Raw genomic sequence first — 144,179 nt, 5'->3', positions numbered from 1 at the left:
TGATTTGATTTTAATGTAAAGAGCATGACACATGATGTATGCTATATTGAACTTGTATATGCATAACTGTTGTTGCACATTTGTCACGTTATGGGGTTAGTTATTGAAGGCACGAGTTGATGTTTTGGTGCATGGTGAGTTAGGCACTTGGTAATGATTGTTGTCCCAATTTCATGGTGGTTTAGGTTGTTGTCGATCTAGTATTAGTTTTGAGATAGGTGGAGAGACATATTTTGTTCAGAATATTATGAGATGAGTTCTTTTTCTCAACCATAGTGCCCTATGGATTGTTTATGAGACTGATGGTTCTGGACCTCAATGTTGAAAGGGATTTGTTGGTTTTAGGCCATGTTAAGGTTATGGACCTCTTAGGCTCCTTCGTTTGTTTGGATTGATTCCTCTAGAATTGCGATTTTTGTGGGCAGATACGTTTGTGGGCGGATACGTTTGTGGGCGAGTGTATGGCACTGGTGATGAGCGCTAAATATTGCATATTTGAGCTCCTTAATATGCATATGTTAAGACCTAAAGTGATACTTTTATCCATTGTTAGACTGGTTCTTATTTATTTCATGTTTTTTGGTGTTTTCGTAAAGAAACGGTTAAAACCGGGCCTTAATGATGAAAAATTGATAAAGAAGTTTACCAAGTCATTGCCGACCATCTAGACCAAGCTGAGAGTCAAAATGGTGAAAATTAAAAGAATTCAAGTGCCAAGGCTTGAGCCTTAATTCCATGGCTTGAGCTTTGCAACAGAAAAGAAGATATTATACCAAGGTAGTAAAGCTCGAGCTTTGAACTCTAGAGCTCAAGCCTAACTTAAGGGTGCTCAAGCCTTTGCGTAAAAGCTTAAGCACATGATGCGTCGGAATGTGAAAAGTTCATCCAAGCCCCAGGACCTCGTGCTAAGCCTTAAGGGATCGAGCACATGTCCAAGAAGCTCGAGCCTATAGCTCTAGAGCTCGAGCCCAACATCTTCGGATTGAGCATTGCTAAAAACTCTAAACCTGCTTTAGTATTTTAGGCATAACTTTTGACTTGAAACTCCAAATTGAGAAAATTAGTGGTTCTGGAAAGAAGACTCGAAGCCCGATGTTTTTTTGTCTCAAATAGCCATCTCGAGATTCAAGCTCTAAATGTGTCAAAATCGCGTTACAATGTCAGAACGAGATGCTGACAGGTGGAGCTCAAGCCTAGATCTCTAGAGCTCAAGCTCTAGTATCCTGGAGGTTAAAAATACATGTGGGAATTACCAAAAATCATCCCTCTTTGTTTCCTTATGGCTCAATTGTTACCAAAAGCTTTAAAACCAATCCAAAGGGGATTGGGACTTGTTCTCTCCGCTATATAAGAAAAAGAAAAGACACATTAAGGGAATCATCCATCAATCCCATCATCCTATTCCTCTCTCTCAAGGCAACTATTAGGGTTTTGAAGAAAAAGATCCGAAGGAGTTTTTGGTGGTCCATGGAGATGGAATTTACGACATCAATGAAGACATCTTTCCTCTCCATGAGTAGCTAAACTCCATCTTAGGGCATTGATGTAACCCGATCCAAGTATTATGGTTTGATTGTTTATACTTTAGAAATCTAATAATTTATATACTTTGATTATATGATTTTGAGCAATTGAGCCAACTCAATTGGTGTTTTAATGAATTAATAGTTTTTGAATAGTTATTACCTTGTCTTAGATAGAACTGCTCATAAATTATTCTTAACCCATTCTTATTGGACGATATCTGGCGGAACCCTATCAGATATAAGAATGGAGATCATGTAATGGTGTTCAAACATTTTTCTTGAATGAACTATTTCATAATCTATGCTTAGGAAAGGCAAGTAATACTGCAACATTATTTAGAAGTACATAGGCGGATAATTCGTGCCAACTTTTGATAGGTTATAGTTAGCTAAGTTCAATGAAACATCTTTTTTTAAAACCGAATTAAATGAATGTTATTGAGTTTAATTCATATGGTATATAAATTGTTGAAATCCCAAGGTTGAACAGTTGACCATAGTAGGCGGATCGTGGTGAAGTCAACCCCTAAGAATCTCTATCTCTGATCTCAATCCCTTTACTTTATTTATTTTCTGTTTATGTTATAACACCACAACAAATAAAATCCTCTTTCTAAATTAAAATAGTATTAATTAAAGACTCGATAAACCACCACAGTCCTTGAGGTTTGATACCCTCCATATGGCTCTATCCTACAAGGATTCGTTCTATTGCGAGTCGTATTTTAATATTGATAAATAAAAACACACATCAATTTTTGGCGTCGTTGCCGGGGACTATGTCACAGATTTATTGAGTTCGAGATTAGTTCTATTTTAATTTATAGTTAAGGACTTTGTATATATTTTTCTTTTGATTTCTTTTTATTTTCAGGTGCAAGATTTTAGGCGCGGGAACAACAAAGCAGAAGGAATAGAATTTTATGAACCTTTTGTGGGTTTTTCTTACTCTTGTCCTTGCACTTATTTTTGTTGTATAATATTATTATTATTATTGTTATTATTTATGTTGAAGAGGATTGAGCGTGAATGGAGGAATTTTTAGATATAAGTTATAGGGACCATTATATCCCTTCTACTTATAACTCTCTGTCATGTTTTGTTCCTTATGAAATTGAGTCCAATTTGCTACGAGCATCAGTATCTTATTATAGACTTGATTACTCTTTTTATCCTTTTTATAACTACTATCCTCCCCAATAATTCTATGATGAACCAAATCCATCACCTTCTAGGTACTCGCTTGGATTTGAAGAAAAAGTATTAGCTCTACTTGATGTAGTTAATTCACAAACCCAACTTATTCATTCTCATTCTGAAACCCTAGCCAAGTTAGAGGTTTAAATTAGGGAACTTGCATGTTCTCTTTCTCGTCAAGAGGAGGAGGATGAGGAAAGTGAGCAAATGGCAAATACTTTATCTTGTAGAGAGGAGGAAGTGGCGAGTCCGCCAATGGCCAATCCAATAGAGCACAAAATGATTTATGAGGACATTCCTTGTAATTTGGACCATGAAATCATTGAAGCCACCTGAGAGAGTGAGGAGAAGATGATTCATTTAGAGGAAGAGAAAAAGGATGAAGATAGTGAGTTTCCTAAAGATCCAATTGAGTCTTTGAAAGATACTGCCTTACTAAATAACGAAGGAAGTAATTCTTTGAATATAGTTCCAGAGCACAACAAGGATGTAAGGCAAACCACAGTTGATTTTGTTTTTAAGACTGTGGATGAAGCGAACGATATTAAATCTTCCATTTATTTTCAAATTATTCCTTTGGAATATGATTTCAATGTTGTAAGTGAGGAGGTAATGATGAAAATTGATAAGAGGTTAAACGTGGATATTTCGTATCCCGTTTTTAATAGTTTTGACTAGCGAGTTGCCCCCACGTCTACTAGAGACGTTAAACTTAGCGCTTGTAGATTAGTTTATTTTTATTTTTATTTTTATTTTTATTTTTATTTTTATTTTTATTTTATTTTTATAGTTATTTTTCTTTTAGATTAGTTTATTTTTCTTTTTATTCTTTTTAGTTTTTCTAGGTTTTTAGTTTATTTGCATATTTTTCTTTTATTTTTAGATTAGGTTAGTTTAGGTTTGTTTTGTTCAAAAAAATAAATAGTTAGTTTATTTATATATTTTTCTTTTATTTTTAGATCAGGTTAGTTTAGGTTTGTTTTGTTTAAAATAAAAAATAAAAATTAAAAAATTTAAAAAATTAAAAAATTAAAAAATAAAAATATTGTCTTGTGCATAATGATATATATTTGTTTTACTCCATATCCTTGATACTTTGATATGTGTTATGCAGTGTGATTGTTTTGCCAGGTACTAAGGACAAAGTTTGGAGATGAGGTGACAATTTCATTCCTCTGTGCTAGAATTCTTGATCTTTGCTGGTTCTGTGTATTTGGTAATATCTTTCTATCTCTACATCTGTTTTCACATATTGAGGACAATGTGCACACTAAGTTTGGGAGTAAGCTAGTGACCTTTAAATTTTTCTTGATGATATGACATGCACAAAAGACTAAAATTTTACTGTTTAAGCATGATTTTGAGTCTGTTGATTGTTGTAATGTCCATATGTAGTGTGATATTGGTTAAAGATAGCTTTTTTGCCGAATTCATGTTAAATGGGGATTTTTGAAATTTTTTTATATCAGTTGGTGGCCTGTGGTCCACTTTGTCTGGGTAGTTACAATTTGATGATTCTGATTCCTAGAATACTTCACTTTGCACATGTTCACACTTACATGCATTCTATGGAGTATAAACTTGAAATCTTATTCTAATTTGTGTTAAACTGAGATGAGTAGGTGAATTTGATGATTTTGAGAACTAAGGTATAAAATAAAAAAAAATTAAAAGATAAACAATGGTATGTAAAAAATAATAAAGGGTCCAGTTTAGGTCTGTACTTAGATTGCTTGAATAATTAAGTCCTTGGGGGTGTCTTAACACCTAATGCCCTAAAACTAACTGGTTTAGGAGTCATTGACTGAAAGTTCGTTACATAAGTGGTTTAGGTAGCCTTTATTACCTGAGCAATTAGGTCCTTAGGGGTGTCTTGACACCTAATGCCCTAAAGCTGTCTGGTTTAGGAGTCATTGGCTGAAAACTCGCTACATGAGTGATTTAGAAAGCTTAACATACCTGAGCATTGTATAACATCCTTTTGAAAAACAAAAAAAAAAAAGTGGAAAAAGAAAAGACAAGAAAAAAAAAAAAACATAAGTGATGAATGAAATAAATTCATACCTGCTGAAAAGTAGAAAAATACCTTGAGAATCAGAATTTGAAAAGTTTACTTGTGAATTGAGGAATGACATGAGTTAGATGTAAGTATGGATGGTAAGCCACTTGTTTAAAATTGTGAGTTCACTTTAAAAGGATTTTAGGAATCGAGATTGTTAAAATATGTGATTAAACTAACATATGGGGACCATGGCTACTGATATGATATTGAGAGTTTGAGATTTTTTCTATTTAATATAGCTCGCTATACTTGTTGTAGTTGACTGAATGATGCATTGCTTCGACATTATGATATGAAAACAGGTTTGAATAAGCTTGCTATGCAATTAAGGCACTGATTTGAGATGTTTATGGGTACCATCACTGGAAACTATCACAAGACTATAACTTGTCCACTAGGGGTAACCTAAGGGTTTAAAGTCTTGTTGCATAAGCTAAAAGCAACCATGATTCCCACGAAAGTGGCTTTTTAGTTCTATATTACTAAGGGACTAGCAATATGTAAGTTTAGGGGTGTGATGAGCGTTGAATATTGCATATTCGAGTCCCTTAATATACGTATGTTAAGACTTAAAGTAATACTTTTATCCATTATTAAACTAATTTCTATTTATTTCATATTTTTAGGTGTTTTCCCAAAGAAACGGTTAAAACCGGGCATTTATGATGAAAAACTGATAAAGAAGCTTACCGAGTCGTTACTGATCATCCAGTGTAAGCCAAGAGTCAAAATGGTGAAAATTGGAAAAATTCAAGTGCCAAGGCTCGAGCCTCAATTCCATGGCTCGAGCTCTACGACAGAAAAGAAGAAATTACACCAAAGCAAAAAAGTTCGAGCTTTGAACTCTAGAGCTCGAGTCCAACTTAAGGGTGCTCGAGCCTTTGCCTAAAAGCTCGAGCATATGATGCGTCGGAATGTGAAAAGTTGATCCAAGCTCACAGGACCTTGTGCCAAGCTTTAAGGGATCGAGCACATATCTAAGAAGGTCGAGCCCAACACCTTGGGATCGAGGACCATGAAGAGAGGATCGAGTACTACTGAAAACTCTAGACCTACTTCAGTATTTTGGACATAACTTTTGACTCGAAACTCCAAATTGAGAAAACTTAAAAGTTTTGGAACAAAAATTTGAAGCTCGATGTTTTTGTCTCTAATAGCCATCTCGAGATTCGCACTCTAAATGTGTTAAAATCGTGTTGCAACTTCAAAATAAGTTGCTGACAGGTGGAGCTCAAGCCAGGATTTCTAGAGCTCAAGCTCTGGCATCCTGGAGGTTAAAAATACATGTGGGAATTACCTAAAATCATCCCTCTTTGTTTCCTTATGGGCCTAATTGTTACCAAAAGCTGTAAAACTAATCCAAAGGGGATTTGGACTTGTTTCTCACTATAAAATAAGAGGAGAATACATATTAAGGGAATCATCCATCAATCCCATCATCTAATTCCTCTCTCTCACAGCGACTTTTAGGGTTTTGAAGAAGAAGATTCAAAGGAGTTTTTGGTGGTCTATGGAGATGGCATTTACAACATCAATGAAGACATATTTCCTCTCTATGAGTAGCTAAACTCCATCTTAGGGCATTGATATAACCCGATCCAAGTATTATGGTTTGATTGTTTATTATTTGGGAACTTAATAATTTATATACTTTGATTACATGATTTTGAGCAATTGAGCCAACTCAATTGGTGTTTTAATGAATTAATAGTTTTTGAATAGTTATTACATTGTCTTAGATATAATTGCTCATAAATTATTCTCAACCCATTCTTAATGGACGATATCTAGTTGAACCTTGTCGGACATAAGAATGGAGATCAAGTAATGGTGTTCAAACGTTTTTCTTTAATGAACTCTTTCATAATCTTTGCTTAAGGAAGACGAGTTATACTGCAACATTAGTTAAAAGTACGTAGGCAGATAATTCGTGCCAACTTTTGATAGGCTATAGTTTGCTAAGTTCAATGAAACATCTTTCTTTAAAACCGAATTAAATGAATGTTATTGAGTTTAATTCATATGGTATATAAATTGTTAAAATCCCAAGGTTGAGTTGACCATAGTAGGCGGATTATGGTGAAGTTAACCCCTAAGAATCTCTATCTCTAATCTCAATCCCTTTACTTTATTTATTTTCTATTTATGTTATTGCACCATAACAAATCAATTCCTCTTTCTAAATTAAAATAGTATTAATTGAAGAATCGATAAACCACCAGAGTCCATGAGGTTCAACACCCTCAATATAGTCTTATTCTACAAGGATTCGTTCTATTGCGAGTGGTATTTTATTATTGATAAATAAAAAACACATCAACTGCTATAATTCTGTACTAGCAAGCTATGTTGCAGTTTGGATGGAATCAATGTTGGTTTTTGTTTAGATAGGCATAGTCCTTTTGATCGATGATGATGATGATGTGAGTTTTGTGGATTGTTAGAGGCATAGGATCTCTTGAATTTTGTTTGAGCATCCGGTGTTAGGATAGTGATTGATTTGGTTGTTTGATGGTATGGCTAAAGTTGCCATTCCTTTTGAGTTCTTCTTATGTGAAGACGCTTTTGGAATCGAGTCGATTAATAGATGTTCCGGGTAGCGAGAGCATTGCATTGTTAGTGTCACTTATAGTGTCACTTTGCGGTTTAGAGGTTGATTGTCAGGGTCTTACCATTGTGGTAAGGACTAGGCATATAGTTCTGCCTAGACGCCATATGTCATGCATGAGTACGTGTTGAATTTTATTCCACCTTGGTGTTGCCAAACATGGTTTTGGGAGATTCAATTTGTGATTGTTTTCGGATGGAAGTGTTGTATTCCAGTCTTGTTGAGAGGTTGTGATAAGGATTCTTATTGAGGTCTTTACGTGATGCTTATGGTAGAAATTGAAGTATTCATTTTGTGGAGATTCTAGTGTGAGAGTCATAGTTGGAGTTCGACCTGAGGATAAGAATGACATAGATGTTTGAACTGAATTGACAGAAGGGACTGGCCTGATCAACCATTTCTCTTAGTTCAATTATGTTTAGATAGATTGTCGGGTTAAGGGTCTAATTATTTCATTTTGGTAGTGATTATGGGAGTCGGGGTTTATTTATGGTGATGGTCTGACTTTAATGGTATCTTTTAGAGATAGTTGTATCTTCGAGGATTAAGGTTTTCCATTGAGGATATTGTGATAACAAATAGTCGTATACAGACTAAATGATGTGTGATTCTGATGGTTTTGTAGGATTTGATCCGACCAATTTTTGGACCATGTTTTTGAGACTTGTAGTGGTGTAATTGTTTGTACCCTTGGTTATTTAGGTGATCTTTTGATCTATGACATTTTGATTGTGATCTTGGTCAAGGTTTAGCCTTCCTTTGATATTGGAGTCGAAACATGTGGGAGATAGATCGTGTTTGTTTTTAGTGATTGGGTGTTAGTCATGTGGTAGTATGACTAGATTTTCGTGGGTTGGATTAAGTAACTATGGCATCTTAGGATTTGATGTACTGGATGATGATGTAGGAATTTTTTTCTTCGGTTGTGTACACCTTCGAGGTTATGTTGAGTGTTTGAAATTTGATACGTAGTGTGGCCATATGGTTATCTTTCCTTTGAGAGTGTTTTGTCTTGAGCATGTGGGTGCAAATGACATTGGGACGGGGCCATTTTTAGCAGATGTTGTTGTGTGTGTTATGTCATGAGCATGTAGGTGCAAGTGGCATTGGTTTGTGCGTTTTCTTTCAGTTTAGGTCATTGATGTAACGGGTTGTGTGGGATACTCGAAGATGTACTCTATAGTTATCCTGGGTTGGCCTTCTATTTTGTCGAGGCTGGATTTTAGGGATGAAATGCCTTTAAGGTGGGAAGGTTGTAGAGACCGGTTCTTTTTTCTATTTTTAGGGATTTTCTTTTTTCGTTATTATATTTTCTGAGTTCGGGTTTTGTTCCTTCGGGTCGTTTTGAGTGCTCAAAAATAATAAAGATCGTGGGATACTAGGCTCAACACAAATAGATCAGTTAGAAGTGGTGGTACTACATGCAACTACTACCACTAACTGAGGGAATTCGTCAAAGATTGAGGATAACAAGGTTGCTAAAATCGTGTCTGAAAGAGAAAGAAATCTACTGTAGAAGAGGAAAAACAAGAAGACGTGGGGCATATGTCAGTTTGTAAAGAAGACAAGTGGAAAATTACTTCAGAATAATACATATGAACTTGAAATCATGGAGATCATGTTCAAAATCATGCTCAGAAGAAACAAATAGGAAGAACAGGATGGAAAAAAGTGGCTACAATCACCAAAGGATCATGGGACACTTAGCAGCTTCAAGCTTAGCCAAGTGGAAGTAACAGAAGTTGCCACATATCAATTATTGCATGCAAGGAAAGTCTAAAAATAAGGTATTAACGCATAACATACAAATCTTCCTCCAAGCTACTCAAAGCCCTGATTGCTCAACACACACAACAAAACATCTTAGCTATTTCATGTATCTCTCATTTTCAACAATGAATTTACATCATGTCTAAACCTAGCACTTTGCTAGTTCATGTATTTCTCATTCCAGCAATGAATATACATCATTTTAAGTTGATTCCAGTACTTTGCTATTCCATATAGCATTCATTCCAGCGATGAATTCTGATAACGTTTGAGTTAAGTTCAACACTCCTTTTGTTACTTCTGGTCGAGCACTGCCTTTCCATATCTTTCAATTTCCAGTCTTGCACTTCAATTTCTTTAATTTCCAACCTTGCACCTTCAATACAATCTTCATTTCCATTAGCCATAGAATAGTCCCAAAGTCCTTGTTCAAAGGGAAAAAAGACCCTTCGAAGGTGGACATTCCAGACCTTTAAACAATCGCCTGATCCCTACAAGCCTCCAACTGGATTACTATTTGAATATCCACTTTGGAACAACAGTAGTTCCTGGCACGCCCGCAATACCCCCACTATTCTATCCATTCCACACATTCTGGAAAGTAGAACCAGTGCTTTTTCACAAGCTGAACATATTGGCACGCTCGGTGGGACATCTTGATAGATTGTTTAATAGCCAGTGGAAGAAGGCATGGCAAGTCTGTCCAAGATCCTGCCGAAATGGAAGAGATGCAAGCCAGTGAACTTCCAGTCGAAAGTTCACGATTTGCACCTGATGAAAGAGATATGGTGGAAAAATTTGCTCAAACAATGGCAAATGGACCCATCATGGATAACATCCGTATAATGGCTATGTAACAAGATAGGCATGCTTAAAACCTAGCAAAGATAGCTCAAGACCAAGCAAAAGCCATTTTTCTCATGAGCAAAATCTAGCAGAAATGGTGGACTAAATCTCTCGTAGATTCGAATCTATGTTAGAATGGTTCCTTGGAGGCTTGACTTAAGGTATGGCCCCTTGACCAAATAATTTTGAAGGGAGTCAACACTCGGCCTTTCAAGCTAATGGGCTGGCCATATTTGTTGAAAGTAGCTCCTCTCAACAACATGCAGGTTTATTCCCTCCAACTCTACAGCAAATGCAGTTAGTTCCAGTGGCACAAACTTACATTCCAGCTACACGTGTGACTGCTCTAGTGGCACAGACTTACATTCTAGTTACAACTATAGCTGCTCCAGTGGCACAAATGACTATTCCATAATCAACACCCATGCCAGTCACCTAGCAAGTCCAAAACCCTCTACCTTTGGCGTTCCCACAACAGACATGGCATAATCAGTCAGGCCAACCATGGCCATACCATATTCCTTAAGGATAACAGAATATTCCACCTATAAACATTCAGCTAGTAGCTATTACACCTCCAAGGCCACACATGACCATTCCTATAGTGATTAGGGGGTAACTTTTTCCAAGGGAGCCACTCCCGAACCAACGAGGAAGAAATCGTTAGAGGAATAACCTTTTTGATGCCAACCCACTGTTAGTGGCAGGTGGGGGGCATCAAGGGGTCGACTAACCTTAAGGGAGGCCAGATAACAACCTTCCATGGCCCATGGAGCTTGATAGAGGCCAATTTGTAGAATTCCTCGAACAAGAATTTGGCCTAACTCGAAGGAGTGGAAGACCAGCTTATTGGAAGCCCTGTTTGGAGTTCATTCATAAAGTTGAGTATCTAAAGAATTTTAAAATTCTAGAATTCACAACATTTAATGGAGAGGGCAAACAGTCCACACTGGAACATATCAGTTATTTCACTATCCAATATGGAGAAGCAGCTGCCAATTCATGGTTGAAGATATGTTTATTTCTAAATACATTGACTGGCTATGCTTTCAGGTAGCATTCCAACTTGCCAGCCAACTTTATCCAAAGTTGGTAGCAATAAGAATACTTATTCCATACTCAGTTTTATAGTACTGAGCCTAAATTGTCCATGACAGACCTTTCTAGACTTCATCAGTTACCTGGAGAATCGGTGATTAGCTTCCTTTTTAGATTCAGAAGGGCAAAATACAAACGCAATTTATCTTTGCTACTAGAGGAATATTTGAAAATTACTGTTAATGGCTTGGAATTTGAACTTTGTAAGAAGTTTAAAGGAGTGCAATTCTATGACTTATTCGATTTGGCCAGCAGAGTGGCTAAGTACGAAGACCTCCTTCATAAAGAATATGATTGTAAGTCTTCTTTCAAGGGCAATTACTATAATGATCCTAACTACAAGGTGTTTGCCACCGAGATAAAAGGAGATTTGAAAGTCAATATAACTGAGCTCAACATAAAGAAGGTCTATACTTAAGAGGCCGTGGCAAAACCAAAATCAACCACAGCTAATTTACAGGCTGCTTTCGGTTCCAGGTGGAAAGGGATAGATTTTTCCAGGAATTATTCTTTTGAAATTTCTAAAGCCGAGCAAATTTTTGATTTGCTTGTGGCTGACAAACAATTAATCTTCACAACAGGCCACAAGCTGCCAACGACCTCTAAAATAGCCGACAAAGAGTATTGCAAATTTCACAATTCGTGGAGCCATTCCGCTAATAATTGTGTAGTTTTCCCCAACATTATGCAGAAAGCAATTAAAGATGGCAGGTTAAAATTTCCAGAAAAGTCAGAAGTGATTGGTGCTGATGGAAATCCTTTCCCCAAGGTTGTTGCAACAAATGTCACCTCTTTGGCCTCGAAACGCCTTTAAAAAAAGGTGGACTTGACAAATCCAGCGGCCGGCGAAAAACTGGAAATTCTAGAAGCAGCAAAACATATGGAAAAATCTATGGCTGAGTTGGAAAGGCAACTCTGAGAGGCTCAGATTGCCTTAATCTAACAAGGTTTTTGCCTTAAATGTAAAGTTCAGAGTGAAGGATGCCATAGTGATTTTCCAAAAGAAAAGCAGAAAAGAGGCTTTCCAACAGTGACCGAGGTAAAAAAACAGAAGGTTCATGACCGGCTAACTTTCCAAAAAGTGGAAAATACAGTTATTATGACCATTCCAGAGAAGGAAATCCATACAGAAAGAAGATTAGTAGTAAGGAAACCAGAATTCCTTCCATGGAGCGTGGAAAGAAGTAGGGTTTCTTATGCGGCAAGGTCTTGTCCTAGCAGAAGGTATAAAAGCAGCAGTTGACATAGCAGAAGCTGTGATGGTGATAGGCATTGCATACCAAAATTGGCCTCAGAAATATGAGTCACAAATAAGAAGGAGCATGTCCGTCCAAGAATGGTTAAGCCTCCCATCTTATAGTTTGAAAGGTGAAAAATGGTAGATCATCCCAAGTTTCTTGTTTGTAATGGTTCTTCCTTAACCCACACACAAAAGCGGAGATAGCAAAGGAAGAGGGCTGATAGACGAAAGTTATGGGAGAAAGACTATTGTTAGTCCAGCTGGCCAAAGAAGATAACAAAATCATTAGTCTTATCAGAACGTCTAGCTAAAGAAGGAGGCAGAGATCCTGATGACTTGCTAGACCTTGTTTCAGAGGTTGGAAACTTCATGACAGCAGATGGCGTTTGTACGAAAGATGGAACAGAAATGGAAATCTCTAATAGTACCAATAACAAGAAGAAGATTTGTTTTGGTAGCCTTCCAGGTGAGTTTACTTGAAATATAGTAGTGGTGCTCCCTTTGTTTTTTAAGCCACAACCAAATCAGCCAACTTCAATGGAGGGAGATGTGATAGATACAAGTCTTCCCATGGAAAGCCTTGGACAGTCTAGTTCCGAGCCATTCAGAATAGATACGGATAATGATATCCAAGTAGAAGAAATTTTGAGAATGAAGCCGAGCATCTTCAAAAATTAAAAGGAGTTATGATTAAAAAAAATAGCCCCACGGTGTCAAAAAAGATTATTTTGGAAAAGCTGTCGTATGGCATTACTCAGCAGTGATAAGTGCTCAAATGGTGCACATTTTAGCACCTAAGTTAAGGTATTTTAGTCCATTCATCTATCGTACTTTCTTGTTTCAGTTATAATTTGTGTTTTTGTTTATTTCAGGTCAATAAGGTTCAAACAGGCTAAAAAAAGCCTATTAGCTCCTTTCTGGAGTCAAGAAGAAAATAAAATAAAAAAATCAGGAAAAGTCCATTGGAGTAATCTCGATCGATCAAAGACTCAACCACAATCGATCGAAGATTCTCTATCTATTAAAGTGCCATGTCAGTGCCAGCTCAGTAATCCAAATAAGGTCAAGAAGATATTTTCATGCCACATCAACTTCGATCGATCGAAGTGATCTTCGATTCATCAAAGCCATCTTCGATCGATCAAAGATCCTACTGGCAGTGAGTTATTTTAATTCCTGAGCATGTCTGAACTCCACCAAATTTTGTAGCTATGGGATTAGACTAATCAAAGGCCTATTTTCTGACTTGTTCCCTACTCAAAGAGGCTTGTATTTAAATAAAATTGGATCATTTTGTTAGGGTTCCAACTTTTGCTCCCAACTTTAGCTAAAAATAATATAGTTCTTAGATAATTTTCTCTCTCTAGATTAGGGTTTTTGGAGACCAAAGCAAAATGTAAAAGATGGTGCCTACATTGAAGAAAGCCCTTAAGGGTTAGATGACAACAACCATAAGTGGCTAGATCCTTCTCTTGGCCTAGAGGCTTGTCTCCTAAACTTTAGTACTTCGTAATTTTTGGGGATTTATGTTTTAAATAATGTTTCGACCTATGATTATATATAAATCTTGAGTTTCTATAGGCTTCAGGCCAGTAATATAATAAATGTCTCTCAAAGTGGGAGATATCATTCCATATTTAAGGTGAAGAACATTGGTGGTTGAAGACTAGAAAAAGAGGGCTAGAAAGAGGAGGTTTGGATCAAGTGTAATGGAAGCCTTGCTAATCTGAATAATGTCAAAGATGCCTTGTCTTTTCCACTATGAAGAAATCTTTTCATCTTTGGAAAGACGGCTCACCTAAGAAGTCCAAGATGAATGGTAAGTTGGCCAGTTTTTAATGCTGAAGGAGGGATTTACTTTCTTTCCCTTCTTCAAAATGAGAAGGAACTCTGAATCAAAGGGGAGAGAAGACTTACTGGAAGGGTAGAACCCTACCCACTCAAAAAGAGCCACATCGGAGAAGGCTGGCCCAAGTCCAACCAAAGAATCTTCAAAAGAAACCAGAGGTCCAAGATAAAGTCTAGTAGGGTTTAAGGATTTCATAATTACTTGGACATGGTGGCTATAGCTTCGGATCTTGACTTTAGGTTAAATAGATGGGACTGGAAGAGAAGAGCTAGTGGTTTGTTTGGAAGGTTTCTTTACTTTAGCAAGTGCCATGGATTGGTTTCTTCACAAATTAAGGATTTCTCCTTTAGGGTTTTGTTTGAAAGAAGAAAAAAGAGAAAGGAAGGGGAGAAGGTTTTCGTGGGTGGAATATCTATGAGTGACGATAAGGACAGAAGATATATATGCACACACACATATATATATAAGCAATGAAAGAAGGTATTAAAATCTAGATACGGCTTTTGAGGGTTGGTAGTTGGAAGTTTCAAAATTCAAAAAAGGGAAGTAGTAAGGTTTTGGAAGTCTGATGGTTTAGAACCATAAATAGATAAGACTCCTATTGGGATACAAAATACTTTTTTGAAGATGATATTAATGTGGAGGAAAACCGAGGAGCCAGCCACATGTTATGCAAAAACTCTGACTATAATGATTACTTTGGGTTTCCAAAATTGATGAGACTGTTTGAAAATTAAAATCACATGCCTTATAATTAGATTATTCCACAAGGTATGGAATTTGGGAGGCATATGTTTATCCCATTATTTTTGGCCCAATGGAAAGGCGACATGTGGCGAGTTTCAATGAGTTTGCCACATTGGATTAATGTATTACGTGTCAAAAAAAGGAGATATGATATGGAATTACTGAAAATAGATTAGATATGATCCACCAATAAAGAAGGGGTATGTGGCAAGTTCCAATGAAACTTGCCACGTGAGATCGCAACTCTAATAAAATTCCATTCAAATTATTGAAACTACGTGGTTTTATATGGGAGCAAAGAATAATTGGTCTAGTTAAATTCCACCATGTGGAATTGTTAATTAAAAGGAAAGTGGTGAGTCCTAATAGGACTTACCATCTTTAAATAAATATGCACAATGTCCTAAAAAGATAGAAAGGTAGCAATGAAATTACTACCATGGATATAACCTCATACAATTATCTAAGGAAAAGGACATCCAGCCAACTGTTTCTTAACACGTGGTGAGTTCTATTGAGCTTATCACGGTGCTGACCACGGTAGTGTAATTCTTTTAAAGAATTGGTATAATGGAAAGTTCACAAGAAATCATACTCTCTAAGGATTCCATTTAAATTGCAAAACCAAGAGTTGGCCAAGCTCAACCAAGTAAAACGTGGGGCTGGATTTTCTCCTAAATTCTAGGAGGCTTCAACAGTTGTTTTTGGCTAAGTCAAATGACGTGGATATTTAAAAGGAAGTTGGGTGATGGTTCAAACAGTAAAATATATATTTCTATATATATATATATATATATATATAGGCTGAAATATTACCCCATGATGAAGAAGTTGATAAAAAACATAGGAGTTCATGACACTATGAACTCCAAACCTAGAGGAAAGTTTAAAGATGGGAAGTTATAAGAATCAAAGATATTAACCCACGAAGAGAAAGACGTTGACATTCAGGGGACCATGATGCCATGAAGCCAGAATGGAAAGTATAATTTAGGAAGGTTACTAAAATCAAGGGAACATGGTGGAAGAAATGGACGTGGGGGATGAGGTATATTTCTAATATAGATGTATATTACCTATAAAAGGAAATTGCTGAGGTTTTGGGGCCATGACGCCATGAAAGGAAAGATTAAACAGGATAGTTCCATGAAAGGAGGGTTCTATAAAGGAAGGGACTACTAAAGATCGTGGGATACTGGACTCAATGCAAATAGATTAGTTAGAAATGGTGGTACTACATGCAACTGCTACCACTAACTAAGGGAATTCATCAAAGATTGAGGATAACAAGGTTACTAAAATCGTGTCTAAAAGAGAAAAAAATCTGTGGCAGAAGAGGAAGAACAAGAAAACGTGGGGCATATGTCAGTTCGTAAAGAAGACAAATGGAAAATTACTTCAGAATAATATACATGAACTTGAAATCATAGAGATCATGTTCAAAATCATGCTCAACGATAAGCGCCAAATATTTTATATTTAAGCGCCCTTAATTGCACTAGTTAAGTCCTTTATTTGGTATTTATATATAGATTATCTTTATTTTTGTGTTTTTGTCTATTTTCAGGTGTACTCTCCAAAAAGAAATAAAAAGAAGACTTTAAGAGCTTTTGAAAATCAAATGCGCTCCGGGTGTCAACATCTAGGGCTAGTCAAGAAAAGAGGTTCCAATGTACCTACAGAAACTCTCAGCAACACATGTGGAAGACAAAGGACTCAATGGTCTAAGCTGAAGAAATACAAAACAGCTGCATTTGGGCGTGCACTATTACTTCGCGTCTGGATGCCAGCCTTCATGGCCCAACTTTGATTTTGTCAAAATTTGTTCCTCTTTTCTAGGATTTTTGAATTTCAACGGGTTAGGATTGTTAGGGAACCTAATTTTAAGTTTAAGTGAAGGTAAAAGGCTGGTATCCATATCATTTTTATATCATTGAAAAATATATTGTAGAGAGGGAGTTTTCTAGGGTTTGATGCTAAGTTTTGCAATAATGGGGCTACAGGGGAAATCTTCTTCTTCTTTAATCCTTGAAGCTACAGCCATGTCCATGAGGAACTAACTCCTTTCCTAGGGAGCTGATGTAACATATAAGTAAACATGTTATAATTGTCTTTTCAATTTCGGAATTCATCTTATGTATATTTGATTTCATAAATTTGAAGTTATTTACATTGAATTGATGTCTCTTTACATTGAATTAATGTATGTGATTTTCATTTGCATAAATAATTATATTGATATGTATATCATGTCTTAGAATTCATATTGGCATAATTATACACTTTATATTCTTATAGTGACAATGGTAATGTGAATTTATGAAATGGTTATATTGCATGTTAATTGAGAATTTGTATGGATTATACTTAAGGAAGATGGACCATATTACACCTTTAGGTTAATTTATGTTAGGTAGATGTTTCATACCAACTGAAGATAATTTATGATAGATAATCGAATTTTATGTGCTTCAACATACAATTGAAGGACCTTGATAGGCCATGCCTAGGGAAGATGGTTCATACCACAACTTAGTTTAGGTGAATGAACCATACCAACCAAAGATGGGTTATGCTTAGTCTTGAAATGTATAAATTTTTGGAAGATGTTGTGGTTGTTTAATACTTCTACACATCATTTTATATACATAGTTTTTTATCCCCAAGTTAAATGCAAGTTAGCATGTTTATGAGGTTTTGATTAAGTCAATTTCCTAGCTTTCTCTCTTTATATTCTCAAATCAATTGAATCATTTTACTTTCTGTTTTAAGTTTTAATTTCATGTTTAGTGACAAACAAATCAAATTATCATATCTCTAATCAAATTTGAAGTGATTTTACAATTTTGGTTGCCATAAACTAGCAATCCTTGTGGTTCAACAAACCCTTATAATTGCCCTATTCTACATTGATATATGTGCTATTGGAAGTGGTAATTTTAAGTGGTAACAATTTGTGACCATCACTCAGAAGATGCAAAGAGGAAGAACAAGATGGAAGAAAGTGGCTACAATCACCAAAGGATCATGGGACACTTGGCAGCTTCATGCTTAGCCAAGTGGAAGTAACAGAAGTTGCCACAACCAGTTATTGCATGCAAGGAAAGTCTATAAATAAGGCATCAAGGCATAACATATAAATCCTACTCCAAGCTGCTCAAAGCCTTGAATGCTCAATGCACACAACAAAGCATCTTTGCTATTTCATGTATCCCTTATTTTCAACAATGAATTTACATCATGTCTAAACCTTACATTTTGATAGTTCATTTATTTCTCATTCCAGCAATGAATATACATCATTTTAAGTTGAGTCCAGTACTTTGCTATTCCATATATCATTCATTCCAGCGATGAATTCTCATAATGTTTGAGTTAAGTCTAGCACTCCTTTTGTTAGTTCCGGCCGAGCACTACATTTCTATATCTTTCCATTTCTCGTCCTGCACTTCAATTACTTTAATTTCTAGTCTTACACCTTCAATACAGTTTTCATTTCCATTAGCCATAGAATAGTCCGGAAGTCCTTTTTGAAAGGCAAAAAAGACCTTTCAAAGGTGGTTATTCCAGACCTTCGTACAATTGCTTGATCCGTATAAACTTCCAACTGGATTACTATTTGGATATCCACTTTGGAACGACAACAGTTCCTGACACGCCTACATACCCCACAAAGTTGGAAACGGGGGCATTAAAAACATAAACTTTGGATGAGATTTGGAATAAATTCCGCTAATAATTTTTTAAGGATCTCTAGACGAGCGCGTTTCTCTCCGTAAAGAGATGAACATGATATATTTACTTTCTCAAATCCGTTTCCAGGTGAATGAGAAATTATCTCCAAAGTGTGGTGTTTTGATTAGCCTAAATGGGTATGCAAAATGTGGGAAGTGTTTGTCCCACATGGAAAAAATGTTGAAACTAATTAAAATTTAAATAAGCCAAATTTGGGCTTGTGCTTGGACCTAATTGTAAAATCCAATTATTCTTTTTACTAAATGGAATATTGGATTGGGCCTTTAATTTTGGGCTGTGCTTATTTAAATGGGAAGTTAGTTTTTAAATTTAAATTAAAAGTTAGTTTTTTTTTCCAAAGGATTGTATCTATTTCTAAAGGGTTGCATCTGCTTTTCAAAGAGTTGCATCTGTTTCTAAAGGGTTGCAACTTAAAACCAACAGACATAACTATACATATGAACCATTGCAACCTATTGGAGTGGATGTATCTATTGGTGAATAGACACCATGTAAACCATTGCAACCTATTGGAGTGGATGTGTCTATTGGTAAACAGACACTATGTGAACCATTGCAACCAATTGGAGTGGATGTGTCCAGTGTGAAAAGACACATATAAATGGTTGTGTCTAATGATGAAGAGACACACCCAATCCGAAAATGCACCTTACTTAAAAACTACTTTTTAGTTTTTTTCCAAAGGGTTGCACCCAATCCAAAAAGACACATTAATTAAAAACTACTTTTTAGCTTTTTCCAAAGGGTTGCACCCAATCCGAAAAGGTACCTTGTTGCCTATAAATACCCCCTTTGGATCATTTGCAAATCATTCATTTTCATTTTCTTCTATCTCCCTCTCTAGACTTGAACCCAACCCAAGTGGGTTCAAACCATAGGTTAAGTGGTCCGAACCACTTAGACACTAATCCAATTTCATCGAGCCATATTAAGATTGGTTCAAACCATGTGGTTCGGATTGTACTCAATTCAGCATTTATATAGTATAGATGCATTTTTTGAGTCAGAGAGAGTATTACACAGAGAAGGTTCGCCGTATCCACGAGTTTGTAGTGCTGCTACTGGTAGATGTAGACCGTTGTATCCTGGGAGATAGACGCCACTGAGTCCGTAAGCACCATAGCAGGGTGAATCTATCTTAAAGACATAGTATCCAATACTAGCCTCGGTCTAGGTTCTTTATTTATTATTATTATTTTAGTACTTTATTTTGCATATTTAATTAAATATAGAGTTGCATATTTAATTAATGATTTCTTAACATATTGTTAATTATCTCATGACATATTAGTATAAGGTTTGTTATATCTTAAATGTTACACGAAGCATATATACAACAGACAAAACCAACAATCTTAAGACAGACTCATTCCTTGCATAGATTTTATTATATGCTTCTATTTAAGATATAAATAAGTAAAGATTATACTAATAATTGAGATATAATAAAATAATGTTATTTATATTATTATATTATAATATGTTAAATATTGTTGTGTTCAATGTTATATGAAATTGAAACATGTTATATAAGTAGAATATTGAATTATTTATATAATTCAATATTGGTTGAATTATTTTAATTTTGTAATATGATGTAGTATATTATATTATCTTAAATTTGTATCAACAAGAGGTCGAAAAGGGTACTTCGTTAGTTTTATTAATGAGTGCATAAGATACTGTTATGTATATTTGTTACAAAGCAAATATAAAACCTTAGGAATGTTTTAAATATTACAAAAATGCGGTTGAGAATCAACTTAGCAAAACGATCAAAACACTTGTGCTAATATTTGTTCAGAACATGATATCTGCTATATTAATAAATTCTGGTTTAACTCATAATTTGTGGGGGCGAGCTTTGATTTATGCAATTTATGTTCTCAATAAAAAAACCTTAAAAAAAAACACTAATGTGACACCATGTGAATTATAGAAAGGTCGAAAACTTTCCTATAAATTTTTAAATATGTGGGGGTGTCTAGCTAGAGTTGCAGTTCCTACTCCTAAAAAAAGTTAGAGTGGACCTAAAATGTGATAACTTTGTAGGTGAGTGTGTCATGGACGGGTGCAAGAGGCACTGACAGACTACCACACTAGGTGAGCTACAAGTGCACAGTCCCACACATAAAACCTTTGATAGGTTATGCTCATAATAATATTGCATATCATTTTCTTGTGCATAAATCATACAATGAAAATAAAGATGAGTTTAGAGGTAGTAAGAAGGTTAGAACGTCTAAATCTTTTATTCTTGATTTTCTAGCATGTTTATTGGAGAATAAGCCACAAAGCTTTAAAGAAGCAAATTCTTCTCTTGATTTGTATTATTTCTTATATTAATTATGTGATATAATTAATCATGTGATATAATATAAAACTATATTGTTATGTAAGTTTAATATTATTTTTATAAATATTTACTTTTATTTGATACTATAATATTGAACTATGTAGTTGAATTACTTAATGCACATAATAATTTAATTTTACAATATAGTTAATGTATGATATTATTAACTTTATATATAAGTTCATGACTAGTTTGTGTATTAATACAACAAACAAAAATTGACTAGTCCAACTATGTCAATTTGCTCGATAATCAAAAGAAAAAAGATCTATACTAGTGTTTAAGACACGTATAGTTGTGAATAGGCTGACTAAGAGAAGATTTTCCAATAACTCTAAAGAGTTTAATGGAAAATGTTATGGATACACTAAGCAAGTACACCGAGACAAGCTAAATCAAGCTAGTTAGCTCTAATGTACAATTTAGCTAAAAGCTAAAATGTTATTGAGTTGCAAACTAGCTAGCTTAGGTATAGGTTAAAATGATTAATGACGTGCATAGAACCTAAGAGGAAGATGAAACACTGTTAGTTGGTTCTAGCTCTCAACTTAATAGTAAAAAACATGAGGGTGATGAGTGGCCATTTTAGCCATTAGTTATTTGAGTTATACATCATATCTGCTCATATAGGAGGGAATAATACTACTTGTGAAGTAGTAATTTTTGAAGAATATTCTTCAAAACAAATTACTCAACTACCAAGGTAGACTACTTAGATAAGTGTGTACTAAAGCTATGAACTACTAGAATTGATAGCTAAACAAACTTAACTTCAAGCTAGCGGTAATAGCTAAAATATGGGTGCTCATCATAACCTAGTAGTGAGATACGAGAAGAGTGTACTTAATCTAAGCTAGTAATGATAGCTAATAACTCACTTTTAACTAATAATGATAGCTAAAAAGTGAGTGCTCACTCTGTGGTAATTGTATCCAAAGCTTAAAATAATTATTTGCTTAAATGATTGAGTTATGTGATATGTGACACATGAAAGGTTATGACATGTTAATATAACTGACTTAACATGAACCTAAACATGAATAATTCAATTCATAAATACAAGAGATGTAGAAGCAAATATTAATTTGAGCCTATTGTAATTAATATCTCTAGCATTAATTCACAGTAACATTTGTGACATATTATAAGAACAAACTAGAGATGAAGTGAATACATATGTACTAGAGACTGTTATACATGCTTGTTGAGAAGCGAATATAGAATCTTGGAAAGGTAGATGAGGTGAAATATTTAATATATGGTATTTCAAGAGTTAGAAAACCATAAGAAATATATCATATATAAAATTTCAGGATTATCCTAAAGTTATGGGGAGATATTGTCCATAAATGAAATTTGCTGCGAGTTACCTCATCAGATAAGAAATACTTATAAATGTAGGGGTTCGTAGTCCTAAGAGCTTTATGATAGAACCAAAATCATTTATAGTATTATAACAATAGTGTATGTTGTTTCCTATCAGGAAAATATTATGGAATAACTAGAAGAGTTCTTTTTCTAATGGAAGAGCTAAGTTATTTGTTCTAGTTGAAGAGTAAAGTGTGCAAGCTAATAAGTCCTTGAGTGGATTAAAGCTAGTACAAAGACAATGACATAAATGTGATGTATAAGTCATTGTATGTCTTAAAAAATTAATGATATACTAATTAGTATATTTGATATGAAAGATTTAATATATGATAACATAGTATATTCTCAATAGAGTGAGATTGAGATAATACTAGTTATGATAACAAAAGCCTAGCTAACTTTTGTAAATGTAAATCTCAAATATAAATACTAGTCAAAGTATATCATTGGTTGAGATTACAAGGCATCTTAATAACTGTGTTTAATTATACATTTTCAATCCAGGATGGGATCACTGAAAAGCAATAAATTGGGTAGTTGTGATACACCCCAAGTCCAATATTGCATAGATCGAGGTATCTAACTAAATTGGAGGTATAACAGTGATACAATCTGGATGAGGGATATTAAAGACTCCAAATCCAATAGTGGATATGTCTTTAATATTAAAGGTGTAGTTGTATGTTCTTTTAAAGAATCAAAGTTAAAATTTTTGAATAAATCAAATAGAAAAGTTAAAATACTTAACTTAGAAGACATTTCAAAATAAGCCTACACCTGTGCCAATAATAAGCTATTTTAAGGCACAAAGTATACACTTGCTCTTAATTGGGGAAATCTCTGCAGAGTATAATATTTCTATATACAACCATGTGGCCACATATAAAATTAAAGGTTGTACTAGAGAGCAATTGTACAGATCATCGAGGGGAATGGGATTTAAAGCCGAAAGCTAATGAGTCACCTTAATGGAAACCCAACCTAGTTGACTGGAGATCCCAAGATTTAGGTTCAAAGGGACAACAAAAATTCTGAGTGACTCACCAGAAGCACTGGGAAGATATAAATCTTCTGCCAATTTCAATGACGAGACAGTGCTACCTACAGCGAGGATTAGGATAAGCTACGCTTTTAATGACTCTTATACCTTGAAAATTCAAGTAGGGTATGGTAGGATACTCTTAATAAGAAGTCACCTATATGAGTGTAAAGTGGGGCCGCTTCTATGAGAACTATAAAGGCTAAGTTTTCTGGAGCACTCATTGAATACCAGGAGTTGTTCAGGGCCAAAATGAACACAACAATGAGAACCAACTTTGTGAGGAAAGGTACAGTGTGTTTGTTATTGTCTTGGTTTATACAAATGACTCAACAATTCAAGACATCGCGTTCACTGGTTAGCCAGTAAATCCGATAGCAATACACTAGGGAAGGTTCAAAGCCAAAAGCTACCTATCTTGATACGGTAACTTTCCCACTATACTCTCTCTAGTGTCTGCATGATCATGTTTTGCATTTTACGCAAATTTCCATTCATGTGGGGGATTGTTGGAAATGGGAGCATTAAAAACATAAACTTTGGATGAGATTTGGAATAGATTCCGCTAATAATTTTTTACGGATATCTAGACGAGCGCGTTTCTCTCCGTAAGAAGATGATCGTGGTATATTTACTTTCTCAAATCCGTTTCCAGGTGAATGAGAAATTAGCTCCAAAGTGTGGTGTTTTGATAAGCCTAAATGGGTATGCAAAATGTGGGAATTGTTTGTCCTACATGGAAAAAATGTTGAAACTAATTAAAATTTAAATAAGCCAAATTTGGGTTTGGGCTTGGGCCTAATTGTAAAATCCAATTATTCTTTTTACTAAATGGAATATTGGATTGGGCCTTTAATTTTGGGTTGTGCTTATTTAAATGGGAAGTTAGTTTTTGAATTTAAATTAAAAGTTAGTTTTTTTTCCAAAGGATTGTATCTATTTCTAAAGGGTTGCATCTGCTTTTCAAAGAGTTGCATCTGTTTCTAAAGGGTTGCAACTTAAAACCAATAGACATAACTATACATGTGAACCATTGCAACCTATTGGAGTGGATGTGTCTATTGGTGAATAGACACCATGTAAACCATTGCAACCTATTAGAGTGGATGTGTCTATTGGTAAACAGACACTATGTGAACCATTGCAACCAATTGGAGTGGATGTGTCCAGTGTGAAAAGACACATATAAATGGTTGTGTCCAATGATGAAGAGACACACCCAATCCGAAAATGCACCTTACTTAGAAACTACTTTTTAGTTTTTTCCAAAGGGTTGCACCCAATCCGAAAAGGCACATTAATTAAAAACTACTTTTTACCTTTTTCCAAAGGGTTGCACCCAATCCGAAAAGGCACCTTGTTGCCTATAAATACCCCCCTTTGGATCATTTGCAAATCATTCATTTTCATTTTCTTCTATCTCCCTCTCTAGACTTGAACCCAACCCAAGTGGGTTCAAAGAATAGGTTAAGTTGTCTGAACCACTTAGACCCTAATCCAATTTCATCGAGCTATATTAAGATTGGTTCGAACCATTTGGTTCAGATTGCACTCAATTCAACATTTATATAGTATAGATGCATTTTTTGAGTCACAAAGAGTATTACACGGAGAAGGTTCGCCGTATCCACGAGTTTATAGTACTGCTACTGGTGGATGTAGACTGTTGTATCTTGGGAGATACACGCTACTGAGTCCGTAAGCACCATAGCGGGGCAAATCTGTCTTAAGGACATAGTATCCAATACTAGCCTTGGTCCATGTTCTTTATTTATTATTATTATTTTATTACTTTATTTTGCATATTTAATTAAATATAGAGTTGTATATTTAATTAATGATTTCTTAACATATTGTTAATTATCTCATGACATATTAGTATAAGGTTTGTTATATCTTAAATGTTACATGAAGCATATACACAATCGACAAAACCAACACACTATTCTATCCATTCCACACATTCTGGAGAGCGGAACCAGCACTTTGTCACGTGCCGAACACTATACATGTCATCCACCTAAGTTTATAGCTATTTAAATAGACCTGTATTTGAGTCTTCATGGATATTGGGTTTGACCTGATTGGTCCTTGTGTTTTGCGCCTCTACAACGGGCCTCTGTTTTTGTATATCTTTTCCTTTTCCTTTTCCTTTTCCTTCTCCTTTTCAGGAGTATGCCCCTCGCAGGCCTCGTATATTCTGTAAATGATTTTTCCTTCTTTATAAAGAAGTTTTGACTTAATGAGAAGAAAAATGAAATATATATATATATAGAACGTGCTATTTGCTACTAGTAAAATAGACAATTCCTTTGTTTCCTGTGGGAAAAAAAAAATACACAAAATGCAAGTGCCAACTGAAGTAATGAATTATTTTCTTTTTTAGATTGCAAAATAAACTATAATCAGAAAAGAATTACATAAAACAAAAACATGAGAGTACAACAAACATACAAATGTCAATAAAGATTCAGCTCTATGTGATTATCTCTCAAATTAATGCATGGCTTAAGCATCCAAATCATGTAGTTCAAAGTGCTTTCTTGGATTAAGTTTTCGGAATTCCCTTGTGGACACAGACCTAGAGACTTGGTTCAATCTGTACATGTTCGGGTTATCATCATCGTTGTAGTTGATGTTGCTGGTTTTGGCATAGGGTAATGGAGGCAAGTTTTTTATGTTCTTGGTAGCATTAGGATGGGCTTCACTTCTAGGGGACATCTTTGGATGGGATGATACATCTTTAGAGACAGAAATTAAACTCTCTTCTTGCCGGGTTGCCGTTGTGCCGCTACCCACTTCTTTGTTCTCGATAGTCATCTCTGCATTCTTCCCTGGCTCCTGAAATATAATAACACATTATATATATAAACATTTAATCATTGTCCACTTTCAATATTCTGAGGCACTCCCTCATCTTTAACCTAGTTTTGGTCATTTCAAATTTTAATTATCAAGACAACAGTGAGGCTTGAACTTTAGATGTTACCCATTGTGAATTTATTTTAAAATTTTAAATGAGGATGTAACTTCAATATTTATATTTTCTAATGCACAATATATATATATATATATATATATATATATATATATATATATATATGAGTCAAATTTGACATTTCACAACTCAATTAAAAATCAGTCACGAATTTGAGGATAACTTGATAAGTTTTGATAGGGGAGTTTTTTAATCCAACTATAACAAAAAATGTAATGATGTCAATTCCCCCTTTTCATTACTAAGACTTGTTAATTTTCCCGTGGCACATATATCATATGTTTAATTTGACAAAAATTATAACTAGCATACAAGAAGTTAGGATGGAAGAGAAATGATAAATATCATGAAAGATTTTTATGTTATATTATCATTATTGATATGACATGTTAGTTAACCGTCAAGTGTAATTTAAAAAATAAAAATAAAAATTCTAGGAGTGAAAAATAGGAGAATGGATAAAAACCCTATAACTAATTAAGGAAAGAAACCGGGGAAGGGAGGAAAACCCAAAACAAATTGAGAGTAGTATAGAGATACACTATTATTGGTGAATATATATACACATGTTTGATTGATCAATAAATTTGATAATAGTACCTTATCAAATTTGTAATTTGCATTATGACTCCCAAATTAAAATTACAGTGAGATCATGTTGTGTAGGTATATATATATATATATATATAATATATATAAGTGATGATCAGATTACGCGTGTTTGAACCAATACCTCCTAATAAAATTTAGTTAGGGTGTGTGGAATTTCTTTTTTTTGTCATTGGAATTCAGTTAAGGTTTAAATGCCTAGGAGAAGGACATCCAAATGCCTTTAGATGCTTTATCTATTAATTCTTTTTTATGTCAGTTTGGTAATATGAAAGAGAGTTCTTAAATTTTTAGGATTAATTACACAGACCATCCTTATGGTTTGCTATAATTATAGGACCTCCCTTATAGTTTGAGAAATTATACGAATCTCTTCTAAAAATGAAACATTCTTATACAACCTCCCTTCCTAGGCTCATGAAAAACCGAAGGTGAGTTTTTTTTTTTTTTTTTTTTTCATTTAATTTTCATTTTGTAAATATGTATAAGATTATACAAGCCTATAAAATGGAAGTTAGCCCAGTTAACAGACAATTGGATCCAAGAGTACCTCCAACCCAATGAGGATCAAGGAATCAATACCTAAAGAGTAAACAGAGGAGATGACCGTTACTGGTCTAAGATACAATTCTGGTGATTACCATGGAGAATAACTCCTCAGTTCTTTTGATCCGGAAGCTCGGCAGGAGGTCTCAAGATTGATGATGCCAGTTCCCATTCAGCAATTAATCTTCTAGCTGAAGAGGAATCTGGGATGGTTGAAGACATGAGCTTCAATCTAATTGTCTCACATGTAAGATGCAAATTAGAGTTTTGAGAGAGTAATTTTCTTTTGGAAGATCGTTCGATTCCTCTCGTTCCAGATATTATAGACCAAGAAGGCTAAAGAGAGCTTTGATATTGTATAGCTGTGATTGTTTGAGTTACCTCTCTAATGGAATGAAGACCATGCAATTAGGTCAGACCAATTAGATGGTTGGATAAAGAACCCACAACGTGCTTGTAGAAATGCCCACAAGGCCTTGCATATGAACACTTAAAGAATAGATGGTCATGGGATTCCAACTCCCTATTGTAGATCGAGAATACACATTATAGCATTGATGTGTGAAGTACATCTTCTATTCAGTGTTGGAAGCTTATGATGGATGGCCACCCATAATGTGAATGAATATTCTTGTATTGTTTGCTTGGACTAGACCAGATGAGACCAAGGGATGCTAGGTAAGTACTGGCTTAGATGTTTCATTGTTTGTGAGATTAAGAATTCCCCAGTAGCAGATGTTATCCACTTGAAAATGTTATGTCTTCGTGAGTAAGGCAGTAGTAGTCTGTATGTAAGCTGTAATTGGGGTGGTATGTTTATGATGGTGGTTGGGAAGGACTGTGAGGAATCAAAGATGAATGAGTTTAACTTATCTTACTATCATATACGGATTCAATGATTTGCTGGGGTGTGACAATAAGATGTAGAGGACCTGGGTAACACCAGTTGTCAAACCAGAAATTAGATTTGCTTCCATCACCAATTTTAAGTTTGACATGGCCTCAGTCCTAAAACTGAGAAGGTTCCTTCATATTCAAGAACACTGTCCAGGTGTCTTCACCTCCGAAATGCTTCTTCCATTAAGGAGATAAATGTTAATCCATTGAACCCAGAGCATGTCCTTTGATTTGATAATATACCATAGATGCTTTATAACAACAACCCTATTCCATGTGAAGAGGTTTAGGAGTCCAAGCCCACCACACATTTTAGGTAAACAAGAAGTTTCCTAATTTACCTTCCCTCCAATCTTCTTGAGTTCAGGTCCAGATCAGAGAAAGGCTCTGAAGATGGCATCCAATTTAGCTATAATACTCTTTGGTAGAAAGAATTTAAAGCTCCAACACATTTGGGTTGAGAACAATACTGCTTTGATTAATTGTAATCTACCAGCAAATGAGAGGTCTTTACTTGTCCAGTGGGCAATTCTTGATGTGATTTTGTCAACCAGAGATCTGCAGTCATTGGCTCTCAGCATGGAGGTAACAAGTGGAACTCTAAGGTATCTCACAGGAAGATCACCTTTGTCAAACCAAAGATAGGTGAGGATAGTGGTTTCTATTTGCTCATTGACTCCAGCTAGGAAGACATGGCTCTTACTCTGATTGCTTTATAGTCCAAAGAGAGATAAGAAGGTATCAATTTCCTTTTTAATAATTTGTAGGGATGGTAAACTACCATATGAGAAGAACATAAGATCATCAGCAAAAATGAGGTGGGTTAGGATAGGTGTTTTCATCTCCAGTGGCATTTGAAGGGCATTTCTATGGTGAATTTGTTGACAATGCTAGAGAACACCTACATCACAATTATAAAAAGAAATGGTGACAAGGGGTCACATTGCCTTAGTCCTTTAATGCTTTTAAAGAACCCATTGAACTCCCATTGACTAAGATGGTGAATGATGGTATGGAAACATATGTTTGTATCTAAGACACAAATGTAGTTAGGAATTCAAGTATTCTTAAGGTGTCAAACAAGAAGTGCCATAAGACAGAGTCAAAGGCCTTATGTAGGTCAATTTTTAGAGCATACCTAGGGGAAGAGATGGAGTTTCTATGGTATCCATTGAGAAGTTCTTGTGCAAGTAAGATGTTATCATCAATAAGTCTACTTGTATGAAGGCTGATTGTGTAGTTCTAATGATATTGAGTAATATGGGCTTGAGTTTGATGGCTAAAAGCTTAGATATGCACTTATAGATGGTGGAATAGCAGTATATAGGTCTAAATTCATTGAGGGACGAAGGATTAACAACTTTAGGTATTAGTGTGATGTATGTGGAGTTCACCTCTCTAAGTAGTTTACCAGAGATGAAGAATTCTCTTATTGCCATGGTGATATCAAGCTCAATAACTGGCTAGGCTTTCTTAAAGAAGAGAGCATTGAACCCATTAGGTCCAAGGGCCTTATCACTATTTCAAGAGAATATGTATTGCTTAATTTCCTCAGTAGTGGGAATGGAACATAAGGAGGATGAGAAAAGTCCAGGTAGTGAAGGCTTAATAAAGAGGGATAGAGCCTCTGTACCTAGATATGGGTCTGGATTCATACCTAGAGCTGTGCGAAAGTTGTTCACAACCTCATATTTGATTACAATCTCAGTGTCCAGAAGCTTATCAGTAGAAGAATTGATTGAGGTTACCTTGTTTATGTTCAATCCTAAGGCAATGGATTTATAGAGAAGGAAGTATTGGAGTTACCATCTTTTGAGCCACTGAATTCTTGATTTCTATCTGTATGTTTTCTCTTCATTGGTCCTAAGGTTGATATAGATTAAAATAAGCTACTTCTCTTATTCTCTTAGTGATTGGTCATCTGGTGTGACATCAAGTGCTAGTTGGCATTCTGAGAGGGAGTCTTTGGTAGCTTGAACTTCCAATTGTATTGTATTGAAATTCTTGGAGAACTCCTTCTTAAGTGGATGCTTGGCGCTTTTAAGTTTGGTAATGACTTTGAATATGGTATATCCTTCTATGTACTTGCTCGAATGGGATTGTATATATAAATGGTAAGAAGGCTTCATTATTGCTCCAGCAGTTAAAGAATCTAAAAGTCACTATTCTCAATGGTGTAGGATTCCCATGTGTAATGACCATGGGGCTATGGTCAGAGATACCAGGTAGGAGGAAATTGCAGTGGGATAGAGGGAAGAAGTGATTCCATTGATCATTGATAATTACTCTATTAAGCTTTTTGGAAATGTTGGAGATACCAGGACTTTTGTTGTTCCAAGTTTGGAAAACTCCTGAGAAGTTCAAATCCTTAGGTTAGAGTTATCCAAGCAGTTTCTAAAATCTATCTAGCCTTGGTGGTTCTCTTGGACCCTATATGATTTTCTGATACTGTCATGACAATGTTGAATTCTCCTCCAATAATCCATGGTGAGGAAGAAAATAAGGTTGAGTGTAGTTGAATGTCTGCCCAGAGACTCTCTTTTTTAATGATGTCATTTTCTATATAAATGAAGGAGATATAGAATGAGGTTTTGTTGCTGAGTATAGTAACTGAGCAATGGATGGCCTATTTTGAACTGTGGAGAACATGAAGGCCCACCTTATTTGAATTTCAGAGGATCCAAATTCTCCCTAAACTTGAGTATTGGTAGGTTTGAGTTAACTTCCAATTCCTTACAAGGTATTTTTGCACCCTATCAATGTTAACAGATTAAATCTTGGTCTCTATGATGAAGACAATATTAACCTTTTTATCTCGAAGAAGTTGTTTCACTTCATCCTGTTATTAAGGCCCCTTACGTTCCATATAACTAATGATACCATCTAACGGTATTAAAGAGATTGCCACCTGGGAAAAGATTCCCTTTTTGATTAGTAAGTGCCTTCTTAAAAGATAGTTTACTCTTGAGTTTGCTTGCATTCATTGCTTTGTGCTTGGATAAGTCAGCAGGGAGACTAGTGCATGAATCTGATTTTGAAACGCTGGTGCATGTGTCCATTGTAGATGGAAGAATGTGAGAGGCCACTACATAGTTGAGCTTGGAGGTGGAAGGTTTAACGATGGTTGTAGGTATAGTTTCAGGGAACATTTGGTTGGGATGGTAAGAACTTAGATCAATTGTGAAATTATCATTTGGTTTAAAATAGTGGGTTATAACATTCTGACCAGGATGAATTTGCAGGGAAGGTTGTGACACAGAACTAGAGTCCTTGGGGTTAGGGCATGGTGAGTTAAAAGGTGAATCATTCACATAGTAGACAGTGGTTTTGGAATGGAATTTGGTAGAAGATTACTTAAGTGGTATGGTTTTCCATTCAGTGGATGGATGAAGTGTTTTAATAGGGGGTTGGAATTGTAACATGTCTTGGTTGTATGACCAAAGCACTTGCAAGTATAACATATTGGAGGGCAATTTATATATTCCACAATAACATTGGCAACTTTCCTTGATCCTGTATGCATCTTAATGGTAGATGGAAAGTCTGCAATTGCCTTGACCTCGACACAAACTTTGGTAAATCTAGTTTTGTGCCTACCTTTAGTAACGGCATTAGTGAAAAGAGGAGTCCCAATGATGCTAGAGATATAGCTCAGTCCACTCTCAGTCCAAAATTGCAGTGGCATTCCGAAGAGCCTAATCCAGATTGGAATTGAAGAGATAATACCTTTTTGGAAGCATGGTTCCTAGTGGGTGAGGATCAACGGTTTGTTAGATAGGAACCTGGGTCTTTGAGTGATGATGGTGTTGTATTGCTCCAAGAATGAAAAGTAAAATTCAAATAACCCTTTCTCTATGCTTGTTACTCTTGTGAGTCCTTTGTCTGACTAGTGGCTGGTAGTGATGTCCTTAACCATGCCAAATGGAAGAGGTTTATGAATAAAGTAGCCTAAAAGGCTTGCTCTCATATGATCCAGGCCAACTTGCTCAACTTCAGGTGGTGGTGCAATGATGTTATAAGTAGGTTCTATGAGATTGACAAGTTTTAGTGGAGTTCTTGGTGGTGGATTCTTGACAATGGTAGCCTAGGTTGGATTTGGATATGGTTGGGGTGGATGAGAAACAAAGGTGCGAAGAGTGGTTGTGTGGTTTGTAGCTGAAGGAGGAGGTGGTATAGACTTGGGAGGTATGCATCTGATTAGACATGGCAGATAGGGGGTATAGCATGTGGCTTTAGATACTTTACCTAAAAGGGGGATATAACCTTTTAAGTAGGTGGAAAGTGGTTTGTGAGAGTACCTAAAGGTGTTAGGATGGGATGGGATTCAAATTCAAATTGGCTGTTATAATGTCCCAGATTTTTTTTCTGGATTTTTCTGAATTTTTCTTTTATTTATTTTATGTGCCTCGTTTTGCATGCCACGCGGGCCCCAAGGGCTATTAACGTTATTTCATTGAGCCGAGAGTTTTAAAAATGCATTTTTAATTATTTTACGTCAATTAGAAGTGACGAAACCAATTTTAGAATTTTTCGGAAGTCAGGACGATTTCTGGGCTCAGGAACTTCTTCCGATTTTGCCAATTTCATTGAAAAGCATTATAGACATTTCATACATACATACATATGCATATATCTATATATTAGAGAAGATATTTTGTGTGAAATGAATGACATTGCAATGGATGAGTGAGGGCAATGTGGTAACTTGGCCTAAAGTTAGTAACCGCCTAGAGATTAACACATGGCAAAAGAGGGACCACACACACAATTAGAACTTGCCAAACCATCTCCTCTTCCTCCCATTCTCGGCTAACCCCTTTCTCTCTCTATATGATCTCTTTCTCTCTATATATTTATAAACTACATGCTTTAATCCACATTTTGAGAGCCCTAAAGTGAGATTTAGGCTTAGCTCAACAAAGGAGATTGGTTCCTTGCATCAAGGGCTTTCATTTGAGACCAATCTTGCACACACTTGGAGGAATTTCAAATTTAGGCTTGCTTAGGGCTTGTTTGGCTAGCACAATTTGAGGTAGGGGTTTTCTAAGACTTCGAACTTGCCTTTCAGTGAAAATTATTGTTTGATTCTTTCATAAATCCCATGTTTGATGTTATATTAAGAGATAGTTGTTAGTAAAGTGTTATTGAAATAATTGTGTGTTCCTAGCATGCTTATATAAAGTAAATATGTTATTCTATGTTGAATCTAAGTGCTAACATATTACTATGGTTAATTTGAAGAAAGCATGCTAATAAATAATGTGAAGTTGGATTCCTTTTTATGTTAAAGACATGTATGATATTGTTCTAGAGAAGACTTGCTTGATATGTGAATGCTAGCACGATTTTGGGATGGTATGGAGTTCTATATTAAGCATGCTTATAGTTGGTTTCCATAAGATGCCTTGTTTGTAATTGTATTGTGGAAAATGCCATTGTTGTATTAAATTTCCAAGGGATGCCATGTTTATGCCATTATTGTTATATAGATGAAAATGCAGCTTAATTGATGAAAATGATGCATTTGCATGACATGGTGGGGAAGGGAATAGAGAAATGGGTTGAAATGAGGTTTTTATAAAAAGAAGCAGATTTCGCGAGTTCGGTGCTAACTTCACCCAGAGGGAGCGCATGCAAGTTTAGGACGCATAAAGTTAATTACTAGGCCCAAATGGTTTTTTTGCTTAGGATAGCTAATTAATCTCACCTTGGTAAACTCAGTTAGCGGTTTTCGGTGTGAGTTAGGGTCGGTAGAGGCCAAGTTTGGGAGTATTGCACATTGCATTGCATTCTATGCACATTTTTATTGAAATGCATTAATGTCGTTGATGGAAATGTTAATTGTGATATAAATTTGATAAATAAAAAAACCCAATGCATGATCCCAGTTCTCTTTTATTCCCTTTGTGTGTTATATGGCTCAAGGGAGTCTAAAGTTGACGTCTTGGACAACTTCTATTGAGCCTCCATGCTCACCCATTCCTTTAACACTTTTCAGGTCTAGCAAGTTGGTAGTTGACAAGGTTCCTCCTCAAGGGTAGTTGAAGTCGAAGAATCCCTTCTTTTGTAACTTTTGCACTAAATGGCAGTTTTTGTAAACTTTAAGCCAATTATGACATTCTTTTGTAAAAGCCTAAATGGCAATGTTACCTTTTCTTTTGGTGTATGTAGATATCAGCCCTAAGCATTATTTTTAGTAACATTACAAATGGATGAATGTTTGTAAATGATGTGGTAGACAAGAGGGTTTTAGTGTCATTTCTTATTGGTGAACGTATATATAGGATGTGTCCTATCTTCATTTTATGTTCATGCATGTTTTTGGATCATTTGGGATAGGTTTGAGACTAATTTACGGTCACCATTGATGCCATAGGGTACCCGATGCCTTAAGCACCTAGAAAATAGCTATTTTTCAGCTCCTACGAAGTGTCAGCCGGCTGGTGATATAAGCCAGCTACTTGACAATTCATTTTGGCCAAAACAGAGAGTATGCATCACTGAAACATCGTTTGGGCCGGCTGACCATCACTGTCAGTTTTCAGGGAGTTTCAACCGATTGACGCCTTTAGCGCACCAGATTTCTTGACTAGACTTCAAACTGTCATATCTCCTTCATTTCCTAACCAAATTAGGTCAAATTTGAGTCTAAATTCAATAATTTTGAGTCAATTTTCCAATGGTACCAATTTTATTCCAAAATTCTAACCGTAGAGGAAGTTATGACCATTTTAATGCAGATTACTCCGGAAATCTCCCAAACCGTAAAGGCCTAATTAAGTGAGATCATTGTCTTTGTATCTAGAACCATACTAAATGAGTTTATATGGCTGTGAAGACTTAAATGGACTCCCCTTGGCTCATTTAGAGTCAAGTCATTTCTCTCCTTGACTTTATTACCCTTGGGTGGTGTCGGGTCTGGTTAGGACCCGGATAATGTCCGGTTTGGGTTGTTACAGCAGCATTGTCTGGTTAGATGATGTGACAATTGTGGCGGTTGGATGTGGTGGATAACGGTTGCTGCTCCGATGGAAGTTGCGCTGGTCTAGTGAAGGGAAGATCATCCTCAAGTACACTGGAGAGGGAGTAGGATCACAATCCTGTAATAAGGTTATGTGGTTACTGGAGATTATTTGGTCACTAAACTCATTGATCCTTGACCTCAACTTGGCTTTACATTTGAGACCATCTTCAATGATACCTCCGAGCCTTTCTACTTCTTCAAGAAGGTGGTTGTAAGTGTAGTTGCTTCTAAACTCAGAAAGCTCAACACCCAGTCTGTAGATTTCATCATTCAAGGCCTGAGTGTTCATGGGGTCGATGACCTGGAGGACATTGTTGTGATCATCAATAAACCTTGAGGGGTGTTGCTTAGGTGAATGAGTCTGAGCATGAGTGGAAAATGAGACCTTCAGTGGTTTAGATGGTGTTAGAGCCTGACGTTTTGGTGGTATGGTGGGTTTTGTGGTAGTGTTAATGCATGAGTGTGATGAATTTTTTGAGGATGGATATGGAAAGGGTTGTGCTACCTTAGAAGGCTCATTGGATGGGAAGAAAAGAGGCGGTTTGAGGTGGTTAGGTTTGGGATTCCGGCCAGACGGATGGCTGGTTTTGGAAGCTTTCATTTTTTTGTTAAATTTTTAGTCAAAACGTAAAGAAATTTATTCACACTATGTGTATGATTAACTGAAGGTGAGATGTGTACCTCTTTCGAAGAATTCGAACCTGCCTTTGGCTTTTCTGTAGTCAGATCCTTTCTCCGCCGCTCTTTTTGTGTCCGAGAACTTTGTCTCATTTTCCCATTCCTATGCCTGTAGAGAGAGAGAGAGAGAGGGAGAGAAAAAAAAAAAAAAAAAAAACACATGGTTTTGGGCATTATTTCTAATGTATCGAATCATGAATTAAACTATGTGCAAGTATACAATTGATGTAACTATCATATCTCATATCACTAGATTAATTCATTTTATTACGAGGTGGTCTCTATTATTCTTTAGATTCTGATATATAGTTTAATGAAAGTTTCATCATATTTTCTGTAGTTCGTTTCTTTCTCCATAGCACCAAAGCACCCTATTCCTTCTTCCATCAAATTATGATTTTCAAGATTGAACAATTAATGAAAACAATTAAAACAGTTGCAATATATCAAAAACTGAGAGAAAAGAAAAGCTTTTTTTTTTGTTTTTAACCTGACAACAAAAGAAAAAGGCATGTTTGGTTCAATTTTGTGACAACACTACTAAGTTTTTTGATAACTGAAAATCAGAAAATTGAGGGGAAATTTTTGAAAATTGTTTTCTAAAATTTTAGTTAAAAAAAAAAAAAAAAATCTATTTTAAGAGTTCCGTCTTCTATAATTTGAGTTCTTGACAATTGTTTTAAATAACCCGAATCAAACTAAATTGTTGAATGTATAAAATCAAATTCATATTGGATCCCATAACTCAATGAGATAAAAGCATCCTCTCAACCTTAATTTATGCTCTCTTTCTATGGTCATAATATACAGTAAGGTTCAATGAAATTCTGAAGTAATTAATGTGTCACTACTACTAGTTAATTTCATAAATACAATAGAAAAATGATCATGAAACTTAAATTTTTTGAACAGGAACTTACTTTCTGCTCTCATTGGTTTGAGTCAGTTCATCATCCTCTTTGTCAATCACTGGTAAACCTGAAAGGTTGCACGCCAATGGGCTTGTGTGAAAGAACTGCAATCAGGAGATATTTTTTAGCACAGAATGATATGAAAGTATTATTCTGTTTTGATAAAAATAACTTTTCCATCACAATTTACAACTTCTGAGAAATTGAAAACAGCATTATTGCTAACCAATTTCTACAATAAAAAAAATTTAAAAGAGGCTTTTACTTGTTGATAAGCTTTCAATTTTCTCGGAATTGGATTTTTGGGCTTCCACTTAGTTTAAGCTTTCAGCTTCAGTAGATGTCAAATGGAACTTATCATCATAGATAATATAATGAATTCATCATGCTAGTAATTATCTGGTCTATAATGTATTGAAATAATAACTACATATATAACCATAAATTTTAATAGTGAGGCATTGGAAATTTAGGGCTTTCGATTTGTGGTGCTTACGTTATTTTGAAGGGCAGCCACTGCAGTGCCACGATATGCAGGATCTAGAGCAAGAAGTGTGTTCACAAGACCCAAAGAAGATGCAGGGAAGTCTCGAAATACTCCACGAATAGTAGGTTTGTATGAATTTGGTGGTTTTAGGGTTGTAGACACCTTCAGCTTCTTCCAGTAATCATCTGAGGGTGTTCCACATAGCTTGAAAATCCTATGGATTTGCTCAACCTGCACGCATAAAAAAATAGATAATCTGAGAAATAATTTTCATGACTAATGACCTAAAAATGCCTCAACATCTACTGTTCCATTGAAGCCTCAAATAATTTGACATTTAGATATAACCACAAAGGAACAATTCCAAGTAATTAATTTGACTAAGTTTTCATAATATATTATTATATGGTGGTTTTGATCAACTGAATTAGCCTAGAATTGGAGTTGATACTGAAACATAAATTATGAATGCTTAGTTGAACAGCATTACCTCAGTCCTACCAGGCATAACCGGTCTCCCTGCAAACATCTCTGCCAGTAGGCATCCAGCACTCCAAAGATCAATCCCAACTCCATAATCCGTGGTACCTAACAGCAGCTCAGGGGCTCTGTACCAAAGTGTCACCACTCGGCTTGTGAGAGGACGCTTCTTCTCAGGGTTAAAATAATTTGCCAGCCCAAAATCTGCGATCTTCAGCATCCCACTTTTATCTATCAACAAGTTGGATCCTTTAATGTCCCGGTGCAAAATTCCCCTTTCGTGGCAGTGCTGAAGGCCAGAAAGCAGTTGATGCATATAACACTTCACCTGCATCCACAATATTCAAACATTGGAATATATATCCTCCACGTTCTTAGAATCTGAAATGATAAATACACAAAAAGCCAAGGTTTTGACCTGTGGTTCAGTAAGCCTCTGACCAGGGCGGGCAATGATTCTTGACAAATCGGACTGCATGTAATCAAAAACAAGATAAAGACTATACTGCATTCTTGATGTGGCTAATCCTTCAAGCTTTATGATATTTGGATGATCTAGTTTCCGCAAGAACATAATCTCTCGTGCCATAAATTTCACACTCTCGGGTTCTGATGTGTTAAAGCGAACCTTCTTGAGGGCTACAATCTTTCCGGTGCCCCTATCTCGAGCTTTATATACATTGCTGTAGGTCCCTTGCCCTACCTTTTATACCAAAGACACTGTCAAACACAGCTCACGTAGCTAGTTTCTTTGTTCTATAAAGTTTGTTCTGATCAAGAACAGAAGGTATTACCTTATCAACTGTATGATCATAGGACTGCAGTTTTAAGAAGTTTAGAAAAATCCTACCAATCTAAGCAGTCTAAAACTGTATATGTAATTATGTATGTTGTAATCGAATTCTAACTGGTACAATTAACAATTCTTTAAGGGCCACACCCGCAGACTTGATCCAAGCTTTACTCGATCTGTGTTTTTACATGATTTCCGTGGATAAGTCCAAAGCCCTGGACACTCGTTATATAAAAATAAAAAAATAAAATTATAGAAGGCTGACCTTATCAAGCTTGTCATAAGATTCTGCACTCTTGGGAACTAAACCAGACAGAACATCTCTAGGAATATTATCGGTGAGCCATTTTGGCCATCCATCCACCATCTCATCCTCACTGGAAGGCTTCGATGATGACGTAATCCTACCAAAAACACTGCCCCCACTGCCACTGCTGCCACCGCCTCCACCTACACCACCTCCTCCACTACTTTTTCTCTCCACCTCTCCAGTGATTAACTTGCCATCCTGACCACCTTTGGCTTTCGCATTACCACTACCACTACCACTACCACTACCACTACCACTACCACTACTACCATAACTAGCACTGTTGTTTCTCAACTCTGGCCGGAGAAAAGGCCGGCCCTTTTCCTTGCCCAAAAGCCTCTGACCAGTTGATCTTCGAGATCCAACGTTCCCTCCTCTTGCAACATAGCCGTTTTCCATCTTCAACTTCCGTAAGCCTCGGGGTGGTGAGTTCGTGGAAGGCTTACCCTGAGCACAACCCATGGCTATGCAATTATAGTACTAGTTTTGGGAAGTAGTGAAGTCTGCGAATAATAGAGGGTATGGTAGCAAATGGGTGACATAGTCAAGAAAAGATGATGAACAAGAGCAACAAGTAACAACAACAATAACAAGAGGAAAGAAGAGGAAGAAGACATGTGTTGAAGAAAGAAGGAACAAATGCAGGCTGGATGTCTAGAGAGAGAGAGAGAAGTGAGAGAGATGGTGAAAAAGAAGAAGACAAGGCAGCCGTCCTTGGCCGGCCTTTTCGAATGATACTGAGCTATACAAAGAGGATCTTTTGATCTTTCAAGATTTCTTTGCATACACCGCTGCATTTAATGAAGTGATGAAAATAATGTCTATACAAAGAATATACATTTGATTTGATATGTTCTGAATTGCACTAGTGTTGTTTGGTTTAAAGAGGCGTAATTGGAAAGAATTGCAAAGAATTTGAAGGGGTTTAAATAAAAAAAGTATATATATTTATATAAGGGATTTTTACATATAAATGGAGTTAGGGAGCCATATTTACTCATGGATGAAGTCAAAATCTTATATTTTCACAAAAATGAGTTTGACCTAAATGATGACATGGCACATGAAGTTTTACTGTTTAAAATTTTTGTTACCTAAAATGCCCTTCTCCGTATTCCAATACATTTACCTTATTACCCTCGTTTAGAAAACATGATACCTGGAGGCCAAAAAGTGATACCTTCAGTTCAAAAACGTGGTACCTTTAGAACAAAAGTGGTACCTTCGTAAAATGGACTTATTTTTGCAATCGAAAATGGCATTAGACCCCACACCGCTAATTAAGTTGCACATTACATCCATAAATAGCTCCATTAGTGCCATGAATAATACAAAATATTCTCTAAGCTAGTTAAGCGAGTATTTAGAAAATATGGTACCTAGAGGCCAAAAAGTGGTACCTTCAGTTCAAAAACGTGGTATCTTTAGAACAAAAGTGGTACCTTCGTAAAAAGAACTTATTTTTGCAATTGAAAATGGTATTAAACCCCACACCGCTAATTAAGTTACACATTAGATCCATAAATAGCTCCATTAGCGCCATAAATAACACAAATATTTCTTAATTATCATATACTACATCTAAATAGTTAGTATAGTAGAATTTTTTTTTTCGCACTATTTTAATCGGCAAGGCTGTTTGGGACTTTTGAATAACTATTTCAATAATGCAATTGTTAAAAAAATTATGGTATCCAAAGATCATGTTTGATATGGATCTGGGTCATAATTAAATCTTTAGAATTTTTCAATGATAATAGGGAGACAATTTGGTCTCTAGACCTCTTATACATGAAGACCATTTAGAATTTTGATATAGATCTGGGTCTTAATTAATTGTAGGACGCTACTTATATATATATATATATATATATATATATATATTAATTGTAAGATGAGAATAGAATGATTATCTTGAATTCAAACATACATCTTATACATTATAACTTAAAGAGATTAATGTGTTATTGAGATTTTGGAATGCTCCAGTCTAGAATTATATTTTTCTTTACATATAATTATAATTATACTGATGTGTTATTGAAATTTTGGAATGCCCCAGTCTAGAAATTCTAGAATGCCTCATCTTATGCATTTAATTATATTTTTTCATTTTGTTTAAGAGTTTGAAAATTTTTCCACGTTTTCAATTCCTCTCCTTCACATTTTCCGTTTCGCCTACTTCTTTAAGGTTGGTTAATTTTTTCGTTAATGTGATACAATTAAATGTAGTAACTTTTTTTTTTTTTTTGACAGTGTGATTGGAGGATCGATTCTTGCCATCAAGACTTTGTATGGATGAGTGGGGGCTAATATTGCAATCAAGACTTTGTATGGACGAGTGAGGGCTAATAAATGTTCAAACTTAATAATTGTGTTCTTATTTTGCAAAAGATGATTGCTTCCTTTAAATTTAGTGATTTAGTTTTTTATTTCTTGTTGACTTTATTAGATTGGATGGGTGATAACTTTTTTGACATTCGTGGTGACTTAAAATATTTTGTAGACATGGTACTTCACTTGATGGTTTTGATTTAATGAAAAGTAATGGATTTTGGTTGTTCTATTTAATAAATACATATTAGGCTCTTCTATTTAATAAGAAGGTTTATAAATTTTTCAACAGCAGTGTTAGGAAATTGATGACTTTCTTAACAAATGGATTTAGTTCATGTATTGGAACATTGATAAATGGTGAATTTTTTAATTGTAGAATGAATTTTTTGTTGTAGTGATAGGCATTGATTAACATTGATGAATTTTTTAATTGATGAACGGATTTAGTTCTGGGAGAAAAACTTTAAAGAACTGAGGGCACTTAGCAGGTAAAGAGAACTTTTTGCGAGGTTTCACCATTGTTTGATCTTACTCCTTACAAGCTTAAAGCCCTAACCCTAATTTCGACAACTCTTACATTAATTTGTGGAGGTAAGTTCCTATTTTGTAAGAACCAAGCGCACCTCCTGAAGGATAATTTGGGTTGCAGGTACTATTCCATTATGGAATTGGCTTAAAAGCAGCTTCTTTACCTATCAAGTAGAGAATAATTGTGTTTACGATATATTGTAAAATTTTTAAAAAAAAAAATTAGCAGATAAACAATGTTCCAAGTGATCTTGGAGTATATTTTGTACTATTCGTTCCCTCAAGTCAGCTAGATTGGAATATAGTTTGTACTCTTTATAACACTAATGAATTTATTTGTGGATGTAATGTGCAATCTAATTAGCGGTTGCGAAGGTATCACTTTTTTCCCATAGGTACCATGTATTTGAATTGAAGGTACCACTTTTTGGCCTCCAGGAACCATGTTTCGTAAACACTCGCTTAGCTAGCTTGGAGAATATTGTGTTATTTATGGCGCTAACGGAGCTATTTATGGATCTAATATGCAACTTAATTAACGGTGTGGGGTTTAATACCATTTTCAATTGCAAAAATAAGTTCCTTTTACGAAGGTACCACTTTTGTTCTTAAGGTACCACGTTTTTGAACTGAAGGTACCACTTTTTGGCCTTCAGGTACCATGTTTTCTAAACACTCGCTTAGCTAGCTTGGAGAATATTTTGTGTTATTCATGGCGCTAATGGAGCTGTTTATGGATGTAATGTGCAACATAATTAGCGGTGTGGGGTTTAATGTCATTTTCAATTGCAAAAATAAGTCCCTTTTATAAAGGTACCACTTTTGTTCTAAAGGTACCACGTTTTTGAACTGAAGGTACCACTTTTTGGCCTCCAAGTACCATGTTTTCTAAACAAGGGTGATAAGGTAAATGCATTAGAATAGAGAGAAGGGCATTTTAGGTAACAAAAATTTTAAACAGTAAAACTTCATATGCCGTGTCATCATTTAGGTCAAACTCATTTTTGTGAAAATATAAGACTTTGACTCCATCCATAAGTAAATATGGCTCCCTAACTCCATTTATATGTAAAAATCCCTTTATATAATATACATCCCATGCCCAAATAGGACCCACAACAATAGCTTTAGTGGAGCCATACCTCTGTGAGACACCAATGTTGGGGTGTTGTATATGGACCAGGATCACCTCCAATTACATAGTGGTCTATTTGCTCCATTTTGGGTTAATGAACAGTGTTTACCATGTTTGGTTAAAAAATATATTTTCCTAATACAGAATTTCTGTATATATATATATATATGTATATGTATATATTGTTCAAGTATACACCCTTTTTGTTCCCTCCCTTATTTCTTCTTCCTCTTCCTTCCCTCACTTCAGGCGCCATTTGAAATAGAAATCAAATCCCGCCACTAGCCTTTTCTCCCAAAATATGAATGAAACCATTTTAGAAATTTATTTCTTTCTAAATAGAATCCAGAAGCAACAATTGTTGTGTGAATCAACCCAAAATTTCGATGCTACAAATTGTTTCCAAATAGAAATAGCACTTTTGTCATTCCCAATAAAATTGCAGATTCTAATTTCCTTCCAAAAAGAAGTAGCAGTATATTTCCAAAGCTAAGCAGGAGTGTATTTCCAAATCGAAGCAGGAGATCACCTTATTTCCAACCCTAAGCAGGTACGATTCGTAATTTTAAGATTTCATATTGAAGGAAATCGTCTTATTTCGAGAAAAACTGAATGGCAAAAACAAATATAATTAGTAAGAATATATAAACACATTTTTGGTAAGAAACCCAGAATTAGAAAATTATTGGTGAATTTGAATTGATCGCTATTTTATTGTGCAGTTATTAGGGGTTTTAATGTTTGTTTGTGAGGATAAAAAATGAGAGGATTTGTAGGGTACATGACTGGCCGAAAAAGAGTGTTTCAGAGTGTTACAATGTTAAGAAAATGTTTTTTTATTGGGCTTGCAGCGCAACGTTTTCCTAAGTTACATCTCAACTTTCTCCTAATAAGCATCCCAAATTCTTCCTTATCTACATTCCAATATTTGTGTAAAGTGAGTCACAATATTTTTCTAAGGTACATCCTAACATTTTCGTAATATAAATCTCAAAGTATTTGTAAAGTGTATCCTAACATTTTCCTAATGTGCATCCCAAATTTTTCGTAATATACATCCCAACTTTTTCAAAAGGTGCATCCTAAACTTTTCCTAAGGTGAGTCCCAACTATTTCGTAATGTGAATCCTAACTATTTGGTAACGTAAATCCCAAATTTTGTGTAATATTAATCCCAAGATTTTCATAAAGTGTATATGAAATTAGCATTAGTTGGTTGGACATATATGTTTTGTTGGTATAGAGGATTTTTATCGCCGTTTCTCTAGGATATAGTTAACTGATACATGCAAAGAAATGAATGAGATATATGTCAAATTTAATTGGTCATACATGTGAAAAGGTTTTTTATTTGATTGGTCATACATGTGAAATAGTTTTGTATTTGAGCTGTTGAGATGGAACATACTTAAGATGTTGAGGACACCAAAAATAACCTGGGCTTGATGAGACCCAGATTGTTGAGAATGAATCGAGTAAAAGCAACAGGAATGGAGCAAGTCCTCGCTAAGAGGGCCCAAGCCCAGGAGGACGGTAGAAAAACTCGCAGTATGATGAAATGAATTAGGCCCAAACGAAAAGAAAGCAAGTAAGGCCAACCCATCACAAGAAAGCTTCAAGAGTAGTTGTAACCGTCTATAAATAGACAAAAATAAGAGGGAAAAGGGGTTAGAAAAAATTATTTGAAGTGCACAATTTCTCTTTCTAAATTAGGGAAAATTTCTGCGTTTCTTCAATTGGCGCTGTCTGTTGGAAGAACGATGAGGATTGATTGGTGTTGATCTAAATCGATTCGATTCAGAGCACTTTGAGAATAAGGCGCTTGATCTCTGAAAGCTGAATTAAGATTGATGGAATTGTGATCTGTCTTACTGAATCTCGGTTCCAGTTGATTTCGAGAGATTGGCGTCCGATCTACGCAGATCTGATCTGTACGTGTTTGTTTCGACGAGCTACGCAGTTGCGACTTGTTGAGATTGCCGAATTCAGTGAGCTCATTGCTGACATAATTCAAATATGGCTAGTAATGAACAGAATTCAACTTGTTTGAGTCCAGATCTGGTGCGTTTGCATTAGCAAAGCTCAGATCTGATCAAGAATCCACGGTTAATGACTTTACTCCGATCAGGAATGATAATCGGAGAAGAGAGCTCAAATCTCTTGGAGAATGGCCAGCAGTCGAAGCTCGATGAGTTGATGAACATGATCGAAGCCCTGAGAAAAGAGAATGAAGAATTGCGAGCTGGAATGGAGCGTCGAGGCCACCTCTGGTAGGAGAGGGAGTTTTACTGTTCAATGTTGTTCATCATGGTGATCCAGAAGGTGTCAATCGCATGGATCCTCGTCTTGATGAAGTTTTAGTAGGCGATCTACCTCCAAATGTCCGTCAAGTAGGGGATCGAGAGGGATTTATTCATTTGGATCCACATCGCGAATGGATCGTGCAAGAGGAAGCGCCGGTGTATAATCATAGGGCTGTATCACTGTGGCAAAGTGAGTTTGTGGAGGATAGATTGTTTGATCCACCCTATCGACCTTCAATGGCAACGTTTGATTAACGAAGTTCAGAAAGGAGAACTGTTGATCATGGAGTTCCATCACGGTTTTCAAGGGAGAACAAAGCACTGCGTTCATCAGCAAGAAAGGTTGCATTTCCGTTCACTGATGAAATCCTAAAGGCTCCAAATTTGAGGAAGTTTTCCATGCCGATCTTCATTCTGTTTGATGGAACAACCGACCCGATCGATCACATCTACCACATTCAGTTGAAAATGGCTTTGAATACTAACAATGATCCTTTGATGTGAAAATGCATCCCTACAAGTTTGGTTGGGCCAGCCCTCAGTTTGTTTAAGAATCTGGCTCAAGGTTCAATTGCTAGTTTCCACGACTTGTGCAACAAGTTCATAAGCCAGTACTATGGGACTAAACGCCCGGCCAAGGATGTTTCAAGCCTCTTTACAATGAAGCAGCACGAAGATGAACGACTCCAAGCTTTCCTCACCCGGTTCAACCTTGTCAAAAGCATGGCAATGGAATGTCATCCGTCCACAGCGGTCCAAGCATTTAAAATCGCAATAAACCGAGGGACACCGTTCCACATAAGCCTGGTGGTGAATACGCCGAAGACCATGGACGAGCTGAATGAGAGAGCTGATGGTTTTGTGTGACTAGAAGAAGAAGAGGTAACTAATGCAAGGAAAACATTAATTATCTCAACAGAAGAGAAGCCCAAAGCTAAGATCCGGCAAAAACAAGCTCAGCAACAACGTCAGACCCCCTAGAAGGTAGAGAAGAGGCCCATAGAGGAAGAGTTGGTTACTCCACTCAGAGTTACTCTTGCAAGGCTGTATCAAGAGAACAAAGATAAGTTTTGCCCTCCCTTACCAATCAGACAACCTCTTAAACAGAGGGATCAATCTAAACATTGTTCTTTTCATAGTGACTTTGGTCATCAGACTAATGAATGCAAGAACCTAAGGAGGCAAGTGGAGATGCTGATCGCAAAGGAGGAATTTGTAGGATTTGTTCAAGGTCCGGCACAAGAGCAGAACCGACCGGTTGGGTAGATCAAAAGAACTCAGAATCCGAATCACCGCAGCACTCAGCCTGTTCGGATTATAAATGCAATTCATGGCCAACTTAAATAGACAGCGCAGTTAGAGGAGCTGCTTAGAATGCGATTACGCTAGGCCAAATTGAAAAGGAGGATTGGCAGTGTACATACTTTGCATCAACAAAACGCATTGGCACAGATAAATTTTGATAGAACAGACCTGCTATATGTTCAGGTTCCTCATGAAGATCCACTGGTCGTCAGTCTGACAGTTGCAGAATGCCTGGTCCGAAGAGTTCTGATTGATCCAGGAAGTAGTGCAAATGTCATACCCAGAATAACGTTCGACCAGCTCGAGATCAAACCCGAGAAACTCAAACCCACAGGAAATCCATTGCTAAGATTTGATAAGAAGCGTGTAGAGCCCATTGGTATGGTGGAATTGATAATGCAAGCTGCTGAGAGAGTTTTGACTGAGAGTTTTGTGCTCATAGAAATCTATCCATCTTATAACCTCTTAATGGGAAAAGGGTGGATTCACAGAGTTCAGGGTGTCCCATTAACTCTATATCAAGTGATGCGATGCTTGGGTCCAAATGGGACCAAGGTGATTGATATTTATAGGGACCAGGTTGCAGCAAAAAAGTGTTATTCAGTGACTTTGAAATCTGCTGGAAAGGGGAAAATTCCCATCCGTTCTGCAAGTCCAAGATAGCAATTGCAGGAGCCTCCACCCAACAAGAGTGGGGAGGAGGAGTCGTCAGTTTTGACTGAAGAACCTCTTCTTGATGTGCAGATCGACTATAAGAAGCCGGACTGAACAACGAGGGTGGGATTAAGACTTGTTGAAGAGGAGAAACAAAGGTTGATTGATTTCTTGACTTAGAATGCAGATGTGTTCGCATGGAGCCATTCAGACATGCCGAAAATTAGTCCTTCTGTGTCATGTCATTCCCTTAACGTAGATCCGAACGGAAAGCCTATGAAGCAAAAGCAAAGAAGATTTGCTCTAGAACACAATTGAATCATAGCTGAGGAGATTGATTGGTTGCTCGATGCAGGATTCATTAGAGAGGTTCAATACCTGGCCTGGCTCTCCAACGTCGTTGTTGTGCAGAAAAAGAATGGGAAATGGAGAGTATGTATTGACTTCACTAAACTGAACAAAGCTTGCCCAAAGGATAGCTTCCTATTGCCAAGGATTGATCAAATGGTGGATGCCACTACTGGGTATGAGCGATTAACCTTCCTAGATGCCTATTCAAGTTACAATCAGATCCCCATGGACCCGATTGATGAAAAAAAAACTTCTTTTGTTACTGAACGTGGGACCTACTGCTACAAAGTCATGCCATTCGGACTAAAGAATGCTAGAGCTACTTATCAGAGGCTAATCAACAAGATTTTCAAAAGTCAAATGGGGAGAACTGTGGAGGCTTACATTGATGATATAGTGGTAAAGAGTAAAAAGAAGGATAATCAGTTGGAGCATTTACAGGATGTGTTCGGTGTGTTGAGGAAGTACGAAATGAAGCTTAATCTAACCAAATGCTCATTCGGCGTAAGCTCTGGCCACTTCTTGGGACATATGGTCAATTATAGAGGAATTAAGGCTAACCCAGCCTAGGCGGAAGCTCTGATCAGTAATGTAAAACCAAAGATAATTAAAGAAGTGCAACCACTCACAGGTCGAATAGCCGCACTGAGCCGGTTCACTTCTAAGCTCTCAGACCGTTGTAAACCATTTTTTGACACGATACGAAGCCATGGAAGACAAGCCTGGAAGGATGAACAACAGCAGGCATTGACCAGCTTGAAAGACTACATACGAAACCCTTCGGTCCTGTCTGCTCCCGAGCCAAATGAAAAGCTCTTTGTGTACCTTGGGGCATCCAACATCGTGACAAATGCCGTTCTGATCCATTGCAAAGATGGACAGTAGTTCCCAGTGTTTTATATTAGCAAAATAATGGCCGAGTTGAAAAGAAGGTACTCAAAGGCCAAACGGATGATCTTGTCATTGGTCAATGCAAAAAGGAAGCTCAGGCGTTATTTCGAATCCCATCCAGTTGTCGTCTTAACTACTTTTCCTATAAGGATGATCTTGCACAAGCCAGACCTATCAGGAAGAATGACAAAATGGGCCATTGAGTTGAGCTCATTTAATATTACATATGAACCCAGAACGGCAATCAAATGTCAAGCAGTGGCTGATTTCCTACTTGAATGTGATGTTGAAGACTTGGAGGAAGATTATAGTTGTTCCTTATGAAAACTCTTTGTTGATGGCTATTCAAATCAAATGGGGGTAGGAATTGGAATCAAATTGCAAACACCAGAGGACACCACGCCGAGCCAAGCGATCAGACTTGAGTTCAAAGCAACCAACAACGAGGCTAAATACGAGGCATTGCTGGCTGGGCTGAAGTTAGCTAAAGAGCTGAAGATCAAGAATCTAGTTGTTTATAGCGATTCACAACTAATCGTTCGGCAAGTAACTGGAGAATACGGAACCAAAGATGAGACTATGGAAGCATACCGAACCGTTGATCTGCGTGAGGCAAAAGACTTCGATCAGATTAAGTTCATCTAATTGCCGAGGGAGTACAATTAAGATGCCGATCGCTTGACCTGTAGTGTATCCAGTTCTGGAGAAACATTGGCTAAGGTCATCCCAGTTGACGTGTTGAACCAGCTGTCCATTTTTGATAAACTACTTGGTCCAAGTGCTCAGCAAGTTAATATTATACCATATGAGCTAAGCGGGATTGATCTGATCATGGCTTTCATACGCGATGGTGTGCTGCTCGAACAGAAAGACGAAGCAAGAAAAATTAGGTCCAATGCCGCGAAGTATGCTATTGTGCATAATTAGTTGTACAGACGGTCCTTTTTCGGTCCGTACTTGAAGTATGTTACCCGAACAGAGGCTAGACAGATCATACGAACTATTCATGAAGGTGTATGCAGAAATCATTCGGGAGGAAGATCTTTGGCACACAAAGCAATGACATAAGGGTACTTTTGGCCAAACATGGCACGATATGTAGAAGAATTCTCTAGAAGATGCGATAAATGCCAAAGGTTCGAACCATTGATCCACCAACCACCTGAAGACTTGCACGTAATGGCCACGCCATAGCCTTTCACGTAATGGGGGATGGATGTAGTTGGCCCTCTGCCAATCGCAAGATTGTAGAACAAGTACGTTCTGCTAGCAACAGACTACTTCACCAAGTAGGTAGAGGCAGAGCCATACCCTAGTGTGACCCAAACTCAAGTAAGACGCTTTATCTGGAATAATATTATTTGTCACTTTGGCGTACCAAGGTCAATCGTTATGGACAATGGGACCAATCTCAATAGCAAGCAAGTGAAGGAACTGCTGGAAGAATATAGGATTAATCAAAAGTTGGCAGCAGTTAGCCATCCCCAGGCTAATGGTCAAGCTGAGATCATGAACAGGATAATCTTTAAGAAGAAGCTTGAAGATGAAAAAGGAAAATGGTTGGACGAGTTTCCGAACGTCTTGTGGGCTTACAGAACAACCCCGAGACGGCCAACTGGGGAGAGCCAACGAATGGCGTACGTCACCGAGGCAGTGATACCAATCGAGCACTTAGTTCCAATCGTTAGAAGCTTGGCGTGAAATCAAGAGCAGAATGATAGCATGTTAAGGTTTAATCTTGATCTGCTGGAGGAGAAAAGGGACGCAGCTACAATAAGGCTTATTTCTTCTTAACAGACGCTCGTAAATAGCCATAATAAAAGGGTAAAGCATAGAGACTTTGCCCTTGGTGATCTGGTTCTGAAAAGGACGGTGGGGATAGTTAAAAAGATGTTTTCACCATGGGAAGGTTCATACAGGATTGCAGAAGTCAGAGGGGAAGGGGGCACACGTGCTTGAAACCATAGCAGGGAGGTTAGTCAGTAAACCATGGAATGCCACGTCTCTGAAAAGGTACTACCAATAGAAGTAGAATTTAATTCCGACAATATGCTCATTTTGGCTTGCACACTTGCAAGTATATGAAACTCCCAAGATTTGTGAAATAATTTTATTTTACATAAAAATTGATTGGCATTCTTCCCACTTAGCAAAGTAAGTGGCGAATGTCACTATGAGCCGAACGCCAGACTCCTGCACAAAAGTAAATAGATGCCAAGTGGCAAGTGGCATTCTAGCCGAGTGCTAGGCACATAGCAGAGCAAATGGCAACTAGCACTATGAGCTGAACACCAGACTCCTGCACAAAAATAAGTAGGTGCCGAATGGCAAGTGGCATTCTAGCCGAGTGCAAGGCACACAGCAGAGCGAGTGGCAATTGGCATTATGAGCCGAACGCTAGACTCCTGCACAAAAATAAGTAGATGCCGAGTGGCAAGTGGCATTCTAGCCGAGCGCCAGGCACATAGCAGAGCAAGTGGCAACTAGCATTACGAGTCGAATGCCAAACTCCTACATAAAAATAAATATATGCCAAGCGGCAAGGGGCATTCTAGCCGAGCGCTAGGCACATAGCAGAACGGGTGGCAACTAGCACTATGGGCCGAACGCCAAAATCCTTCACAAAATTGAATACATGACCGAATGGCACTGTCAGCCAAACACCAAGCACTTAGCAAAGTAAGTGGCAAATAGCACTATTAGCTGAACGTCAGATACTTGTAAAAAAAAATTATAATATATATATATATATATATATATATATATATATATATATATCAAGTTATCATGCCATTCAGGATTAGAGAATGGAAGTTTTGGAAAAAATAGGTATATCTTTCCCTGTTTCATTTCAAATAAAATAAGTGCTTGAATACATGAGTTAACTTTCTGGAGATACATGAATTTTTGAATATTTGTATAAATAAATAAATAACTGTTACAAAGATCCACAAATCTAGTTGGCAGGTTCCTCTCCTAACCCAGACTCTTTGTTGACCTCTCCATTTTTGGTTGCCTCGCTATCTCTGGGGGAGAATCAAGATGGATGACCCCCTTAGTCAATGTAAGTCTATCAGAAGCAACTGATGTGGAAGGGATGATAGTGGTGATAAGAGGGATGTTCAAAGGATGAAAGGGAGGAGCAATCCCTGAAGCTGCAACCTCAATGCATTCAATAGAGATATTTTCAGCAGGGTCACAGGGTGGATATTGGTAGTTGTTTACTAGACTGATGTTCAGAGAAGCATCCAATTCATCAGGACCAGAACAGGAGCTAAACTCTCCCTCAGGGGGAGAACGGTCAATGAAGCCATCTCTGTACCCTTCAGCATACCTGATGGCACTTGTTCTGGTGAAGCGAGCATGAAGAGCTCGTATGCCACCCTCAACTTTGCCAATGATGTGTAGCAAAGAAGAGCGTTCATTTGTGAATTTCTCTTTTGAGTTTACATGGGTCAACCGTTGAGCAATAAGTGTACGCTGAAGGTCACCCTTCTCATTCCTCAATAAATTCCTTTCAGTAAGGGCAACATTTTTCTTAGTCTTCAAGACATCAACTTCATCCTGAAGAGAGTCTCGTTCGGCTTTAATGGCCTCTTATTTAGCCTTCAGAGCATCCTTCTCATCTGCCAGAGCATCCCTCTTAGTTTTCAGAGAATCCCTTGCAGCTGTCAAAGCAGCCGTTGCCTTCTTAGATTCATTCATCTTAACCAGGAGTTCAGAATTCTTGGCCTCAAGCAAGTTCTCTGATTCAACAGATCTCTTAAGGCCAGCAGAGAGGGACTTAAGCTTCTTATTTAGAGCTTCAATACTCTTCTAAAAGGTAAACATCCCGAATAGAGTCTGCACGGAGAAAAGTGCATTCTGATCAGTTCAATCGTCAAATAATTAAAATGAAAAAGAAGTGTATCTCAAGGGGAGAAGAGTTACCTTAATGGCGACAGCTGGAAATCGCCGGTACATTTCATTTAAAGTCATCTTGTTCTGGATCTTAAGGTCCTTGGGAGTCTAGAAGCCCTTGTAGAAAGCAAACGAAGTAGGAGGATCTTCGTATACAGAATCTATGGGGCCAATAGTCGAGCCATCCTCACGGTTGAGCAAGAGGCGCCATGGAAGAACAGATAATGTGGTACCAGAGGTCCTGGCGGATTCACCTTCTGGAATGAATAACTGAGGAGGGGGAAAAGGGTCAGTGATCCTAAAAGAGGTCACCCTAGCCCTCTGTGCTGATGGGATGTCGCTCTGATCACGACCACCCTCGGGCATTGGCCTTTTGCCCAGGCTTTTCTATGACGCGTCAACTAGGACTGGAGGAGATCTTCTATTGCTCCAATTAGAACCTCCAACATCCTGAGTGTTATCTGAAGAAGTATCAGTTAGAATGTTAGAAGATTCATCGGTCGGTGCAGTGGGTTGAGCCTCAGTGGAAAGACCTGCGACTTGAGCTTTAGCAGGGGAAGATGTAGAGGTCCCAGCAATAAAGTGATCTACAACTTAGGTAATAACCGGGACAGTCGTAACTTGTTCCGGGATTGGGACAGATGAAGTAACTTATTCCAAAGTTGGAACGGTTGAAGAAGTCATTGGGATGACAGGTTCAGAAGGAAGAGTGGGGGCAGAGTGCCTCCTCCTACTGAAGGATGGGATTTGGATACTCTCCATTGTAGATCCTAAGAGAGAGATATCAGAGAGATTGTCAGGGGTAAGCAAGTCAGTGGCTAAAGGGATGTTATTCAGCACTCTCTCCTGTATGATGTCAAGCCTGGCCCTGTAAACGCTATAAACTAGTTCGTCATGTTGAATTTGAAGACATTGACAAAGAAAAGTACAAAAATGAAGAAGGCAATTTTCACAATGGCAATCAGTGGGGTGTTTTTTAAGCTTTTTATTGCCAGAGACAGAGCACTCACAATGGTAGGGACAGGGAAGGACTGGCTGAGCAGAGTTTGCCAATTCCCACTAACCCCAATTAGATTTTGTCTCCAACCCTTTTCGAAAGAGAGCTTGTCCGTATAGATGGACCGTTTTTCAATAGGATAGAAATGGAAATACTTCTCACTGTGTTTGATTCTGTTAATTCAATAACAAATGAGAAGATCAATAATATCTAAACTGAGATCCCTATCACGGTTCAAGAGTAGAAGGACTGAGATTACCATAAGAAAGTTAGGGTTAACCTGCAGAGGGCAAAGCACCAATTTATTGAAGACATAACAGAAGAATGGGTGCAGAGGGAACCTAATTACGTTTAAGTGAATAACAGAGAATAAAATCTCCCCAGGAAGGAGACCCTCACCAGATCTCTCACCCAGATTTGTGGGATATATTCTAAGGGAAACGTCATTCGGGATGCTATTCTTAGAATAGATGGCATCCAAGTTAAGGGGAGCCATGGAAAGGGAAAGAATCTCTGGGTACAAAAGTTTTCTTTCAAAAAGAAAAGGAAGATAAAGAAGCTGACCTTAGGAAATAAGTTCACTAAGTACCCTGTAACAATATAAAAGCCAAATCGCAAAGAAAAGCTCGCCGAAAAATGCAGGAAGATGACAGGGGCAATCGGAGAAGACGACAAAGGAGGATGAAGATGGGAGAGATTAAAGAAAGACAGAGATTCAGAGGATAGGATTTTTGTAGAGAAGAAATGAAGGCAATTCAATGTTCAAAGGGTTAAGACGAAGAGTGGCGCAACAGATCTCAAGGTATGCATCTTTGGGCCAGCCGTTCGATTCCCTATGTCATTACTCCGAGCCGTTAAATCATGATTGTGTCTTTTCGATAATCTCACCCTAATTAATTAGGGAAAGATTATAGGGGCAGATGAGGACACCAAAAATGACCTGGGCTTGATGAGACCCAAATTGTTGAGAATGGATTGGGTAAAAGCAATAGGAATGGAGTAAGTCCTCGTTAAGAGGGCCCAAGCCCAAGAGGACGGTAGAAAAACTTGCAGTATGATGAAATGAATTAGGCCCAAACGAAAAGAAAACAAGTAAGGCCAGCCCATCACAAGAAAGTCAGTTAGAAAGCTTCAGGAGTAGTTGTAACCATCTATAAATAGACGAAAATAAGAGGGAAAAGGGCTTGAAAAAATTATTTGAAGTGCACAATTTCTTTTTCTAAATTGGGGAAAATTTCTGTGTTTCTTCAGATGTAGAAGTAAATTTTTTTTTTTTTTTTGTTAATTCAATATTTTGTGCATATGTGAGAAATTTTTTTGTATTTAAGCCGTTTAAATGGAAGGTGAAGTAAATAATATTCAAAATACAATAAACGGACAAAATGTTCCTGTTATAGAACCAGAAGTGATTAAATGGAAACCAAGGTATGAAACGGATTTTGATAGTGAGGAACAGGCATATGATTTTTACAATGCATATGGTGGTGGAATTGGTTTTAGCATCCGAAAGGAGTATGGAAATAAAGTTAGTGGAAGAATTACATCAAGGGCATTAGTTTGTAGTAAGTAAGGCGTGAAGGGGACTGACAAACGGGATGTATTTAGAATGACTCCCCTGGCTGAAACACGAACCAATTGCGGTGCATGAATGGCTCTTAGATATAACAAGAGAAAGGCAAAGTACGTAGTTTCTAAATTTTTAGAAAGTCATAACCATCCATTCATAATTGCTGAATGCAGCCACATGATGCCGTCCCAGCGACGAATTTCCTTAGTCCAGGCCATTGATGTTGAGTTGGATTTGGATTCAGGAGTTCCAACTTGTAATGCATATGAGTTGATGGGAAGGCAATTTAGTGGCAAAGAATCAGTTGGGTATTTGAAAGTGGATCTTAAAAATTATCTAAGGACGTGAAGACAAAATGAGCTTCTTTATGGAGAAGCGGCATGACTTATAGATTACTTTGAGACGCGTGCTTGTGAAGATCCTTCGTTCTTTAATTTCTTACAACTAGATACTAAGCAAATGATTACGAACATATTCTGGTCAGATTGTAAAATGATTATTGATTATGGCCATTTTGGAGATGTTATCAGTTTCGACACAACGTACAAAGTGGTACACGGTAACAGACCATTTGCAATTTTCTTGGGTATGAATCATCATCGAGAGGCCGCTGTGTTTGGAGCAACTATAATGTATGATGAGACAGCAGATTCGTTTGTTTGGTTATTTGAAACGTTCTTGAAAGCGATGGGCAGAAAAATGCCAAAGATGATTATTACGGATCAAGACGCTGCAATGGTGAAGGCATTAAAGCAGTTGAATAACTTTCATGCATCTCCATTCTTGTCACTTGGTACGCTGAAACAATCGTATTATTTCAGTCGTATTTTTTGTATTTGCAATATTGCAACACAGATATTAAGTTAATTAATCTTACAGGTCATGCCGGTGACAAAACACCATTTATGTGTTTGGCACTTAATGAATAATGCGCAGAAGAACCTACTGTTTCTGTTTAAATGCGTTAAAGGAGTAAAGAAGGTTATCTCAAGATTAATGTTTTAAATTGAGAAGGAGGATGATTTTATCAAGGAATGGGATTTAATGATTGCAGAGTATGGTATTTGGTTCATGTTGTCGTGGGCACCCAAATTGCGTACAAAAGTGTGGCCAAGTTTGAATTTATAAAGTGTCACTACTACCTCTAACTACTAATATAGCTAGGAAGAGTAAGGATCGTCCCAAGGGATCAGATGTGTATTTGAGATGGAAACAAGGTCGGATTAGTGGGTCGAGTGATGAAAAGGTGGTTTGATTGGTTAATTAAACTACAATGTAAACAAATTCAATACAAAGCAATTAAAGTAAATAAAGGGTAGAGAACAACACAAAGGGATCTTGGGATTTAGAGGTCACCACTAAACATCACCTTTCTAGATACTCAATGTGTAAAGAATGGGGGGAAATATGTGTTGCAATACTAAGAGGTGTGATTGATTGAATCAACAAGTATTGATGACTAATTAAGTATACATTGTGTAGACAACCTAATGAATAGCACAATATATCAAACTAAGCCATTATTCCTTCCTTTAAGCTCACAATCAAAACGCATTAACAAGCTAAAGAATTATACTACCTGCATTCATAATCATAGAACATCAAAAAACAAGCGTGGATTGTCCTCACATATAAGAAAGTAAGGCAGCTACACTACAACTAAGCTAAGGACATGAAAATTAAACTAATTTAACTAAGATAGAAGTACAATCCATCAAGAAATGAGTATGAACCATCAAATAAACCATAAGAGTATTCCATTAAAGCACCACGCCTTAACAATCTCTAGATTCATAACATCAACACACATAGACATGCATCAATAACACAAAGCCTAGAGATAAACATATGAACATCTATTCTAACATACATAAAGATATGAGTAGAATGAAATGATTAATTAGAAGTATTAAACAACACAAATCATTGCAGAAACAAGATTCATATATAACTCAAATGTCAAGACAAGATTACAACACAAATCCCCTCAAAATACAAAACATTAAGATCTAGAAGGCATGCTTAGGGCTAACTCCAGCCCAAGAAGATGTTTAGCCACTCATTGATGTAGTCATCCAACCCTCAAAGGCCATCTCCATGGTAGAAATGATCTTCTTCTTGATGGGAACCCTTGATGAATGGAAGAACTCCCAAATGGTGTATATCTCTCTCTATCTCTAGACTCCTCCCCAAGATTATGTATATGTCTCAAATTATATATGTGTAAAATGGCTCAAAATCCTTATATAGGTAGCTCAAGTGTCACACCCAATGGTCAGGTCTCGTGCACTAGGGCCCTTTCAATGATTGCACCACGAGCCATCTTTTAATGAGTTGGACTTTGTTTTTTTTTTTTCAAACTTGAGGGAGTTCGATCGATCGAATTCTGATGAGATCGATCGAACTATAGCCAGATCAATCAGAATATGGCCAGATCAATCAAACCTTAGTAGCACCTTTTTGGAATAAGATAAATATGAGATATTTTTGGGATATTTTGGAAAAAAGACAAAACTGATAGGTGGGGATAAGATCAAAGAAGTTCGATCGATCAGAGAATTATTGGATCGATCGAAGAAGGTATTTTGGCAAGGAAAATGACAAAAAGCTTGATCCATCTTGAAATGGTTGGAACAATCACTGTGAGATCAATCTGAGCTTGGTCTGATCGATCGAAACTTGCTGTTTTCCACCACTTTGCTTCCACTTTGCTCATTTTTTCCATTTGGCTTGAGATTGCTTCTTTTATGCTCTAATTTGGCTGAATTAACTTATTTTGGGGATAAGCGCCTGAAAAGGGAAATAACATGAAATTAGTCTAAAATGAGAAAATAAGATAGATAAAGGTTCTAGAATACTCGAGCTTAAGGGGTTTAAATATGCACTTTTCAATACTCATCACACCTCCAAACTTAAATATTGCTAGTCCCTAACAATGAACTACAAAGCAAAGGAATGAAATGAATAATTATACAACTATGAGCTAGAAATCAATAAAAGGATAACGCCACTTTCGTAGGGAACATGATTGCGTTTAGCGCATGCAACAAGCCTTTTAAACCCCTAGGTTACCCCTAGTGGATGGGTGAAGTCTCGTGAGGGTTTCCAGAAATGATACCCACAAACATTAAGCTCATTCTCTTTAAAGAGGCACCAATATTCCAAACAAGCATTGGGAGAAAACTACCTCAAGTATGCAATTTTTCAACCATTTCCAAGCAATCTCCTAAAATCTCAGCATCAAGCAAATAAGTAAGGTCCTCCACACAACAAGAAAATGATCATGCAAATCAAAACAACTCTAGAATCCTTTTTGAGTGAACCGGCATCAAATATGTTGCTATCTAAGCCAACTAAAGAAATGATCACATCCTTACCCTCAAACTAGCACACAAATCTAGTACCGATCACCAAGATAAATGATGGACCTTTTATTAAAACTTTATTGATTTAGGTATGCTTATTCTTTCCACTCGATTTTTTTTTTTTTTTTTTTTTTTTTTTTTTTTTTTTTTGTACTAACCTAATGGATCAAAGATGGAAGCATAGTGTAATATGTTGATTTATTAAGATTTCTAGCGATCTATGAGGTCAAGCGTTAGGTCAATGACTCTCAAACCAAACAGTTTTAGGGCACTAGGTGCTTAAACACCCCTAAGGACTTACAAGCTCAAATCAACTAGGCTACAAATGAAAACAACCTCCATCTAATCATTTCCCACTTCTCACCTTTTGGGAGAAGTCCTCACTTTTTTTTATTGCTTTTGCAACCTTTTTTTTTTTTTTTTTTTGTAATTATTAACCTAGAGTTTGGGCCCTCCACCTTTCGGTCCGAGAAATTCAGTGCTTGATGAAGCTAGAATCCCGACTACTCAATGAAAAGGGTTTGTTATCTACCTTTATCAAGAATGAAAGCTTTCAATGCACTACTAGCTCAATTGGGATGTAACCAAATCAATAATTAACAAAGCATGTACCCCACACATGAATGCTAGTGTGCGTCTAGCTCAATTGGGATGTAACCAAATCAATAATTAACAAAGCATGTACCCCACACATGAATGCTAGTGTGCGTCTGTGCTACTATAGAATCATAGAGTGCATCTCAAAACAATAACAAAATCAAGATAATGTAGCCCATAAGTGCAAGCAAGATATCAATCTTTCAAAAAATTTACTCCTAAATGGTATCCACAAGGCATACAAGAAGTATTGAACTTTCAAGTCAAACAATTTTTAAATTCTAAGCAATACAGTCCTAAAAAGATCAAAATTATAGCTAGTCATGGACCAATCATAGAAAATCCCTCAAATACACAAGTCATGCTCAAAATTTTGAATTGAAAACAAACACTGCAAAGAACACACATTACCCCCAAACTTAAATGGCACAGTATCCTCAATGTGCAAAGAGAACAAAAGGAAAGAGTATACCAGTGCAGCTATGGCAAAAAATGACCGGGACACAAATATTCGAAGTGGGTGGTACAACCCCCCCAAACTTAGGATTGACTGTGGTCCTGAAAAGATGGCACTAGGATAAAAGATGATCAGATAACAAAAAGGGGATAATAACAGTGCACAATGGGCATACAAGTGTAAATGGGATAATGATTGCCGTCGTCCTACCATACGTTTGAGAATGTGCAATTTAAGTGAGGGTCAAGTTTTACATTTGTAAAAGCCACTACTACATTTCACTATAAATATAGCTAGGGCGAGTAGGGATCGTCCCAAGGGATTGGAGTCGGAGTTGATTGTGGAATCGCTATTAGGGTTAGTAGGTCGAGTGATCAAACAATTGGTTGGTAGGTTGATTAAAGAGCAACAAAATTAAACTACGTAATTGAATGCAATAGAGATTAAGCAAGAGAGAGAGAGAAGAGTCTTGGGGTTTAGAGATCACCACCAAGCAATGCATTTCTATATTATTAACAAGTGATTAATGAGGGCAATTAGGGTATTGCAATATTGGTATGTGTGTATTTGGTTGATTCAACAAGCAATGATGACTAATTAAGTATATATTGTCTAACCAACATGTGAAAAGCACAATATATCTAGCAATTAAGTATAAATTGTCTAAATAGCATATGAAAAGCACAACATATCTAGCAAATCATTAGTCCTTTTCATTAGGCTCACAATACAAATACAACACAACATTAGAGACAAATGCTACTTGCATTCAAAAGTATGGAGCATCAAACAACTAGCATGGATTGTCTTCCCATCTAATATTATACTATCACTAAACTACAATTAAGCCATTAAAATTAAACTAATTTAGCTAAGAAGGAGACACAATCCATCAAGATATGAGCATGAACCATCTTGAGAATCACAAGAACATTCCTTTAAGCACTATGTTTTGACAACCTCTAAATTTATGGCATCAATACACATAGGCATGTATCAACAACACAAAATCTAGAAATAAGCACATGAACATCTATTCTAACATACATAGACATATGGATAGAATGAAATGATCAATTGGAAGCATTAAACCACATAAATCATTGATTAAACAAGATCTATATATATCAAAGTGTCAAAACATTAATTACAACACTAATCCCTCAATAATACACAAGATTAAGATATAGAAAGCATGCTTGGGGCTAACTCTGGCCCCAAGAGGATGTCTAGCCACTCATGGTGAGGATGCTCCAACCCTCAAGCGCTAACTCCATGGAAGAGGTTTGCTCCTTGTTGATGAAGATCTCTAATGGTGTCTCTAGCCTTCTTCCTCCCCTAAACTTCCTCTCCAAGAGATGATATCAATGTAATGTTCATTTTCTTTGAAAAAAGCAATCCTTATCCTTATATAGGTAAGTCAAAATGACACCCAAAATGAGCTGGAGTCGTGCACACAATATTCCTTAATGATTGGATAAAGGACAACTTTTAATGGGATGGAATTTTAACTTTTTCGCACTGGAGGAAGTTCGATCGATCGAAAGGAAGTGAGATCAAAAAAATGTAAGTGAGATCGATCGAACTTAGGCTAGATCGATCCAACTGGCTGAGCTTTTTGGAAAAAGACAAATCTGAGATATTTGTGGGAGATATTTATGGGAAAAGGACAAAAGTGGTTGGTGGGTGGTACAGCTGTGGATAGGATCAATCATTTGGATAAGGACAAAGGTGTTCGATCGATCGAACTTTTGGATATAAGTGTTTTGGGTCAAGGCTTGGATTTATCTTGAAGTGCTGAGATCAATCAATGTTCGATCGATCGAACCTTGGACTTGGATCGATCGAACTTGCTGCTTTGCTTCATTTTGCTTCTTTCTTCCTCCACTTTGCTCGTTTCTTTGTTTAATCCCAAAATTGCTTCAATTAAGCTCTTATTTGGCTGAGTTAGCTTATTTTTGGGATAAACGCCTGAAAATGGAAATAATACGAAATCAATCTAAAATGGTAAAGTAAGATAGATAAAGGTACTAGAATGCCTAAGCTTAAAGGGTTTAAATACGCACTTTTCAGTGCTCATCACACCCCCAAACTTAAATATTGCTAGTCCCTAGCAATGAACTAAAAAGTAAAGGAATGAAATGAACAACTATACAACTATAACTAGAAAGCAATAAATGGATAGCGCCACTTTCGTAGGGAACACGATTGCATTTAGCATATGCAACAAGCCTTTTAAACCCCTAGGTTACCCCTAGTGGACGAGTGAAGTCTCGTGAGGGTTTCCAGAAATGGTACCCACAAACATTAAGCTCATTTTTGTCAAAAGAGGTACCAATATTGTAAACAAGCATTGGGAGAAAACTACCTCAAGTATGCAATTTTTCAGCCCTTTCCAAGCAATCTCTCAAAATTTCAACATCAAGTAAGCAAGTATGGTCCTCCACACATCAAGAAAATGATCATGCAAATCAAAACAACTCTAGAATTCTTTTGAGTGGACCGGCATTAATGTGTTGTTATCTAAGCCAACTAAAGAATTAATCACATCCTTACCCTCAAACTAGCATACAAATCTAGTACCGATCATCAAGACAAAAAGTAGACTTTTTATTAAAGCTTTATTGTTTTAGGTGCACTTATTCTTGTCACTCATTTTTTTAATTTTTTTTTTATTTATTTTTTATAGGATCAAAGATGGAAGCATAGTGCAATATATTGATCTATTAAGCTTTTTAGCGATTCATGAGATCGAGCATTAGGTCAATGACTCCCAAACGAGACGGCTTTAGGGCACTAGGTGTTCAAACACCCCTACGGACTTACAAGCTCAAATCAATTAGGCTACAAATTAAGACAACAACCATCTAATCATTTCCTGTAATACCCCTAGTTTTCAAAAGGATACAATGGGAATTTAAATTTGATTTTATTGCATTTTTATTTCATTGTGTGATTTATGTGCTCATTTGCGTAATTGTTTAATTGTTTCTTTATTTTAAATTAATTGTATATTTGTTCTTGATTCTAAATTACTTGTTTATTTGTTTTAAAGTAATTGTTTAATTTTAATAGTGTATTTGTTTTAAAGTAATTGTTTAATTTTAATTATTTAGTTGTCTAAATTAATTGTTTTTTTTTGGTCTTGTATATAATATGGGACTAGGGTTTTATTTTTTATATAGTATGGACGCAGACTTATATTAGGTTTTAAATTAAACCCGGTAAATATAGAGTTACGTAGATTAGGGTTTGGGACGTCTATATATATTTTTCTTTTAAGTCTGCTAGGGTTGGGAATAATCCTACTCACGTAATATTTATGAGAAGGAAAACAGAGGCTCTAGATTGGTCTTGAGAGAAACATAGAGGGTCTCGGGTGATTTTCTGTGAGGCTAAAGGAGGAAGACTGGAGGAAGAACAGAGGGGTTGCTTCTGGATGGAACCAAAAAGCAATAGAGGAAGGGAACTGTGAGCAGAGCAGAGGGGAAACAGACTTGGAGAATTTTGAAACTTAGAGACGACGCTTAAGGTTTCAAACTGGAATCGTGAGGCAAGTTTCATTCTCTCTTTTTCCCTGTAAACTTATGTTCTGTGCATTCTTTTTAGTCTCCAGGGACTAATACAACTTTTAAAATTAATGGTTGACGCATAACGTATCAGAATCTGTTTATGGTTTAAAACACTGAAATTGGTTCTTGCATAAAACTATGTTGATTAGGGTTTTAAACTTCTATAAATTAATTCGTAAGGAATCCAAGGAGTTTCTAGGATGGTTTGGACTATAATTGAACACTGGAAACTTAAAAACGGAAATTTGATACCAGATTATCAGACTGTAAATTTTGTTGTGTCTAAAAAACTGAAACCTGTTTCTTGCATAAACTATGTTGTGTTTGGTTTAGATTTTTGTCAATTGGTTTACACTTGAATATGAGGGGTTCCTAGGGCTGTTTAGACTCTGATTGAACCATGAAACTTTAAAAAAAATTCAGAACTGAAGGTTAGAGTTCACCAGTAGCAGAGAGGAAGATCAGAGGAGGAGGGAGAAGGCTCTCAGGGAGAGAGTCGGCTCCTTAATGAAGGGAGCCGGCTCCCATGGAGAGAGAGCCGACTCTCCATGTAGGGGAGCCGGCTCTAGGTGCTTTAGAGATGGCTCCCATGATGGGGGAGCCGCCTCTCTTGAAGGAAAACACCTACGGGTGTTTTCGAGTGACTTTCTGACTTAAGGGGGCCAAAGGAAATTTCTGGAAAATGAAGGGGAGTTCTAAATAATTAGAATTAACCTATAAGCCTCTAAAAATAATTAATATATAATGGTGTAATAATCTTTGGAGGATTCATGAAACATAAACTTTGTATTGGCATGATGTGGAAGCGAGTTTAATTTGCTAGTTTATGTTAGCGAACTTAAACGGACTGCTAAGGAATTATGTGTGGAATGGTGTATCAATTATATATACAACTTAATGAAGGCTGGAAAGGTTAGTCTAGGATCTGGTTATAGATAGCTTGAGCTTTAAATCCTAAGTCACATGCTGTCAGAAGTTGAGGAGGTGTTACGTGCCGGTTGTGCTTTACCATTTAAATTGGAGTAATATGAAACACTATTAGGGTTTTATTTGCAGTGCAGATTGGACTTCTGCGTGTCATAAGATCATGCACAGGTTTAAAGATGGAGGATTAATTAGACGTCATATGATGTAGTTACTAATTTACACGCCATCAAGGATTAAGGGGAAGTTAGTTACTAACCTTTGTTATAGTAATGAACTAGTATGGAAAAGGATGGTTTGGGAATGCTAGAATAATGTGCTCAGGTTTAACTTCTGACAATCATTATATCGTGCTATGGATGTTAATTGATGAACTATTTCAATTGCTGTTTATCAACTGTATGGATGTGAATAATATAAATTGTTTATCAGTACTTTAACAATTTAAAGGAAGGATTTATGGTTTAATCATATACTGGATGCATGATAGGATCTTAATAATATCTGATTTTTATTATGCTGGTTTCTAGATATGTTTGATGTTCTAATGAATGTGCATCATTTGTGGATCATTTGCATTATATGTACCGGTATGGGACGGTGACATATCAGGGATGGATTAGATCAAAAAGCTAAGTCCTACCCCTTCATACATACGGAATGGATTAACTAAAATAGTTAACTCCTACATGGATACATGTCCTGTCAACTAAAACAGTTGAACGACATAACGGATGTTTGTTTTATCTTTCTGCGTTTAGGAAGGAATTTATATATATATTTATGGTACCGTGATACAAGCTTGAGTCTCCTGATCATGGTTAGGGTGCGTATATTGCAAAGGTTGAGTAACTAGATATAGTTAATGTTCCCTGGTAGGTCTAGGTACTTGGCCACTGAAAAGCGTGTTTTATATGTCACCTTCTACCCAGGCTGAACTATGTTATAGGCTAGTGAGCATCCTATAGTGTGTATATATATATATGGACTATTGTAGATATTGCCGAGCTATCAAGGATGTATCTGCGTATCGGGTTTATGTACGGATTGTAGTAGATTGGAACTTGCATGTGGGCCTGACCCACTTCTATTTTTCAGGTATTCGCTAGTACCAGGCTTAGAGTTTGATCGTGTTGATGCAGATACAAACACTCACTCTTCCGGTTACATAGGATTTCCTTTCTATTTTGGTTTTGGATTTTAATTCTGTAAATTTATTTAAAGTTGTGGAATTAGGGGTCCACTAGGTGGATTCCTGAGTTGTACGGGTTTAAATTATATTAATTTATTAGTTAAGGTTCGAGGATTTTCATTTTAGTTTCTTTCGGCGCATTATTATTTTAATCTTAATTCAGTTTTTTCCTGCTTGTTTACATATTGATTGTTTGGTATCCCTCGGATCTGTGCTCGGACTTGATCACCCGTGGCTCTAGAAACGAGGGGTATCACATTTCCCACTTCTTACCATTTGGGAGAAATCTTCACTTTTTTTTTTTTTGTAAGCAAGTTCAATTATTAACCTAAAGGTTGGGCCCACCACCTTTCGGCGCAAGAAGTTCAGTGCTTGATGAGGCTAGAATCCCGGCTACTTAGTGAAAAGGGGTTGTTATCCACCTTTATCAAGAATGAAAGCTTTCAATGCACTACTAGCTCAATTGGGATATAACCAATTCAATAATTAACAAAGCATGTACCCCATAAATGAATGCTAGTGTGCGCCTATACTAGTGTAGAAGACTAGAGTGAATCTCAAAACAATCACAAAATCAAGATGATTTGGACCACAAGTGCAAGCAAGATATCAATCTTTCGAAAAATTTACTCCTAAATGGCATTCATAAGGCATACAAGGAGTATTGAACTCTCAAGTCAAGTAATTTTTTAAATTTTAAGCAATATAGTCCTCAGAAGATCAAAATCATAGCTAGGTATGGACCAATCATAGAAATATCCCTCAAATACACGAGTCATGCTAAAAATTTGAATTTCAAACTATCACTATAGAGCACCATTCCCCCCAAACTTAAATTGCACAATGTCCTCAATGTGCAAAGAGAACAAAGGAAAGAGTATACCAGTGCAACTAAGCAAGAATGATAGGGACTGAAGTATCCGAAGTGGGTGGCATGGCCCCCCCAAACTTGGGATGAACTGTGGTCCTGAAAATTGGCACTTGGATAAACTTATCAGATAACAAAATGGGATAATCAGTGCACAGTGAACATGCAAGTGTAAATGGGATAAACAGATAACGAAATGAGAGAGGTATAAGGGTGGTCCTGAAAATTGGGTAGTACTCTCTCACTGAAGTCACTGTGATGCACCTGATGGAGTTAAAAGGGTAGATGTATCAATAAAAGCATACAACATCCATTATAGATAAGAACAACAATAAAGTGTAATACATCGATTGTCAAAGCCGACAGACCCGGCTGCAAAAATAATAGTATCACAAGTGTAGCAGACACAGAATATAGATAGGGAGCATAAAAACATAAAGAGACTGGAAGTCTCAGGCAGAGGGAGGTCCACGGATCTCCCTGGCTAAGTCATCAATGGCAATCAAGATCTCCGTAGGAAGGCGAGAAATGTCAGCTCTAATGGCAGCCATTATATTTAGACGAAGGGTAGCAAGGTCGGCTCTAAGGGCAACCAGCATATCCTCCAAACTCCGAAGGTACTCTTCTAAGCGACATGTTTGATCATGATCCTCTGGTGTGGCTGAAGTGGAAGAGCTATCATTCTTAGTCACGATTTACAAAAGGAAATCTTGTAATGGGAGTGAGTGCTAGAATAAATAATTGAAAGCACAATAGAAATATGTATATCAAATAAGATAGACAAAATAAAGATGACATGAATCTATGCAGGTGATGGGAGGTGAAGCATGAATCTATGCAGGCATTGATATGATAGCGTGGAGTGAATACCAGATGAATGAAGTGTGTATGTGAAATTCGATCGATCAGAAAAGAAGTGAGATCGATCTCATAGATTCGATCGATCTAAAACACAAGTTTGATCGATTGAATTGTGTTCTATGAAAAATAAGGAGTCACAGATCTGAGACTGTGGAAGCAAGGGACCCACATGAACATGTTCGAGGGCCCAAGTACACAACAAACATCAATTCCAAGCACCTGGAATGGTTCACACTCCCAAAAATCAGAAAAACTCATGACAATGGACCTGGCATAAAGATGGATCTAGACGTGTGTACACGAAAGACTTAAAGCTTCATCCATGGCCACTAATCTTCATGAAAATTTGAACAAATCAAACACTGAAAGCATATTCTTAACAAAGCAAGGTGTGAAGACAGCTCTAGGGTCTTGGATCTTACCTTGAATCGAAGAGAGGAGGGATGGATGTGAAAAGGAGGGAGATCCAAGAAGAGGAAGATTGATCTGTTTTTAAAAACATTTCCCAACTAGTTCAATCGATCGAAGATGGGTTATGATCGATCGAACTTTGATGAACTCCTTCCAAAGTATTTTTGGATTTTTTTTTTTTTTTGAAAAGTTGAAAAGTTAAACTAAAGTTAAAATAATGAAATGAAGATTTGTGATCAATCGAAATAAGAGTTCGATCGATCAGACAGAGTGCAAAAATATGCAGGTTTTTGGTTCAAAATTTTGGCTAAGTGTTGGAACATGAGATCGATCAAACTGGAAAGTTGGATCGATCGAACAACTTCTTGATCGATCTTGGAATGTTTCAAATGATCAGACAGAGAGCTGAAATATGCAGGTTTATGCAGGCTCAAAATTTTTCTAAGTGTTGAGTCCTGAGATCGATCGAACTTGGAAGTTGGATCGATCGAAGGTCTCTTGATCGATCTTGGAGTTGGTTCGAATGATGGGACAGAGAGGTGATTTTGGATGCAGGTGGATGCAGGTCGAAAATTTTTCTAAGTGTTGAGTGCAATCCACAGTTCGATCAATTGAACTCCAATGTGAGATCGATTGAACTTTGCCAAATGCTTAATTATGACATAAAAGCTTATGCAATCCTCACCAAAAACAAGTATCTAGACTTCGCAAGAAATGAAATGAAAGATAGAAATGGGGGAGGAATAGGGTTTTGACACCCTACGAATGCCTTTGCTAGTCTTTAACGTCTCTAGCAAGACATTGGGCTCTTTTAGCCTGGATCAAAGATCTTATAATGCATCCCCTCCTTGTTAGAGTGATAAATGCTTTGAACTCCACCCAACAAATGGTCCTTTGAAGAACTTGTTGGATCAAGCTCACAAGAAGTCTTTGGTTCCTTGTTAATGCAATGTTCTATATGCTCATACACTGGGTCAACTAAATGTGTAGCTTCAAAATGTCTTTGAAAGACTTGACCCTCGATGTAAGGTTTCAACCTCTGCCCATTAACCTTAAAAATGTTTCCCTTTTTCAAATTTTTGATTTCAACCGCCCCATGAGGTGCAACAGAGATGATTTCATAAGGACCTTCCCATTTAGTTCTCAATTTCCCCGGAAAGAGTTTAAGTCTAGAGTTGAAAAGCCAAGCTTTTTGACCGGGTTCCAAAGTCTTTTTCACAATATGCTTGTCATGAAAGGTTTTGGTTCTCTCTTTGTAGAGTTTGGCATTATCACAGGCATTGTATCTCAATTCTTTTAACTCACTCAATTGAAGAATCCTATTCTCTCAGTCTTTATCAAGGTCAAAATTGAGCTTTTTAACCGCCCAAAAGGCTTTGTATTCTAACTCAACCGAGAGATAACACGGCTTTCCATATACAAGCCTATAAGGAGACATTCCAATGGGGGTCTTATATGCCGTCCGATAAGCCCACAAAGCATCATTTAACTTCCTTGACCAATCCTTTCAGGTAGTGTTAACCGTTTTCTCAAGAATATGCTTAATTTCCCAGTTAGACACTTCAACTTGCCCACTTGTTTGAGGATGGTAGGGAGTGGCTACCTTATGAGTGACAGAGTACTTAAGAAATAAGTGCCTCAAGAATTGATTACAAAAATATTTTCCCCCATCACTTATTATAGCCCTTGGCAAACCAAAACGAGCAAAGATATCGGATTTGATGAATTGAATGACCACGGAGTGGTCATTTGTTTTGGTAACACATGCTTCCACCCATTTGGAAAGATAATCAACGGCAAGAAGAATGTATTGAAAACTATAGGACATAGGAAATGGACCCATAAAATCAATGCCCCATATATCAAAGATCTCAATAACAAGTATATTGGTCAAGGGCATCATATCTCTTCTAGACATTGTTCCCATCTTTTGACATCTCTCACATGATTTGTAAAAATTGTAGGCATCTCTATGAATAGTAGGCCAAAAGAGCCCACTTTGAAGAACCTTCAAGGCGGTCTTCTTTGCACTAAAATGCCCACCACATGCAAGAGTATGACAAAACACTAGGACACTTGGAATCTCACTCTCTGGAATGTATCTCCTTACAATTTGATCCGGACAATATCGGTACAAGACATGGTCTTCCCAATAGTAATTCTAGATGTTGGCAAAGAAACGATTTTTCTCATTTTTCGACCAAGAAGTTGGTAGCTTGCCCACTGCCAAATAATTCACAATGTCGGCAAACCAAGGCATTTTCCCATTGGAAATTTGGAAGAGTTGTTTATCCGGAAATGAGTCACAAATTGGTAGACTAGGGAAAGGCTCTATCGATAACCTATAAAGATGATCGGCAACCACATTCTCGGTGCCTTTCTTGTCCTTGATTTCAAAGTCGAATTCCTAAAGAAGTAGAATCTATCTAATCAACCTAGGTCTTGTTTCTCTTTTTGTCAAAAGATGCCTCAAAGCAGCATGATCAGAATAAACAACAACTTTTGACCCTAAGAGGTAGGATCGAAATTTATCAAGGGCATATACCACGGCAAGTAACTCTTTCTCGGTAGTGGAGTAATTCAATTGAGCTCCCGAGAAAGTTTTACTTGCATAGTATATGGCACAAGGAAGCTTACCCACTCTTTACCCCAAAACTGCCCCCACGGCATAATCAGAAGCATCACACATCATTTCAAATGGCAATGACCAATTGGGAGGTTACATGATAGGAGCAAATGATAATAATTCACGTAATTTATGAAAAGCGTCTAGGCATGCTTGATCAAAGACGAAAGGAATTTCCTTGGCAAAAAGATTGCACAAGGGTCGAGCAATTTTGCTAAAGTCCTTGATGAAACGGCGATAAAAACCGGCATGACCTAGAAAGGAGCGAACTTCTCTCACCGTTGAAGGTGGAGGTAATTCAGAAATGAGCTCAACTTTTGCCTCATCTACCTCAATCCCCCTCTTAGAGATGACATGACCTAAAACAATGCCTTCTTGAACCATGAAATGGCTCTTTTCCCAACTAAGGACAAGGTTTACCTCTCGACATTTTTTAAGCACTAAATCTAGATTTTTAAGGCATGCATCAAATGAGGACCCAAAAACAGAAAAATCATCCATGAAGACCTCTAGATAAATTCTTCCACCATGTCCGAGAAAATTGACATCATATACCTTTGGAATGTGGCAGGTGCATTGCACAAACCAAAAGGCATCCGTCTATAAGCAAATGTGCCGAATGGATATATAAATGTGGTTTTCTCTTGGTCTAATGGGTCAAGGGCTACTTGATTGTACCTTGAAAAGCCATCAAGGAAGCAATAATATTGTTGCCCCGCCAATCTTTCTAGAATTTGATCAATAAATGGCAAAGGAAAGTGATCCTTTCTAGTGGCGGCATTCAATTTACGGTAATCAATGTAAACACTCCATGAATTGGCAGTACGCTTAGAGATTTCCTCACCTTTTGCATTCTCAACCACCATAATCCCTAATTTTTTGGGAACTACTTGAGTTGGACGCACCCACTTGCTATCAGAGATTGGATAAATGATTCTGGCATCTAAGAGTTTGACTACTTCCTTCTTGACTACCTCCTTCATGTTTGGATTAAGTCTCCTTTGGGCGTCCCTAAAGAGTTTTGTCTCGTCCTCCATAAGTATGCGATGCATACAAATAGAAGGGTCAATTCCCTTAAGATCCGCCACACTCCATCTTATGGCTTCCTTGTTTTCTTTAAGCACACTTAAGAGAGCATCTTCTTGGTCTTTTTCAAGACTTGAAGAATGATAACCGGAAGAGTCTCTTTTGGACCTAAGAATGCATACTTGAGATTAGAAGGTAGAGTTTTAAGCTCAAAAGTTGGTGGAGAGATTAAAGATGAGACCGGTGGAGTGCTAGAGAGTGGAGGAAGGAGTTCTATTGGAGTTCTCCAAGATGGACAATCTAAGCTTACAACTGATTCCATGAGATTGCTTACTTCATTCATTGATTTTTCATCATCAAATCCACAATTTCCATATATTTCAAGAAGATAAGAAGCAAGAGGATCATCGGATAAAAGAGATGAAAGACTATCCTTAATTGGTTGCTTCATAATCATTATGGGAATTGACTCCGCAACAACCTTGTCTAACACATCAACAAGACAACACTCTTCTTCATCTGTGGGATGTCGACTTACATGGAAAATATTGAGTTTGACCATCATATTGCCAAAAGAAAGATCCATGATCCCGGATCTACAATTAATTGTTGCATTTGCGGTGGCAAGGAATGGTCTTCCCAAGATGATTGGGATGTGGGTGGAAGGATTGGCAACCGGCTTGGTATCAAGAACTACAAAATCAACTAGAAAGTAGAATTTATCCACTTTTACAAGGATGTCCTCCACCATGCCCCTAGGTGTTTTGACAGATCTATCGGCCATTTGAAGTACCACCAAGGTTGGCTTCAAATCATTCAACCTTAATTGTACATATACGGAGTAAGGAATCAAGTTAGCACTTGCACGTAAGTCAAGAAGAGCTCTACGAATTTCATGTGTTCCGATTACACAAGAAATAGTCGGAGCGTCGGGATCTTTGAACTTAAGTGGAGTGTTTTGTTGAAGAATGGAGCTCACTTGCTCCATGAGGAACACTTTTTTAGGGCTTGGACCCTTGCTCTTCCTCTTTTGTGTGCAAAGATCCTTCAAGAGTTTTGCATAAGGTGGGATTTGCTTAATGGCATCCAAAAGAGGAAGATTGATGTTGACTTGCTTAAAAACTTCCATTATGTCATGTGTTTTCCCTTCTTGCCTCCCTAAAGGTGAAGTTTCTTTTATAGCATAAGGGAATGGAGCTTTTGGCTCACAAGACTTTGTAATTTGAGAGGATGATGGAGAAGATTGAGAATTTTGGTTAGGAACAGTTTCGTTCAAGGAAGTAGGAGTGAGATTGGGAATTAGATGGGTGACAACTTTAGGTTTCACCAATTCACTATCTTCCTTTGGTAATTCAACCCTATTATCCACTTGCTTGCCACTTCTCAAAGTATTGATGGCTTGCGCTTGAGCTTGGGAAGAACACCCTGATGTAGGGTTTGCTTCCACACAAAATTAGGCCTTTGGATTCCTCTCGGGTTGACTAGGTAATTTCCCAACCTCTCTTGTATTCAATGCATTAGCTATGGTCCCGATTTGGGATTCAAGCTTTGAAATTGATTGAGAATGGGAATGCAACAAGTTGGTATTCATTTCTAAGCTATCCAAAGCCACCAAAACCTTATCTTCAAATGTTGGATTGCTAGAGAATGCATGAGGATAATGAGTGTCAACTTGGGAGTCATACATTTGAGGATGTGAAAAGTGGTTCATTCTTTGGTGATGAGAAAAAGAATCAATTCCTTGGGACCCTCCATTCCTCTTATGAGGCGGAATGTATTTGCTTTGAAAATTTTTGATTGGGTAAGGACTGGACTCTCATTCCACTTTGGAACATATGCACTTGAATAAGGTCGAGCAAATATAACATTAACTTGTTCAAAATGTTTATTAAACACATGTCCTTGGGGACAATTGGAAGTAGTATGTAGAACACTTGAACATGTCATGCAAGGCTCACAAGATTGAGAAAAATGATGAAGAGGGAATGAAATTGTTAGCCGGTCTTTGACTTAACAAGAATTGATCAAGTTTTTGAGAAAGAGTTTTAACTTCGGCTACAATTTCCCTTGAACTTTCAATTTGGTAAACTTTTTCACTTTCCTCCTTAAAATAATGATGGGACCGAGAAATGTAATGTTTGTGCAAAGAATTCTCACTCATTTTCTCAAAGAGGTGCCAAATGTCGTCTTCATGTTTCCCAAAATATGAGCCTCCACATGAGGTATCAACAATGTCCTTTTGCATATCGGATAGGCTTTCATAGAAGTATTGGACCACTTGCCATTTTGGAATGCCATGATGTGGACACTTTCTTAGCAAGTCATTCAATCTCTCCCAAGCCTCATGCAACAACTCTCCTTCCCTTTGAGAAAATTCTCTAATTGAAGTACACATTACATTGGTCAAACTTAAGGGGTAAAATTTTTTTAAAAACTCATTTTGCATTTGCGCCCAAGATGTGATTGAATTTACCCTTAAAGTGTTGAACCAATGCTTTACTTTGTTTTTCAGTGTGAAAGGGAAGAGGAGTAGTTTAAGAACTTCCTCCAGGACATTCATGTACCTCACAGTGGAACATAGTTCAAGAAATTCATTAAGATGCCTATATGGTTCCTCTTCATTTAAGCCATAAAAGAGTGGACACATTTGAATGGTCTCGGGCTTGATTTCATATTGATTAGCCTCAAAATTAGGTAACACGATGCAAGTAGGTGTATGGTATGCATGAAGATTATAATGATCATGAAGGACCATTGGAGGAATTGGAGCTTGGACTCCGGGGCCATGTTGACTAAGTGGTGGGTTTTGCCTTAAACGTGGGTCTAAGTAGCCACGATTACCCTCTAGATTTTCCATATGAATGCCTAGCATGAATGGTATGGCGAGGTTTAGACAAGGCTACAAATGACACACAAATCAACACAAAACAAGCAAGCACTCCCCTTTTGAAACAAATCAACCATCAACAAACTTCCCCCACATACATTGTACCCACACTTCCATGCTTGAACAACATGCTAAGAAAAGTAAATTGCCTCCACGCGGGCTCACGATCTATCTAAGAATTTAAAAACTTGCCTCCACGCGGGCCGACGATTTAACTAAGGGATTGAGTAAAGAAAGTCTCACAAAGGTCCTTTAGCACTTCAACTCCAAATTTAAAGTTTAGCTTGGCAATTTTTAAATTTTTAGCATATTTCCTTTCTTTGCTTAGCTTCTTTACTTGAATGTTCTTTTGCTTTCCTTCTTGCTCAATGCTCCTTGTCAAATATGAACAAACACAATAAGTAACCAAAAGAAAAATGAAACAAGTAAAGACACGATCAAAAGAGTAATAATTCCTAATTGATTCCACAACTATGATGTTGCCTAATCCCCGGCAACGGTGCCAAAAACTGATGGCCGTCGTCCTACCATACGTTTGAGAATGTGCAATTTAGGCGAGGGTCAAGTTTTACATTTGTAAAAGCCACTACTACTTTTCACTATAAATATAGCTAGGGCAAGTAGGGATCATCCCAAGGGATTGGAGTCGAAGTTGATTGTGAAATCGCTATTAGGGTTAGTAGGTCGAATGATCAAACAATTGGTTGGTAGGTTGATTAAAGAGCAACAAAATTAAACTAAGTAATTGAATGCAATGGAGATTAAGTAAGAGAGAGAGATAATAGTCTTGGGGTTTAGAGATCACCACCAAGCAATGCATTTCTATATTATTGACAAGTGATTAATGAGGGCAATTAGGGTGTTGCAATATTGGTATGTGTGTATTTCGTTGATTCAACAAGTAAGGATGACTAATTAAGTATACATTGTCTAACCAACATGTGAAAAGCACAATATATCTAGCAATTAAGTATATATTGTCTAAATAGCATGTGAAAAGCACAACATATCTAGCAAATCATTGGTCCTTTTCATTAGGCTCACAATCCAAATACAACACAACATTAGAGATAAATGCTACTTGCATTCAAAAGTATGGAGCATCAAACAACTAGCATGGATTGTCTTCCCATATAATATTATACTATCACTAAACTACAATTAAGCCATTAAAATTAAACTAATTTAGCTAAGAAGGAGACACAATCCATCAAGATATGAGCATGAACCATCTAGAGAATCACAAGAACATTCTTTTAAGCACTATATTTTGACAACCTCTAAATTTATGGCATCAATACACATAGACATGTATCAACAATATAAAATCTAGAAATAAGCACACGAACATCTATTCTAACATACATGGACATATGGATAGAATGAAATGATCAATTAGAAGCATTAAACCATATAAATCATTGATTAAACAAGATCTATATATATCAAAGTGTCAAAACATTAATTATAACACTAATCCCTCAATAATACACAAGATTAAGATATAGAAAGCATGCTTGGGGCTAACTCTAGCCCCAAGAGGATGTCTAGCCACTCATGGTGACGATGCTCCAACCCTCAAGGGCTAATTCCATGGAAGAGGTTTGCTCTTTATTGATGAAGATCTCTAATGGTGTCTCTAGCCTTCTTCCTCCCCTAAACTTCCTCTCCAAAAGATGATATCAAAGTAATGTTCATTTTCTTTGAAAAAAGCAATCCTTATCCTTATATAGGTAGGTCAAAATGACACCCAAAATGAGCTGGGGTCGTGCACACAATATTCCCTAATGATTGGATAAAGGACAACTTTAAATGGGATGGAATTTTAAATTTTTCGCACTGGAGGAAGTTTGATCGATCGAAAGGAAGTGAGATCGATCGAAAGTAAGTGAGATCGATCGAACTTAGGCTGGATCGATCCAACTGGCTAAGCTTTTTGGAAAAAGACAAATCCAAGATATTTGTGGGAGATATTTATGGGAAAAGGACAAAAGTGGTTGGTGGGTGGTACAGCTGTGGATAGGATCAATCATTTGGATAAGGACAAAGGTGTTCGATCGATCGAAGAATGATGTTAGATCGATCGAACTTTTGGACTTAAGTGCTTTGGGTCAAGGCTTGGATCTATCTTGAAGTGCTGAGATCGATCAATGTTCTATCGATCGAACCTTGGACTTGGATCGATTGAACTTGCTGTTTTGCTTCATTTTGCTTTTTTATTCCTCCACTTTGCTCCTTTCTTTGTTCAATCCCAGAATTGCTTCAATTAAGCTCTTATTTGGCTGAGTTAGCTTATTTTTGAGATAAGCGCCTGAAAATAGAAATAATACGAAATCAATCTAAAACGGTAAAGTAAGATAGATAAAGGTACTAGAATGCCTAAGCTTAAGGGGTTTAAATACGCACTTTTCAGTGCTCATCAGATAATAAATGAATGAAGGAGAGAGGAATAAAGATGGTCCTGAAAAAGTTGGGCAGCACTCTCTCACTAAACTCACTGGGATGCACCTGATAATGGAGTCAATCACACATAAATATATTAATATAATAACCTGACATCCAAAAATATCATGTATATGATAAAGAAAATAAAAGCCGTGTAAGGTACAATACAGTATCTGGGCCGACTGGCAGTAAAAATATAATAACAATATCAAAATAATAGTTAAGTATCACAGATATATAAAATGAGGGAAGAGATATAGAGATCAAGCAGAGGAAGTTGGTCTAGCGGGCGTGATCCCCGGATGTCTCTGGAAATGCCCTGCAGCGCAGTCAAGATGTCTGTACGGAGAGTAGTCACGTCCAGTCGGAGAGAGACAACCGTATCCTTCAATGTCTGGATACACTCTCATAGGCTAGGTGTCTAAACTGGAGCGTCAGGGATGATTGGATCATGAAACTGAGGTATATCCTGACTCTGCTCCTGAGAATGTAATGGTGACCCTGCCAGAGAGTGATATAGTGACTCTGCTGAATGCTCTCGCTCCAAGTCGATCTCCATATGCTGATCCGCAACCGCCGATGGGTCTACTGGATCATCTGCTACTACTGCTGCCTCATCCATCTCTGCTAACTCTACCTCCTCTACTGCTAAAGCAGCCTCATCCTCTAGACTCTTAATAAGAGTGTTGTAGCTCTTATTCTAGTCCTTCTTGCCATAGTAGCAAGCCCCTGACTCAGTATGCTCTGCCGAGTGAAAAGGATAATGGTGGTCTCGGAGAATCTGGGTAATTAGATGTGCAAAGGGAAGGACGGTGGCTTGCCCGGGCTTGGCCTTACTGATGTAACTCGCCTAAAGTCTCATCATAACACTCCAATAGAGTGCAAGAACAGAAAACCAATGGCCTGTATAAAAGGCATAGAGGGCTGCTAGAAAATCTGAATGGCGCTGGATCTTATGACCTGCCATAAATACATTTCGGTATAGTACCGAATCAAAGAACCATAAATCATCAGGCATATAAGTCCGGGTGGCAAGTGTCTCGCCATCACTGTAAGGGCTAGTCAAGGCAATGGCTATGTCTGCGTCAGATGGCCTCTGGAGAATAGGATACTTAAGATTGGGAGGGCAGACGTGTGGGCATCGAGAAGATATGGCCAATGTCTCGACTGTAATGCGGATGAGGTGGCCATCAACAGTAGTCCACAACTCAGATCAATTACTCGAGGTCGGCCGGAGGTTTTGGTAGAACAACCGAACGAGCCACGGGTAAACTAGGTAGGCCACTGGTGCTAGAATAGTTGAAATGCTGCGCCGATCAATCTCATTATAGGCTGCCTTGGTCAGGACTAACCAGGAGAAAGAAACAGTGTCAAAGACAGACTCATGTGCCACTGAAAGGCATGAATATCTCCTGATAGGTCTATCTCGGACCTAGCTGGGCTGTGCTGGTGGTGGTGAAGGATATGGTATATGCTCAGCCTCATCTGCTGATGAAGAAGATGAAGATGCAGAAGTAGAAGAGGCAGGGTGCTCGGACTAAGCTAGAGCTAGCTTATCTACACGCGGTCTCACTCTGCGCTGATACTGCCGGCGGGCAACAGTCTTGACTCAAGCCATTGCCTGCAAAAAGAAAAGAAACACTTGCAATTGTAGTCAGTATAAATCACATGAATCTATACAAGTTATAATGCAGCTAGGTATAGACATTGAATGTTCAAATAAGTGAAGCATGCTAAACATTATGAGTATGAAATGCATCCAATGTGGAAAACACAAGCATTGGGTATAAATAAACTAGCATGAACATTGTGGAGGGTGCAGGGGTATGCAAAGTATTGAAATTTGATCAATCATGCAAAAGATGGGATCGATCCAAGTTAGATCAATCAGGACATGGTTGAGATCGATCTTTCTCTGATCAATCAGAGAAAGAGTGTGATTGATCAAACTCTGTAGAAAACTCGACCAGTCACAGATATGTGATGTGGACAACACGGGGGCACCGGAATGTGCTCAGGGGCCCCTCTACACCTCAACAAGTCAATATTGGTCACTTAAATTGGCACGTGACACCCGAAATCGAAATCGGAACAAAATATATACAAAAATATATACACACATATATATATATACTTTGAAGCTTCAAAAATGGCAACAAGGAAACATGGATGCTTTATATCTAAACATGGAAAACATGGAAAACTTGAGATTGAAGCTCAAAATTGAAAACAAAATCCAAAACTTACCAAATCGAGAAAATAGAAATGGAGACCGAGAAAGAGAAAAGATCGGGATTGAGTTTGGAGTTTTGAAGTCGTGGGATGTCGCTGGAGATTCGTCGGAGGTAGGAAAGAAGATGGAATAGCGGTGGGAGGGAAGGAAGATCTGAGATCGATGTTGAAATCGATCCAAAAGACCCTTGGGTCATATTTTTAAAAACGATCTCCGACGAGTTCGATCGATCAATTGGAAATCAGATCGATCAAACTCAGATCGATCATGAAGGAACACAGATCGATCGAACCCACAAAATGAGACAGTATTTTTGAAAATTTTTGAATTTTTGAAAATTAAGACAAAATAATTTTGGATTTGTTTTTTGGAAAATAAAAATAAAATAGAATTCTTTTTTTCTTTTTTCTTTTTTTTTTTTTAATTCAAAAAGAAGTCAAAGTCTACAGGAAGCACACAGATCGATGGAACATAGATCGATTGAAACTCGATCGATCCAACAAGTGAAAACCTGCAGACATGTTCAAATGATACACAGAGAGGTGATTTTTTCATGGTTTCAAAATTTTTCTAAGTATGGGACACAGATCGATCTGAGGAAAATCTAAATCGATCTTGGAACACTCAGATTGATCAGAAATAAAGTTCACACGATACACAGAGAGGTTGTAATGACCCGGTCTTTTTACTTCTTTTCTTTTTTTTGGTGATTTTCTTTTTTCGCCTTTTCCCTATTTCATCCTTTTCTCGTTTTTTATTTTTCCTTGCATAACCTCACTCTTTATGCTCGGATTTGATTCTGACTTTGCATACACTCATGATATTTATAACGACCCGATCATTTGCCTTCCTTTCCTTTTTCTTGAAATTTTACGAATGAATTTTTTTCATTTAATTTTCTTTTCTGAGCTCTGTTTCGTATCGCTTAGTGTCATCTCGAGTGCTCAGAATTGGTTTCTGAGACTCTTTCATGTGAATTGACAACTTCCTTTGAGGACCGAGTCATTTTAGCATTTTTCGTTTTTCGGACACTATGCGTTATTTCGTCTTTTCCCTATTCTGTCATTTTCCCTATTTCGTCTTATCTCCGTTTGTCAGTTTTTGGCACAACCTCACTTCTCATGCTCGGAGTTGGTTTTGTGACTTCACGTGCCTTCATCTTGAGTGGTTTCCTCGAAATACGTATCTTTACTTTTGCAAGAAAGTACTCTGGTTGCTCCCGATGCCCACAGGGGCATGGATGCACAATTCTTTAGAATATTTTTCATTTCTTGGGTTCTTTTTCGTAAATATCTTTTGAAGATATTTTATTTCAAGGGCATCTAAGAAAATATCTTTTGGAAGATATTTTTATTTTGGGGCAGTTTTGCAGTTAACCCTTTTTGTGGGGGCATTGGGCAACTAACAAAAGTTATTGCAAAATGTCTCGTCTGGAGCCTGGATCCTCGTACGGGATTCATTTTCACATTTCGTCGAGTCGTGGACTCTTAGAATTTCCTTCTGGTCATTTTTCTCCAGTTTCAGAGTTTCTGGACCCGGTTGCCGCCGAACTTGTTCAGGGCATAACTTTCTACTCGGGACTCAGTTTTCGACACTGTTTCTTCCGTTGTTCATATTTTCTCATTTTGAATCTTTTTTGTTCACGAATTTTTGCCGTTTGAGCGCGTTTGCTCAAAATCCACTTTCCCGGACCTGGCGGGGCCCTTTCGGTGCAGTTTTTGAGACTTACTATAAATAGGATGCCCTAAAGTGAAAAATCAGATTTTGGTCATCTTCCCCACCTCTCTTGGCCGGATCTCCTAATAGCCATGGCTGCCACTTTATCTCTCCTCCTTTGGTCCACTTTTCCTTAGTAGAAATCCTTCGACCTTAGCATTTATTGCTTCCCTCAATGTGCTCTACCTTTTGCCCTTATTAGAATCCATTTCCGACGATTTTTTGAGTTCGGGTTTGGAGTCAAGTTGAGATTTTCATGGGGCTTCTTGCGGATTCTTGTTCACGGTGTTGTCCCCGACAAAACCTCTCGGTATTGTCGAATTCGGAGCACTTTTATTTTGGTGGGCGTTTGGGATTTTCATCTCAAATTGAGGTAGGAGGTGTTATAGGTTTAATTCTTGTTATATAACATGCTATTGATGCTTATACAACTTGATTGCATGCTTAAATATGAAATCTAGAGATTTTATTACTTAATTTTCTTGTATCGGTTTGATTTTCCTGGTTACTTATGACTTGTTTTAAACATGTAACATGGTAATATAATACTCTATAATATGGTCATTGACATATATTAAATTGAGGAAATTTGAACAAGTATTAAAGATTTTATTTAATATTTATCTTAGGTGAAAGATTAACTCACATGGCCTTAACTAGCTTAAAATCAATATGTGTTAGCATATTAAATTAGGCCTTAGCATACTCTCCAACATAGTTGAATTTGAAAGTGATTGGAGGTGTTTTGAAAGTTAGTAATTATTAATTAATTTAATTAATTAATTTACCCCGAGTGCACTATTCACTCTATTTGAATTCCGACTTAATATTCTTCATTTAGATACCATATAGCTCAAGAGATTTTAATTAAAAGAATTAATTAAAATCTATTTTGTGGTCCCATTAGCTTAATTAAGGTTTTAACTTGATATTTGTATTAGCCATGACTTGTTTATTAGTATATATTAATTTGGGACTATTAGAAGTCGTTTTAGAACCTTGGGATTTAAATTAGCATGATTTAATTAAAGTTCTACCTTGTTGTTGTATTTAAACTCATGAGCTTATGTTTTGAATATTGAATATATTGTTATCTTGCGTAATGATTTGCACACTTCATATTTCACATCATTCATGCATAGCGTGTAACGAATCGCACACTGAATATTCGACATTTATCCTAGCATATTAGTTGTGGATTTAGAGCATGTATTGTATAGGTTTCCAAATTTGGTTGTGCTGGGTAGATAGTTGATTATCTTGCATATTCCTGTTGATATATGCATTGTTGCACAACTTGTTGATTTTGGAAACTTGGGGATGTCGTTGTTTGACTATGGCTAGGACGTTGTTCTAGTACGGGGGATGGTCCCTCTATATAGTCTAGTGCGCACATAGGGAGGTTACCCATAGACTAGTAACCCTAAAGTAACTATGTTGTCGGTCTGATCCGGCGTAACGTCCGAGTATCGACTTTGTTTGACTTCGCATTTCATTTTCAAGTTGATAACTAGATGATGTTGTAACTTGTTGTTCCTTATTTGTCATTCCATTTTAAGTTACATGATGTTAACTTTGCGAAATTGTACTTTATGCATTGTATTAGAAGTCCCAATGTTGGTTAAATTACATCGATATTGAAAATTGTGTTTTGACATTCTAATATAGCTTAGGATTGATCTTATTGATTCATTTAGAACTTAGACGTTAGGTGGCATGAACCACCATTATTATTTTGTGCTTTAGATTCTAAGTTGATGGATTTGAGAACTTATACCTTATTGCATTGTATAACATACTCTTTTGTTGTTGAATTGCATGGATAATGTGATTCTTGTTAACTTGTATTCAAATATGCTTTTGTCATGTTGTATGGATTACTCTAGACCTAGTACAATTGTATTGAAAATGCAATTCATCTTAATCTATGCTCAAGCATTCTTCTTGTCGTGTTCTTTGGATTATCCCAACCATGATTCGTTTCACACACGTATGTATATCATGATTCTTGTTGCTTAGACTCTAAGGTAGCTTAGGATGCTTCCCAAGTCTCACTTGGACATAGACGTTAGGTGGCATGAACCCCTTTAACATGCTTCACCTTAAGGTGATAAATTTGTAAAATGCTAGGTCGATGTATGCTCCTCTCCTACGAGTAGCTTTATGTTACTCACCCCTATGATACTGGGGCATATTTTAGGTACGAAGACTTGGTTCATGATGCCTAGCATTCCTTGGATGTCGTGTAGCTTTTAAGTTTCCATTTCATGCGAATGTTAGCATGAAATGTCATTTTGTAGACTTATATGTCAAAATATGTATATTTGATTCCATGTATGTAATGTGTACATAAGTACACTTCTTTCAATGTATTTGATATGTATGAGATGAGGTCGGAGGCCAATGACATGTATATTATATTCTATGCAATTTTTTAACTTCATGAAATGTTATGAAAACCTTGAAAAATCGCAAGTCATTGCTTCACCATGGTTGCATCGGGTGTGGGAATTCCATTTTCATTCTTTCATAGGGTCTCATTAATCTTATATGAAGTGTGGACAAGTGCTTTTTGTATTTTTGGATTCCGAGTTTTCATTCCAAGTTCCATTTTTTGTCTTTTTGCCCGTTGGGGGGTCGGATTTTGCATCGGCTATGTTTTTAAGTCGTGGACCATTGTAGCACGTCCAAATAGGTAAGTTACGTTTGCATGTATGGTCGTTTCTGGGCAAAACCTTATCGTTTGTGTTTTGAGCCTCTTGTGAATTCATTTCGCTATTTTTTTGCATATTCTGATCTAAGGGCATGATAGACTTTTCATAGTGGTTTTATTTTCTTCTTTCAATATGGTTAAATAGAAAACATGATTTTAGGAGGGTTTTCTTTTCCGTATTTTTCCATAAAATGTCGTCTTGATATCGGAAATCGCTTACGAAGTTCAGATTTCTGTTTTCTATTTAGCAGCTTTTTCGACCCTCTAGACCAGATTTCTTGGGACGGCATTTTGGGCATTTTACATTGTGTTTTTTTTTTTAATTCTCTCTCGAATCATGTAGAAAACTCAATTTTGAGGCGGGTTTCTTCTTTGTGTTTTTGCAAAAAAAATCATCTAGGCCTCCAAATTCAACCTCTGTTCTGGATTTTTCTAAAAAATAACCCCACAGCAGCTTTATGGGCTGTTGTTGCCAGCCATGTGTGCACTCAGCGCACGCGCGGCATGTATGGGCGTGCGCATGGGGCTGTCAATGCCCCTCATCGGGCCACCGCGATGTCAATTCTTCTTTTGGGCCTTTTTCCTTCGTCCGGATTCCGATTCAAGTGAATTTTTTTTTGAACTTGACTAATTTTTCGTTGTCTTTCCAACGGTGTGCTCGGTTGCACCCGGTTCTTCCTGGATAATTACAAGTTTACCCTTTTTGCCTTAAGTGCTCATTTTTCTTCATCATGCCGTTTCTCCTTCGTCTGAACTCTGAATCATGCGATTCTTGTATCTATCTTGATTAGTTTTTCGTTATCCTTCCAGCGGTGTGCTAGGTGGCACCCGAATCTACAGTTTTAAAAAATGACTATTTTGCCCCTGGGGGCTTATTTGTCATATTTTCTATCTTTTGCTTCAACATCAGTTCTTGTTGAGTTTCACAACCTCATAGATGCTTACTTTGACTTCTTAGAGTCTTATTTTTTGTTTTCACTTCCGCATTCGAATCCTTATAGGATCATCCTTACGATTCATCACAGGACACGCTAGCCTAAAAACTAGGGTCGTCACAATATTTAAATTCCATGATATCTACATTTTCACTTTTATAGAAATGTATGTTAAATGTTTACTTTTCTTGTAAAGGGCATAAACGCATCACCTTTGGTAATTACTCTAAACTTGAGGGGTTTTGTGTAATTAAATAAAGTAATTATTTTTTGTCTTAAGGACTACTTTACAATTTAATTTGGAAGATATTTTCAAAAAGGACCTTTTGCAATTTTTGGAAAATGTGACAAGTGTCACATTCCTAAGGTGCCACTTGTTGGTTTTGTGGTGGAACCACTTAGGGGCTTAATCTCATGACATATGAAGGGTGGAGATTCACCCATTTGTTAGCCTAGGATTGGAGCACTTGTTGGCATGGATGGTTGACAAGTGTAGGCTCAATGTCAAGTCTTGGAAGTTTACATAAGATGGTAGTGTAGGCTTCATAATTGGTCTTGCAATTGTGTGTGTGTGAGAGGTAGTGCAAGAGCACCTAGTGAGTGGAGAATCCCACCATTTAGCTTAGGGTGTACACCTTTGTTTCATTTTAGCTCTTTTCTCTCAAGAACCCTAACTTAAGCCACCATTGGAGAAAAGCTTGGTTAGTAGCTTTCTTCTTCAATTTGGCCTCCTTCCACTCACCTTAGACCATTAAGCTTGGAATACATTATCTTCCTCTCACTCTCCTCTACAAAACCCTAGTTTGGTTTTTCATTTTAAGCTTGGTTGCTTTAGATTATAGAGATTCAATTCTCTATTGAGGTAGAGGTGGTTGTATGTTTATCCTCTTTAGATTTTATATATATTGGAGCTTGATATATATTGATTACATGCCTTTTTAAATTCTTGTACTAGCATGTAAATAAAGATTTTGTATGCTTGACTTAGGATTTGTGGATTAAAGCATGTATATGACTATTAAATTGTATAGGTAGGTTATTGTCTAATAAATTGCCTACTACTTATGATTCCATTGAGGTTTTATTATGGATATCTTGAGATTACACTTATGATGTTATGTAATATAGATTTCATTGAAAGCTTAGTATGAAAATCTTATGTGTGGCACTTATAGTTTCTTGTAGGTAGATTACTATATTTCATGATTTGTAATTATGACCTATGTTGATAGTAAATTGATATAACATGATGTGTAATATCATTAACTTGCCACTTTAGACATGTAACCTTAAGACATGGGTTGTGTGGTTTTACCCTACTTGTGCTTGGTAGGTAGTTCATACATTGAGATTGCATGACTGTCATAAACTTGTTGATTTTTGGAAGCTTGTAAGGATATGATATGTTGATGGATAGGGTTTGGCTCTAGTACGGAGGGTAAGAATTCTCCTAAGTTATAGTGTGTACTAGGTAGTACCTTGTGGGTCATAATTACCTAAAATAACTTGTATGGTCTCGTGGCCACATATCCTAGTCTTTCCATTATTTGATTTCGCATTACTTTCCAAGTTGTAAATCATGGATTTCTTGTAGCTTGTGATTTGGTAACCTTAGCTTAAATGCGGTTAGTGTACTTGTTTATGTATACTTGGATGCTATGTGTTTATCGTTTCAAACATGTGTATAGCTTGAGATGATCCCTTAGAGTACCATGGAAACATAGACGTTAGGTGGAATACACCCTTGTGATGGTCTATGTTTGGTTCACATTATACTTGAAACTATAGGGTATGCGCATGCACCACATCCTACGAGTAACTTGATTACTCACTCTAGTGGTTTGGGTTATTTTGCAGGTAAAGAGACTTTGTTTTGGGATACATCACATCCCTAAGTTGCTTTGATGCCTTGAAGTATTTTGTTGTATTTTTGAAAACATGCAAGTGTTAGCATGTAGTATCATTTTGATGAAAAATATTATTTTGGCCTTAAAATATGTAATGAGTACTTAAGTGTACCTTTTGTTATTCTTAGAATGTGTTGTAATAAGGCCAAGGGCCAAAGACACTTATGGGACATGTAAGCTAATTTTAACTTCATTATTGCCTATGGAAGATATGTAATTTAATGCATTGAAGGGTCATATTTTGCATATGACATGCCAAGAGGCCATAGGCCATTGTAGCGCATCTATTTTATCATATTACACATGCGTGCATGGTCATTTCCGGGCAAAACCCATTCCTTGGTGATTTGAGGCTCCAATAGACTTATTTCACATTTCTTTTGCAAAAACTGAGCATAAGGGCATTTTAGGGTTTTAAAATGAAAAATAAAGTTTTCTTTTGGCTTTGTTAGCCAGAAAACATGATTTTGAGGAGGGTTTCTTCTTTGTGTTTTTTTCAAAAAGGCTCAAAAAGTCCTCAAAATTGCATTTCAAGTTAGCATTTTACGTACAGTCTTCAACAGAACGAGCGCTCCAAGGGGCGTACAAGCGCTCCAATTTTGGACAGAACTCTCAGGGCTATTTCGAGTGCTCCAATTCCCTTGGACGAGCACTCATAGTATTGTTCATGTTTGTGTGTGTGTGTCTTGGTTCAGCACTACACCTCCAGCTTCGGGTTATCGTATCTTCTTCGTTTTAACTCCGAATTGGTCTGTTCTTGAGTCTAAATTGACCGTGTCAAAATAAGCTTTCCAATGGAACCAATTAAAGCTTCAGATTCCATTTCTAACTCAAGTTATTCAAGTTTTAGTGAGGTTGTGTTAGGATTTGGTTTGAACCGAAAAGAGGTTTTCTTTCCTTAACTTCAATACTTGATATCTTCTTCGTCTGAACTCCAAATCAAGACATTCTTGAGTCCATTTTTATTAATTTTTTGATGTATTTCCAATGGTATGCTTGGTAGCATCCATATCTCTATGGAATAACCATTTTACCCCCAGGTTCGCTCTTGTCCGTTTTTGAAACGTCGCTTCCGCACTTGATTTCTTTTGGTTCTGTGACCTCATTAGGTCACCTTTGTGTCTTATAAACATGTAGTATCTCTAGAAACCATTGTTTTACCTTGTGCATCCACATTCTGATTCATTGTTGGGTTTACGTTCAGGTCACTACTAACGTACCAGGTTGAATAAAACTGGGGTCGTCACAAAGGTGAAATATGCAGAAAATTTATGCACGATCGGACAGAGAGATGATTGGATGTATAGATGATTGTTCGATCGATTATTCTCAGATCGATCGAACAGACACTAAATGTCAAATTTGAAACTGAAAGTGCAAGCATTCTCAATCGAAGTCCTTAACAATGTGTATGAACTCAGAACATATCTAGACGACGCAAGAAATGAAAGGAAAAATATAAATGAGGGAGGAATAGGGCTGTAAACCCTACGAGGCATTAGTCTTTAACGTCTTTAGCAAGACGTTGGGCTCTTTTAGCACATATCAAAAATCTTACCTCCTTAACGAGGTGAAAAGCACTTTGAATCCCACCCAACAAATGGTTCCCTAAAGAACTTATTGAATTTGAATCAAAGGAGATTGACGGTCCTTTGTTTATACAATTATTGGGCTTCCATGCCTTTTCAACACTTGATTTAAAACATTTTTCCCTGGAATCCTTTTGGTAAGCAAACCATAGGAATGTTCAACATCAAGCAAAGACTCAACTTTATTAAATTCATTTTCAATACATTTTTCCATAACACACACTTCTTCATGCTTGTCCATTGAATTTGGGGTTGGATTAAATATATTCAACTTCACTTTCATGTGGCCAAATGAGATTTTCATTATCCCCATCCTACAATTTAGGTTGGCATTTGCGGTTGCCACGAAAGGATGGCCAAGGATAATAGGAATTTGGCCCTTGGGATTCGGAACCGATTCCATGTCAATGAAAATGAAATCAACTAGGAAGAAGAACTTGTCAATCTTGATCAATACATCCTCAATAATACCCCGGGGCTTTTTGATGGATCGGTCAGCAAGTTACAAAACTACCGACGTTGGTTTTAAATCTCCTAAGCCCAATTAAACGTATACCAAATATAGAAGAAGGTTAACACTTACTCCTAAATCAAGAAGAGCCCGATTAATGACATGGTCACCAATAATGCAAGAAGTAGTAGGTGAACCGAGGTCCTTAAATTTTGGGAGAGTGTTGTGTTGCAAAATAGAGCTTACTTGCTCAGTCAAAACCACTTTCTTTGGTGTTTGGCTCTTGTTCTTCCTTTTTTGGGTGCAAAGATCTTTCAAGAATTTGGCATAAGCTGGAATTTGTTTGATTGCATCTAAGAGAGGAAGATTGATCTTCACTTGCCTAAACACTTCAATAATTTCATTTACTTTGGTCTTTTGTTTTTCAATAGAGGTGGATCCTTTCAAGGCATTTGGAAATGGAGCCTTTGGGTCAAAAACCTTTTCAAAATCATTTTTCACAACATCGTCAAAACAAAAAAAATTCAAATCATTTTTCAAATCATGTTTCTCAATTTTCTCAACAAGATGATCATGCACGTGCAATGAAGGAGGAATAAAATGTGAAATGGGACGGGTGTCAACTTTTGGTTGCACCGGTTCACTCTCTTTATTTGATTTACCAACTTGGTTGTCAATAATTTTCCCACTTCTCAAGGTTGTCACCGCATTGACATGCTCAATTGTGTGACCTTCCGATGATAAATTGGTTTCCACAATAAATTGTTGCTTTGGTGGGGCATTTAAAGGCATCTTGCCTTTCTCTCTAGCATTCAAGGTACTAGCTATTTGCTCGACTTAGGTTTCTAGCTTAGCAATGGATTGGGAATAAGAGTGAAGCAATTGAGTGTTTGCCTCTAAAGTACGCCAAGCGGTCAACACTTTCTCTTCAAAATCGGGACTCCTAAAATTTCCTTGAGAATAAGACGATTGATTAGGAAAATGAAAGTTAGAAAATTGGTTTCCCTGTGATTGAAAAGATAATCTATAACCTTGGGAACCTTGGCTTTGCATTGGGGGTGGAACATACTTTCCTTGAAAACCACCTTGGGGAGGGTTTGAGCCTTCCCCTTGGCTTTTCCAAGAGAAGTTTGGATGGTTCCTCTACCCGGGATTATAATGTGTGCCATAGGGATTATTCCCTTGGTTGACAAATGCGGCATTCACTTGTTCATGGTTCTCACTTTGCACATGTCCATGGGGACAATTAGAAGTAGAATGTAAGACACTAGAACAAGTCATGCGAGATTTGTTAGATGAATGATGAACATGATTAGGGGAGGAAGGTACTTGATTTACCAAATTTTGGTTCATCAAAAATTGATCAAACCTTTGAGATAAGGATTTCACCTCAGCGGCTATGTCATTGGAATTGTCAACTTGATATAAGCCGACATTCTTCCTTCCACCTAGATTTCTACCATTTTTAGAGGATAAAGATTGATGCATAAAATTCTCGCTCATGCTCTCATATAGACACCACACATCATCCTCGTGCCTATCAATATAAGAACCACTTATGGAAGCATCAACCATTCCTTTAAAATTATCTAACAAACTTTTAAAGAAAAATTGTACCAATTGCCATTTAGGAATATCATGATGTGGATGCTTCCTAAGCAAGTCATTGAGGCGCTCCCCTTCCCCTTGAGAAAATTCTCTAATTGAAGTTCTCATTACATTGGTCTTTGAAACTGGATAATACTTTTTCAAAAACTCTTGTTCCATTTCCGCCCAAGAAGTTATTGAAAAAGGCCTAAGATTGTTGAACCAATATTTTGTCTTATCCTTAAGGGTAAAAGAAAAAAGTTTGAGTCTTAAAACTTCTTCTGGCATGTTTGTGTATTTCACAGTGGAACACACTTCAAGAAACTCATCCAAATGCTTATAAGGTTCTTCACTTGGAAGTCCATGATAGTTGGGAAGCATTTGAATAGTTTGTGATTTAATTTCATAGTGATGTGCTCTAAATGGGGGCAATGCATGTAAGTGCATTATATTCATTTGGCACATAATGATCACGCAAAGCAAGAGGAGGATTCACAACCGGTGGTGCTACAAGAACACCTTGATTTACTTGAGCAATAGTAGGTGGGGGTAGAACAAAATTGGCCGAGGCATTCCCAATGGAATTTGGCCTTGTTGTGGAATGAAATGTCTTGGCATGTCTAATGGTACTTGAATATTGTCATGATGCACATTAGGGTGGAGGATACATTGTTGGTCAATGTGACCAAGGTCCTCCACATGGTCGTTATTTTGCTCCTCCGTTAGAAAAATGGAGTGATGAGAGCTACCCCTTCCCCTAGGATTACGAACAATGGATTCAAGAGTCAAATTAAGTGGGACAAGAGTAGGATTTAATGACCTACGACCATGCATGCATAAACAAAACAAGAACAAGTAACAAGTAAGTAGCAATCACTTTGCCTCCGCAACAAATCAATAATCAACTATCCTTCACATGCGATGATCCCATTTGGGTGTTAGCTCTACCTAATAGCTTTAGTTTTTGGGTTGAACTGTGAAGCTCCCGACCCGTTACAGTTGGTATCAAAGTCAGACTCACTCCTTGATTAGGTGTCATGCTAAACGCCTCGGATCCTTCTCCCTGGGTAGGCAAGATGGTCCGACCGCAACGACAATGTTGCTAGTTTGGGTGGGAGAGAATGTTAGAGGTGTCACGCATCAGATCTGAATGAAAAAAATTAGGTATATATGGATTTAGGGGTGAGCAAATAATCCATCAATCAGTCAATCCGGTCCGAACTAATCCGATTCGTGTGGTTCGGTTCGGTTTTCAGATCTCATGGTTCGGTGATGGTTTGGAAAATCTACAATCTGGTGTTCGCGGTTCGGTTAACGGATTGGACCCTGGAAAAACTGATCTGAACCGTTAACCGAACCGAACCGAACCGTTGCCAATCCGAACCATTAGTCAATCCGAACCGAACCGTTAAATAAATAATATATTATATATATACACAATATACCGTATTTCTTTTCTTTTCTTTTTTCTTTATTCATTATTCTTTTAATGTTAACCTAACCCTAACTCAGCCTCACCTATTCATTATTCCAATCTCACTTCAGTTGCGCCTCTTCTCTTCACCCTTTCAGTCTTCTCCTATCGCCTCTGTGAATCTGTGACTCTTCGCCTCTGTCTTCCTCTCGCCTCTCAATCCCTCACCTCCCAATCTCTCACCTCTCAATCCAACACCTCTCAACCATTATTCACCAGATTCGAACCAACGGCGACCTCTGCGTATCGAAGCAACGGCGACCTCTTCGACTAGATCTACCTCTTTTCCGGTGAGTTCACTAGATTTTTCCGTGGGATTTCTTATTCTCCTCTTCTCTGAACATTTTTTGTAAATTGTTTTTTTCTTATTCTCCTCCTTTCTTCGACTTGATCTATTCTTACAAATTAGTTTTTTTAGTGGCTTTCCACTGATTGCATGTATTAACTGTTGTTTGATTACCAGTATATCTTGAATTCATCGGGGAAAGGACATGAAAACAGCTTGCCGCCGGTGATGGAGAGTCCCATTTGGGGATGTTGTGATCCTCAAGCTCTTCACACAATGAAATCCCAGAAAGCCCTTTTAATTTTATTTTATTTTATTTTATTTTTGTTTATATTCCTCTCTCTAAAAATTTTTAATCTGGGTTTGATTACTATGAGTGAGAGTGAGTATGCTTTTCTTAAATTTTCGCAATCATCAGTGAGACTGATGGCGGTGTTTTGGCCTTCAATCAATTGTTGAGTCCCTCTCCTCACATGACTTTAATTTTGTTTTGTAAATTATCAACCCATGTTATATTATATATATATATCTATTATAACTACTGCAATTGACGGCTAGAAATTGACCTCCACCAGCCACCACATGTGCATCCCTCAATTAACACACCATGAAAACCCCAATCAATAACCCATTGAACATCAAGTTGATTTGGGTATGAAAGAGGATCTGTTTGAAAAGCCTAATCAGCTTAATCCGTGGAAACCAATCCGAACCGATCTGTGACGGATCGGTTCGGTTCGGATTGAAGGCCCCCACGGATCGGTTCGGTTTCAATTTTCACCAATCCGTGGGGACCGGTTCGGCTTGATCTTTACCCCCAAACCGAACCGATCCGAACCGTGATCAGCCCTATATAGATTGGGTGTAACGGCAATGGGTTAAAGAAACAGTAAAATCACTGTGCGAATAGATGGCTCAAACACTCATTACATCGGATATTGTGTTTACTTGTAATCTGGACATCGGATGTTTACTACGTAGTATAATAAGTATTATGTTACACAATTTATTAAATTTTAGTATTTTTAAATGAAGAATAAGTATATTAAATATTTTAATTGATGAATCAACTGGTGTAAAAAATAAATAAAAAAAATAAAATCTACTGGTGTAAATCGTCTTATCACCTTTGAGATGCTTCTTAGATTTTGCTGGTTGGATATTAATGTAATAAAAACAAAACAACAAAAAAAATTTAATTTTTTTTTTAAAATTTGTACACAAAACGAAAAAAAAAAAAAAGAGGTTTGGAGGATATAAATTGAACTTTTAAAATAGTCTCCTTTATTATTTAAGGCTAATTCTACTTAATTGCCTAGTTCTCCCTTGAAATAAATATTCACAAACCTATCAAGTGACCTCTGTGAACCTAATGGGTACCCACTTCCAACCGAACCAGACATACCAAGAGAACCCGCGCAAACATAAAGCATTGATCTTGGGTTCTCTTTCTTCTTTGCTGTCTCTCAATCTTACAAACACAAACCCTAACCACCCAAATACGAGCCCTAGCTTGATTATGCAGGTCTTGGGTTCTCGCTGACGATCTCTTTTTACCTTCTTTGGAATTTCTCACACCAGGTTCGATTTTTTCGCTGGAATTTCACTCACCAGCTCTTGGGTTTCATTCATTTTACTGTAAAATGAATGAAACCTGAGAATAGTTAGGTTCTAAGACTGCCAATATTCAGAACCCACCACATGGTGGAAACTCTCATTTCAGCACTGGGTAGCCCTCAGTTAAATAAACACATTTTTTGTTCCACTCCAACCTATACATCTCATCTAACTCCAACCTATATAAATTCAATTTTTGGTTAGGGTGTCAATTTGCACCCTTTTGATAGTTTGAATTTTTAATTGATTTGTTTTATTTTATTGTTCAAGTTGTTAGTTGCAACAACTTAATAGTTTACTGCAATTTTGGCTTAATCTATGTGAGCTGAGCTGCAAACTCATATGAAGCAGCAGCAACAACATTATTATCACCATCTTGCCTTAATTATATATGAAGAATTAGGTCAGTCACATCAATTCTCTTTTATTACAAAGCTAACTTTCCTCTAATATGTAACTTTTAAAAGTCATTTTTAATCATTTCATTCCATGTTAATTTGGGTCGCCTTTTTGTCTCTGTCTCCTGTCTATGCAAATTAAACATTTTCACTGTATTGGTGCATCTATAGGTTTTCTTCACACATGTCCATCCCACCTAAGTCGACTCTCTCTCATCTTATTACTAATAGGCCACTGACACTGTTCAAAATAATTGGCCTAATAACTTTAGAAAATCTTTCTTTTAGTTTATTTGGTATTTGTTTATCATATAGAACACCACTATGTTGTCTCTATTTTGTCCACCTTAAACCAATTCTACTAATTATACCACCATCTCTCACCATTTCTCTTATCACCATCTATCTCACCATTCTCCTGCCACCATCTATCTCACCATCCATTCATATTAATGACCCTAAATGTAAAAAATGGTCACAAACAAAGATCTACAGTTGATTTGGAATTGATTCCTTAGACTTGATATTATTATTATTATTATTATTATTATTTTATTTTTTATTTATTTTTTATTTTTTTGGGGTAGATAGTTAGAAAATTTCAATTCAATTCCAACTCTTCTCAACCAAAGACACCCTGATGTCTCATTTGGGAGCACCATAGCTTGAATACCTGTCATCTGAATGCACATTCAATGTAAAATTAAAATTCCTTAGAACTCCACAATGCACACCCACATGCAGTGACTTCCAAAATATTTTTGCAAAAGCAGGAGGAAAAAGGTTAACGCCCTTCAACATTTGTTATAGAAATGCAATTATTGGAGCATATAGAGCTGTTAGGCAAAGGCAACTTTGATTCAATAGTGCTTCTCTCTAAGATAAATGCAGGTTGTTTTGGAGTAGGAAGAGTGGTGTCATTGCAGAGCATGAACACTATTGTAGCCATGGATGGCCTGTCATTCGGTTGTTCTTGAACGCATAGGAGACCCACATGAATGCATCTCATCACTTGTGAGAGACTGCTGATTGAGTTGGTTATCTTCGAATCCAGCAACTCCAATACTTTCCCCTTATTCCACATCTGCCATGCCTGAAACAAACGTACTGTTATTTATGTAAAGGAAAACTTTTTATAATTATGAAAGTAAAGATCCATTAAATTCTGCTTACATAACCCAAGAGGTTCCTATAGGTTTCATGGTGATAAAAGCCCATGTTCCTTTTACTACTAACAATCTCTAGCAATAAGACCCCGAAGCTGAAGACGTCAAATTTCTCCGAAAATATTCCTTCCATTGCAAATTCAAGAGACATGTACCCACTGCAAAAGCCAAAGCAGAACAGTCCGTATAGAAAGCACAAAGTACATTTTCATTTACAATGTGCATGCTTGTGAAGACAACACCAGTGAAATGTAAAGGCATCAAAACTACGAGGATGTATAAATACCCAACAAAGATGTGGCAAGAGAGAGTGATATATGAAATGTTGGACCATGATTTAGTAGAACAAAACAAAATGATTAAATAAGAATTATATAGCTGACCACAATAGTTTAAACAGGCTTTGTAAAGTATTTATAGTAAATAAAACATCAAACTTACCATGTTCCGACAACTCTATTGGTGTATGCTAGAGTTTGATTCCCCATAACAATCCTGGCCATGCCAAAATCAGAAATCTTGGAGTTCATGTCCTCATCTAGGAGAATATTGCTTGTCTTTAAATCTCGATGAATGACCCTTAATCGAGAACCACGATGAAGATAAAGAATCCCTTGGGCAATCCCCTCAATTATGTTACATCTTTGATCCTAGCTCAGTATTGCTTTTTTACTTGAACCTGATCCACAAAAGAAAATCTTAAAAAATGCTTTTGAAAGATTTGATGTGTTACTAATCCATCTGACTACCAAGAAGATATTTTGCTTTCCAAAATTATATTGATGAAAAAAAAAAATACAAACCAAAGAGGAAGGGGCCCAAGCTTCTGTTTGGCATGAACTCATAGAGCAGCGGTTTCTCCTCTCCCTCGATACAAAAGCCAAGTGGCTTCACAAGGTTCCTATGGTGGAGTTTTGAAATTAATATGACCTCATTCTTGAACTCTTCTATGCCTTGCCCTGAGCTCTTTGAAAGTCTTTTGACAGCGAGCTCTTGTCCACTGGGTAGTTTACCCAGGGAAGAATCGTTTAATCCAATATAAATGTATTTAACGAAAAAAACATAAAATCTGAGAATGATATATAACCTGGAGAAATATTAGATATGCTTTTGGTTACAAGTTGAGAGGCAGGACAGTGTACCTTGTAAACAGGACCAAACCCCCCCTTCACCAAGTTTATTTGCAAGAGAAAAGTTATCTGTAGCAGCTGCTATCTTTTCCAAGTTGAAAACTGGGAGATCTGAGCTTTCTTCTTGATAAACAGTATCTCGAGTAAAAAATGCCTGCGGAGAATCTGCTGGCATTTTCCTTTCTCTTTTGGAAAAAAGTTTCTTAATGTTTTTCTTTGCACCTGGTTTTCAATATGAATAATCAAGGAGTGACATTTCTAGACACCAAATTATATAACAATTACCGAAATACTAATAATTTATTTTCAAATTATAAACTAATGATCATAATTACCTCTTAGTACGGTCTGCACTCTGCATAAAATGTATGCCAAAGTACCCAGGACGAGTATCGTGGAAATGATTTAATGATAAAGCCCCTTATTCGTCTCTTTTCACCTGCATTTTTCATTAGACATTGCTACATTCAAGTCCATCCTTAACAACACGAAGTTTTTAATATCAATATAAAAATGTTAAAGTTGCTAATGTACTGTTTGTCTTTGAAAATCTGAAATGGACATAGCAACCCAACTTCCAATAAATTTGTTGTTGTTGGCACAAGCAAAATGAATTTTTCTGGGCTAAGCCTAGGAAAAGATTTTGCAAATATCCCATTGAAAAATGTTGGAGTCATCATAATTGCCACAATGAAAAAAAAAAAAAAAGAAACGAAGAACTTACCTAGTTCAGAATATGCTAGTCGAAGGTATAGATCCGATCCACCATAAGAGAACTTCCTAACATCAATCAGATGTCCTTCCCAAACCATACAACCAATTCCATTTACATATGCATATGCAACACAAGAAAATTTCTTCAAGCAAAAATCACCACATTGTATTGCGTCACCGGCATCGAAGTAATCCGAGAAGTCTGGTGGTTTTATTCCCGTCAGCTTTATAAAACCGTCAGGTTTGCTATCATCAATACTCGAATTCCTCTCACACTGTATTTCAACTCTTCTTATACACCCAGCTGTCCAATTTTCTCTTTGCCATTCTTCTGGAGACTTTGGTTCGTAACCTCTACAGTTGCACATTGGGGGAGTTCATATCATTACAGATCCCAAACGAGCCACGTGTACCAAAAATGTCACAGGGACCATTGGGTGCAATCACATTATTTACCCATTTCCTAGTCTCTGCATCAGTTCATTTGAATTAGAGCCCCCATAGAACTCAAAATCAACGGTGATGATGTATTGAAAAAAGCATAAACAAAATAGATTGTTCCTGCCTAATTATCCTTGATAAGGTTAAAGCCTGTAAGGTAGTTTGTGTCCGTATCTGGAATTCCTATCAAGCTCCTCCCATTCCACGGCCCACTTCTCCAGTATTTCTCTGACCGTTTAAGATCACACCTTCTGGCAGTTCACAAGGCTCCATAACTAAAACAAAACTTCAAGGTGATGGATCCTTGTCATTCTTCCATGATGCTAAAAATAAACTTTCCCCTGTCTAGGTGTTCTGTCCCAGTTTCGTGCCCAGCAAGAAAGTATCTGATGGATGACTGAAGCTTTCCCATAGGACACTTCCATTTGATTTGTTTTCAATGAGAACAAGATTTCCCGAACCACGAAGTACTGCAACTGTATCATTTGATGCAACAGAAGTAAGCTTTTGTGGACCAAAGTGTGTTGGATCTGTCATCGGTCAGCACCAAATTCCCATCACTTCTGATCACTAAAACGCCAGATGCATCTATCAATGGTTGTCACTGTTTGCAACCCATACAACTTTTTCAACGGGGAGTTCTCTGTACCATATGCCCACATATCTGACATGGGATGCATTAGGGCTAAAGAAGCCCAACTCAAAGACTTCCTCATCTTCTGAAACTAAGGTTTGACCATCCAATACGTATTGGGTTTTAGAAATGGTTTCTATTGCTAAACAGCAAGATAGTAATTGTGAGATGTGAATGAAAAAGAGGAACCAAAGAATTGACGCTAAGTTTTTGTTGGAATTGATCATTTGTATTGAGTAGCTATTGTTGCCAGAATGAAAAAGAGTAGCGTGTGTGAAATAAGTTGTTTCCTGTTCAAAGAAAACCAGTTCATGAAAAATACAAGTAGTAGACTTTTTAGCTTAGAATAGGCGAGACTGTCGTGAATGAAAATTCGGGGTACCTCCTAGACAGCTTCTAACCAATATATATATATATATTAGTATGTTTTGTAGGTCACGTGGTTGATCATGGTTTACATCAGCATTTTACCATTTTACTAATTTAATAATGCAAATATTTTTTTAGGAAAATGTTTTTCTATCCAATTGACTGTGAGTTCGCACTAAAATATATTGCTCTATTTATTAGGTCATTACCGTAATCTTAAGGAGGGGATGCTGAAGGTTGTACAGGAAGGTGCGGCTGAATCACCTCATTTTCAAAGAGGGCTAATACTTGTTCGGTATTCTGGTTTGATTGGAGTTATGTTTGAATTGAATTTTGAGATTGAAGTCTTCTTTCGTTTTCCATGACAATGAAGCAAGACCAAGTTCACATGCTTATTAGTTTATTATCTTTTGCTGGGAACAGGTTTATATAATCTCTAATATTCATTAGAACTTGCCATTTAAGTTGTTGGATTGTCCCATTCTCAAGTCGTTCCATGAAAGGCATCATACCACAACTACTCCGTATTAGTTTTGGCAGTAATTTGAGGCTTGGTCAAGCTTTTCACCAACTTGAGCTTAAAAATAATCATAAAAAGAGAAAAGAAAAGGGGAATTGGGGGCCTAACACAAGGGATTGAAAGGGGCTCCTTAAGAATAGATTTGATATCAAACTAGATCATTAAATAAGTTGACCAACCTTATTATAATCTAAATAGCCATTCTGTTCATGGCTGAACGAACTCGAATATTTACGAAATATTTGTTTGTGGCCTAACGAATTCGAATTGTTTTGAATTTTGGTATTTAGTATTTTTTTTATAGGGTTTCATATTCTATATTTTTTGAAATTTTGGTAAAAGTTTAATTTTAAACAATTTTCTTATACTGCTAGTTTCTTTAAGTTCTTGTTTACTATGTGTATATTATTGAGGGCATAATTAACTCATCCAATTAGTAATAATATATTATATTGCATTGTAATTTTTTCTTCTAGCTTTTGTGGTTTCAAAGTTGTTTTTTGTTCTTTGTTGAAGATTCATATCTTTCACTCCGTCCGAAAAAATTTGTTGGCAGAGAGATACATGATGTGACATGGAACTGAACTTAATTAAACAAAACAACAAAATGTTTTTTGCAGAATACTTTTGTTATTAAAACATTAGGCTTACTAGTGTTTGCTACATTTTGATTCCTTCTAACAATCCAACTTCCCACACCGACTAAGAAAATCAAAATGAATGAATAAATTTTGAGAAATGCTACAATGCTCAAACTGGTTTTTTTTTTCTTTGGAGGACATCAATAGATATAATTTAATAAGTAGTCTTTTGTCGGGAATAAATTAGAATTTAGAGATATAAGTCAGGAATGCATACATGATCCACAAAAATGAACCAGCAGCCCCACTAGGTGTTCTCACTTCCCACGACTTTTGGAGAATGAGAGAGTACGGTGAAATAGTCAGAAAAATCATGTTAAATAATAGATTTGATGTTGTTCTTAATCTTATATAAGAATGACATTGTTAGCCATGCTTAAAGTTTTTTTGTAAACTCACGTGGGAAAAGTTGTATTTTAATATTTAAATTCAATTGAAAATGTGTTATAAAGTGTCCGAAAAATACGGGATATATGTTAGAAATTTAATTTTTTTTTTTAAATTATAAATACACTTTAAAAAATAGCGGACAAATATTTACAATTATCTGTCAACCATCGGTATCAGAATACGGGTATGTCACTCTTCTAAGCGCACAAGCAGGGAAACAAAAATTCAACAAGGCTTAAGGGGACCTAAGAGGCCAGGGAGCCCAACCCGAAAAACAAAAATCCAACAGTGCTTAAAGGGACCTGAGAGGCTCCCTAGCCCAACACGATGAAAGGCCCAAAAAAGGGAAATCAAACCCAACTCAACATTGCCGAACGACGCAAACACAAATGGGAGCGAATGAGTTAGGTATTACCGATCTGGTCATTGTTGGAATGGAAAACAAAGCTGGGCAATCTCCAGGTGAACGCTGTGAATCTGGCAGCAATTTTTGAATAGAATGGAAAGGATAGGAGGTGACTTCTGTTGGAATCAAAGATGCATTTCTGGACCAATTCAAAAGAAGGTACGATTATTCTCTCCTTCTATATGTCAATGCTACATTGTATAAAAATTAGGTGCAAATTTTTTTAAGTTGATTAAGGAAATTCTAGAATTAGGTGAGAGTTTCCAAGTGAAGTGGCTCCATTGAATTGGTTCAGTTACCAGTATACATAATATACTTCGCTAACAAAACCTTATATTCAACAAGTTTCTTGTCTAACAATATAGGAGTGATATAACATCTTACAATACATCTTTCTGAAACAAACCTGTATTAAAATCCTAGGTCAGGCCTTAGGAGGACTGAATCCAAATATACGCCAAAATATGGGGATGACTTGTGGCTAGCGGCAGACGCCAACCAAGATTCGATACATTGTATATTTCCCTTGTACTTACAGAATTTTTGGGCATTAAGATCCTAAGCCAAGAGAGAGACAGCCCAGATCGTCCGCTAAGGTCCCTAAGCGATCATTTAGCCGGAAAATGAATATTGAGTCCCCACATGCAGTGACTTTCAAAAAAATTTTGCAAGAATCAAGAGGGGAAAGGTTAGCGCCCTTCAACATTTGTTATAAAAATGTAATTATTGGAGTTAGGCAAAGGCAAGTTTGATTCACTAGTGCTTCTCTCTAAGATAAATGCAGGTTGTTTTAGAGTAGGAAGAGTTGTGTCATTGCAAAGAATGAAAACTATTGTAGCCATGGATGGCCTATCATTTGGTTGTTCTTGAGCACATAGGAGACCCACATGAATGCATCTCATCACTTGCGAGGGACTGCTGATTGAGTCTGCTGTCCTTGAATCCAGCAACTCCATTGTTTTTCCCTCATTCCACAACTGCCATGCCTGAAACAAACGTGTGGTTGTTTATGTAAGGATAATCTTTTTAAAATAATGAAAGCGAAGATCCAATAATTTCTGCTTACATAACCCAATAGGTTCGGATGGGTTTTATGGTGATAAAAGCCGGTGTTCCTTTTACTACTAATGATCTCTAGTAATAAGACTGCAAAGCTGAAGACATCAGATTTCTCCGAAAATAATCCTTCCATTGCATATTCAGGAGACATATAGCCACTGCAAAAGCCAAAGCATACCTGTAAGTATAGAAAGCACAAAAGTACATTGTCATGTACAATGTGCATGCTCATGAACCCAAGATAACACCAGTGAAATGTGAAGGCATTAAAATTACAAGGATAAATAATTACCGAACAAGGATGTGTCAAGAGAGAGTGAGATATGACATGTTGGACCATGTTTTAATAAAACAAAACAAATTGATTGAATAAGAATTATATATCTGACCAGAATAATTGAAATAGGCTTTGTAAAGTATTTATGGTAAATAGGGGCGATTCGAGGGTGATCGTGGTTTTGTTTGTTATGAAGTCTTATTTATAAATTGCAAGGATTCCAAGAATTACACTTAGAGGTATGTGAAGTCAGCAATTCCCCATTGTGGGCCGTCACTCTACATCGACGGGGGCTCCGTCGGAGTGAGAAAATCGATTCTTTTATCTTGTTTGGTTGGCCTGTTTGACAAGGAAGTTGGGGGGTGTGATCGGATTGAAGAATGGGCAGCTCAAGCATAGAATATGTCTTGTGGGGTTGGAGTTACTCCCTTATCGAATTCACTTCTTTTGTTTAGGTTCCCTTATCAGGCAGAGGCTTAGCAGGTGTTGAAGGAAAGCCGACAGCAATGGGGTTCTGTAACTCTATGGATCGATGTGTGGTCTTTCAGAGTTGGTTGTTGTGAGGTTCTCAAAGGCAAATGCCTTAAACAGATCCAGCTGTTTGGTCTTCCTCTTCATTTATGGTGTCACGCCCTTTTTGTTGAAGTAGGGGATTTGTGTGGTGGTTTCATGAACATTGTTGCTGACGAAACGAGGGACACCGAGAGTGTCCGAATCACAGTGAGAATTAGATCAGTTTGTCTGCCATTTGTGTTTATCAACGACGACACCTTTTGTTATAAGGTTGCGATTTGGGAAGAAATCTCGCTGGAGTTGGTTCCTTCGATGGAGAGTCTTGAAAGTAGTGATGGGTCACATCTTAACAAAGGGGATAAAGGGGTGTTGCAGATCCGGTAATGGATGAAGGATAGAGAGGTACAAAGAACGGTGAAATATGTGGAGGAAGATCAAGTGGTAGTCACGTGCCGGTTAAATGCGTTGATGATGACAAACAGAAAGATGCACGTGGCGGTCATTCAGGCCTTTATCCAGATCCTTCCTTATCCTTATCTATAAGGGTTGGTGAAGAGATCGGGTTGGGCCGTAAGTCTGATTAGGCTAAAAGTGATATAGGCCGTACGGTGCATCATAGGCCTATTAAATACGGACTATTTAAGCCCAAACCATTTTCGGATAGATTTGGGCCTTAAACAGTCCACACCAAACGAAGGGTTCTTAAAAATGGATCCAACTCCTTATCCGTTTATTTTTTTATTAACCTAAAATCTGGTATGGGGCCAGACTTAAATGAACAAGCCCAAGTTCAGGTTTAGGCCCATTCCTCCTCTTTTTCTTTTTTACGGCATGGGTCGCTGATGAAGAAAATAAAGCGAAATTCGCCGACTGCATTTGTCGGCCAGCAAGGCTCTAGATGGACACGCAAAGAAAAACAAAAGTGGGTAGCACGCCCTACTGCTTCTACTCCAGGTTTGAATCCTATTGCTTTTCCTCATAAATCTTTCTCCTCTCCTACTTCGTCTGAGGTTTTAAGAAGGGGTGCTAGTTTTGTGGAAGAGAGTTCTGTTCAATAGAAGGATTGTTCTGGTGACATTGTTCCACGGATGGAAGGGTCATTGTCTTCAATGAACTTGGTTGGCAGTGGAGAATGTTGTAATGGAGTGACCGTATGTATTGGAAAGGACTTGCTTTTCAAGCTAACAGATGATTATCTGTGTCATTGATCTAAGAACTTAGGCTTTTTATCGCTCTGAAAGGACTAAGCTGTTTACCATCAGAAACTGAAGCTAATAATGTTCTTGATTTAATGAAGATTGTTACAAAGGAGGCTGGAACAGAGATGGATTTACAGTTGAATGTGTCTGGGAACGGTGAATAGAGTGAAGGGGAAGAGTTTGCTGTTCAGGTTCCTTCGCAACAGGTTTGTCCTCATGATTTTCACCCTTGGACGGAAATGGATTTTCCTAACATTGATTTAATGGAACCTCTGACAGTTGTGCACCCTGATTGCTCAGAAACGACTGATGATTTAGGCATGAAATAGGTTAATGACAATATTGGTATGGTTAGTGCTGCTTTGGGTGTTTCTTCTGAGGGTGATGTTGATCGTACTCAGTCCATTCTTTATGCTATTGTGACAGGAAATGAAATTACAAAGACTTATCACAGCAATAAACTTGGCAAAAATAGATCACAATAGAAAGGGGAACAGGAGATGAAGAACCTTATTTCCAATGTCAATTATGAGGGGAAGGATGGAGTATCCAAAGAAAGGGGAAGGACTAGAAGTGGGAAATGGGGGAGAGGTAAGGAGATGATCATTTTTGGTTCTTAATGAAGCTACGACTTATTATATGGAATGTCCGTGGTCTAAATGATCCCAATAAAAGAAGGGTGGTTAAGGTTGCTTTGAGGCAGTGGAACGCTCATGTTATATGCTTGCAAGAAACCAAGATGGCTGCTATGTCTGACGAGGTGGTAAGGAGTATCTGTGGAGGAAGGTTTGTTGAATGGGAAACTTTAAATGCTTCCGGCACATCAGGCGGAATTCTTATTTTGTGGGAATGAAGATGGTTGTCCAGAACGAATAGCTGGAAAGGGCACCATTCTTTGTCATGTGTGTTTCAGATGGAGGATGATAATTTCAAATAGGTCTTTTCTGGAGTTTATGGACCTGTTATTGATTGTGATAGACCAGCCTTTTGGGAAGAGCTCAGCTTTGTTAAGGAATTGTGGTCATTGCCTTGGTGTTTAGGCGGAGATTTTAATTCTGTTAGGTCTCCGTTTGAGAGATCTATTGGGGGTAGGTGGTCTTTGGAGATGACCCAGTTTTCTGATTTCAACGATGGCCGTTTCCTTAATTTGCCATTGGAAGGGGCTGCTTTTACTTGGTCTAATGGTATCATTTTCTCAAGGTTGGATCGGTTCCTGATTTCTGGGGATTAGGAAAAAAAAGTTCCTGGATGTTACTCAGGCGGCTTTGGTTAGGGTAACGTCCGATCATATACCCTTAGTTATTGATTGTGGAGGGATGAGATCCAGACTTATGCCTTTTCACTTTGAAAATATGTGGTTTAGATCTGAGGATTTTCAAAGGAAAGTTCAGTCTTGGTAGGGGGAAGCATCTTTTACAGGTTCTCCTAGCTATGTTTTAGCTAGGAAGTTTCAGGTTCTCAAATTTGAACTTAAGAAATGGAACAAAGAGGTGTTTGGGAATCTCGAATGGAAGAAGAATAGAGTTTTGGCTGACATTGCTGAACTTGACCGTGTTGACGAGCTGGGGCAAGACGTGGAATCTTTACGCTCTAGAAGAGCGTCTTGTCAAGCAATTTTTGTGGAGATTGCTGTTATAGAGGAGATTTCGTGGCGTCAGAAATCTCGGGCACTGTGGCTTAAAAAAGGTGACCGTAATACAAAATTCTTTCACAGACTTGCTAACATCTATAGAAGATGTAATCACATTGGGCATATCCGTGTGAATGTTACAGAGTTGTGGAAAGAAGATGAGGTGTGTAGGGGAATTGTTTCTTTTTATCAGCAGCTTTATATTGAGTCTTTGGAATGGAGACCTAAACTTGATGGGTTGCATTTCAATTCAATTTCTTCGCTAGATAATGACGGGTTTGAGGTTCCTTTTATTGAAGAGGAAGTTCTTAAGGCGTTATCTAGTTGTAACGGGGATAAAGCTTGGTGGTGGTGGTCGTCGTCGTCATCCTACCACAAGCTTAGAGAGTGTGCATTGAGGCGAGGGCCAAGTTTTACATTTATAGAAACCACTACTACCTTTCACTATAAATATAGCTAGGGCGAGTAGAAATCGTCCCAAGGGATTGTGACGGTCAAACAAGGTTATGGAATCGCTATTAGGGTTAGTAGGTCGAGTGATCAAACAATTGGTTGGTTGGTTGATTAGACTAGAGAGCAACTAAATTAAACTAAGTGATAACAAAAGAATGCAACTAAGAGCAAATAAGAGAGAGAAGAGTCTTAGGGTTTAGAGATCACCACCAAGCAATGCATTTCTATATCATTGACAAGTGATTAATGAGGGCAAATGGTATGTTGCAATATTGGTGTGTGTGTGTGTTTGGTTGATTCAACAAGCAAGGATAACTAGTTAAGCATGTATTGTCTAAACATCATGTGAAAGGCACAATATATCTAAGCAATGAAGCACATATTGTCTAAACAACATGTGAAAGGCACAATAGATCAAAACAAGTCATTAATCATTTCATTAAGCTCATAATCTAAATACAACACAAGGTTAGAGACATATGCTACTTGCATTCAAAAGCATGGATCATCAAACAACAAGCATATATTGTCCTCCCATTTAACACTACACTACAACTACACTACATCTACACTACGAGCATGAAAATAAACTAAGGGAGAGGCACAATCCATCAAGGAGTAAATATGAACCATCAAGAAAATCACAACAGCATTCCATTAAGCACTATATTTTGACAATCTCTAAATCTATAGCATTAATACACATAGACATGCATCAATAACACAAAATTTAGAGACAAGCACATGAACATCTATTCTAACATACATAGACATATGGATAGAATGAAATGATCAATTGAAAGCATTTAACCACATAAATCATTGAACAATCAAGATCTATATATATCATAGTGTCAAAACATTAATTACAACACTAATCCCTCAATAATACACAAGATTAGGATATAGAAAGCATACTTGGGGCTAACTCTAGCCCCAAGAGGATGTGTAGCCACTCATAGTGATGTTGCTCCAATCCTCAGGGGCTAACTCCATGAAAGAAATATGTTCCTTGTTGATGAAGAACTCCCCCTTTTGTGTCTCTAGCCTCCTCCTTCTCTAAGCTTGCTCTCTAAGAGATGATATGATATGATATTGGCTCCCTCTTGTAAAAAGCAATCCTTATCCTTATATAGGTAGGTCAAATGACACCCAAAATGAGCTGGGGTCGTGCACACAATATTCCCAAATGATTGGATAAAGGACAACTTTCAATGAGCTGGAAATTTAACTTTTTTGTACTGGAGGAAGTTCGATCGATCGAACCTTGGACTTGGATCGATCGAACTTGGCTGAGATCTATCAAACTTAGGCTGGATCGATCTTCAATGGTAGCGCTTTTTAGATAAAGTCAAATCTGAGATATTTTGAAGATATTTTTGGGAAAAGGACAAAAGTGGTTGGTAGGGTGGTACAACTAGATAAGATCAATCATTTGGATAAGGACAAAGCAGTTCAATCGATCGAAGAATGGTGTTGGATCGATCGAACTTTTGAGATCTCTGAAAATGTCATCATGGCTCTGATCCATCTTGAAGTGCTGAGATCGATCATGTTGGATTGATCGAACTTTGATCTGAGATCGATCGAAGATGTTGATTTCCACCTTTTTCTTCCTTTTGCTTCCACTTGACTCCTTTCTTTGATTCATCCCAGAATTGCTTCAGTTAAGCTCTTATTTGGCTGAATTAGCTTATTTTCGGAATAAGTGCCTGAAAATGGAAATAATACGAAATCAATCTAAAACGGTAAAGTAAGATAAATAAAGGTACTAGAATACCTAAGCTTAAGGGGTTTAAATACGCACTTTTCAGCACTCATCACACCCCCAAACTTAAATATTGCTAGTCCCTAACAATGAACTAGAAAGTAAAGGAATGAAATGAACAACTATACAAGTATGAATCTAGAAAATAATAAATGGATAATGCCACTTTCGTAGGGAACATGATTGCATTTAGCATATGCAACAAGCCTTTTAAACCCCTAGTGGACGAGTGAAGTCTCGTGAGGGTTTTCAGAAATGATACCCACAAACATTAAGCTCATTCTTTCAAAAGAGGTACTAATATTGCAAACAAGTATTGGGAGAAAACTACCTCAAGTATGCAATTTTTCAAACATTTCCAAGCAATCTCCCAAAATCTCAACATCAAGCAAGCAAGTATGGTCCTCCACACATCAAGAAAATGATCATGCAAATCAAGACAACTCTAGAATCCTTTTTGAGTGGACCGGCATCAAATGTTTTGCTATCTTAGCCAACTAGAGAAATGATCACATCCTTACCCTCAAACTAGCACACAAATTTAGTACCGATCATTAAGACAAAAAGTGGACCTTTTATCAAAGCTTTATTATTCTAGGTGCGTTTATTTGGATCGATCAAACTTGGCTGAGATCTATCGAAATTAGGCTGGATCGATCTTCAATGGTAGCACTTTTTGGATAAAGACAAATCTGAGATATTTTGAAGATATTTTTGGGAAAAGGACAAAAGTGGTTGGTAGGGTGATACAACTAGATAAGATCAATCATTTGGATAAGGACAAAGCAGTTCAATCGATCGAAGAATGGTATTGGATCGATCGAACTTTTGAGATCTCTGAAAATGTCATCATAACTCTGATCCATCTTGAAGTGCTGAGATCGATCATGTTGGATCGATCGAACTTTGATCTGAGATCGATCAAAGATGTTGATTTTCACCTTTTTCTTCCTTTTGCTTCCACTTAGCTCCTTTATTTGATTCATCGCAGAATTGCTTCAATTAAGCTCTTATTTGGCTGAGTTAGCTTATTTTCGGGATAAGTGCCTGAAAATAGAAATAATACGAAATCAATCTAAAACGGTAAAGTAAGATAGATAAAGGTATTAGAATGCCTAAGCTTAAGGGGTTTAAATACGCACTTTTCAGCGCTCATCAAAGCTCCTGGGCAGATGGTTTTACTATGCGATTTCTTAAGGAGGGCTGGGAGGTGGTGCGCAGTGAGGTGATGAACACCTTTCAGGTTTTTCATTCTCATGGCACTTTTGAAAAATCTTTGAATGCTTCTTTTATTGCCCTTATTCCTAAGAAGGGTAACACCTTTGATATTAAGGATTTTAGACCAATCAGTTTAGTGGGTTGCATGTACAAGCTTATCACCAAAGTTCTCGTTCTTAGAATGCGGAATGCATTGGATGGAATTATTTCAGAATCACAAAATGCTTTTGTTGAGGGATGGCAGATCTTGGATTCTGTCCTTATTGTAGGGGAATGTTCTGACTCTAGGTTGACAAGTGGTGTTCCTGGTATTTTATGCAAACTTGATATTGAGAAAGCCTATGATCATGTGAATTAGAAGTTTCTTCTTTACCTGCTTCGGAGGATGGGGTTCAGAGATAGGTGGATTAAATGGATAGAAACTTGTATCTCGTCCATTATGTTTTCAGTGCTTGTGAACGGATCTCCCGCTGGTTTTTTTACAAGTTTGCGTGGTTTGAGACAAGGAGACCCCCTTGTCCTTCTTATTTCTTATTATCATGGAGGGATTAAGTAGATTAATGAAAAGAGCTGAGGATCTGGGTTTTATCAGGGGTTTCAGAGTTGGTAGAGAAATTGCCAATCATATAGAGATTTCCCATTTGTTGTTCGCTGACGATACCTTAGTTTTTATGATGCTGACATCTCTCAATTGAGATACTTGAGGTACATTCTTACTTGTTTCCAAGCGGTGTCCAATCTTAAGATCAATGTGGGAAAGAGTGTCATTATTCCAGTGGGGGATGTTCTAGATATCTCCTCTTTAGCTGCTATTCTTGGATGTAGAGTGGGCATTTTTCCACTTACTTATTTGGGACTGCCTTTGGGGGTTTCCTCCAAGATAGTGGGGAGTTGGGATCTGGTGATCAATAGGTATGAAAAGAGATTGGCAGGATGGAAAAAACAATATCTTTCGAAATGAGGGGAAGGTCACTCTTATTAAGAGTACCCTCTTATCCCTTCCCTCTTATTTTTTTATCTCTGTTTTAGATTCCATGTTCTGTTGCTAAACGGATTGAAAAAATTCAGCGTGACTTTCTTTGGGGTGGAAGAGGAGAGGAATTCAAGTATCATCTTGTTAATTGGGACCAAGTTTGGAAACCTTTGAAATTTGGTGGATTAGGCATTCGAAAGTTGGTCCCTTTCAATAGAGCTTTATTGGGTAAGTGGTTATGGAGATTTGGTAAAGAGCGTCATCATCAGTGGAGAAGAGTTGTATCGTGTCGTTTTGGGGAGGAGAGTGGGGGTTGGTCCTCTTGTCCTGTTTCTGTCACGGGAAGCGTTGGCGAGTGAAAATTCATTCGAAAAGGTTGGGATGTGTTTTCAACCCACATCAGATTCAAAGTTCGTAATGGTAGGTACGTTCACTTTTGGGAAGATTTGTGGTGTGGTAATCAGCTACTGTCTTTTTCTTTTCCTCTGTAACGACTCGAGTTTTTCAACCCTGGTATGTCAGCGATGACCCGAAAGTTGACCCGGTAACGGATCCAAAATGCAGAAGCAAAAGGTAAACCAAGGACTCTAGAGATATAAATCATCCCTAGAACACCAATGTGATCTTTCATGAAGTCACAGAATTCAAGGAAAAGCGAGTGGTCAAACGAGAGTCAAAACGAGCAAAATTCGCTAATGAAGGGCAAACTGGTCAATTCATAATCAAGAGGAGAAATTTGACTCCAAGCAAGTCAAATGAGGTCCATACAACCTATGTTAATCATTTCACAACATTTCAAGAGGTTCTAAGAACTTTGGACAAGAATCCCACAAAACGCCCTTTCCCAGTTTAAGCGAAAACTAACACTCTCTCACTAAAACATGAATAACTCCCACTATGTTTGGAATCTGAGAATAGTATTAGTACCATTGGAAATCTGACTCAAAATTCATGAATTTAGGCTTAAGAATCACCCCATTTGGGTTAGAAATGAAAGAGATATGGCCGTTTGAAGTTGGAACTTCAATACTCAAACAGCTGAATGCAAGCTATTTAGGTCAACCGAAATAGCCATTTCGGTCGACCGAAATGACCAGAAAATTTCCAGAACTCCTAAAAATGAAGAAAAATCATTTAGGTCGACCGAAATGATGAATCGGTCGACCGAAATGGACCTGAAACTTGATTTTGGCTACTAGAATGCAAGTTTTACTGTACAAATGAAGCCCAAAAGGTTTTGGTCGACTCGGCCGAAATGACTCGAGAAAGGGCAAAATTTCCTGTTACGCACTAGAAATGAAGAGAAGTCCCTAAGCTTCATTTGAATTCCCCATGACATGTTCAATTTTCATTATATGCTAATGTGTGATGGTGTGAATATACACGCAAGTGTAATATGACATTTTAAACATATTCCAATGGCCTACGGCTTCATTACATCTCATTTACAAAATTTGACATGCCAAACCTTCCAGTAGATAAAAATACATTTTCAAGCAAAATAAGGCACCAATTGAATACAAGTGCAAATATAAACTTGCTTGGCCATTGGCCTCATGTCATACATATCAAATACCTTACAAAAAGGATACTTATGTATACATTACATATTTAGAATAAAAATACAAGTTTTATCATAAGAGGCCACAAATCAACCAAGGCAGATGAAGTCTCCAAGTCTTGAATCCTGTACCTGAAAAATGTCCCCACTACGTGGGTGAGTAACATAAAGCTACTTATAGGAGATGAGCATGCATCGACCTAGCATTTTATAATTATATCACCTTAAGGTGAAACGTGTTAAAGGGGCTCATGCCACCTAACGCCTATGTCAAAGTGAGACTCATGGATCATTCTAAGCTACTCATACAATTTAAAGTGAACACCGGCATACAAGTATACATGCTCAAGTATACTAAACAATGTTAAAACATGTTCTACAACATACAAGCATACATTTCCAAGTATACTAAACCTTTTAAAGACAAGTCATGCAATGTCTAAGCATATTTACACAAGTATGCATTTTATATGGAAATCTCGTAAGTCAAGTACATAACACAAGTATGCTAAGCTAATAGGATTTCGCACATGATAAGTATACTAAATGAAGTTTAAATCACGAAGCAAGTATCTAAGTTCAAGTATACTAAATAGGATTCAAATATCCAAAGCAAGCATTAATCCTCAAGTTATAAGTAATCCATGATTAATAACTTGAAATTAAATGCAAAACCAAATTGTGGAAAAACTAGGACATGTGGTCGCTATACCAAGTAGGTATTTTCAGGTAATTATGACCCACAAGGTACCACCTAGTGCGCACTTATGACTTATAAGACTCTTGTCTCCGTACTAGAGCCAAACCCTAGCTATCACATAAATTATGTCCTTACAAGCTTTTCAAAACTAATAAGTTCAAAATTTATACCAAATCAAATGCAAGTTACCACATTCCATGCACAAGTAAGGTTGAATCCACACAATTCATGTCCTAGAATTCAAGTCTAAATAGCATATGACATGTCATGTCCTCAATATGCAATTTATACACAAAGCAAGAATATTTTACAACAATTGAGCCACATTACCATCCTAAGTCACAAGTACTAAATAAGCTCCAATTTAATACCTAGCTTCCAAGGTAAACAATTGTAATATTCTAACAAGTTATATACCTACACAAGATGTATTTAAGCAAGCCATTCAAGACAATGATATCACATATCATACTAAGTCAAATTACCATCCTTAGAGATGACAAGTACTAATTTTACAACAAGTTAGTAGCATGCTTACAAGGTAATTAAACATATTACATTTCAACAGGTTATCAACCTAACATGAAAAGTCTCTAGATTTCAAATCAATTCCAATTAGGCTCAAATTAATATATGTTAAAGGTCATAACATGGTCTTAACATATATCATACCCAAAATCAATTTAAGCGACTACAACACTTAAAATAAAATTAATTAATTTTTTACTAGATTTTCAAACATATCTAAATGTCCTCAATTAAATATATATGTTGAAGAACTCACCAAGACCTACTTTAATATCACATTACAAGTTGATTACATGCTTATTTCAACTATGTGAATTAAACTTTCATAAAAGATAAATATTAAATAAGTTTTGCAATTCTTATTCAAATGCTCTAAATTTAATATATGTTACTCAACATATCAAGGCCTAATTTACTAGCATGCTATAATTTAATTCTAAACTATATACAATCATTAGAATGAAATCCTATACATAGAAAATAATTAAATTAAATTCTAGGATTAATACAAGGCATGCATACAAGTTGTATAAACCCATAAAATAATCAATACAACTCAAATATAAACCTATAACATCCCCTACCTCATTTTGAGATGAAATCTCAAATTCCCACCGAAAGAAATATGCTCTGAATCCTACGATACTCTTAGGTTATGCTGGGGACAACGCCGTGATCATTAAACTCCAAAGAGGACCTACCAAAATCCCAACTTGATCTCAAACCCGAACTCAAGATTTGGCCAAAAACGAGTTCTAATAAGGGGGAAAGGTAGAGCACAACGAGGGGAATGATAAACGTTAAGGCCGAAGAGTTTTCACTAAGGAAATCAAGTGGAGGAGAAGAAAGAATGATGGCAGCCCCTTAGGCTCCCATGGTTTCAGGCCAAGAAGGTGAAGAAGGTGATGGAAATTTGACCTTTTGACTTAAGACCCCCTATTTATAGAAAAACCCTAAAAGTACCCTGGCCCCGCTAAGTCCGGAAAAGTAGAATTTGAGTAGACGCGATCAAACGGCAAAACTCTGTGAACAAAAAAGATTCAAAATGAGAAAATATGAACAACGGAAGAAACGACGTCGAAAACTGAGTCCCGAGCAGAGAGATATGCCCCAAACAAATTCGGCGGCAACTTGGTCCACAAACCCTGAAACTGGAGAAAAATGACCAGAAGGAAATTTTATGAGTACACGACTCGATGAAATGTGAAATTGAATCCCGTACGGGAATCCAGGCTCAAGACAAGGTATTTTGCAATAACTTTCGTTAATTGCACAATGGCCACTACAAAAAGGGTTAACTGCAAAACTGCCTCAGAATGAAAATATCTTCCTTAGATACCCCTAAAATAAAATATCTTCAAAAGATATTTATGAAAAATACTCAAGAAAAGAAAAAGATTCTAAAGAACTGTGCATCCATGCCCCTATGGACATCGGGAGCAATCAGAGTACTTTACTGCAAAAATAAAGATACGTATTTCGTGAAAACCACTTAGAATGAAGATACGTGAAGTCAAAAACTAACTCCGAACACAAGGAGTGAGGTTATGCTAACCAAGTGACAAACGGGGAAAAGACAAAATAGGGAAAAGGACAAAACAGGGAAAACGACGAAAAGTGAATAGTGTTGAAAAACGAAAAATGTGAAAATGACTCTGTCCTTGAAGGAAGTTGTCAATCCAAGGGAAAGAGTCTTAGAAACCATTTTCGAGCACTCGAGACGACACTAAGTGATGAGAAATTGAACTCAGAAAAAGAAATTTCAACGAAAAAAAAATTCATCCATAAAATTCTGAGGAAAAAGGAAGGGAAGAAAATGACCGGGTCATTACATCCTCGCCTTTTCAGTATTGCCGAAAACAAGCATTCTTATGTAGTTGATTGTTATCATCTTGATAACAGTGGGGTTACGTGGGATGTGCGTTTTAGGCACTCATTAGAATGATGTTGGCAATGGTTGTGATGATATTTTGTGGGTGCCTTCCCCTCATGGTAGATATGGAGTACGATCCATGTTCATGTGTTTGTCCAACTTTAATGGCCAGGAATTCCCTTGGAAGTTTATTTGGCACTCTAAAGCTTCTCTTAGAGTGGCATTTTTTGTTTGGACTGCCACCTGGGGAAGGATTTTGACATTGGATAATTTGAGAAATAGGGGTAATACTATTGTGAGTTGGTGTTGTTTATGCAAAATAGATGGAGAGTCCATGGATCACATTCTCATGCATTGTCCTGTTGTGTTTGATTGTTGGAATTTAATTTTCAGCATCTTCAATATTCAGTGGGTGATGCCTAAACACTCTTTTCAATTAATCAACGCATGGAGAAGATGTCCAGTTAAAGGTCATGCACGTGCTTATTGGAGGACTGTCCCACATTGTATTTGGTGGTGTATCTGGTGAGAGAGAGAATCAACATAAATTTTGAAGGGAAAGAATCAACTATTGCTCACTTAAAATCTCATATTCTCCGTTCTCTCTTTTGTTATGTTAGAGTAAGCGCTTGCTCCTCGATTGCTGGTCTTTTTGACCTTTTGCATTCTATTGGTCCTTAAGGTTTTTGTTTTTCTGTATTAAGGACACGTTCCCCTCTTGAACGTTTTTCTAATATATTTTACTTATCAAAAAAAAAAAAAAAAAAACATCAAACTTACTAAGTTCCGACAATTCTATTGGTGTTTGCTAGAGTTTGATTCCCCATAACAATCCTGGCCATGCCAAAATCAAAAATCTTTGAGTTCATTTCCTCGTCTAGGAGAATATTGCTCGCCTTGAGATCTTGGTGAATGATCCTTAATCAAGAATCACGATGAAGATAAAGAAGCTCTCGAGCAATCCCCTCAATTATGTTACATCTTTGATCCTAGTTCAGTATTGCCTTTTTACTTGAACCTAATCCAAAAAAAAAAAAATCTTTACAATTCTACAGATATTTGATTTTGCAATATCTCACCCCAACTGCACAAGATTCAAAATATGAGTTTCGGATGCGTCGCTAATTCTTGTGACCAATAACATATCCTAATTTCCAATATTTTATATTGATGCAGCAGAAAACAAACCAAAGAGGAAGGTGTCCAAGCTGCTGTTTGGCATGAACTCGCAGAGCAACATTTTCTCATCTCCCTCAATACAAAAGCCAAGTAGCTTCACAAGGTTCCTGTGTTGGAGTTTGGAAATTAATATGACCTCATTCCTGAACTCTTCTATGCCTTGTCCCGAGCTCTTTGAAAGTCTTTTGACAGCAAGCTCTTGTACACTTGGTAGCTTACCCTGGGAGGAATCATTTAACCTATAAAAATGCATATATACATATATATATATATATATATATATATATATATGTATATATGCATTTTTATAGGTTAAATGATTCCTCCCAGGGTAAGCTATATATATATATGTATATATATATTTTTTTAAGTCTGAAAATGAAATAATGATAAAGCCCCTTATTCGTCTCTTTTCACCTGAATTTTCAATTAGACATTGCTAAATTCAAGTCCATCCTTAACAACATGAAGTTTTTAATATCAATATAAAAATGTTGAAGTTGCAAATGTACTGATTGCCTTCAAAGGTTTGAGATGGACATAAGAAAAATCAATTTGCAATCCAACCACAACTAAGAAACATCAAATAAATGTGATGTTGTTGGTGTAAGCAAAATTAATCATTGTTGGCTAAGGCTAGGAAAAAATTGCATAAGAGAGCGCCCTAACATCAATCAGATGTCCTCCCCAAACCATAAAACTAATTCCATTTGAATGTGCAAATGCAACACAAGAACAGTTCTTCAAGCAAAGATCACCACAATCTATAGCGTCATTCAAAGCCGAGTAATCTGAGAAGTCTGGTAGTTTTACTCCTGTCAGCTTTATAAAACGGTCTGCTATGCTATCATGAATGCTCGAATTCCTCTCACACTGTAGTTTAACTCTTCTTATACAACCACCTGTCCAATTTTCACGGTGCCATTCTTCTGTAGACGTTGGTTCATACCCTCTCAAACAATTGCATATTGGGGAGTTCGTATCATTACAGATCCCAAATGAGCCACATGTACCGTAAATATCACAGGGACCTTTGGGTGCAATCTCATTATTTACCCATTTGCTAGTCTCTGCATCCCAGTTCATTTGAATTAAAGCTCCCAGAGAACTCAAAAACAATGGAAATGACGGCAAGGTTAAAGAATACACAAAATAGATTGTTCCTGCCTGATTATCCGTGATAACAGTAAAGCCTGTAAGGTAGTTTGTGTCCATATCTGAAATTCCTATGAAGCTCATCCCATTCCACGGCCCACTTCTCCAGTATTTCACTGATCTGTTTAAGATCACACCTTCTGGCAGTTCACCAGGCTCCATAACTAAAACAGAACTTCCAGGTGATGGATCCTTGTCATTCTTCCATGATGTTAAAAATAAACTTTCCCGTCTTAGTGTTCAATCCCAGCTTCATGCCCGGCAACAAAGTATCTGATGGATGACTGAAGCTTTCCCATAAGACACTTCCGTTTGATTTGTTTTCAATAAGAACAAGATTACCTGAAGCACGAAGTACCGCAATTGTACCATTTGATGCAGCAGAAGCTAGCTTTGTGGACCAAACTGTGTTGAATCTGTCATCGATGAGCACCAAATTCCCATCCCTTCCGATCACTAGAACTCCAGACGTTTCCGTCAATGGGTTATCACTGTTTGCAAGCCAAACAACTTTTTCAACGGGGAGTCCTGTGTACCATATACCCACATATCTTACATGAGATGCATTAGGACTAAAGAAGCCCAGCTCAAAGACTTCAACTAAGGTTTGACCATCCAATACTTGTTGGGTTTTAGAAATGGTGTCTATTGCTAAACAAGATAGTAATAGGGAGATGTGAATGAACAGGAGGAACCAAAGTATTGCAGCAAAGTTTTTGTTGGAATTGATCATTTTGTATTGAGTAGAAGGAAAAATAGTAAGGTGTGTGAAACAAGTTGTTTCTTGTTCAAAGAAAAACAGTTCATGAATTTATTCAGTAGCATGAAGTGACAAAATACTAATAGTAGACTTTTTAACTTGGAATAGGTCAAACTGTTGGGGATGAAAATTCTGGGTACTTCTTAGATTGTTTCTAAAACCAATTTTGTATATAACTCCAATATGTTACATCTTACTGCCTTCCGTTAGATAACCGTTAAAAAGATAGCCCTTAAATGGTCTAGTGACTAGCACGTGAGATATATATATATTTTTTTGTGTAAATATAAAAATGCCCTCAATTATACACTTGTATATGTTGTATATGTGTACATACAATCTCAGTTATACCACTCTCTCTCTCTCTCTCTCTCTCTCTCTCTCTCTATTTGTTAGCATATATGATACCATGATTTATGGTATGACTTACCATAATAGCAGAGATTTGACTATACTATAGAATATGCCATAAAATATGCTTTAGAATAAGTTGTGATTTGATTTTGATTTGATTTAGTTTCCTTTCTTGTAATATGAGCATGTGCTCATTTTATCTATAAATACTAGAACTGTGAATAAGTAATTCATATTATTCAAACCTTTACGCAATTCTCTCTTTTCTCTTCTTTTTATATATTTTTTCTTGGTATCAGAGCCAACACCTTTCCACACCTTTCAGCAGCTTTACTACTTGTGCGATAACTACCTTAGGCTGTTTGTGACATCGTGTGACGCTGCCTACACATGTTTTTTCTGTGTTGCTGTTTTGTGATCGAAAACAGGTATTTTTAAGTTTTACAATTTCTTTTTCACTCTTCTAGGGTTGCGTAAATTGGGATAGTTGGTTTCCAACACCTAAAAGGGCTTGGGTAAAAAAAATTAGTCTACAAAGAGGTTCCGAATATTAAGAAGGAGGCTGTCTGCCTATATGTAAGCGGGCAACGCTCCTTAAAAAAAGTATGTATTTGGATTTTTCGAGAATGGTCTGAGGAGATATTGTTTATGGTCTGAGGAGACCCTTTGATTTATTAACAGAATTTATGGTGTTTTTGGAGTTTTTTTTTTATTGTCGTGTGACTGATTATGGCAGATTCAGGGTCCTTGACTGTTAATTCTCTTTGCTCACGTTCTGTGGGTGGTGGTGCCATTTTTCCCACCAACTCATCAGAAAATCCAAGACTTCAAATCACCACAGTGAAGTTGGATGGTTCCAACTATTTGATTTGGGCATAGTCTGCCAAGATGTTCATTGGTGGCAAAGGCAAGATTGGCTATATTACTGGTTTTAAGAAAGAGCCAGTTGAGTCAGAGAAGGCATATCCACAGTGGTTTGCAAATAACGCTATGGTTATGTCTTGGCTAGTCAATTCGATGCAACCAAACATAGCTGTTGGCTATATGTTTATAACGACTGCTAAGCAGATTTGGGATTCAATTCAACGCACTTATTCTCAAAGGCGGAATAATGCACGAATTTTCCAACTAGGGTGAGATATCACCAGGATTTCGCAGGGTGACTTGACAGTTTCAGGTTACATCGCTAAGCTTCGTGCTATTTGGGAGGAGATGTCATATTATGATTCCTTCCACTCTTGGAAGGATCCAGATGATGCAGTTTTATATGCAGGAATTGTGGAGAAGAATCGAGTGTTTCAGTTTCTTGCCAGGTTGAACGACGAGTTTGAGTATGCTCGTGCTCATTTATTAGGCTTATCTTTATTCCCTACTCTTGAGGATGCATACTCCTATGTGTTGTCAGATGAGAGCCGCCGGACTCATCCATTAGGTGTTGCTTCTGTTGAACGCTTTGCTATGGCAGTTCGGGTTCCCAACCTTTCAGGAACTTTACCATCCCGGTCAGTTCAGAGTACTACCACCTGTCCTCTTCTGGGACGACAACGTGGACGGTGTGACCATTACGGAAAAATTGGTCACATCAAATCTCGTTGTTATGCTCTACATGGACGTCCACTGCAACAGAAACAACAGCCTCGATCCTCTGCACATTCTGTTACACAACCAGTCTCGTTTGAACTCCTAACAACCCTGCCTCTACATCTTCTGCTACAGTTACCTTGACTCAAGCTTGTTTGGACAAGTTCAAGCAATTCTTCAACCAAATGGAGGCATCATCTCAGCCAACCTCCATTTATGCCCACTCAGGTACTATTGCGTCTGCACATAGCGTATCTACATCTTCAACACCATGCATCATTGATTCTGGTGCTTTAGACAATATGACTAGTATGTCCTCACTCTTCCAATCTTATAGTATCTATTTTGGCCAACGCAAGGTCCGCCTTACAGATGGCTCTCCATCTTCCATTGCTGAGAAGGGTCACATATTAGTTACTCCTTCATTAACTTTGTCAAATACACTTCATGTTCCAAAGTTGACTACAAATCTTATTTCTGTTAGTAGCATTACCAAACAATTAAACTGTAGTGTAACGTTCTTTCCCTCTCATTGTATTTTTCAGGATCTGGTGTCAAAACGGACGATTGGTAGTGGGCGTGAAGTGGACGGTTTATGCCTGTTGGATGCTCCTTTGTCACCTTAAGCACATTCAGCTTCATTTTCTAATATTGTTTCATCTAATAAAGCCTAGCTTATGCTTTGGCACATGCGTCTAGGACATATTTCTTTTGGTTACTTGAAACATTTATTTCCTTCCTTTTTTTGTAACGTGGTAGTGTCAGATTTATCCTGTGAAACATATCATATGGCTAAACATGTTCATTCCAATTGTCCTGCTAGTAGTAATAAATCTGCTTTAACACCTTTTGATCTTGTTCATTCAGATGTGTGGGGTCCTTGCCCAGTTACTTCTAGTCTTGGATTTCGATATTTCGTGTTGTTCATTGATGATCATAGTCGTGTTACTTGGGTTTATCTTATGAAAACCAAAAATGAGGTATACACCATATTTAAAAATTTTATGACAATGGTTCAGACTCAATATGGTCGTACCATTAAAAAATTCCGATCTGACCAGGGTACATAGTACACTTATGGGGAGGTACAACGGTTATGTATAGAATTTGGGATTGAGCATCAGATGGCTAATGTTAAAACTCCTCAACAGAATGGTCGTTCTGAGAGAAAGAATCGCCACATCCTTGACTTAGCCAGAGCAATCTACATTGGCTTGAATGTTCCCCAGTCATTTTGGGGAGATGCAGTTCTTACCACTGTTTACATTATTAATAGGTTTCCTAGGATTCTTAACTTTGCAGCCCCACTCTTAATCTTACATCCCAATTCATTTCTTTTTTTGATTCCTCTGCGAGTCTTCGGGTGTGTGTGATTTGTTCAGCAGTTCGGGCAAACTCGTATAAAGCTTGACCCCAAGGCTTTGAAGTGTGTGTTTTTGGGCTATTCTCACTCTCAAAAAGGTTATAGGTGTTACCATACTCCCAGTCGGCGGCGGTTTATATCCATGGATGTTTCTTTCTTTGAGCGTACACCATACTATAGTGGTTCAGTTGGTTCTCAAAGTGAATGGTTCCTATTGAATATAATGGATGATCACCTTCTTCCATCTTCAACTCCTCTACCATTACTTGTTTCTCCTTCTATGATTCCTCCTCGTGATACCCCTCCAGCAGGGGGAATTGTTCCTTTTTCACAGGTTTATAGTCGGAGACAACAGGTACAAGCTTCTACTCCCACGATTGACTGCCCTTTTTCCTTCGGCACCAGCTCCGCCTTCTCAAGTTATTGTTTCGCTTGATGATTGCCCCATTGCTCTTTGAAAGGGTAAACGTTCTTGTACTTACCCTATTTCTAATTTTGTTTCTGATTATGCTCTCTCACCCTCCTATCGAAGTTTTCTTGTTTCTGTTGCCTCGGTTCCTGGTCTTTTTAGTGTTATAGATGCACTAGCACAACCTCAATGGCGTGATGCTATAATAGAAGAACTATAAGAACTTGAGAAAAATCAGACTTGGGACATGGTTCCGCTTCCTATTGGATGAAAGGCTGTGAGTTGTCGTTGGGTGTTTACAGTTAAGCATAATCCAGATGGGTCAGTTACTCGTTACAAGGCCCGATTGGTTGCCAAGGGTTATGATCAGACTTATGGCATAGATTATCAGGAGACTTTTGCCCCTGTTGCCAAGATAAATACCATCCGTGTATTTTTTCCCATTGCTGCAATTCGATCTTGCCCTCTATTTCAATTAGATGTCAAGAATGCCTTTCTTAATGGTGATTTGCAAGAGGAGGTGTACATGGTTCCTTCTCTGGGCTTTCGTTCTCCTACTCATTCTGGTATGGTATGTCGTCTTCGTCGTTCTCTATATGGCCTCAAGCAGCCTCCTCGAGCTTGGTCAGATCGCTTTGTGTAATACCCCGATAATTTAAATGATTTATTAAGTTATGATTAATTATTTTTATTTTATTTTTAATGATTTATTTGATTTAATTTGAATTAATTGCGTTTATTTTAATTTTTAATTGATTTGTTTTAATTGAGTGCTTAGATTAATTATTATTATTTTTAATTAAATTATATTTCGTGTTTGTATATGATGATTGTTGTGTTTGTGCTTGATTATTGATTAAATTATTGGGTGTTGTTTTTCTTGGTATTGTGTGACTTAGTTGTAAATTCATGTTTGTTAAGGTGCTTCGTGTAATTAGTTATTTTAATTTAAGTATTTGTTTAATTATTTATTTTATTTAAATTAATTGGATGTGGGCTTAAGGGAAGTTGGACCAAAAGATGTGGTCTTGGACTTGTATGAAGCCTTATTGGGTTAATTAATAAAGGTCTTTGGTTATTTAATTATTTAAATGATCATTTTTGTATTAATTATAAATGTATATATTTAATTATATATAAATATAATTAATTAATATGTGTTATGGAAGAATATATATATATATATATATATATATATATATATATATATATATATATATATATATATCTTCCATAATTAACCATTGGTTAATTAAATTATATATCCTATATATATCCATACTTCCATAATTAACCATTGGTTAATTAAATTATATATCCTATATATATCCATAAATATATATATATATATATATATATATATATATATATATGTAACATAATATATGTTTATATATATATTATATTATTTAGAGATTATTATTCTATTTCATAGTCGTAGTAGAAATATGATTTGGATTCTAATGTTTATAAATATACACATAAGGTTTTAGGGTTAAAAGTTTTATACGTTAGGAAAATAAGAGAGACAAAGAGAGAGGAAGAAGAAGAGCTGACAAGGAGGAGGCCAGATCTAAAAAGGAGGACGTTGGGATTGGAGGAAACAGTCAAGCTTGAAGCGTCGGTTTCGTTTCGAAACCCACAGGCAAGTTTTCTCTATCTTTCCTCTTGGAACTCATAAATATTTTACCTTGAGTATCAATACTTTAATTAAATTATTAATTTAAATCTTTATTAGAACGGATTAATCAAAGTTAGGACGGATTAATAGGAAAATATTAAGTTAATTGTATTTGATTAAATTAGGATTACATTGAAGTATGAAAAGCGTGTTTTATTATTATTATTATTATTATTTGGAATGGTTGGATTTTAATTATATACATAGGTTGTATATATTTAAAATAATTGTTATGCTTTATCTGTGACCTAAGATGATTAATTAGGGTTTATGGAATTTTTGGTAATTTTCTAAATTTTTTTGGTATTTTTATATATTTTTTGGAATTAATTAGATTAATTTTTCTATTATTTGTTTGGATATATATATATATATATATATATATACGGCATATATACACGCTGGGGAAGGAATCGACACCTCCAATAAGGGGTGCGCTACAATGCGTCGCGGCACATAGCATTTAGGTGCGCCTCAAATCAGGACCACAGGATGGTCCTGATGATTAATAGATGATCCGGTGTGGGCAGGTGTATATGAAGATGGTACATAAACTGATATAGTCCATTAGATTACTTTCAATGTTAAGTAGATTGATTTGGTGTAGTGTGGATACATGGGAATTCGGTGTACCACGGATTAGAGCCATTAATGTGGCTTGATCAAAGAGAGATTGATAAGGTGTAGCACAGGTGCATGGATTCGCGGTGAGATGATCCAGTGCTTTGCGTCTCACAAAAAGAGAGAGGAACAACCAACATTTAATAAACATGTTCTGCCAACAGGATAATTGAAACAGATTTATTAATATATATATTGATATATTGATATATATGTATATATATATGGAAGGTGTTATACACATGTATATATTAAATGACAGATGTGTATATGTTGTATATATTATTTAAGATGGTTAGTATCATTAGTCTTATTTGGTATATATGGATAGGCTGATTATTAAATTAATTATATGCATTTGATATGCATGCAATGCCTAGGTATGAGTTGTTTTGTTGATAAGTTAATTTGTTTATGTATGAATTGTTTGGTTGATAAATTTAATTTTAAGGTTTGGTACATGGTTGAATTGTAGGCATGGATAAGTTGCCAAAGGCGTAATTTTATTGCCTAAGTATATGTATGAATAAAATATAAATAGGACGCATGGATAAGTTGCTAAGTTTAAAAGTATAAATATATATACTTAAGGAGGCATGGTTGAGTTGCCAATATATAAATAAATATATTTTTAATGGCATGGTTGATTTGTCAATGTATAATTAAATATACTTAAGGAGGCATAGTTGAGTTGTCAATATATAAATAATTATATTTATAAGGGCATGGTTGATTTGCCGAAACGTAATTAAGTTGCGATATGTTAGATGATTAAAACTTCATCTATGGTTATTGTATGAATAAGTTGGATAAGGACTGGATATTCTTAAATTAAAATAATCTAGTCATTATAGGTTAGTGTATTATTTTATGTGTATTAATAAAATAATATTGGTGGAGACATGGATGAGTTGTCAAAACCTAAATATTGGTTTTGGGATTTAAATAATTAAATCATTATTGAGTTTGGATTAAATATAATATAATTTAATTATATTGTTTAAATGTTTAAATTAACTGTTTAGGACGGGATTGAGGTTAATGAACTTTTCTTTAAAAGAAATTGTGGAATGGTCTAGGTATGATTAGTATTTAATCATTGTTTTATTGGATTTGAGAATTTAATAAACCTATTTATGTATTTATTAAATTTTATTAGAGGAGGTGATTAGTGTAGTGTGTATATATATATATATATAATTATTTGTTTAGATATATATATGTGCATCATTGTATAATAAAGATAAAAGCTTTACTAGGTTTAGATTTGATCAGAGATGATCTACTTATTAGTTTTCAGAGGTCTGGTAGAGAGAACTTGTTTGTAGGGTTTAACCCGCGATTTATTTTTCAGGTAATTAGAAGTTTAAGTCTCAAGGTTGAGGATCCGCAGCTGGAGGACTTATCTATTCTTTCTATGTTACTTCAAAGTAGGATATTATACTTCAGTAAATATTAATGAATTTATGGATAGTGGATTTCGGTTAAGGGATCCTTGAGTTACGGGATTCCTGAGTTGTAATCATTGGAGAGTTATTAATAGAAACTTTTACTTATTAGTTTTTCTTCAACGAGTTATTTATTCTTTTTATTTCTTCTTGTATTCTGTGTTCGTTTAAATGCTAAATTGTTTTGATATTCCCGTGTTTTCGGGTGTGGGCTGGGCCAACCTATACTTGGAAATTGTGGGGTATCACACTTTGGCACTGCTATGCTCAAGTTTGGTTTCCATCAAAGTGCAGCTGATCATACCTTGTTTTTACGTCATTTAGGCGGTAAGATAGTTGCTCTTATTGTGTATGTCGATGATATTCTACTCACCGGCGATGATACTACCGGAATTAATGAGGTTAAGAGCTATCTTGGCCGTCAGTTTGAGATTAAGGATCTTGGTCCCCTACGGTACTTCTTGGGCATTAAGGTGGCTCGCTCCAAGACTGGCATTTTCATCTCTCAAAGCAAGTATGTTTTTGACTTGCTTTCTGCTTCTGGTCAGCTTAGCGCTCGCCCTGTTGATACTCTGATTGAGCAGAATCATCGGTTGGCTGATTCTGAGGGGGAGTTGTTGTAAGATATTGGTCAGTATCAACGACTTGTGGGGAAACTCATCTATTTATCCATGACTTGACCTGACATTGCTTATGCCGTGAGTGTCGTGAGTCAATTCATGCACTCTCCTCGTGCCCCACACCTTGATACAGCTATTCTGATCCTTCGCTACTTAAAAGGGTGTCCAGGCCGTGGTATTTTATTTGCCAATCATGGTCACTTACGTGTTGAGGTTTGGACAGATGCTGATTATGCAGGAGCAATTTCAGATAGGAGGTCTACTTCAAGTTATTGTACCACTATTGGTGGTAACTTGGTTACTTAGCGCAGTAAGAAGTATGATGTTGTCTTTTGATCTAGCGTAGAGGCAGAGTATAGGGCTATGGCTCTTTGGGGGGTAGGTGAGTTACTGTGGCTGAAAACCTTGATGATAGACTTGTGCCTTCCAATGTCACTTCCATTCTCACTTTACTACGATAACAAGTCTGCCATTAGCATAGCAGCAAATCCCGTTTAGCATAACAAGACTAAGCATATAGAGGTGGACCGTCACTTCATTCGAGAGAAGATCATCTTTGGTCAAATTTGCACTCCATTTGTTGCAAGCTGTTGAGCTCTCAACAACTTGCAGACATTCTTACAAAGGGCGTCAGCAAGATTGTGTTTGAGAATGCATTGTCCAAGTTGGGCGTTTTAGATATCCACGCACCAACTTGAGGGGGAGTGTTAGCATATATGATACCACGATTTATGGTATGATTTACCATAATAGTAGAGATTTGACTATGCATATAATAGCATATATGATACCACGATTATGGTATGACTTACCATAATAGCAGAGATTTGACTTTGCTATAGAATATGCCATAGAATATGCTTTAGAATAAGTTGTGATTTGATTTTGATTTGATTTAGTTTCCTTTCTTGTAATATGAGCATGTGCTCATTTTATTTATAAATACTAGAGTTGTGAATGAGTAATTTATATCATTCAAGTCTCTACGTAATTCTCTCATTTCTCTTCTTTTTATATATTTCTACTTTATCTCTACTTTGCTTGACACTGCCCTTTTTTGGATCGGTTGGCCATGTACTTATTTAGCCCAAGCATATAGTCCTGTGAATTCACGACAGCAAGCAATAGTATCAAAATCCACATTGTTAGTATTCACTGAACACAAACAAATTGTCATGCATACAAAATTGAAATAATTAAAAGGAGCATTCAATGCAGTTCATTCTATTAGGTTTTGTCAAAGACAGACACTAAATTATACTAAAACTCTAATTGAGCAAATAGACATGAAGAGACATTCATTTACAAACAATTAAAGGACAAAAAATCCAAACCCTAGTTTTGCCTATATACGAAGGCACAAATTCAAAGAAAGTAATAATAAAACAAATTGAAGTGAAGAACCGGGGGATCTTAAGAAGTCAAATGATGGATCTTAGGGCTTCGAAACCCATAATTTCTCCAAGTGGTAGACTTTGAGCATTTCAGATATTTTTAATCAAAAGAGAGAAACATAGACGTGAATGAGTGAGGAAGGGGAGAAAGAAGTTACAAACCATGACGTTTTGGTTGTTATTTGAATATTTTCATCTCTTAGGTCCAGTTTGGTGGGAAAGAAACGGAAGGAAAGATAAGAAAGGAAATTAAGAGAGAAGATTTTTTGTGTTTGTATAAAATTTTGGAAGGAAAATAAAGAAAATAGAAGGATTTAGAGAGACACATTAAAATTTGATGAGTTGATTTTGTTATCTCTCAGAAAATGAGAGTAATTTGAAAGAAATGATAGTATTTTTAATAAAACTTTATTAATATGAAATATGTCCTTATTTTTCTAGTAGGGAAAATTTATAGAAAATGATATGATAGTAAATTCATTAAAATAGTTTCTTTCATTTCTTTCCCACACATGATTAATATACTTTCTTTTCTTTTCCTTCATTAATCAACCAAATACGATAACTGTTTAACATTATCAACTCATTTCCATTCTTTTCTCATCTCTTGTACTAGTGGGTTATCTAAGTTGCTATACTTTTTGGTACCAAATGTTGGGCAATTAGGAAACAACATTTGTATAAATTAGGTAAGTGTGATAGAAATTGGAATGTTGAAATGGATGTGCAGTAAGACTAAGAAGGACTGAATTAGAAATGATCACATTCGGGAGATGGTTGGAATAGCACAAATTGGAGATAAAATGAGAAAAAAAAAAAAAAAATGGTTAAGATGGTTTGAACATATGCAAAGAAGACCTTTTAGGTGCATTGAATAGAAAAAATATGACATAGTCCACATTGAGGATAATACTAAGGGAAGAGGAAGATCAAAATTAATGTTGGTAGAGTTAGTAAAGAAATATATGATGGCATGTGGATTGATCGAGACTATGACTTTAAATATAGCAAAATGAAAACATGAGATTCATTTAGCGGACTCCAATAATTGAGAAAAGACTCAGTTATTGTTGTTGTCGATAATAGGTTGTCTAAGAAAAGAATATTTAGTGGGTTACGTAGCAATACATCATCACCTCGGGAAGAAGATTTTATTTAACTTCCTCCCAAAAAAATCTTAGGAAAGTCCATTCTGGTAGGCGTCCTATGGAAACAACAACAAAGAAGCCACAATCTGGAGCCAACGCAATGAAGTGAAAGCTATGGTCCCCTCGCTTGAATTAAACTTGGGCATATTTGTGTGGAGTTACGCGGCCTAAGCTAGACCCCAAAATTGTGTGTCCAGGTGCTAAGTTGACGAATCTTATAATAAACTCTAAATCGTATTGTCCTTGTCCTATAACATTTTGGATCAAGTGCCATGGTCTTTAAAAAATCTCTCTGATCGAGTAACTTGGACGTTTTGTTAGGAATAGATAAGATATACCCTCTCATCTTAAGTTGATAATTATTATTGTTCAACAAGTTTCTACTTTTTTTCCATAAAATTCTGGACATGTAGAAATTGAATAAACATAGATGGAAAGGAAAAAAACCTTAATGCTTGAAATTGAGGGGAACACTAAATGGAGTAAGCAGAGAAAGTATATTATAAAACAAATGGCTTATCCTTTAGCAGTTGCACCCCAAAATAGTTTTTAAGTCTTTAAAAAATAAAATATTTCATATAATTTTTTTTTCCACATCTGTTCATCATGTATATATTTAATGAATTTCAGACGTATTTTAACAAAGACTACCATTCATACCCAGTGTCCCAGAAGTAGGGGAACAAAAATCCAACAGGACTTAAGGGAGAGCTAAGAGGGCAAGAAAACAACAGAGAACCCAACCCAATGAAAGGTCCAAAATGGGGCAAAGACAACTCACACTGCCAAACAACAGAGACACACACAAATTGGAGCGAATGAGTTTGGTATATTCTCGATCTGATCGATTGTTGGAATGGAAAATAGAGCTGGGCAATCTCCAAGTGAACGCTATAGATGCGGCAGAAATGCAGGCTGCAGCAATTCTTGATTAGAATGGAAGGGAGGTGACTTCTAGTAGACAATATACATACTAAACCTTATAACTTGATCAACAAATGTACCCAAATAATATTCAACCAGTTTCTTGTCTAACAATATAAAAGTGATATAACATCTTACAATACATCTTTCTGAAGCAAACCTGTATTAAAATCATAGGTAAGGCCTTACGAGGACCAAACCCAAAAATACAGCAAAATAGGGGAATGATTTGTGGCCAGGGAGAGGTAGAGGCCAACCAAGATTTGATATAGCTGGTTTTCCGTGAAATCCATTTCACTTGTACAGAAAGAATTTTTGGGGATTGAGAATGAAGCTAGGAGAGAAACAGCCTAGATCCTCTACTAAGGTCCCTAAGAAATCACTTGGTGGAATAGTAAATGAGTCTCTACATGCAGTGACTTCTAAAACATTTTTGCAAGAATCAAGAGGGAAAAAGGTTGGCGCACTTTAACGTTTGTCACAGAAATGTAATTAATGGAGCATATAGAGCCATTAGGCAAAGGCAAGTTTGATTCAATAGTGCTTCTCTCTAAGATAAATGTGGGTTGTTTTGGAGTAGGAAGAGTTGTGTCATTGCAGAGCATGAAAACTATTGTAGCCATGGATGGCCTATCATTTGGTTGTTCTTGAAGGCATAGGAGACCCACATGAATGCATCTCATCACTTGCGAGGGACTGCTGATTGAGTCTGCCATCTTTGAAACCAGCAACTCCATTGCTTTTCCCTTATTCCATAACTGCCATGCCTGAAACAAACGTGTGGTTGTTTATGTTAGGACAATCTTTTTAAAATAATGAAAGCGAAGATCCATTAATAAAAGCCGGTGTTCCTTTTACTACTAATGATCTCTAGCAATAAGACTCCAAAGCTGAAAATATCAGATTTCTCAGAAAATATTCCTTCCATTGCATATTCAGGGGACATGTAGTCACTGCAAAAGCCAAAGCATAACAGTAAGTATAGAAAGCACAAAAGTACGTTTTCATGTACAATGTGCATGCTCGTGAACCCAAGACGACACCAGTGAAATGTGAAGGCATTAAGATTACGAGGATGAATAAATACCAAACAAACATGTGGCAAGAGAGAGTGAGATATGACATGTTGGACCATATTTTAATAAAACAAAACAAAATGATTGAATAAGAATTGTATATCTTACCAGAATAGTTGAAATAGGCTTTGTAAAGTATTTCCAGTAAATAAAATATCAAACTTACTAAGTTCCGACAATTCCATTGGTGTTTGCTAGAGTTTGATTCCCCATAACAATCCTGACCATGCCAAAATAAAAAATCTTTTAGTTCATTTCCTCGTCTAGGTGCTCACCTTGAGATCTCGGTGAATGATCCTTAATCGAGAATCACGATGAAGATGAAGAAGCCCTCGAGCAATCCCCTCAATTATGTTAAATCTTTGATCCCAGTTCAGTATTGCCTTTTTATTTGAACCTAATCCGGAAAAAAAAAAAAAAAAAAAAAAAAAACAAAAAAATCTTAACAATTCTATAGAAATTTGATTTTGCAATATCTCAACCCACTAGATTCAAAATATGAGTTTCTGATGGTCGCTAATCCTTGTGACCAATAACATATCCTAATTTCCAATATTTTATATTGATGTAAAATAAAACAAACCAAAGAAGAAGGCGTCCAAGCTGCTGTTTGGCATGAACTCATAGAGCAGCATTTTCTCCTCTCCCTCAATGCAAAAGCCAAGTAGCTTCACAAGATCCCTGTGTTGGAGTTTGGAAATTAATATGACCTCGTTCTTGAACTCTTCTATGCCTTGTCCTGAGCTCTTTGAAAGTCTTTTGACAGCAAGCTCTTGTCCACTTGGTAGCTTACCCTGGGAAGAATTATTTAACCTATAAAAATGCATATATATATATATATATGTATATTTTTAAGTCTGAAAATGAAATATAACCAGGGAAAATTTATATACCCTTTCGGTTACAAGTTGAGAGGCAAGGACAAAGTATCTTGTAAACAGGACCAAATCCCCCTTCACCAAGTTAATTTGCTAGAGAAAAGTTATCTGTAGCAGCTGCTATCTTTTCCAAGTTGAAAAATGGAAGGTCTGAGCTTTCTTCTTGATAAATAGTATGTCGAGGCAAAAAGGCTTGAGGAGAATCTGCTGACATTTTCGTTTTTCTACCGGAATTTTTTTTCTGAATGATTGTCTTTGCACCTGGTATTCAATATGAATTATCAAGGAGTGACATTTTTAGATACCAAATTATATAACAATCATCGAAATAGCAATTATTGATCATATTTACCTCTAAGTGAGGTCTTTATTCTGCATAAAATAAATGCCAAAATACTGAGGCCGATTATTGTGGAGATGACTATGAGTATAATGATAAAGCCCCTTATTCGTCTCATTTCACCTGAATTTTCAATTAGACATTGCTAAATTCAAGTCCATCCTTAACAACATGAAGTTTTTAATATCAATATAAAAATGTTGAAGTTGCTAATGTACTGATTGCCTTCGAAGGTCTGAGATGGACATAAGAAAAATCAATTTGCAATCCAACCACAACTAAGAAACATCAAATAAATGTGCTGTTGTTGGTGTAAGCAAAAATAATCATTGTTGGCTAAGGCTAGGAAAAAATTGCATATCCATCTCATGGAAATGTCGGAGCCATCATAATTGCTACAACAATGATTAAAAATAAATCAAATACTTACCTAGTTCAGAATATGCAAGGTATAGATCCTCTCCACCATAAGAGAACGCCCTAACATCAATCAGATGTCCTCCCCAAACCATACAACCAATTCCATTTACACGTACATATGCAACACAAGAACAGTTCTTCAGGCAAAAATCACCCCAATCTATATCGTCATTCAAATCCAAGTAATCTGAGAAGTCTGGTAGTTTTACTCCTGTCAGCTTTATAAAACCGTCTAATTTGCTATCATCAATGCTCGAATTCCTCTCACAGTGTATTTTAAGTGTTCTTATACAACCACCTGTCCAATTTTCTCTGTGCCATTCTTCTGTAGACTTTGGTTCATACCCTCTCAAACAATTGCATATTGGGGAGTTCGTATCATTACAGATCCCAAATGAGCCACATGTACCATAAATATCACAGGGACCTTTGGGTGCAATCACATTATTTACCCATTTGCTAGTCTCTGCGTCCCAGTTCATTTGAATTAGAGCTCCCAGAGAACTCAAAACGATGGAAATGACGACATATTGAAAAAAGAATACACAAAATAGATCGTTCCTGCCTGATTATCCTTGACAAGGTTAAAGCCTGTAAGGTAGTCTGTGTTCATGCCTGGAATTCGTATGAAGCTCCTCCCGTTCCACTGCCCACTTCTCCAGCATTGGATTGTTCCGTTTAAGATCACACTTTGTGTGTGATGGATCCTTGTCAGTCTTCCACGATGTTAAAAATAAACTTTCCTGTGTTTTAGTGTTCAATCCCAGCTTCATGCCCGGCAACAAAGTATCTGATGGATGACTGAAGCTTTCCCATAAGACACTTCCGTTTGATTTGTTTTCAATAAGAACAAGTTTACCTGAAGCACGAAGTACCGCAATTGTACCATTTGATGCAGCAGAAGCTAGCTTTGTGGACCAAACTGTGTTGAATCTGTCATCGATGAGCACCAAATTCCCATCCCTTCCGATCACTAGAACTCCAGATGTATCCGTCAATGGGTTGTCACTGTTTGCAACCCATACAACTTTTTCAACGGGGAGTCCTGTGTACCATATACCCACATATCTAACATGAGATGCATTAGGACTAAAGAAGCCCAGCTCAAAGACTTCCCCTTCTGAAACTAAGGTTTGACCATCCAATACTTGTTGGGTTTTAGAAATGGTGTCTATTGCTAAACAAGATAGTAAGAGGGAGATGTGAATAAACAAGGAGGAACCAAAGAATTGCAGCTAAGTTTTTGTTGGAATTGATCATTTTGTATTGAATAGCTATTGTGGCCACAAGGAAAAAGAGTAAAGGGTGCGTGAAATAAGTTGTTTTTTGTTCAAAGAAAACAGTTCATGAATTAATTCAGCAGCATAAAGTTGACAAAGTAAGGATTGATGTGACGAACCAGGGGATCTTAAGTTGTGTAAGCCGAAGAGAAGACGGAGCTCCGGTATATAGACACAAAAGTTGCCGAAAACGTAAGTAGCACAGGATGACAATAGGGTTCTTGGATTTTTAATTTGTAATGAAAAGCAATTTTCAAAGATTGGTTATTTGGAAAAAAAAAAAAACTCTGACAGAGATGTTTACTGTATAAAGTTTGTCCAAGATGATTGACGGACCAGTTGGAAAAATGGATAATGATACAAGGAAATAATGATTTTAGGGGCCTAACTAATACAAGGAAATAATTTTTTTAATAAATCTAATAAAATAAAAATAATAATTTTAGGGCCTTCTATAGCTGGGCCATGGTTGCCTGAGGGCCCTAGCCGACCCTGATCCTCATTATAATATTTTAAAGGAACATCGATTCTCAAAAATTAAACAAAAATACACACCTCAACTGAAAGTGAAAGTGAGATTATAATACAAATGGTACATTCATCAGACCACTTAAAAACAAAATACAAGGTATTAGGTCCCATCACATATTAGTTTTTAGTTTAATTGATTGATGGACCAGTTTGAAAAATGGATAAGACAAGCAGACTAAATAGACCAACTTCCCGCACCAACCCGGCGAATGCTCATGAAATCGAAATGAATGAATAAAATACTCGACACGTAAAACTTGAATCAAATTAAAAGAATCTGAAAGAGTAGTTTACTCTTGAGAAAGGTGGATTGATATACATAAAACAAATGGCAATTTTTTTTTGCAGAAAATCCAATTAGAATGTAAATAAAAGGACTCTTTTCACATCCGTTCGTCAAGCATGTATATATATATATATATATACACATACACACACACACACAAAATTATATATATATATATACACATACACACACACACACACACAAAATTTTAGAACTGTTTTAATAAAGATTTCACCGTACATACCATGATACCAAGTGTTTATATAATTATATGTTTTTTTTTTTTTTTTAATTTTTTTATTTTTTAATTTTTTTTTTTTTTTCAATAAGGCAAAGAGTGAACCATACAATTCTGGGGTGCTAAGGGCCAAACAAATAAACAGGATACAAATAATCCACGCCAGCCCACAAGCAGGGGAAACGAAAATTCAACAGCCCATAATAAGAGGTCCAACCCAATGAAGCGCGCAAAACGAAGGCAAAGACAAACAAGTCACACTGCCAAACAACACAAACACAACTTGGAGCGAATTAGTTAGGTATTCCCGATCTGGCCATAGTTGGAATTAAAAAACAGAGCTGGGAATCTACAGGTGAACGCCATAGATTCAAAGATGAGCTTCTGGACCAGTTCAGAAGAAGACTGAGCTCTACCGAAAGGTACGATTATTGTCGCTCCTTCTATATGAATTACACACACTCAGCTCACCTACACATGCATAGCTTCAAAAGGAAATTAGGGGTTGCATTAGAACTCGAGGTCCAATTAGATTGAACCTTCATTTGGATGACCAAGAGCCATGCCCTCAAATCAACTCTGGTAGGTGTAAATTAATGATGCTATATAATTCCACCAATAAACTGTAATTAAAAACACATGTAAGCGCACACAGTAAAAGGGTAATCTAGTTTTGCCAATTGGTCTGGTAATTTTCTATGCAAAAGAGCAAGTTTCATATACCTGAATGTTAAGCCAAGTGAAAGCTCTGATACCAAATGTTGCACTAAAATGGTGGTGGGACTTGAATTGAAGAAGCAAATAATGCTATTACATCGCTGATACCAAACTTGAGTACAATACTGCTTGTATTTTAAACAATTCACTGATACACAGCTTTACCACACACAATAGAGGGAGAGTTAGATACATGTAGATTGAAATTTCTTAACACGGAATTAACAGTGTTATAGAAAGATATTTCCGGAGAAAGAGAATGTTCCTTATCGGCCTTCTTCTAGAGTGACTGTTAACTCATTATTGGAGAGGGTTTCTGGTCTACTGAAAGAAGAAGAGGGTGTGGTAGAAATGTTTCTCCTTGCAACGAAAGCTGGTTGTTTAGGATTTGGAAGAGTTGCACTATCACTTCCCAGCATGAAAAGTACATTTGACATGGTGGGACGATCACCAGGATCTTCTTGTACGCATAATAGCCCAACAATTATGCACTTCAGGACTTCACTTCTGTTACACGATTCAACCAGCGTTTGATCCATCAGATCCAGTGTCTTATCTTCTCTCCATAATCTCTATGCCTGAGTTGGATAGTTTTGGAATCAGAAGCTTAGTAAAGAGTAACGATCGAAATATTGTTGGTTTTGAGAAAGTTTTGATTGGCAGCACTTACATAACCGAAAAGGTTCGAGGCTTGTTCAGACTGATAAAATCCTGTGTTCTTTTTCCCACTGATAATCTCAAGTACAACAACTCCATAGCTAAAGACATCAAACTTAACTGAAAGCAACCCATCTAATGCATACTCTGGAGACATATAACCACTGCATTATATCAAATGTTCAAAGCATTTAGTATTAAATATGTCACAACCTTTTTTCCCTAAAAGATGACTTCATCTGTGCTGCAAAACTTAGTAATACTAGTTTTGATGTTCATACCAAGTCTGCTATACTTACTAGGTTCCGACAATTTTGTTTGTGTTTGCTTCTGTTTCTTTGCCACCCACTATCCTTGCCAAGCCAAAGTCTGAAATTTTCGGGTCCATCTCCTCATTTAAGAGAATGCTGCTTGTTTTCAAATCTCTATGAATAATCCTCAACCTGGAATCTTGGTGAAGATAAAGAAGTCCTTGAGCGACCCCCAAAATGATGTCGAAGCGTTTCTCCCAATCCAGGAACAAGACATCGTTGGATCTTGCAAGGTTCCATTGCAAAACATAATTTAAGTAAAACCATATTTGGTTTCTATTAAGACAAAAATTGTAATATGTATACACTAAAAAGGTCTACAAATATCAGTTTAGAGGCTAACCAAATATGAAGGCGTCTAAGCTTTTGTTTGGCATATATTCGTAGAGTAATATCTTTTCGTCTCCTTTGACGCAATAGCCCAAAAGTCTAACAAGATTTCTGTGTTAAAGTTTTGCAATTAACACTACTTCATTCTTAAATTCCTGCAAGCCTTGTCCAGAATGGCTTGACAACCTTTTCACGGCCATTTCTTTTCCTCCATGAAACTTACCCTGAAACACACTATCCTTATGATGCAATAGTTAAAAAACACCATTAATAACTTACTGACAAAAAGGACTATAACCTTGTAAACAGGCCCAAATCCCCCTTGTCCAAGCTTATTTGCTTCTGAGAAGTTGTCTGTAGCAGCAACTATGCTTTCCAAATAAAAAAAGGTAGACCAATGCCTTGCTTATCGTCTTCTTCAAACTGTCTTGAGCCTATCAAGTCCTTGACTCATCTTTCACTATCATACAAGTGAAGAACCGGATTCCCTTGGTTCCTTTGTCTGCTTTCTGAAGTCAAAAAACATAACAACTTGTTATTGGGAATATTACCTGAAAATTCACGTTCCTTAGTGAGAAACACACAAAAGCCAAAAAGAAGAAAGAAATTGTTTCTATATATATATATATATCTTCATGCATAATGTATGTATATTAATTGTTTAAAACCAGTTACCTTCTCATTTCGCCACAATACGTCTTCGGTATATGACGTAGCTAATGCTGCATAAGAGTACTACAACAACAATAACAATAACAAGGACAATGATAATCACAGATTTCAAAGAAACTGACTTCTCTTTATGCCCAGACTCCTCAGGTTGCTTAGTGTTGCTAACTCCTGGAATGAAAAAAGGGACTAATTTGTTACTTACATGTGGAAAAGGGAAACCCGGTCATCTATCATTGTTAGGAATGCCCAAAAAAGTCTATAAAATCAAACTAAGGAAGTAGTACTTTTCATTTTATTTGGCATTTTAGATTTCCTCTGATTGCGTAATAATGGCTGATCGATTGTCTTAATATTGACATGCATAATGTAGCAACCTCACCTTGAGTACAATTTAAACTCGAGCCATTCCAGTGATAGTTTGCAATGCAAAGGCACCTTGCCTTCCCATTTTCTGTTATATTGCAACTAGAATTAAGCCAATCTTTGCAGTCTTTGGATGAATTACAGGATGGCTCTTGTGGTGGTTTCCAAGCAATCTCTATTTCCTTCCATCCTTTCATGGGTTTATGAGACGGATCAGTGTAGCACCAGTCAGTGATACGAAAGGGAAGAGATGCATTCAGCTGTAGTTCATCTCCTGAACCTCTTGCCTCGCACTTCTCAGAACTTTTTGATTGAATGACAAATTTTTGTGTATCTGGATCGATTCTAGTGACTTGGAAGGTTTTCCTGGGTGTGCGGGAGCTAACCTGACCTGTTGAGGAATTGCAGAGGATGCTGAAGTACATGGAATCACCACAGTTTGGTCCAGTGCTTAGTGGATAGGGAATCAAATTTGTGCCACAAGTGTCACAGTTTCTGGTTGTTAATCCTGCCAAATATTAAATAGTGTTAGTAATTAGTTTTGAAAACTGAGCAGTTAGTGTATGTATGGGTTGGCCTTGCTAGTTTTGTAGTTTTGTGTGCAAACCTCAAAGGTATATATGGCTGCAAATGAAGCCGAGATTCAGTCCGTTTGGTCTCAACTGATTTGTTTGTGGCTCAGGTCAGGCTGTGTTCAAGATGCTTTGGCTCATTTATGAACTTATATGAGCCTACACAAGCTTAACACTACAATCATGATGAACCTATACAAGCCAATGTTATGTTTATGATTGTGTTCACGAAATCCTACATTAGGGTAGTTTTCACAAGCCGAGCTTGAACTTTGCTTGTTTACTTAACAAACAAGCTCGAAATGAGTTTTAAACAAATTGATCCCGAGTTATTGATCAACAACTGAAGTTCATTTGCAGCATTATTCGAAGTTAACATTAGGGAAATTTTCCCTTTTGAGTTCCACAGAGATTCTGGTCAAATAAAAAATTGGGAACCAGAAGGCATACTTATAAAAGAAGCTTTGATGCGCACATAGAGATCAATGCCACCAGCATCAGTATACTCCTGTAAATTACTGAGATCCCCAGCCGTGGTTGTCCACATCCAGCACCTGGCGCTACCTCTGTCTCGCGGCAAAATTTGATCATCAACATACGAATACGCCAGGCATTTGCTGCTGCTGCTGCGAAGGCACTCGTCTTTGCATTCTCTCTGAGTTTTAGCATTATCAAACGGCAAGTCTGGTTTCCTTACTTTCATCATAGTCAATTTCAAGAACGTGTAGCTCCCAGGACGTGTTGGTGTAGTTGACTTGCTAACACACCCATCAGAAAAATCCCCAGAACTCCAATGATCAGGCAAGCTAGGCTTGAACCCTGGCAAGCACTTGCATAACAATGTGTTGTTATTGTTGCAGCTTCCATACTTGCCACAATAATTATACACACTGCATTGATGGTCTCTCGGCTCTGACCATGTTAGAGACCATCCTTTGTTATCCATACGCCCATTGTATAACTGTATCTCCCCAGAATAATTCATTACCAACCGTGTATAATTATAATTATAATTATAATTTGGAATTGATGAGTTGCGAAAATATTTATAATTTATCAAATTGGCAAGATTACTATAGTTTGATAAGAGTAACGCTACGGCTCTAATCATTCGATTGTACCAGGTGAATGGACCCGACTCTCCACTTTTCCAGTATATGATTGACCATTTCTGAATGCTGTACAAGTATGCATTTCCCTCATCTTGCCTGAAGGTAAAGTTTCCGGATCCCTGGTCATCACTAATTTTCCAACAAGTCAACTTTAGGATTTCATCCATCTTCATACCCGGAAGAAATGTATCGGTGGGATGATCGAAGCTTTGCCAAATGGTCTTTCCAGATTGAGCATCACTTAATACCAAGTTCCCGGAATCCAAAAGCTTCACCATTGTGGCAGAGTAAGGCTGAGACGTTTGGGGATCGGTGTAGAAGTAGGAAGTATTTCCTTTTTCATCCACCAGCACGAGGTTGCCATGCTCTCCAACCCCAAAATACCCCGTCACTGATGCTGGCAGTGGTGTATCTCGATCAAGTGCACCCATTGACCTAAATATTCCATTCCATCATTTTCCTCCCCGTAGTTAAAACTACTTGGAAGGAAAGAAATAGCTAACTGAAGACTTCAAAAGTTGTTTTGGACAAGGTCTTAAGGGTTCAATTTTGATACTTAAAAATAAATAAATAAATAATAGGAATGAGTGAGTTCATCTATCATCATAGCTCAAGTTGCTGTAAAAAAATATCTATCATAAAATATAGATACACCTCGTGCCAATCGAGATAAGCGTGTTTCAGTTGCATGTGGTCACGAGTGCTTGGAAGTGATTGATTATCCTTCCTCGTCACTCATCGTGTCTCTGACTTAGATGGTTGATAGTATCTTTTAGGGGCATGAAGCTTCTCACTTCGAGTTTCATGCATGATTAGGTGCACATATATTTCTTGGAGCATGCTAGTTGTTATGTTTACGTGTATGGCTTAACACTTATCATATACTATTCATTATGTTAAGCATGATTACGTTTAACATGATTGTATGCAAGATACTTAGAATCTTGAGTTGACTTTTTACCAAAGTATGTTAGTTGATAGTTTTGGCCATTGCATGCTATATGCTTTATGCCTTATGATGTATGCTAATTATTGAGCATGATTGATTGTTAAATGTTTATGTTAACCTTGTGTTATGTGGTGAGCATACTAGTTACTACTTGCGTTGTTTGTTTTGATTTTTATCTACTTGCTATGTGATAGAGCATGTTTTATGTTGATTGTTTACTACTTGTATAAGTATGTGGTCATGTTTCCATGTTGTATGCTGAATGTTTAATACGCCTATGAGTTCAAATGAATATATTTTACGTGCTTAACATGGTTGTAGTGACAACATGAGATGTGGTTTCTTGAAGTGTTTACCATAAAAATTTTCTATGTGATGCGTATGATCTTAGTGGCCTTATATTTATTTCATATCTTATTTTGACCTTGTGCATTGTTCATGCTCGGTTGGGTGAGAGAAATGCTAGGGCATTATCTCTTGGAGTCCATAGTATTCCTAGACACGTCTTTGTCATTTAGGACTTCTTCCTTGGGTAGAAGGGATTTGTTTTGTAAGGTCTCCATGGTGGGAATCTTTTTGTCTATTTTGACGACTTGGTGGTTTTGAGACTCTGGGTTTGAGGTTGATGTGAGTGAGGCTCATGTGAGCGTAAGTTTGTAGTCCTTATTTGATAGAATGAGACGTGGGCTATGGAGGCACCGTTTCATCTCATTTTCTTTTGTTGCTTCATAACATGGTCGTGGGTGTGTTTGAGGTGTTGGTATCATCTCTTGGGGCTTTGTGGTAACCTTAATGCGGTGACATCATTTGGGGTTTTGTTTCTAGTGTCATGGGACAGTGAGTTAAGATTGACTTGAGTTCTTCCTTGGGAATGAGAGATTTATTTTTGTAGGCCTCAACGGCAAGGTTCTCATGTCTTATTTTCTTGGAATAATAGTTTAGGGACTTGATAGGTGTGTTGACCTAGGATTCTTCTTGAGTTTGCTTTGGACAGCTCTTATGAGCTATGGTTGGGATGTGTGTGGTTTCGTGTGATTAATTGCATTGGTGCAATTAATTACTCTCCCTTGTCATTGGAGACTTGGGATTTGTGTTAGGGTTCCAATAGAATCCTGTAGAGTCCCTACTAGACCCATTGGCATCTTGAGATATGTCCTTCTTGTGGATGTCTTGTGATGATTAGCGTTGGAACTATCCATTGCATTACTGTTTTGTGTTGTTTTGTTGTTTAGTGGTCGTTTTCAGAGATGATTCTTGTCCTTGTAGTGAGAAATTGGACTCATCCGTGTTTTGGGATACGCATTCTGTGAGATAGTCCTTTTGAGAGGCATTCTATTTTACTTTTTATTTTATGGCATTATTATTTATGTAGTCACCTTTGCATGATTATATGCCTTATTATTTTTTAGCATGCCTTAGAAATATGTTCAGGATATGTGACTATGTGTTGGTTTATGTGATGATAGAAATGATGTATTTCTCACATGTTGTATTTACTTATCATGCTGGTATCATTAGTGATGTATATCATTCTGTCATTATTTGGATCCCTGTGGGATATGTGATCTATTTGGTTGTCTTATGTGGACTATATGATATACTTGTAGAATATTATTTAGGTCATGTGTTATGCTTTATGAGTATGTGATATGTGTGTTTCGAGTACATACATTGATGCATTGTATTGCATTGTAGTTGCATACATGGTGTGCGTTTATTTCAGAATTTGTGACATAGTCACTATTTATGTGGCTATTTTATGGGGAGGGACATGGTTCCCTATTGGTATTTTGTTTCGGTGTTTAATAAATGGGTTTCATCATGACATGGGTTCATAGCATTATTGCATGGGTTGTTACCTGCGAGCATGTGACTCGAAAATAACTATATTACATTAGGTTGTTACCTGCGGTCATGTGACTTGAAAATAACTATTCATTCATGGTATTCATACTATTTTGTCATTCATACATTGATGCATGGGTTTTTGTGACCTTTGTTGTCGGGATTGTGATGTGTGGGCTACGTGGTAGACTTGTGTTTTGAGGATTTGGTTGTCCATGATAGTGATTTTGATCCAGCATTGTGACTTGGGTGTGTTGTCTTTTGGTGGATTTGTTTTAGGATGGTGGTGGATTGCAAAGTTTTGTGATCATTGATGACTTCTTTAGAGAGTTTGGTTTTTGAGCTATTTTGGGAGACTTGTTAACACTTATGTTTTCTGATTTGTTTGGGGTTTGTCACATTGGTGATAGGTGACTATTTTATGGTGACTTCTCTTATGTAGAGATCTTATTTAGAGGATAGGTTCGAGGTGTGACACAAGATTTGGAGACTTGTTGTATTAAGGGGACTTTGTGCGTAGGATTTCGGTGTATTGTCTTGTGGTAAGGATTATTGTAACTTAGGAGATATCGATGTTTTTCTAATTTTGTGGAGTTCGATCCATTGTTTCTTGAGGGCACAGACTTGTCAGGCTTTGGATTCGTAATTGGGAGTTGTTTTATAGAGGTGTTTTGTGGAGTCTTTGATTTGGTTCGGTGATTTGACCTGTGTTTTGTGATTCATGAGTTGTCGATTTTCTTCGTATTAAGGATTTGAGGCCTTAAACTTGACTGTGCCTAGGACATTATTGCCAGAGTTTTGGGATTGGCCAAGATGGTCCAGCCGAACGTCTTTGGACCAAACCTTAACTCTCACAGGATATTTGGTTACCACAATGCTTTTGACAATGATTGTTTGGTGTCATTGATGTCATTTGTATAGAGAGATTTCACGGGTAGACTTAGTGGGGGCATGTTATGAACTGGGGCTATATAGTGTCACGCTACTGTACGAAATTGTATGTTGTGCGCGGGTGCTAGTTGCCGTCAATGATACCTTACTGACGAGTAAGTGTGGGTGGGCTCTAGACACTGTCATGCTACCATACATTTGAATACGTTATGGGTGGTTTCTAATCGCTATTCATTCTGCCATGTTGCCTTTTTCGAGGTACCTTGATTTGATCTGCTGTTGTTTGGAGTTCTTTTTATGATTGTCATTGGATTGTGTGTTGATTCGTTTAGAGACGTGTTTTACAGTTTAGTAGTTCCCTATTCCTTCATTTGATATTTTAGTTTAGGGACCTTTTTGTAATTATTTTGGGAACATATTTTGTTCAAGGATCTTTTTGCAATTTTTGAAAAATGTGACAAGTGTCACCTTTTTGTTGACTTTTGGTTCAAGACACTTGGAAGGCTTGTATTTTGACAAGTGTAGGATGGATTTTAAACCTTGTGAGGATACCTTGGATCGTGACAAGTGGAGGGGTGTGATTAATCAGTGTGTGTGAGAGGTAGTGTCAGTGTAGTTTAAGTGATATGTATCTCATTTAGTTAATGGAAAAACTAGAGATTTCATTATCTTCCTCATTCTCTCTCACTAAGCCACCATTGATGCCTTTAAACCCTAACCCTAGACATTGAAATTAACCATCTTCCTCACCCTTTTTGGCCTAGCTTTTAGAAGACAAAAAATTCCCTTCATCTTCCTCTACAACACCTTGTTTTTGGATTCCATTTTGCACACATTTCTTTTGAATTCTAGAGATTCTATTATCTAGTGAGGTAGGGGGTGTCTTATGTTTATAACCTTAGTGTTTTATTGTGCTTTTAAGTTAATATATATTGTTTACATGTTATGTAATGACCCGGTTATTTTCTTTCTTTTCCCTTTTTCCTCAAATTTTGCGGATAAATTTTTTCCGTTGTCTTTTATTTTCTGTAGATGGTTTTTCATCGCTTAGTGTCATCTCGAGTGCTCAGAATTGGTTTCTGAGACTCTTTCATGTGAATTGACAACTTCCTTTGATGACCGAGTCATTTTCGCATTTTTCGTTTTTGGACACTATGCGCTATTTCGTCTTTTCCCTATTCTGTCATTTTCCCTACTTCATTTTTTCTCCGTTTGTCAGTTTTTGGCACAATCTCATTTCTTGTGCTCGGAGTTGGTTTTTGACTTCACGTATCCTTATCGTGAGTGGTTTCCACGAAATACGTATCTTTGCGAGAAAGTACTCTGGTTGCTCCCGGTGCCCATAGGGGCATGGATGCATAAATCTTTGGAATTAATTTCATTTCTTGGGGAGTTTTTCATAAATATCTTTTGAAGATATTTTATTTCAGGGGCATCTAAGAAAATATCTTTTGGGACAGTTTCGCAGTTAACCCTTTTTGTAGGGGCCATTATGCAATTAACGAAAATTATTGCAAAATGTCTCGTTTGAAGCCTGGATCCTCGTACGGGATTCATTTTCACTTTTTGTTAACTTGTAAATTCATAGAATTCCGTTCTAGTCGTTTTTCTCCAGTTTAAGAGTTTCTGGACTCGGTTGCCGCCGAACTTGTTCAGGGCATAACTTTCTGTTCGGGACTTATTTTTCGATGCCGTTTCTTCCGTTATTCATATTTTCTCATTTTGAATCTTTTTTGTTCACGGAGTTTTGTCATTTGAGCGCGTTTGCTCAAAATTCACTTTTCCGGACCTGGCGGGGCCTTTTCGGGGTATTTTTTGTGATTTACTATAAATAGGTGCCTTAAAGAAGAAAAATCAGATTTTCTTCTTCTTCCTCCTCTCCTTGCACGACCAAAGGAAGCCATGGATGCCCATGGAGCTGCCATCTTCTCTCTCCTCCTTTAACCTACTATTTTCCTAAGTGAAAATCCTTCGGCCTTTGCATTTGTTGTTCGCCTCGTCGTGCTCTACCATTACCCCTTATTAGAAACCATTTCTGACCAAATTTTGAGTTTGGGATTTAGGCCAAGTTTGGATTTTCATGGGGCTTCTTGGAGATTCATATAGATCGTGTTGTCCCCGACAAAACCTAGGAGTTTCGTCAGATTCGGAGCCGTTTCGTTTTGATGGCTTTTGAGATTTTCATCTCAAATTGAGATAGGGGGTGTCTTAGGATTATATTTATGTTGTATTGATTGTTATATGAGCATATACAATTTGTGACCATGTTTTGTTTAAGATTTAGAATTTAATTTAATTAATTTCTATATTTGAGATTTAATTCATATGGCTTTGTGTATAACATGGAATTAAATTGTGGCATGCTAGGAAATTAAGTTTTAGTATGTTGATTAACATATATTAAATTTGGGGTATTTGGATAAGAATTACAAAATTTATTTAATATTTATCTTTTGTGAAAGTTTAATTCACATAGTGATAGCAAACATGAAATCATGATGTAATGTGATATTTGGATAGGCCTTGGCATGTTCTCTAACATAGATTAAATTGAGGGCATTTGGAATTATTTAAAAATCTAGAGGAAATTAATTAATTAGATTGATTA

General features: G+C 36.9%; 6 protein-coding genes and 2 pseudogenes across 6 annotated transcripts; 1 reads left to right on the top strand and 7 right to left on the bottom strand.

Annotated features, from left to right (window-relative positions):
* Window positions 1-25,973: 25,973 nt before the first annotated feature.
* LOC132272372 (probable serine/threonine-protein kinase At1g54610) lies at window positions 25,974-39,660 on the bottom strand. The gene is made up of 9 exons (XM_059773531.1): window positions 39,154-39,660; window positions 38,514-38,798; window positions 38,106-38,423; window positions 37,625-37,846; window positions 37,138-37,232; window positions 36,143-36,326; window positions 35,473-35,840; window positions 28,497-28,644; window positions 25,974-26,306 (listed from the first exon to the last, which is right to left on the bottom strand). Exons 1-9 carry the CDS (start codon window positions 39,658-39,660, stop codon window positions 25,974-25,976), a joined length of 2,460 nt encoding a protein of 819 aa, XP_059629514.1.
* Window positions 39,661-54,935: 15,275 nt separating this feature from the next.
* LOC132272371 (protein FAR1-RELATED SEQUENCE 12-like) lies at window positions 54,936-55,514 on the top strand. The gene is made up of 2 exons (XM_059773530.1): window positions 54,936-55,165; window positions 55,340-55,514. The coding sequence occupies exons 1-2, from the start codon at window positions 54,936-54,938 to the stop codon at window positions 55,512-55,514; spliced, it is 405 nt and encodes a 134-aa protein (XP_059629513.1).
* A 21,733-nt stretch (window positions 55,515-77,247) lies between these two features.
* Window positions 77,248-96,681, bottom strand: LOC132272370 (G-type lectin S-receptor-like serine/threonine-protein kinase At1g11330; annotated as a pseudogene).
* Window positions 96,682-100,403: 3,722 nt separating this feature from the next.
* Window positions 100,404-100,924, bottom strand: LOC132272369 (G-type lectin S-receptor-like serine/threonine-protein kinase SD1-13). Its single transcript, XM_059773529.1, has 2 exons — window positions 100,781-100,924; window positions 100,404-100,700 (listed from the first exon to the last, which is right to left on the bottom strand). The coding sequence occupies exons 1-2, from the start codon at window positions 100,922-100,924 to the stop codon at window positions 100,404-100,406; spliced, it is 441 nt and encodes a 146-aa protein (XP_059629512.1).
* Window positions 100,925-114,628: 13,704 nt separating this feature from the next.
* Window positions 114,629-115,962, bottom strand: LOC132272368 (G-type lectin S-receptor-like serine/threonine-protein kinase At1g61370). The gene is made up of 2 exons (XM_059773528.1): window positions 115,339-115,962; window positions 114,629-114,865 (listed from the first exon to the last, which is right to left on the bottom strand). Exons 1-2 carry the CDS (start codon window positions 115,960-115,962, stop codon window positions 114,629-114,631), a joined length of 861 nt encoding a protein of 286 aa, XP_059629511.1.
* Window positions 115,963-115,996: 34 nt separating this feature from the next.
* On the bottom strand, window positions 115,997-117,708 carry LOC132272367 (G-type lectin S-receptor-like serine/threonine-protein kinase At1g11330). Its single transcript, XM_059773527.1, has 2 exons — window positions 117,639-117,708; window positions 115,997-116,451 (listed from the first exon to the last, which is right to left on the bottom strand). The coding sequence occupies exons 1-2, from the start codon at window positions 117,706-117,708 to the stop codon at window positions 115,997-115,999; spliced, it is 525 nt and encodes a 174-aa protein (XP_059629510.1).
* Window positions 117,709-128,333: 10,625 nt separating this feature from the next.
* LOC132272366 (G-type lectin S-receptor-like serine/threonine-protein kinase At1g11300) lies at window positions 128,334-134,914 on the bottom strand (annotated as a pseudogene).
* Window positions 134,915-135,604: 690 nt separating this feature from the next.
* Window positions 135,605-138,317, bottom strand: LOC132272365 (G-type lectin S-receptor-like serine/threonine-protein kinase At4g03230). Its single transcript, XM_059773526.1, has 4 exons — window positions 137,225-138,317; window positions 136,214-136,710; window positions 135,843-135,902; window positions 135,605-135,676 (listed from the first exon to the last, which is right to left on the bottom strand). Exons 1-4 carry the CDS (start codon window positions 138,315-138,317, stop codon window positions 135,605-135,607), a joined length of 1,722 nt encoding a protein of 573 aa, XP_059629509.1.
* Between the last annotated feature and the right edge of the window lie 5,862 nt (window positions 138,318-144,179).

The sequence above is a fragment of the Cornus florida genome, unplaced genomic scaffold (genome assembly GCF_030987335.1).
Source record: "Cornus florida cultivar Cherokee Brave unplaced genomic scaffold, ASM3098733v1 CherokeeBrave_3.0.0_Hap2_Chr09, whole genome shotgun sequence".
In the NCBI taxonomy this organism is placed as follows: Eukaryota; Viridiplantae; Streptophyta; class Magnoliopsida; order Cornales; family Cornaceae; genus Cornus; species Cornus florida.
Note: the sequence above shows the minus strand (reverse complement) of the source record. Positions and strands in the feature narration are given on the sequence as shown.

Bases quoted from the DNA above. Each gene is read 5' to 3' on its own strand.
- LOC132272371 (XM_059773530.1), top strand. From the start codon at position 54,936: ATGGAAGGTGAAGTAAATAATATTCAAAATACAATAAACGGACAAAAT. The intron at 55,166-55,339 runs GTAAGGCGTGAA...TGCTGAATGCAG, and splicing joins AGGGCATTAGTTTGTAGTAA to CCACATGATGCCGTCCCAGC.
- LOC132272369 (XM_059773529.1), bottom strand. From the start codon at position 100,924: ATGTCTCCTGAATATGCAATGGAAGGATTATTTTCGGAGAAATCTGAT. The intron at 100,701-100,780 runs GTAAGCAGAAAT...CGTTTGTTTCAG, and splicing joins ATCCGAACCTATTGGGTTAT to GCATGGCAGTTGTGGAATGA.
- LOC132272367 (XM_059773527.1), bottom strand. From the start codon at position 117,708: ATGGCACCACCACCCACAGAACGTGAGCAAAGAGAATTAACAGTCAAG. The intron at 116,452-117,638 runs GTCACACGACAA...TATCTTGTTTAG, and splicing joins CCCTGAATCTGCCATAATCA to CAATAGACACCATTTCTAAA.
- LOC132272372 (XM_059773531.1), bottom strand. From the start codon at position 39,660: ATGGGTTGTGCTCAGGGTAAGCCTTCCACGAACTCACCACCCCGAGGC. The intron at 37,847-38,105 runs GTAATGCTGTTC...TTATGCGTGCAG, and splicing joins TTATGCCTGGTAGGACTGAG to GTTGAGCAAATCCATAGGAT. The intron at 35,841-36,142 runs AAATGAAAGCTT...AATGTCCTCCAG, and splicing joins TGACTAAAAATTTAACAAAA to GTCATCGACCCCATGAACAC.
- LOC132272365 (XM_059773526.1), bottom strand. From the start codon at position 138,317: ATGGGTGCACTTGATCGAGATACACCACTGCCAGCATCAGTGACGGGG. The intron at 136,711-137,224 runs GTATGCCTTCTG...AATATTTGGCAG, and splicing joins CATCAAAGCTTCTTTTATAA to GATTAACAACCAGAAACTGT. The intron at 135,677-135,842 runs GTAACTGGTTTT...TTTTGACTTCAG, and splicing joins TATTGTGGCGAAATGAGAAG to AAAGCAGACAAAGGAACCAA.
- LOC132272368 (XM_059773528.1), bottom strand. From the start codon at position 115,962: ATGGAGCCTGGTGAACTGCCAGAAGGTGTGATCTTAAACAGATCAGTG. The intron at 114,866-115,338 runs GTTTGGGGAGGA...GATTCCTCCCAG, and splicing joins CAAATGGAATTAGTTTTATG to GGTAAGCTACCAAGTGTACA.